This window comes from Episyrphus balteatus, chromosome 3 (assembly GCF_945859705.1).
Source record: "Episyrphus balteatus chromosome 3, idEpiBalt1.1, whole genome shotgun sequence".
NCBI classification, from domain to species: Eukaryota; Metazoa; Arthropoda; class Insecta; order Diptera; family Syrphidae; genus Episyrphus; species Episyrphus balteatus.
In genome coordinates this window covers 15,547,486-15,691,664 of record NC_079136.1, presented here as the reverse complement: position 1 = coordinate 15,691,664, position 144,179 = coordinate 15,547,486, and the positions used below count along the sequence as shown (strand labels likewise).

Here is a 144,179-nt window from a genome sequence, read left to right as displayed (position 1 = left end):
TTTGAGGCTGTGACACTTTTTGAGGTTATCTTGAAAACCTGACCTGATGAGGCAAAATGAACTTCATAGTTGGATTCAGCGACCCTAAAAACTTATGAATTCCACTAAAAAATGACGCAAAACGCAATAAAGAGAGTTACTATCCCTTATAAATGGTTTCAGATAGTCATCGGAAAAAACCCGTTATCTTAAAAACTGTCCATTTTTTTACTTTCTGCCCATATCGAATTTTGATCAAGAGCTTCAAGAGAACAACATACTAAAATTTCAGACAATTTCACCGAGGGCCACTTCCCATACAAAATGTGCGGGGTCCTTTAATTTCTTTTTTTGAAAAATCAAATTTTCGAAAAATCTATTTTTGGCAAACACACAAATGAAATTTTGTTTTTGTGTGTCCATTAATATTTCCTCTTTAATGTCACACCAACTTTTTTTCTGAAACTAAAACAAAAAAACGATTTTCTTAAAAAATGGGTCCTACAATTTAAAAAAAAAAATATTTCTCTGGGGGGCTATTCCGGTTTTATGAAAAATATGAATAAAACAATGTATAAAAAAAATATGAAAATAAAAAAAAATAATCATTTTTATCAAAAAACAAAACCGACTTCCATTGATCAGGTTTTATGGGTTTTCGTATAGTTTCTATGGCCAGAACTGAACGAAATTAAAATGGGACCACACTGCAGGTACCATCTTTCCAATACAAAAAGAATTATCAAATTTGGTTCACTTAGTCCAAAGTTATGAGGTAACAAACACAAAAAATATATAAAAAAAAAATATATATAGACGAATTGAATACCTCCTCCTTTTTCGAAGTCGGTAAAAAAATAAAAACAAAAATAAATAAAAAATAAAAAATTTAAAAAAAAAATAAATAAAATACAAAAAAAAAAAAAATGATAATAAATAAAATACAAAAAAAAAATAATAATAAATAAAATAAAAAATAAAAAAAAAAAAATAAAATACAAACAAAAAAATAATAAATAAAATACAAAAAAAAAAAAATTAATAAAAAAAAAACAAAAATAAATAAAAAAAAAAAAAAAAATAATAATAAACAAAATAAAAAAAATAAATAAATAAAAAAAAAAATAATAGATTTTTTTTCTACGATTGTGTCTTTTCGGGGTACATATGAACACAATGTGTCTTATTTTAATGGACGGTGGTTATTCTCCTTTATTTCACTTTTATTAGATTAAAAATTTGTATGCTATATTTTACCCAATAAAATAGAACATCAATCTTTCAAGTGAATCTTGTAAACAAGCCTGGACTCCAAAACATGGTTTCATCAGTGTGTTTACGATTTACGTTCATAACGAGTCATACTTACAGACAAATTAAAAAGGTTTTGCCTTCAACAACCTCACAAAGTACATTGACTATATTAATTCATTTTATTTATTTATCCTCATTCGCTTTAAAAAAAAAGTAATGTCAGATGTGGGGTTCGAACCCACGCTCCCTCTCGGGAACCAGAGCTTAAATCTGGCGCCTTAGACCGCTCGGCCAATCTGACTGTTAAACATGCACCCTGCTGAATTTCCATTTAAATAACATAACTTTATATTCTCCCTATGAGCAACAACCCCTTTTCAAAAAGCACAAAAAATAAAAGCATACACAAAAAAAACTTTCACACATCTACTGCAACAACGATTGAGAGGTATTAAAATTTAAAATAAACCCCCAATTCATCCCTCTTTGACTCTTTTTTTTTATTGTACGCTCTGTAGAATAAACTCGTAGTAGTAACCAAAGTGCTAATTGTACCGGAAGCTGACACAAAAGCACGTTCGGATGATTACCTTTTTACACCACCCCAACATTGTGCTCTCTGAAATGAATAAAAACAAAGAACGTCATTTCACAACCAACCCTTCTTAAAAAAACTTGTTGACCTTCCCCATCGCCGCGTTTATTAGGTTGTGTTTGGGAGTTTAATGTGGAATTGTGTGTTTTTTGAGGTAGGACGCGGAGGGTGAGTGTTCAGCGAGAGTATAGATGAAGTGAATCAAGTGAGGTATTTTTTTGTATTGCCAGCACGTGAACCGAAACTTTTGTTTCTATTTTTTGTTGTTTTTATTCACATTTTGATTCTGCGCATCGCTGCAAATCATTTCAAAAGCTTTTTTCAGCTTCGTCACTCTCTCTGGGCGTCATATCGTAAATATCGTAGACAAAAGTCAACTAATTTCACATCATAGAATTTTTTTTGGGTGCAGTTTTAGTGCAGCTGTTATCTCACGCGAACCGATCCAAATTTTTATTCCGCTATAATCTCCGTGCTGCTGCCGGGAGCATACTCTGCTAAAATTTTGGGATAACATCTAAACAAGCTATACAACCCTTAGCTATAGATATAAACTTTTTGTGGATATAAAAATTATAAAACGGTTCAAGGAGTAAGTAGAGCAAAGTGTGTTTTCTTGCTTTTGAGTGTGTTTTATTTTTCATGTTGTTGTTGTTGGGTGTTTTGGATTGCATGCGAAGCAGAAAATCGATGCCACGGTTACTGCAATGGGCCATCTCGTAAATGTAGGTCACCGCGTACAGTAACTATACAAAACTAACCCAAAGCCAGACGCAACAACAAAAGGTGGCATTAACTGTTTCTATCTTCATTATCTTCATCTGCAATTGCAACCAGCCGCCGCGCCATATTAGATCCACCATCATGGTTTTAGGTTTTGAGCTATAGCTAGAGCTCCATGGGATACAAAAGATATAAGATACTCTCCAGTATTTCTATCTGTATACCTTCCCATACGCAGTTTAGTCGAATCGACGTCGGTCGTCCGTCTGTTTTCATCCAATGAGATCCAACAATATGTCGACTATATACGACATAGCTCGTAGATGGTACTTTCTAGTTCAATGAGAAAATTGAAAAATTACGGGACGGGAATTTTGCATCGTTATTTTTTCTGCGGTCGTCGTCGGAGAATCGGTCTTAATTTATTATATCCGTTGCGCGATGCGGTGCGGTATACAACGTTCTTCTATTAGTCTCAGCTCGGGGCGATTAAATTGCTTCATTCGCAACGCATATGGTTTATAGTAGTTGCTGCTGCTATACAAGCAGCGGGATAAACGGAATTATTAACCGCATTTGAACTTGATATTGATTGAATTCCATTGTTTCAAATAGATATACAAACCAAGGAGAGGTTTTATAAATTTTTTTTTTATTTTTTTTTGCCACATATGTTTGCTTGTATAAAATTGTCGATTTAATTTTTCTAAATATTTAATTTCAAGTGGTTGCGTTGTTGTGGGGGATGAGAATGAGGGTTAAGGGTGTTAAATATATGGAGATATGTTGTTGACTTTAAATAATTGTGGTTGTGATGTTGACCGGCTGACACGCGGTTTTTGTGGTTGATATATTGTAGGTACTGAATCTAATTGATTGGAATTATGTGTGTGAAGTGTAACGGAGGATAAACAGTGGGATAATCTTTAACATTCCTAAGGAACAAAAAAAAAATAAAATTGGTTTATTTGTAATAAAAAAAAATATCAGAGACTACCCCTTAAAATATCGATTTTTAATAGTTTATTGAACTTTTGTAGATACCTTTAACAAACATTATTAGATGATATGAATTTGATAGTTTAATATTCTTTTTTATATGGAGTATCTATAAACAAATAAACTATAAACAAAAAAATATATTTTTTTTTACTTTTTCGGTACCCATGTAGATAAGTATAGTAATTAAAATTAGCTTGTTCTGCTATTTTGAAAATGTATCAACCATATGGTCCTTGTAAGTTAACTGTCTAAAACATAGAATTTTTGGTGTTTAGGTACAACCAAAAATTATAAATAAAATTTAGATGATTTGGATGTGTTTTTTGTGCTGCTATCAAATTACCAAACAATTTAGTATGAAAAGTTTGTTAAGCTCAATGTTGTCTACCATTATTATTTTAAACCTTTGTCCTATCTCAAAAAAAAAAAAACAAAAAAAAAACTTGAATATTTTCGGCAAAGGAAACTGGGCACTTTTGTATGGGACGTGGCTCATTGGTGTAACACATTGAGACACACATTAGATGAAAGATCTCAATGAGCGAGATACAGACTTGTGCCCATACAAAAAAATAGTACACTCATCGAGACTTTTCATTTGATGTATGTCTCGATGTGTTACACCAATGGAAAAAAATGCCCACTCTCTAAATACATAAAATAGGAATTATTAAAATATAGAATAATAAGTAATAACATAAAATATACATAGGAAGTAAATTTATTACTAATTGAAAATTCAGGTTTTCGAACACGTCAAACTGTTAGTTCAAAACTACATTTTAATTTCTCAAATATGAAAAAGCAGGTCGTAACGAATTAAAATGTTTTTTTCCTATTTTACTTATTTAAGAAATAAAAATGTACCTATTTTTTTTTTTTTGAAAATATAAACAACAGTTTTTGTTAAAAAATTTACTTAAGAAATACATTAAATTTCATTTGTGTGTTCATTCGCTCATTCGTTAGTCGCTCTAATGTACAAAGGGCTTAAAAGTCCTAACCAAGCTAGTGCGAGGTTTATGCACTTTGTTGAAAAATTTCAGCATTTTGGCATTTTCATAAGTTTGGCTATGTCTAGGAAATTAATTAAGTATCAGAAATATCTAATGAATACTTGAGTGTTAAAAAAATTCTTATGAAGAAAAGCGCTACTATTGCAATTGCAATTATTTTTGTACTTAAAGTCTATCCCTATACGTGTGACGCATCAAGTTCTACATACGATTTAACAGTGCAACCTTCCATTACATATTTAATCCTTGCTTATTAAGAAAAGTATCTAAATCTAAGAAAAATATCCATAAATTAACCTACCAAAAAATTCCAAAGTGACTTAAACTGCACTAAATTATCTCTTAATTTTTTTAAATGTCGCCAAAAACTTATCTCATTCATGGACAAATTTGCGCTTGACTATAATGACCAAACGGTTAGTGATATAAAAAAAACTTTATATGAATTTTTTTTTGTAAAATAAGCTTTGCTACCAGTTTGTAGGACATAATTTTTATTAAAAACCTACCGTTTTCGAAATAAGACAAATTGTGACCTTTGACCCTTTATAACGGGCCTAGCGGATGCAGGAACTTCAGTTAATAAATGAAAAAAAAAAAGTCCATCGTACTTACCATTGCGTCACGGGGTACTTCCGCAGTCTTTAACCTACATAATTAAATTTCTTACAGCGAAAATATGACTTAAAATTGAATTTCGCCAGATGCCTACAAATTTTTCAAATAAATCAATGGACTTTTTTCAATTGTTCGCCTTAACAATATACAAGGAATAAAATTAATATTCACCGTGAGTACTAACTTTTTGACATTTTCGATAACGTAGAAGACAGCAAATGTTCAATAATATAAATAGACTCTTATCGCAATACTTGCAATTCATTTTTCAAGAAAGGAGTTATGAATTGAGGTAGTGCATCAGTTATCAACAGTTATCAAAACATCTTTTCGAACAATTATGATAAATCATAATTTTGTAGGAATATAAAAACAAAAAAAATAAAGTGTAAGAGAGTTAAATGTTATGTTCTTTTGATTGTTTGCTTGGATTAATACACTTCTTGTCCATGGTTCTTTCTTACACTTTTATATAAACTCTTTAAATCGGGTTATCGAAAAATACTTTTCTAATAATTTTGAAATTGACTTGTTCGGTTTCACTTGTTTTTACTTGCGATATAGGTACCATATATCAAGTTATGCATTCGTACAAAAAAAAAAGTTGAGATAACATTTTTCCATGACATTACGATGGTAGACAAGCCAAAAAATTGGGTCCCAGAAGTCCGTCTGTCTGTCAGTCTGTCTGTATAAGGAGCTTCAGCCTGAACGGATGGACCGATTGACTTCAAACTTGGTATGTAGCATTTTTTAGAGGCTCTCCAGAGGGGTTTTTGGAATGAATTTTTTTGGTCCAAAAATAACGGTACCTGTCATACAAAAATTTCGGAAAAGTTTAATTTCACGAAAACGGCTCCAACGATTTTGAAGAAAAAAAAATTTTTTGAAAATCATTATTAACGGTACCTGCCATAGGACCGCTTTTTTCAAATCTGATTTTCTGCAAAACTGCATATTGTATTTCAACGAAATTTTTTTATACAAAAGCATTTATATACTTTAAATATAAGCCAAAAATAAAATTTTGAAAAAAAATAATTTTTGGATTTAAAAAAAAATTTGAAAATATTTTTTTGAAAAATCAAATTTTCTAAAACGGGACATTGAATTTTTTTGAAATTTTGTTTTTAGATGTTGATTAGTGATTTCTACAAAATGGCATACCAATTTTATTTTAAAACTTTTTTTTCAAAAAATTATTTATAAAAAATTAGTTTTTTAAAAAACGGCTCTAACGATTTTGAAATTTTTTTTTCTAAAAATGCACCTTAATATATCAAATAAAACTGCGTACTTGTTTTGTGGGGCGATTATATTTCAGATATTGTTATATTTTTTTGAAAAATGAATTTTATACCTACCTACATTTCCCAAGTTTCTATATAAAAAGTCTTAAAAACTTAAGCAACTTGAACTCTAAGAGCAAGTTCGTGCGACCCAGTTGTGCATTTTATTTTGAATGGTCTTGGTCGTGCTATATAAAAGGGTAAAATGAAAAACTCGAGAAAATTAAAAAAAATAAATGATGCATAGCTACGTACAAACGTACATAATTTTAAGTTTTTTATCAATCTCGAATTTAGTGCTCTCTTTAAAAATAAAAAAAAAGACACACATTTTACAATTTATTCCATAATTTTATAAAAACATTCCACTGTTTCGAAGAAGGGGGGAAAATAGAATTTAATCAAAATACGAAATGTAAGCGAAAACGGTTGTTCTGGATTTGATATCGACAGTTGGACTTAAGGATGGGTATTTAAGTGGTCGAGGGGGGTTTGCTAATTGGGGTTGAATAGTGTCACATTAAACCAGTTGGTTTATTGATTACATTTTCGCAAGTGACTTTTGTGTGTGCATTCTAAAGTTGTAGTTGTTTTTTTTTTTTTTCTGTGAAAGTTGAGTTGATTTTTATCTACAAAACCAGGACGAGTGCAATCTGGTGAAAAAGGCAATGCTCCAGTTGGCAATGTTCCAGAAACATCTGAAGGATTTGTTTCTCTTTTTTTTGGTTTATTTGAAAAAATCTGTTTTTTGGCTGATTGCCTTTTCTTTTTTTTTTTACAGAGAAACGTGTTAAAAAGGGGAAAATTGAAACAAATGAGTTTTGTACTTTTAAAAAAGAAGAAAATAAAAAAGAGAGTGATGAATATTTGGAATATTCGAGAGATTTTCCATTTTTTATTTCTCTCTGGTTTTTAGCCTCTCTGCTCAGCTTAAAAGTAATTAGTTTTTCCCTTCTCATTAGTATGCAAAAGGGATGTTTTATTTTTGGTTGTGTTGAAATTACATACATATTCATATATCTTTGTATGTTTATAAGGAAATCATAGTGTGGAAAATTATTATGGTTCATTGACACATGTCGATAGTCTTAAAGTTAATTAAACATATTTTAAGAGTTTGAGTCTGCTAAAGGGTTTTGTTGTGAAATGACTGTCCCGTGATATATTGTGGCAAATCAGTTCAGTGCTTGGGCATGTTTTCTATGATTTAATTACACTGGTCGACAAAAAACTAAAAAAAGTCGGGAGCAAGAACTTTATAAGGTGATTTTGATTGACTTTAGTGTGCTGAATTCAAAACTGTTTACAGATTTTTTTTATCACGTCTAGTTTTTGAGCTATACTCATCACTATTTTCGCTATAAAGCTTCAAAAACTAATTTTTAATTGAGTTTTTTTTTTATGTTTAGTCAAAAATATATATTTTCCGTAATATATTGCTCTTTATAAGTCCAAATCAGAAGACGCAAGATGGAATTTGATTCAAAAAACCATTTATTACTTTGAAAAAAATAATCAAGATTTTGAGATATCTATCAAAAATTTCTTTTTTAAATATCTTTGAGAAAAAAAATAATTTTGAAAAAAATATAAATACCTTTAGGACGTGTTGATATGGCGTTTTGAGATTGCAAAAGTAGTTTTACAAAAAAAAATTAACGGTGATGTTTTTATGTTTAGTCAAAAATATATATTTTCCGTAATATATTGCTCTTTATAAGTCCAAATCAGAAGACGCAAGATGGAATTTGATTCAAAAAACCATTTATTACTTTGAAAAAAATAATCAAGATTTTGAGATATCTATCAAAAATTTCTTTTTTAAATATCTTTGAGAAAAAAAATAATTTTGAAAAAAATATAAATACCTTTAGGACGTGTTGATATGGCGTTTTGAGATTGCAAAAGTAGTTTTACAAAAAAAAATTAACGGTGATGTAATTCGATGCCAAATGTACCCAAAAACACGCGTTTTTGACCTATTAATATTCAATTATTTCAAAAACGTGACGTGCCAGTGAAATTTTGACTTCAGATTCGGACTCAGCACACAAAATTCCTCTCGAAAAGTAGGGTTTGGTTCTTGCTCTATATCCGTTGCCGACCAGTGTTATTGAACTCCAAAACGAACAACTAAACTATTAAATAATTTTCAACCTCGATAGTGTATTGGCCTAGCGTCAGCATATAAAATCGGATGCCTTCTTCATCATTGGGGTTTATCAACCTCTCATTGAATTGATCCTTAGCTTATAGGATTATCAAGGTTGTCCCTTGCTAGATTGGAGGCGATATCTTTCAATTTGTGGGATGTTTTATACTTTGTAAAACCTTTCGTACTGTATCCCAGCTTCAATTCGAAATGTCTTTCTCTAGAAGATTGGTAGCTTCTTCTTGTCAGATCTCAATTTCGTGATCGAATTGAAGAAGATGCAGGTGATAATGTACCTGATCAACTACTTGCAAGATAATTGCCAGTTCCGTTCTTTTCCTATTGCATGAATAAGGACAGAGGTGGAAAACTCTTAAAAATTCAATTCTTCTGGCGAAAAATTTCGACGATAGGGAGTTTGGTCCGATGTGAAAAATTTTGAATAGAAACTTCCTTCCTTTGACCCATGTGCAACTGCAATGTTTATGGTTATTGATTGATATTGATTATTATCAGCTTTCGATTTCGACATTACAAAAAAAAAAACCTGTATAAATGAAGTTGTGGAAGGCTTTTCTAAGGCTTTTCTAAGCTTTTCTAAGAACCAAAAATGAATAATTGTTGAATCTTAGAATTTCGTTAAAAAAGATTTCAAAATACTTAGCGTTGCGTTTGGCTGGCAATTTAGTTCCATCTGAAGGTTTCAATGTGATACTTCTACAGTTTCCAGCTAATTGACTGATTTTTCCTTTTATTCCCCAAAGGCACTCCAACTTTTTCTTAGAAGCCTGGGTCTGCGAAAGGGTTCGGCGTGAAGTTGCTTTCGAAGTGGGCTTCTTCTCCTTTTTCCTGCGATGTAGAAGCTTCTCAACAATTTAAAGCATCTGTACCGGGTTTTACTGACTTCAGTTACTTCTGAAACTGTGTGTTGTTGTAGTTTTGAATGGAGTTACGGAGCATAATATTGGGGCACTGTAGTTTACCTACTCCACACTCCTTTGGAGGAGTTTCCTTAATAGTTGTCTGTAAGTGTATGTCTTCGGCTGATTTTGATTGTTCAGTGCTCTTGTGATTGAAAGATGACTATCAAAAGGGTCCCTCCAAATTTTCTGTGCAGCCAAAGTCGTTCTCGAAACATTAAGACTAACGCGTTTTTTTTTTTAATGGCGGAAATAAAACGCAGGCTAAGATTTATACTATACTGCATCCAAACTTAGCTTACGTCACAGATATTCCCGATTGACTGAACTCTTTGGCAAGTATATCGAAAAATAAAGTTAAAATCATTCAATATGACACCTAAATGATATGTTCATTTATTCGGATTGCGGTCGCAAGTTAAGTTTGAAATATATTTGTTTTTATTTCGCTTTTCCACTGGTTTACATACCCATTTGGCAAGATACTTTACACTTTGATTCTTGATAACACCGCAATGGCTTGAATGGCTTGAGAGTCGTGAATGGTTATGGTTATTTGAAATTTATAGTTGGAATTTTTATGAGAATACAAAACTTTCCCTACACATAGTTAAACTTCATAATATTACTTCCGAATCTCAAATAACAAAGTATTGTTTGATATTTCAGTTCACAGTCAGTATGTAAAAAAAAGAAAAAACAAAAAAACATAATCGCATTATAAGCTTCAGGGTTCACATGATAATAGGTAAGAACGTAAAACCAACTTACTGATGTGTATACAAAATGTCAACACGGATTCTTTCCAATACCATGAACCAAACCGTGCCGACAATTAAAGGTCATAAAACAAAAACGAAACCCCAAAGAGAATTACAAAAAAAAACAAAAAAAGAATAACCTTCTAGCTCATAACAATGTCTGTTTCCTAATCCAAGAATACAGCACAAAACACAAACAAAAACAAAACGTTTGTATCTCTCTCTAGTCCCCACAACTATTATTCCACAATAACTGACGAAGTGGAAAAACTTGCATTCACCAAATATGTCACACGAGTTGATACTATTCGTACCAACTGCTACTAACTACCACAACCATTACAACAAGCCGGCCGCTGCGAGACATCGCCAGACAGACATAATATCCATGAGATATTATATCTCTACTTGTAAAGTAATATTGAAATTTCTAAGGGTAGGTTATGTGTTCATAGGAAAAATTGAACCGACGAAGATTGTCCCATCTAACAATTTTGCTTCTATAAAGCTTTACAGGAGCAAAAAAAAAGCATTATAGAAGCTTTAAAGAGCCAAAATTTTTAGTCGGGGTAGGTATTTACACATATATTTGAATTTCAGGGATGGGTATTAAGCAAAAAAAAATATTTTTCTAGAAGAACTGTTTTCTAATTTACTTCCTAGAAAGCAACCAGACCTTGCGACTTGGTCTAGTCATTAATTTTTTTTTTGCAAAATAAATAAAAAAAAATAGAACCTTATTTTATGAAAAGAAATTAACTATAGGCACAGCTTGAGGCAGGCAAGCAAGCAAGCCAAGTCACATCGAGGAATGACTCTATTTTTAGTGACAACTTCTGGGATTGAACTTCAATGACGCGTAGATCGTATTGCATTTTAGAAATGCAGAGCACAAAATAGAAACAGACAGGGCTTGGTTATAAGTAGGTAGGTATTCTATAGGTATACCTTCATAACGACACTCGATTTTGTTGAAAAGATGTAAAATTATTATAGTTAGAGGCCGCATCTCATGCTGATTCAGCACATGGCAAAGTTCTCTAGTTCCAGTTTAGTGGTATTGCGTTTAAGGAATGTGGAAAAGTTAGTTTTGCTCTATGAAAAGATAGGAGAGTTAAAGTTGCATTATTATATAGAATTGAATTTTCAAAAGAAATATAATATTTTAAATATAGATGGAGAGATAAGCAGAAGGTCCTTGGGATAAGATTTCTGCTTATTATTATTATTATTATTTTTTTTTTTTTTAATAAAATGTTTCTGGGACCTGCTGAGATTATGTTTATTAATTTAAATATTCATGAAGTTTGTTTGGGCCACATCTTTTGAATGTACGAGGGAAAATTCATAGAAGATAAAGTTACATGAAAAGAAATAAGGAAAGGGAGTAGGGATAAGAGTGCATGAATGAATGTATCTACTTCTACATCCTAAAGCTGAAGCTTTTTTACAGGATATAGTAAGCTTATCGAGGATTTATGTCTTTGAATATAGGAGGAGGGTTTTATCAAGAATAATTTATAGGACACATGGAAAGAACTTGACAAATGACTTAGATAAATAAATTGATTGACATATGATGTGTATAAATCTGAAATTAGCTTATAGCCCGGAAGGAAATGTTGTTATTTAACCCTTTGTTTTCCGGTGGTTACTATAAGAAACCACCTTTTAAACCTTATTTTTTTTACTTTTTATTCCAATTAAATATATCAGCAAATACCTAACTCAGAAGTTTACTAATATAATGATATTTACTAGTGCAATGGATATATTTTTTTCTGGCGCTATATTCAAGAAATATTTAAAGTTTTTTCAACGTTTTTTTAAGTTTTCTGAGAAAAAAATTGCTACGGGCAACAAAAGGTTAAGAGATTTAATGAAGTTATAAAATAACGAATAAGGTTAATGTGTAAATACGATAAAATGTAATCTAAAGTCTCTTTTATAATTAAATTGTTCTTTTAATTATTAAAAACATTGATTTTTTTTTGAATTTTTGAAAGTCGTGACAAATAGTTGTCCCACCCGTGACATTAACTAATTCGCTTTTTGACTATAGAATCTACGAATGTTTTCTTTATTTAATCGAAGAATTTGAAAAAAAAAAAAATAGAAACAGATTTGCAGAGATACTGGAAGCTAATTCCCCACCTAGAAATCCATTATATCTTGTCCCAACCGTAGAAAACACCCTCTTTTTTCAAAAATAATGAAATCGATATATTTTTCTTTCTCCGGGTTTATAAATCAACTTATTTCATTGTAAGTGTTAGAGTTAGGCGTAGAATTTGAAAAAAATACAATAAATTCATTGTGCAAGTGTCCCACCCGTGACAATGGTTAAGTTATGTTTTATTTTTGTTTTTTTGAGTTTGACTTTTTGAGAAACTGGAACTATTTAAGCAGATCTCCATTGGACAGAAAACCAAATATATTCTTAAAATAAAATAATTGAAATTCTACAGTATTAATATACAATCCGAAGAACATTGAATCACGAAATTACGATTACCTATATTTATTTTTTATATGCTTTGTATAAGTTGGTCAAAACCAAGTAAACCATAAAGTCCACATCTTGCAGTACCTAAATGTTTTCATATTTTCATACCGTGTTAAATTGGTTCTATTTGCTGATTTAGGGAAAAGTTACCAAAAATCCTCCTTCATTTTTCTTAATTATGTTGTTAGTTTTATTTTGACCTCAATGGGCATAAGCATTCAAGTAACACATTAAATTATGATTGCTCATTCTAACGAGATAGAAGTAAGTATAAGTACAAAATTGATATAATTTTTCATGAAGACAACAAACTTTGATTGTGTGCTTTACCTTTTTTTATTTTTAATGAAATCTTATATTAGAGCACTTTCGCCAAATTAACTTATTTTTGTTTTCTTACCCAACTTGGGTTTAATTTTTGAAAGATTTCTTTTTTGTTTTGGTATTAAAAAATATAAAAATAGTTCTCAGAAAAGTTAAATTTGCATTTGTCTTTTAAATTAAAAATTCAAGTGACTTGAAAAATTGATTTGTGGTTATATTTTTGGAGGAAGTCAAATAAAATTAAATGTCAGTATGATGATTTAATTAGATTGAGAATTTGTGGGACGAATAAATTAACAAATTTTATTTTTGCATCTCTAAGGTTAAGAATAGAAGATCTTTGACATTTTAAAATGTTTACTCTGATTTTATAGTTTGCAAATTTTTTGAGGTTTAAAATCTTGTCATTAGTCAGATCTATTTTTATGTTTTCCTTGAGTAAAAAACCGCTTTTAAATGTAAAATATTCCCAAGCCTTTCTTTAACCAAATTATCTAGCTTGTGTAAAATTCAAGCTAAAATCCATTGACATTGACATAATTTTTCATTATACTCGACATATGTTCGTGTTCGTGCATAAACATAATGTAAGTACTCACTCGTATTTGATGTCAACTACACAACCAAGTGTGTCTTCTATGGAAACTATTTTCTAAATCCAACTTAATAAGAACTGATTTTCCCAACATATATTTGTACATTAAAAAATAGATCATAGAATGGAAAAAGGAGGGTGGCACCCTAAATAAAAAGATAAACAAACACACCCACGACATTGCACTTATCGTCACTTAAGAGCTAAGCTGAGCAACATGCTTTCAAAAAAAATATATATAAATAAATAAATAAAACAAAAGTGAATTTCAAACAAGACAAGCACAAAAGAAAATATAAAAGAATATATGTATTTTTTTCAAGGCCAAAGCCGGATATAGGTGTCATTTCATTTGTCTGTGCCGGTGCCGGCCGTCCGTTTCATCGTGCGTCGTCATCGTGTCGTGTCGGTTGATATGCCCACACCATATAGTGACTTCACATATTAAATTACACACATGGATTAATTTAAATATGTAGGTACATCATGTGTATCTACATAATATTAGTCATTCAGCTGCATCCATTAAGCCCTTTCGAAAAAGATCGTATTTGCCGAAAAAGAATAATATAACAACAACAATAAAGTATGTTCCTCTCATCACGTCAATGATTTTTTTGTCGACCTTTCTTAGTATGAACATGTAAAACTACACTGAAAGAAACAAAAATGACCCCGTTTGGTTTTTGTTTTTATCAAATATCATACATCTTTAGCGTTTTCTTTGTCTTGAGTCGGATTGCAGAGTAATTGCTCGTATTTCAGAGATTAAAGCCGAGAGTTTTTAAATTGAAGTTATCTTCAATAAATTTACTGTACATTTTAGGCCATTGATTTTTCAAAAAAATTTCAATTTTTTTTAAACGAGTTTTCATAATTTTTCCTTATTTTGATATCCAGAACGATTTCTTGGGAGCTTTTTTGTTGAAATCATTTAAGTCGTTTACGAAATCAGAAATCAAGAAAATTGTTTTATAATAATGTCTATTAATAACTTCTAAAAAAATATTTTTTTAATCAAAATCGGGAGAGCTGCTTTTTAAAATTTTAATTTTATTTTAAATGATTTTGAAATTGTATGATCTTTAACACAACTTTTAACATGTCTTGAAACTATTCTGGGTTATTTACTCTTCCATATGTTGTTCTTTATTCAAATACATTTTTTCAATCGTTTGTCACCTCCATTTATTTGTCCAGGCAATTTTTCTTGCAGCAAAAGTTTTTTGACTTTGGAGACTTAGAAAAATTTTCTTTTTACTTCACCAGCGTACTAGCCTTAGGGCCGGGTTGTTTACAGGATTTTTCTATGAAATAATCCTTGATTAAAAGATAATCGACTGTGAACAAACTGGTCCTTAATGCTTTATCCGAAAAATTAGAAAAAATTTGATTTCCAACCACTGTTTTCTTGTTTTCCGTACAAAGTATTTAAAATATTGAATACAAAAATCAGAGAATGTGCAAATACGGGACAATCACGGGACAAATTACAAAATACGGGACACTTATACGTCCCGGGTTTCTTAAATAAAAACCCGGGACAAGCTGTAGAAATACGGGACAATCCAGGGTAAACCGGGACGGATGGTCACCGTAGGCATACATTCTCAAAATAATTTTATCAATTTTTGTCACTATCTGAACTTTTGTATTGTCATTAAGGCCGAAATTATTAAAGTTTTTTTAAGCTCACTTTATAGATTTTAATACTGCCTACAAAAAAAAAATCTCATGAAACTTTTTTCGGTTAAAAATTTTAAATTGTTTAAGCTATAAAAATATTGGTTTTTCACATAAAAATCTTAAATGGAAAATTTGATTGAACTTAAATTGAAAACTATAAGGCATTGGACGAAAAACTATCAAAATGTACAAAGATATTACGTCATATGGATCTTTTTGTGCAGAAGTTTAGACTTTATTTGTCTTCTCCTTCAATTATCCGAGAAATTCAGTAAAGCAGTTACTCTTAAGGAAATCTACAACTTTATTATGACTTTCAGCAAGCAAGTCCGCAATTCAGTTGGAAAAACATGAAGATTGTGGAATGGTCTTCGCATAAAATACTTAAGATAAAATATGAAATGTCACACCCGTTACGGGTAATTGTCACTCCTCGTAACACTTCTAAAACAAATATTTTAGATTGTTGCTCAATGTTAGCGGACCTATTACTGGTCTAATTGTGTCCGTTGGTTTGCTGACAACCGTTTGAACCTAACCTATCTCATTGTGGAACAGGCATAAGTAGGTACAGTATTTAATTTAAAAAAAATCTATACAGTAACACATGCAATTCATTTTCTGCTTAATCGATTTTTCTATTCGAAAACAAGTTTCAATGTCACACCCGTAACACAGGTTAGACAGGTATACAAAATTCGTTTTTGAATTTTACTCTAACAACTTCAAAGTTTAAATGAATAAATAAATAAATAACGTATAACTTTTCTTTGAGTGTATTAAGGAATGTCGTCATAATTCCATTTTAGTGAATCAACGCCGGCATGAATTTGTTATTGTATAAGTAAAACTTACCTAATTAATTTAACCTTGTTGTAAACTTTGTTTCAATAAGTAAAATATCACACAGAATAGTACTGTCATGATGATTGCTTTAGCACTTGTCAAAGAAAATTTGCATGTCATTTAATTTCTCTCTAATCAAATCAAAATGATGTTCAATTATTGTCTACGATTTGGAATACAAATGCAAAACAAAATTGATGCATGCAATACTTAAAATAGTGTGGATATCGAAACAGAGTATTCATAAATGATGTTGGTAACGAAAGTGCAGAAAGTCCAAAACTTATTTAAATGAACCCCACTGTAAAGTGTATACATGACGTTCAAACAGCTTTTTTAACAATGCAACTTTAATTGAACTTTAATTCCATAGTAGCTGATATTTCCATAGATTCACTTTTCTTGCCGGCGAGGCATTACTAATTTTATTATAAACAAACAAATTGCTGCAGGAAAATCGAAAACAAGATATTAAAAAAATTTACAAAATTATTAACAATTCATAAAATATAGCAACAATACAGAGAATAAAAAAAAAAAACTAAGTGAAAGGCATCAGGTTTTTTTTTTATAAATTTGTTGAAAGAAATTTTTTATAAAGCATATTTCACTCGACATAGATGGATAATATACATTCAATATCTTTCATTAATTGGTGCAAGAACTGGATAAACATCTTAACTCCACTATACTCTTTTCGTATTAATTCTTCGCACGCCTCTTTATCGTCTTTCAACTACTGATTATATCAGGAAAATTTAATTGAAACGAATTGACAGTTGTAGTTGTAAAATAAATTGCATTGTCCATGTGCAGTCATTTGAAGATAAATATACTAATTAACGTTTCTGTGAATTTGTTCGATCTTGCACTACAACCATATCGAACTTTTTTCATATGTGGTCTGGTCATGCAACCTGCACATTGGTTCTTCTTACTACCTAATCTTTTTTTTTATAGAAAAGTTCCTCATTAATAAAGTTTTCGTTTCGCGTAAACCACACAACACTTTATGTATGCATTGCGTAAAAACGATATTATTGCAACATTTTGTTAACCTGTCATATAATGTTAAGATAAGGTTTTAGATGTAACGGCTGTGACCTTAGAAAATCGATCCAGTATGCTTCGGTCACTTTTAGAAGTCAAATTGTAAATTTTTGGAACCAGAAATTTGTGGATTTCGTATTTTTTTAAATTCAAAAATGTTAAAGATTTGCCATGTTTTTGAAGCGGGTGTGACATTGTATGAAAAAATGTATTCATACAATAAATCAACATAACAAATATCGATTACTTCAAATTTCGAAAAATAAATACATTCGACTACCTCTATTGGAACTTTCACGGTACTCGAAAATCGGTTCGAGTTAGAGGGATTTATTTAATATGTTTTCTTCAAAATTGTTTACTAAAAATGGTGAAAAAGTTCGACTTAGAAGGAAATTTTAGTAATTAGACTGTACTTGACACAAGAGTTTTTAAAACAACTTATATAAAATTTGCTCAAAAACACCACTTGAAATATTAGTTGAATTAAGCGTCTCTTAAATAATGCTCGCTTTGAGGACTTTCTGTAGTGTTAATATTTTCCCATTTTTAAATCAAAAATCTCATTTTTTGCTGTAAACCTCAGGGAACAAAAGGTTAAGAACATGGGTTTTTTAATAATTTATTAGCTTCTAATTAAAATTATATTTACTCGTACTTTAAACAAAGCAGTATTCATTTTCATTCATTTTACTCATGTAAAAAACTAGGAGTTACTATTACTACCATTTGTATGTATTTGTTACAAAGAATAATGACCTGCAACCTTGTTATTTTCTTTATTTTTTTTTATTTTCATTAGCTTGAGGCTTGTTAACTTTTTATATTTTCTTTTTTTTTAATTTTTTTACCTTTGTCTTCCTACTCCAAACATTGCCCTTTATTTTGTGTGTAAAATGTACATACGTTCGTCTTATGCCCATGAGCTTGTTGATAAAAACCTTTATCTTTCGTTGCACCTTCTTATAGTAGAATTAAAAAAAATATATCCAAAAGGTTTTTGTGTGTTCCTTCATTCATAGAGGTTTACTGTGAGTTTCTTCATCTTATCTATTTCTAACACAAACGTCTTTTAAACACTTTCTTTACTTCAACCAGTGTTGGTGTATTACTTACTTTTTTAAAGTTTTTTATACATTGTGATAACTTCCGTTTAAAAATTTTAAATCAAGGTTAAATGTAGTGCTTAGTGGTCTAGCTAATTTGGCACTACTTTCTTATTTATTCAGGAAACGACTCAGGTAATTTTTGACCCACCTCTAACTTCTATACCAAAGATGCCAGAAATTTAATACTCGCAATACTTAATAAACTAATCAAAAACAAGCAACAGGGACAAAATTCAGCTGCTTAGAACGATTCAGTAGTTTCTCAGATATTAGCTTCCAAAAATCACTGACAGATATGACAGAATAAAGGAAGAACAAATCGAAAATCTGAGATTTTCCGTCCATTTTATTTGAATTTAGTTCTGACCCAGGGGTGAGATTATGTTTATAGTGGTTTTTTCCTAACCCGAAACTCATTTTACCCCATTAAGTCAGGTTTTCAACATAACCTCAAAAAAGATTTTTGTTTCATGATTTCTGTAAACATTTTATGAAGTTATCCGGAAAACCTGACGTGATCGAGTGAAATGGACTTCGGTTTCGGTTTCAGCTACCAAAAAAACATTTAAAAAACATTATCGAATTTTTGCTTTTTGTTTTATACACCGAAAAATCGATTGCTTAGGACTTCTAGAACATACTCACCAAATATGAGCTCTTAATAAAAATGGGAAGAACCTCCGCTTCGCAGTTTTCGATTTTTACACCTATCTCATATTTAAAAATATCATTTTTGATATTGATCGATTGATAATCGACTTTTTCGGAAATTTCTTATTGGAAATTGAACGCTTTACAAAAAAGGCCTTAGGGTATTTCCATTGTAACGGGTGTGACACAATTACATCATTTTTTGTTCCTGGGTTGTGTATTATTCACTAAATAATAAAGTAATTAATAGCTGCAACATCTAATATATTTAGTTGTTAATATATGTTTAAAATAATTTTTTTTAACCTATCTTTCAACGTCTCAAACTCTTAAGATTAGATGTAACGGGTGTGACTTTAGAAAATCGATTCAGCCTGCTTTGACGACTTTAAGAAGCTATATTGTAGATTTTTGAATGAAAATTCGTAAATATCGTATTCAATATGATAGGAGATATAATTACGTTTGCAGTAAGCACATATTTCAATGAAGTTAATAAAAAATATGTGGTTTTATAGCAATTCAAAAATGTAACGGGTGTGACGTATTTTTGTAACGGGTGTGACACAGTAACAAAAAATGAATTTTAAATTATTAAAGCAAAATTTAAAAGTATTTTAATAGCATCATTAAATTTCTTATATTTTCACTTTTATTTTTTTATTTATTTTTTGCCTATTGGTGGTCAACTTCCGTGGAATCACCCCTTATAAACTTTTTTCGTTTATCTTACCGTTTAAAAGATATTCGAGGTCCAAAGATTGGGAAAATTGTTAAAAATTCGTTTTTTATTATTGTCCGTTAATTCTTCCTGAAAAAAAGTATCCAATTTCAAATTTTAAAAGCGACACCCCTGGATTGACACCTGTGATAAAATATTAAAAACGAAAGAGATAACTAGCCACCAAGCGCCTCTCGGTGCTCATAATTTAAATTCAGAGGAAAAACAAAACAAAAAACCAACACAAAATATTCTCTCTCCATGAAAAAAGCAAAAAAAAAAAATAAATAATTAAAAAATAAAAGTCCTCTTATCAGCACCCCATAAGTGAGTCACCCTCACAACTCAGGTAGTGTACACGTAAATGACTCTTTTTTAAAGCTTTTTTTTGTTTAAACTTTTGTATGAAGATTGTCAGCGCTATAGTTAGGCATTCCACAAGGCATAATATTTACTCAGCCCAACACTTGACTCCATTTGTATCTTGTTGCAGTCAAGTTGTTACCTTTTTTTTTTAAGTTCCGCAGACAGAAAAAGTGATAAGATTGTAATAAAAATTAAGCGGAAAATAACTAGTATTTTTTTTTTGTTTCATTTTTGAATTTAAGTGAAATATTTGAAATTAATAAAAAAAATTCTTCTTTTATATTTTTAGTGGCCAAAATGGACACACAACTGGTGTGGGCCCGTGATCCAATCGAGGGCTACATCCAATGCCGAATCGAGAGTATTGGCACCAAGGAATTCGATGTTTCACCGATAAATACAAAATTTCCAAAACGTGTCTGTGCAGTCGATGATATATTTTCATCGTGTGATGGACCACAAGATCATGACGATAATTGTGAGTAATATAATTTCTCTATTAATTACGTAATTATATAAGGTACCTGTCAGAATTGATGTTTTTATAATTTTTATTTTTAAATTTCTGAGACTTATTCGGAGTAAAGTTAAATACCACCTTTGAACGTAATCAGTTAATGAACATTTTTTATTGATGCATTCGTATCATATCGTTTAAAAAATATTTTAACAGAAATATTTTATGTAGGTAAAAGATTGTGTGAAATGGATATAAGAAAAAAAAAGTTATGAACCTTTGTTTCTAATTGAAACAGGTTCAAGGTTGAGAGCTTTAATGAAGTGAAGTTCAATATATTACTCAGAATAAACAATTTACGATATTAAAAGTTTGAATATTAATAACGCTTTATGTCAGCTGATTAAATTTTTTTGATGTTTATCTTATTTTGAATGGCTTGATTAATATCTGATCGATATAACCAACTATGTTAACCAGAACATGTAGAAAATTAAATAATGTACGTCTACACAAATAATTAAGTAATTTTTTGGCTTGAAGTTTTGTAAATTGTAATGGTAAATGATAAATATTCAAGAAAATCAAAAGCCGAACGATTTTGGAATGTTGCCATTTTTGTAAAAACTTTGAACGATGAACGAATAGTACCTTTATAAGGTGTTTTTTTTTTTGAGACTAAGAACTTTTTTTTTCAACAATTTAAATGGAATGACCAAAATTTCGTCTTTGCTCACAAATTTCATGGCATTTATTGTTTAAAAATAATTTCTAGTAATTGACCAATTTCGAGACCGGTCTTATTTTGTCGATAGTGCGTCGAAAATTGAACAAATATATTGTTCAAAAGTTGCTGGTTTTTCAGCAAAGGTAGTCCAGAGATTTGACGTACCCCCACAAAATGTATGAGTAGTCCAAAGGTGTGAAATCACACGGAACAGGTGACCAATTCATTGGTTCAGCAAATTGATGGTTGCAAGCGCCGAATGGCACGTTATATCGTCATGTTGGAACCATTTCTCTTCTAAATGATTTGCATTGACGAAGAACATAAAATAACGAAGCATTTGCCTGTAGAGTTCGCCATTCATGTTTATGTCAAATGGGCCGATACACCTTCGGTATGTAAATCAAACAACGCAGTGATTTATTTAGAATGTAATAGAGTTTAAAGAGCGTCTCATGTCTTCTACAAAGACAATTTGGCTTATTTGCATACCCAATGAAATGAAATGTAAATAAACTTGACGAAGTGCTCTATAAGTTTGGCTAACAGAGCAGGAATTTCGGAAATAAATTTCAGCTATTTACCTTTTGTAGTGATTGTTATTCTGATTTCTGATGCACGTTTTCGCATGGTAATTTGTCAAGATATACAAAACCAAGAACCAAAAAAAATTCATTAATATATCACCTAGTTTGACAGAATCTTTCTGTCAAAGCAACCTAAAAGGTTTTCATCCGCCCTTGTCAGTGTCCAATGTCCATGCCTTCGCTCCACACAGCAGGACTAGGATGATTAAGGTCTTCTACATAGGTTTCTTGGTTCTTTGAGAATGGAAATTGTTGTTTAAATCCCTTCTTAACCCGAAATAACAGCGATTGGCAAAACTGATTCTTCTATCTGAAGTCATTGTGAGAGTTTATAGTAGAACACAAATGTAGAATGTTTCTGACTACTTCGAAATTATCTCTTTCCATTGTGATTATCTAAACGAGCCGGCGTTATTCTGCCACTCTTTTTGGATGATGGCATATGCTTAATTTTCGTCTCATTCACAAACCAAACGCTTTTTTTTTGCCTACGTTTCAATATCCGAAAACTCACCACTGGCACTGACAGCTCGCTTCGTTCTTCAATAAAAGGATGGATGGTTTGTATCGGTTTGGTATACTTTGGTTTTTTCGAAAGTCTGCCAGAGTGTGAAGATTTGGTCGATGGTAGATTTACCTTGCCTTAAACCAAACTGATAGGCGTTGATTATGTCGCTGGTTCTAGGCGATCGCACAAGAAAGCCGACAAAATTGTATAAGCGATGTTGAGAAGACTTAAACCTATACTTATACCAATTCAGGACGTCTTCCTTTTTGTAGATATTGATTGAAAGACAACGCTCCAGTTAAAAAGATCACAACAAAAACATTACTGTTAAAAAAAGAGCCAAGTTATTACTATGTTGAAATTATGGTGGCACAAAAAGTATTGAGATATAAAAGTGTACCAAGTTCTAAAGCTTGGGTTCAAATTCGTATCAATAAAATTTTGATTGCTTACTTGACAATTTTTGTTTTAAATACCGATTTTTAAAGTTATTTCAAAAATTTGCCAAGTAAACAATCAAAATTTTATTGAATTTGAACCCAAGCTTTAGAACTTGGTACACTTTTATATCTCAATACTTTTTGTGCCACCATAATTTCAACATAGGATAACTTGGCTCTTTTTTTAACAGTAATGTTTTTGTTGTGATTTCACTACTTTTTGCAAGGTATGGCTGTAGAATTGAAAATCTCTATATTTGATGAAAATTCAGTGAAAAGGAGCGGTTGCCACGCCCCCTGGCTGAAATTCTCAAACTTTAATTTTTTTCCTTTGTATAAACTACCATCTCTACCATTCTACCAAATTTCAAGATTCTACGATAATCAGAAGTGCTCTATAATATTTGATGAAAATTCAGCGGAAATGGGCGGTTGCCACGCCCCCTGGCTGAAATTCTCAAACTATAATTTTTTTCCTTTGTATAAACTACCATCTCTACCATTCTACCAAATTTCAAGATTCTACGATAATCAGAAGTGCTCTATTATATTTGATGAAAATTCAGTGAAAATGGGCGGTTGCCACGCCCCCTGGCTAAAATTCTCAAATTTTAAATCTTTTCCTTTGTATAAACTATCAGCTCTACCATTCTACCAAATTTCAAGATTCTACGATAATCAGAAATGCTCTATAATAATTGATGAAAATTCGGCGAAAATGGGCGGTTACCACGCCCCCTGAATTGAAAATCTCAAATTTTCGATTTTTTCCTTTGTATACACCACAAGTCCAATCACCATGTAAAATTTCAAGTTTCTACGATAGCGGGAAGGTCTCCATAATTTTGATGATCTGTCAGTGAGTCAGTTACGGTTTTCGCGATTTTTGAAGTCCTTTATCTCAGAAACTACTCATCGTAAGAAGCTGAAATTTTGTGAGGAATTTGGGTTCGGCGAGCTCAACAAATGTAGCGAGTTTGAAATTTCTGGCATATTTGGTGTGGAAGTTAGAGGGGGGTCGAAAATGGCCTGAGTTGTTTCCTGTAAATAAGGATGTAGTGCCAAAGTTGCTAGAGAACTTGGCTGGGCACTACCGTGCCCCTTGATTTTGGAATACGGGCCCAATGCCTAAAAACGAAAAGGAAAACCAAAACACTGCTTCAAAAGAAATCCCTATGTTAAGTGAATTCAAGAGGGCCTTAATTGGACGATTTTAATTAACATTCTAAGAAACATGACGATTTAAAGCCGTTGGACGTGCATTAAACACCTCTTAAGGGACCCCATAATAAGTAGCCAATTACTCGCAATGGGAAAATAAAGTGTTTAATTTTGCATTGTTAAAAATCAATTTCTTTTCGAAACAACTTGTCTACTTTGCACAAATTATTTTTGTTTTGTTTTTTTATTAAAAAAACATGTACCATCCATCGTTTTAACACCGCAACCGTTTGTAGTTTGCTCTATTTTTTTACTCCATCGCATTGCGTGTTGGCATGTTAACTTTTTTTTTGGCGCCATCACACGTTTATACTTTTAAATGATGAATTGTTCTTAAAGTTTTTCTGCTTGATGACCATTTGTCATTTTTTTTTGTTGGTACGAGTAGTATATCTCAGCAGGAACAGAAAATATTTCAAGCTTCAGTTGAGAACTAAATGGCCATAAAAATAAGTTCAGCGAAACGACTGACGCTGGAAATAACCTGTAACTGACACTTTAATTGCTGTCATTTAGAGCAATGGAATAATTGTGCAAAAGAATCTACGGTCGATGGTGCTAACAATGCTACTGTGTCGCCGGCGGTAGCAGTGATTATGTATATTGAAAGAGAAAGGAATTGCAGGACAGAAAAAAGCAGAAAGCTAGGTACCAGGAACCCAAAGGACCATTTTAATGACACCAATTTGCATTCTATGTTATTCTGCGTGTGTACCTTTGTGAAGAATAAAGAGTGTACTAGTACACGTCAACGATATAAAAAAAAAACTCCTGGTATTTGCGAGTGGAAGAATATACAAAGCATCCATTTTCCAAATGCAGGTCAATATGCAGGCTCAATTTTCTTTTTCTTGTATTTTTCTCATTTCCCTTTGGGGTTTTGTGCTCTTGTTTCCAACATCATATCGTCGTTGTTGTATTTATTTTTTTCTATTTTTAATTTTTGCTCGTAAAAAGAACTTTTTCTGGAGCACAAAATGAAGCTGGGATTTCCTGGAGAGAGCGAGAGTTTTTTCCCTGTTCTTATGTTTTTTCATTTCACAAATTAAGTTCCTCTAATGAGAACGTGAACGTGGGGTATTAATTACGAGTACATATAAAGAGAACCCCCAAGAGCTTTTGTGTTTGCATAAAATGGGAATTGGATATTGAAGTTGGGGGTTTTTTTTTTCTACCACGACACATTGACGCGACGGTACCAATATGGAGACATAATGGTGGGTAAAAAAAGGTAAAGCAAATTTCATCAATATAATGGTTGGACTGAAGAGCACAAAAGTTATTAGTGCAAATGGAGTTGTACTTGTTTCCTCGTTTGAGAGAAAATAGACGTTAATTTGGTGTAATGGAGCAATGGTTTAATGAGAAAAGGAGATTGCATCAGGTAACTAGGTGAAATCTAGGGTTCTTTTGGCTTTTAAATGGAGCAAACATGAAAGTTTTGAAACATCTTGATATCGCTTATCTAGTAATTTAAAAATTTTAAATTGGGTAAGAAACTACAATTTAGACTTTCTCAAAATTGGATCAAAAAGACTGTTTTAGTATCTTCGACGCGACTAAAGGGTAATATTTCAAATTATGAGTCAACTTCAATCCAATATCGGACGATTGCACCCCAAACCTGCACGAAAACACTTTTGGGAAGAGAATTAAAAGGTACTTGGCCGTGTGTTGAGGTCAACAACCCGTCAATGACATTTATAAAAACTTTTACTAACCGGAGTAAAAATGGAATTCTGCCGAACCACCGCTGAACCAGACATGATCATGATAGCACCATGATCAAAAATGTCTTCTTAGTCGAAACACTGCCGAACTACAGATGCATCATGATCAAAAATGCCTACCACCAATGATGTTTTAGATGGTCAAAAAAAATCCCTAATTGCTTGAGGCCAAGATCCATCCTGGACTGTGAGTGTCACCTTTAGTTTATCGACTATCGTCAATTTTTCAAGGTAATGTTCTAGTCATTTCCCTCGTTCAAGAATCTTCACCTATGATAGCTCCAACGTCAGCAAAAAAGAACCTCTTCATTTTTGCTTTACTTTCAGCTTAAAAGGGTTAAAGACTATTCCCGGGTTCTTTTAAAGAATTTTTATTTCGTCCGTGACACCGTCTTAAATTTTTAAAACTCCAATTTTAAAGTGCTTGTAAATTATTATTTCAAAACTCTTTTCGTTTTTTATAAAGCTTATTGTTCATTTCGAAGGGCTTGTTAAAAACAATGACAATATTTTCAGCACCCTAAAAAGTCGGAATTTTGTCATGCTTTGTAATCTAATCATAGGAATTCTTAATCCTACAATTTAACTTCTTTTGTTTAAATACAATCTCTTCTTATATCTTCATACACATATATTCACATAGCCTTGATGCATTTCCGAATCATTTCCAGCTGGAGGATAAGATTTTGTTTAAAAGCTAAATCAAACCGAGGGATTATTGTCCATCCATATGTACCTACTAACATACCTACATATGTTCACACAATGTATATGCATTTCCGTTTTGGTTTGAAATCCAACCGAGAGCTATAAAGCTTAGCACATTATATGTATATGAACCTAACACTCATCTATTAATAGACTTTCATTTGGTTAAACAAAGGATCCGTCACCTAGCAATAGCACGCACAGGCAAGCACCATATACGTAAGCCTTTTTCCGTCCAATGAACCAACAAGTTCTCTTCTTTATATAGCTTCGCCCCACCAATATCAGCATCCATCAGCTATTGAAGACCTACCAATGATTCAGGGAACACGCTGCTGATGATGATGATGTGCAAAGACCACACAAGACACAATGCAAACAATAAGATATTTTTACGAGTGGGGAGTTTGTAGGGTAAAAAGAAGTAGAAATATCTATGCTGAAAGGCTTCACGATGATGATGTGCCAAGCCAAGGCTCCTTCTTGATGGAGCATCTATTGTATGTTGTGTGGCATTTTGCAAGTGCTTACCAATTCCTGGTAGGTATATATGAGCTTCTTTATGAGAAAGAAAAATATCTATGTATACAAAGTATACTCTCATATGTGTAGCAGAAAATCTCTTTGAAACCATTCAATTGCTTGGAAAATTCTCACATAACACATTGTCTGATAATTTCCTAACAGCACGTCACATAAACAATTCTGTTTCGTTTGTTTGTCTTTGTTTGGATTTTTCTTACTTTTGCTACGCAATATTGAACAATATGAAACTAAACAAAACTTTACTATAAACGTGAGTACTTGTGACTCTATGTCAAAGACTTGTGCGATTTGAAATTGATTCCATGACATTTGTTCATGTCTTTCGCCAAAGACCTTTTGATTCCCTGGAAATCGTTTATTTATATGTAAGAGGATTACTTTTCGGTCGCAAGTCACAAGTTTGATTAATAATTCTCTCTCAGTGGGGCTTGAAACTAATACTTAACATTTGAATTATAAATTAACCAAAAGATTAAGTAAATTCTCAGAAAGGAAAACAGGTATATCCGCTTTTAATTAGAGAACTGTAACAGGATTAACTTCCAATCTTCCGGTTGTATTCATTATAGTTAAATCTAATTGAGCTTGAAAATGTATTCTTTTGGGATTGATGTAACAAATGATGAAAAGTGTACATTGCCTATGAAACGAGCTTTTGCTGATAGGTTTAAACTATCCTGTTAAATTCATTAGTTTTTGCTCCTATTACAGCTCAAAAGGTAAGGGAAATTTTTACGATAAAACTTAATTACTATTGTTTTTCTTGTCGTTTCATGATCTAAAAAAGTTTCACTTTATTGAGTTATTTTTGGTCCTGAAAGGTATCCTTAAAAATATACTACTCAATAAGCGGACTTTTAAACATGACTCGCAATGAAATAAGTCGATGATTATAAGTCGACGTTCTTTCCGACCGGAATTTAGCGAAAACTCGATTGTAACAAAAAATCTGTTGTAAAAAAAACTAAACTTGCAAACTAAAAAAAATGCTATTTAAAATCGACTAAGTTGCAGGTAAACTGTTCCTTAGCCATTTCTTAATTTGTATGTTTTATTTCTCCTTTTTTTTTTTCTTAAAATCGAGTTTTGCTAAATTCGGCTCTATTACTAAGAGCCATTCATTTTCAATTCCCCTGCCTTCTTCCCACTCATATCTCCGTTTCGTTTCCACACTTTCAAATCCTTTGCTATATTGTGTACCTCCGGCGTTCCCGAATTAAAATATTATTATTAATTTTTACTACCGCGGCGACTTTGTGCAAACTAGGAACCCAAGCCCTGATTTTTCTCACTGAGGATATTGTTTTTATTTTTGTCGTGCATAATCATTTTAACGCATATTTAGTTGGTATCTCGAAATATCCACTTCTTGAAGTTGTTTGTTTTTTCCCTTCATTACCCATTTATGTTTATTAAGAGTTAGTGATCTAAGTTGAGCTTTTTGTCTCCGAAAGCTTTCTTCGTGTATTCACATTTGAATTCTACTAGCCCCTATTACACTCATCTTCTATTTTACTGTGGTTTTAGGTATGACTTTTTACATTTCAGAAAATACACTTTCCAGTGACCGAATCTAAGCCAAATATTATTCCAAGTTACTTCGTTTAACGCTGTTTTGAATTCAAAGCCTTTCTTATAGACTATGTATATTAGTTCGGCCCAAGTTATTTAACAAATTTTGTGAACTTCTTTAATTTATGTTTTTTTTTTTGTTTGATTGGGAATGATTAATATAGCTTTCATAATACAAATCTAACTTCAAATATTGTTTCCGATTCACAAATCTATTGAACTGATGACGCATAATTTAATTCAAGACACAAAGATTAACGTGATATCGTTATGTTATTTGAATAAATTTATTAACCGTTATTGATAGTTCTTTGTTTTTTTTTTTTTTTTTTAAGAACCATCATCAATGCGGTAAATAAGTTTGAAAAAGACAACGAATAATTTAGGTTAGTAGGTTGTTTAAATCTTTTAGAAAAAGTCTTTAAAAAATAACTTAATTTGCACATGTTCTATTCCCTTTTGTGATTAATGACGTTTTTTTATGTAAAGAAAAATAAAACAGAAAACTTTTGTTTTTTCTACTTAAAATTTAACCAACACAACATCGAACACCATTAATAGCCAAACCAAAATCCGGAATACATTCGTTTGTTAGTTCAAAGTGCTTTGACTAATTTTACGTTTTGCAATTTGTGCTTTATTAAACGAAAAACTAACTCACCGTCCGAATTCATCTAGCGACCGTCCATGGTGACATAGGGCACCCACCACTGCTTCACGCCATTGTGATCGGTATTTTAGCGGCACCATTATAGATTGTGGTTCCAAACAACAATCTTATTCAGCCATCTCTTTCCTGCCAGCTGATTCCAGTTTCGCACGCCAAGTTGGTTGAGGTCCCCTTTGATTTGCGAACGCCACCTAAAACGAGGTTTTCCTATACTGCGCCATCCCTCTGGGTTGGAGTCGAAAAGTTTCTGGGCCGCAGCATTGTTGTCTATGCACTATACATGAAAGGCGGCCTTGAAATCTTCAGATATGCTCTCCTCTTTTTTAGCTTATTGCTCTTTAGCTTAGATATGATTCCTTGTTCTTTTCTGCAGGTTTCAGTTTTAGGTTCATAACTTTGAGGTGTTCTTTTTTCATTCTGGTAAAACTTCAGGACCTCAGGTTAACAGATTGGTCCTCTACTATTCTACACCATTCTACTCAACCTGTGTAAAATCGTTTCGCTGCATCATCTTTGGCTGGCAAAGTAATTGTGTGCTTTTTAAATCGTTTAATACACCATTGCCAATTAAGCCTTCGTATAAAATTATCTTTGGATTCCTGACCCTATTTTCTATGAAATTTGTTTCTTCTGATCTAGCTAACAGTGACTTTGGAAAAATTAAACTTACCAAAAGTTGTTATATCCTCCATCAAAAGCAATTGCTAACTCTATTAAACTTTACTTATACCATTTTTATTTTTTTTTTATTACAGGTGAATTGATGCTCCTCAATGAGGCCACATTCCTTGACAACTTAAAGACTAGATATTATAAGGATAAAATCTACGTAAGTTAATATTTCATTTCAAAAAACAACCTATTATTTAACATCTAAAATTCTTACTCCAGACATACGTTGCCAACATTCTTATTGCTGTAAATCCATACCGGGAGTTAAAAGATCTTTACGCATCTTCAACCATCAAACAGTACAATGGCAGGTCGATTGGAGAACTTCCGCCACATGTGTTTGCTATTGGTAAGTGCAAAAATATTTTTTCACTTCTATTATCTAACTATAACTCTTAAAAAAAACATCTAAACAAACAAATTCCTTTCGTTCGTGTAGCCGACAAAGCAATACGTGATATGCGTGTCCTCAAAGCATCACAATCCATCATCGTGTCTGGTGAGTCAGGAGCTGGTAAAACAGAATCGACAAAATATTTGCTCAAATATCTTTGCCACTCGTTGGATAGTGCTGGACCAATAGAACAAAAAATCTTGGATGGTAAGTAAAATGCTCTTCAAAGCTTGTTTATTTTTTAATAAAAAAATCTCTTATTCTTCTAGCCAATCCTGTGTTGGAAGCATTTGGTAATGCAAAAACAACACGCAATAATAACAGTTCCCGATTTGGTAAATTCATTGAAGTACATTATGATTCCAAGTGTCAAGTTGTCGGAGGTTATATTTCTCATTATTTATTGGAAAAGAGCCGAATATGTACTCAAAGCTCTGAAGAACGTAACTATCATGTGTTCTATATGCTCTTGGCTGGAGCTCCTCAACAACTGCGTGATAGATTAGGGCTTGGCAAGCCAGATGATTATAGAGTAAGTGTTTTTTTGTTATCAGCATTATCTTTGGTTTTTAAGTGCATTTTATTGAAATGCTTGTGTGGATATGAATTAGTCATTAAATGGAGAGTTAGTTGCCGGCTTTTACTTAAATTGTATTTTAAGTGTAACATTTTATTTCATGTTGCAGAAAAAAAAGAAAATTTTAGATTTTCAATTATTTTTTTATGGAGCTACATAGCTAGAATGTCTATATAGATTAAAACTTTGAACTTTGTTTCATTTGCTACTTTTTAATGTATCGTTATCGTTAATGAGGATTTCTAATTGAAAATTCGGATTTCTAACGATTAACATTCATCAAAGTTAGATGGTCTCGAAACTTGTATTCATTTTTGTTCGTAGTTAAATAGATACTCCTTCCGTTCTCTTCAAAGACATAATATTGTCTTGCCTTAAAAAACCTAATACTTGGTTATACGCATATTTTCGGAAAGTCTACGTTAAATCCTTATTATCATTCTCCTCATTCTATTTCATAGCCTTATTCGTCGAGCTTCTCTATAAAATGGCAACACAGTTTATAATTTACATTTGTTGGGTGACGAGATGCAGAGACATTCCATACTTACTACTACGTTTAGGTAAACAAACAATTTTTACGCTGAATTTAAACAAAAATGGCAATCTTCCTCGACAAGGGAAACATAGGTTTATTTTAATTGATGTGCTTTGGAAAAGTAAAATATAGGTTGGTTAAATAGCATCCCTTGTATAGCGACCAAGAGAGTCTATCCTCAACAAGATTGGAACTACATATATAAGTTCTTGCTCTGATAATGTGTCCCTTTCAATGCCGTCTTTCATCATTAAAGTTGCATTCTTGAAATTAATATCTTTTACCTCAAAAATCTTTTACACAAATCTGCTGGACCGGATAGTATCCACCTACCGTTCTGATTGTTGCACTTGATATTTTAAATGCATTTGATAGGATTGGCATCAAGCTCTTTTTTAGAAAATGAGTGCTTATGGAGTAGATGAATCTCTCGTTACACTCAGAGAAAAAATAGTTAATAATTGGGATAACTATTGAAATAGTTAAAAAAATAGATATTTGTGACTATTTTAAAAGTCAATCGAAGTACTCGTATTATCCAAATTTACTATTAAATATCTACTCAATTTCAAAAATAGTTATATCTGGCTATTTAATTAGTCAATAATGACTTTTTAAAATAGTTAACCCGGTTTTAACTATTAAAACAGTTATTTTTTCTCTGAGTGTAGAAACTACCTTTCGAACCGTTTAATACAGGTGGTATTGGATAGATTCAAGTCTGAAACCTACAAAATAAATGTTAATGTGCCCCAGTTTTAGAATTTATCTCCTTTCTGAAACTTCTTACCCACTCAACTGTTTTTCTGATGGCGGTACCTTAAATTTTTCATGTACGTTTCCTGATTGTCGCCCATGTTCTTTGCATACAAAGACAGAATACAAAGATATGTAATAGATCAATAGCTGGTGCAATGGATCTATTGGATCTATTGGCAAACTGCTACAATTCGTTTGATTCAACAATAAGAGGCTATCCATTCCGATAAAAAAGATTTCACCTGTATGTTTAAACCATCCATAATCTATAATTGTATAAGGACATTTACACTTCGTATTAATTAATATGCTAACTTTTTTTTTTTTATTTCAGTACCTCTCTGGTTGTACTCAATACTTTGCTAAAGCTAAAACTGAAAAACTCATTCCATCATCGCAAAAATCTCGCGATCACAACTCGAAAGGTCCATTGAAAGATCCCATTATTGATGACTACGAACACTTTCAAGCATTGGACAATGCTCTTGGTCGTCTGGGTCTAAGCGGAGATAGTAAATTGGAAATATACTCTCTAGTAGCTGCTGTCCTTCATTTGGGAAATATTGCATTCGAAGAAATTCCCGATGATGCTCGTGGCGGCTGCCAGGTTTCACAATCATCAGAAAAATCATTGACCGTTACTTCAAAATTGCTCGGTGTTGATCCGTTTGAGCTGCGTCAAGCTTTGGTATCCAGAGTTATGCAAAGCAAAGGAGGTGGTATTAAGGGAACTGTTATTATGTAAGTTTAATAGAACACCACAGAGAAGACTTTAATTGACAATATATTTTTTTAGGGTACCTTTGAAGATCTACGAAGCTAGTAATGCACGAGATGCACTTGCTAAAGCTATCTACAGTCGAGTCTTTGATCGCATTGTATTTCTCATCAATCAGAGTATTCCTTTCAAAGCTTCAAGCTATTACATCGGTGTACTCGATATTGCTGGTTTTGAGTACTTCACAGTGAATTCATTTGAACAATTCTGCATTAATTATTGCAATGAAAAATTACAAAAGTTCTTCAACGATAACATTCTCAAGAACGAACAAGAATTATATAAACGAGAAGGTTTGAATGTTCCTGAAATTCAATTTACTGATAATCAGGATATAATTGAATTGATTGAGTCCAAGGCAAATGGTATTTACACATTGCTGGATGAGGAGAGTAAATTGCCGAAACCTTCAGCTATGCATTTTACTGATGAAGTTCATAAAGCTTGGCCAGGACATTTTCGTTTAGGATTTCCACGCTCTTCACGGTTAAAAGCACATAGAACTCTTCGTGATGAGGAGGGTTTCCTGGTGAGACATTTTGCTGGAGCTGTGTGCTATAAAACGGTAAGAATAATAAATTTGTATTACCTTTTCAATAAATTGAAGGCGGGTTGTTTTTTTGTAGGAACAATTTATCGAGAAGAACAACGATGCTTTGCATGCTTCGCTCGAGGGACTCGTCCAGGAATGTGAAAATCCTCTGCTTAAGTCGCTTTTCCCATCTGGTAGCAATATTTCCCGCGGAAAACTCAATTTCATATCCGTTGGATCCAAATTTAAGACACAACTTGCTGAACTTATGGAAAAGCTTGAAAAGAATGTAAGATTCTTCCTTAATAATCTTATTTAAGCATTGAAATGATTTTGTTTTTCGTAGGGTACAAACTTTATTCGTTGCATCAAACCGAACAGCAAAATGATTGATCGTGACTTCGAGGGAGGTCTCGCTTTGGGTCAACTCAAATGTTCTGGTACAATTTCAGTACTAGAACTTATGGAACATGGTTATCCATCACGTGTACCATTTGCCGATTTGTATAACATGTACAAATCCTATCTTCCTCCTGAGCTAGCCAAATTAGCTCCCAGAACTTTTTGTGAAGCTATGTTGCAATCACTGAATTTAAGTTCGAAAGACTTTAAGTTCGGTATAACGAGAGTGTTCTTTAGACCTGGAAAGTTTATAGAATTTGATCGAATTATGAAATCTGATCCAGAAAATCTTAAAGCAATTGTCGCAAAGGTTAAGAAATGGTTGATTCGTTCCAGATGGGTAAAGTCTACTTTGGGAGCTGTTTGTGTTATTAAATGTGAGTTTATATTTTCTGTTCATTCTACCCTTTCAACGTGATTGATAACTTTGAATTTCCATCCACAGTAAAGAATCGTATTAAATATCGTAACAAATGTGTGCTTGTCATACAGAAAGTTGTTCGCGGCTATTTAGCAAGGAAACAACATCGTCCAAGACTTCATGGAATTACTAAAATCAATAATATTCGTTCGAGTGCAGCAAAGACTGTTGATATTGCAAACCAACTTAAGGCTGGCAAAGAGGGTATCATAAGTGAAGTAAACTCTCTTGAAACACAAATTGATGATGCAATTAAGAAAATTAGGGTAAGTTATTAATAAAACGCTTCCATCTGATTTGAAATGATTAACTTTACTTTTTTGTATCGATAAAGGCAAATCCGAAAATCAAGGCGAAAGAAATTGATGATCTTATGAATAAAATCACTGGCAATATGAATAAGCTTACAGTGGCTTTGAATAGCAAATTGGAGGTATTTGTTATAAAAAATAAAATATTTTTGAATACGGTTTGTAATTGTTAATTGGTTTTAGGAACAAAAGCAAGCTGAAGAGCAAGAAAGACTTAGAAAAATTCAAGAAGCACTGGAAGCTGCACGTCGTGCAAAAGAAGAAGAAGAACGAAGAAATCGTGAAGACGAGGAGAATAAAAAACTGTAAGTGAATACATAATGTGCATTCATTCAAAAAAAATTAATCTTGAAACATGAACGGTGTTACAATGAAGTTAGTAGACCAAATTCTTACGAAATGTACCTTGCCGATTACACGTAAGTATTAATAGGCAGTGGGAGGTCTCAAGTTTATGATTAATTCTTCTTTTAGTGTCGTCTGGTCTGAGATAGTCCAAGAGTTCCTTATTTTGAAATATGAATGATATTCTTAGCTGGTTTTGGTTTGTGTCTTTTTCACTAAATCTATACAAATCGTACATAAATCCGTTGTGCACGAATTTCACAAGTTTTGATTTCTTCTAAACAATATGAGAAACCGAGTACCGGTGTACAACTGAAAAGACACATAGATGTTTGACAGCCTTGAATTATTTTTTCGTATATTTCTTATCCTGAATGCTGTGGTAGTGTATTGCCTTTTTCTCTTTTGTCATTCAGTGTCTTCCATCAGTTCTAATCAAATAGATTTTGTATACAAATTAAACTATGATGGGGGCGAAATTGTTAAGTCTGAGTTCAGTAAGGCGAGTGATATAGTTCAGGATGTATTTTCTCGCAAGTCTATCAAAGACGTCTAATTTTTTTTTTAAATTTTGGATTTTAAATTCTACACTTTTTTAAGCAAGGGCCGAAAATATGTTTATGCACTTTTAAGTATCAGTTAATGAAAACTGATAGAAGACTTAGTTATTGAATTGGCTTTTAAAAACGACTGCTCTGCTGGTCCACCCAACCTCACTTATTTTTAACATTTGAATGGTCACTGTGGTGTATGTGGAATACTTTTTGTATTAGTTTCTTGTTGGTTACAAATAAAAACTTCCTTTGTTAGATTTTTTAAAGACCATTTTAGGACCTTAAACATTTTTTAGGGGTCAGTCAGTTTTTTGTTTGTTTGTTTTTTTTTTTTTTTAACTGGTCCTTGTGAATTTTTTAAGATTGAGGCCAGAATTATAAGCTTCATACTTGTCAAATATCGCACCAAATTAAATAAAGAAGCAGCGTCAATTGTTGAAACATTAAAGTTGAAGAATTTCATCGCCTGCATGAGATTAATGTTCTCATTGCTTCCAACCTTCAAACCGGCTCGGCTGAGCGAAGAAGACTTAAACAATTTTAAAGATTACTTATAAGATATAATTTGGAACCCATTTAATACTTTTGCGTGATGAGTACAAAAATTAATCGATTGTGAGATAGGCGAAAGTATAGGAAATGGTAGGTTGATGAGTAAAGTTTTAGTACTTAATGTTTTTTCGTTGGAAAATTTCACCTTAGACCCATCGAAGAGTGACTGAATTTTTCGCTGTGATAAAATTCAAAACCGATTTATAAATCCTAAAGAGCATTTATTGTTCTAGAATTGGTTTCCTCACACATATCTGTACGTACAGATGCGAACAAAAAATAGCAGCGATTTGGAAAATATTTTAAATAAAGCATTAAACATTAAAAGAGCTTTGATTTTGGAAATTTTTTTAAGTAAAACTCCTTAAGTTTCATTAAAATTTAATTTTAGTACAAATGGAATTTAATTTATTTCTATTAAGCTTAAAAATAATCCAAAGACAAAATAAGCCTCAAATTAAAGCGAGCAAAATAATAGCAGTGACTTTCTTTTTCTATTAAATTTAAATAAAACAAGGGCGAAAATAGTTCAATTAAACGGTATTTTATTAGAGAAAAGGTAGTATTTGCTCCCATGACCGTTATTTTTTAATTACCGCTTCGCAACAACCTTTTATGAAGTCTTAAAGTCCCTGAGATCTTTGAAGTGTTATAGATCACCAAAACTGCTCAGTAACGGTTAATAACTCCCGTTATTTGAGTTTTGGCTTTAGACACATTTTTTTTTTTATATACCCCCAAAGTTTCTAGAAGGGATTGAGGTCTGAAAGACTGAGCAGGTCACTTTATGACCCCAATTTTAGTATCTTGAAACCATTGCTTGGCTGCTCTGCTGATGTATTTTGGGTTATTATGCTCTTGGAAGACCCATTTAAGCTTCATTTGGTGTCGAAGTAATAGCAGCATAATGTTTTGCAAACTATTCAGGTGCCAGAGCTGGTTAATTACAGTTTTGATCCAACGTATTAGGCCAAGTCCTAATAATAATATTTGAGATGCTTTTCTAGTAAACTGAACAAGCTCTTGACACCATTCGACACCATTTAGATTTAGTTTTACTTAAATTATTAGATCCTAATTACAGAGTACTTCTATTAGAGTTTTAATTTTTTTCCATTTCTGGATAAACATTGCTTGGAGCATGATGTCAACTTAGTTATCAGCACCGAATTGTATGGTTTATTTTGTTAACATTATAATGTGGGATCTTAGTTATTTAAAATATCGTTAATATGAAGTGTGAGGAAATCGATAGAGAGGAAATATTAGAAAAGAAAACAACAATAAATACATACAAGAGTTCTCACTAATCTATTCTGTGCACAAGCATTAATTTTTTTTAGAAAATCTAAAAAAAACACTACTCAACTATAAAGAACAAACAACACTTCTAAATTTAATTTTTCAATTTACAGTAAAACCGAAATGGAATCCCGTCGCAAGGCTGAAGAAATCCAACGACTGAAACAAGAAGAAGAAGACCGTAGAGCTGCCCTTTCACTCCAAGCCCAATTGCAAAAAGAAGCCGAAGACGATGCCAAATATCGGCAACAATTGGAACAAGAACGACGTGATCATGAATTGGCTTTGCGATTAGCTAGTGAATCTAATGGTCAGGTGGATGATAGCCCGCCCGTGATCAGGAAGTATGTGTTGAGGTTATCGATTTATGGTTTTGGTTTGTACATAAATAATTTTTGTTTTTATTTTTTTCAATTTTATTTTCGTTACTTTTCTCTTGTTCATATCTGGCGAGCACACATTTATTTATTTGGTTCTTTATTCTAATAACTTCTTTCTTTTGTAAATTTTATTTTATTTTCATTTATTTATTATTTTTACTTTTGATATTGTATAAACAACAAAAAAACTTTGTATTCTCATTTTTATTTTATTTAACATTTCTCTCTCTCTCAGTGGTCAAAGCGAAGTTTCGTCCATGGGGCCAAACAAACTTATCAGGTACAGCACACGGTTATATTTTTACATTTAATTTTTTTTTCAGGAAGTTTTTTTTTTTTTAATTACCTAACATTTAAGTTTTTAACTACAGAACACACACAAACACAACACGTATTTTCTCTATTTACTCTATGTTATACAGCATGAAAAAGATATTATATCTTATAAAATAGTAACAAAGTAATAACCACAAATACTGTTTATAGAACAAGGTGCATTGTGTGTAGATTGTGACTATAGCAAATGAATATGGCCGTAAACAATACATTTTTTATTTGATGTGAATACTGAATGCAAAACTTCCGTATCTACTAATATTCTTCGATACAAAAGCAATGACTAAAACCTTTTATTGTTTCCTATCATCCAAATCGACCTAAAATATAAATCCCGTACGAAATTTTCTCCAAATTTAGCCGAACTATAATTCATTCAAGAATATTTGTAAATAAGCCAAGTTTAGCGAAGCTCCTAGAATGATTTTTATTTAGTATTTAAGGATGGATTGATAACCAAAATGTGAGTATGCAGTTTTATAAGTTATAACCTTATGCGTTCTTATAACAAATTCAATAGTCTGGTAGCTTTAAATCACAGCCTTATTTGGTTTTCGGGAGATTAAATATCGCGAGTTTTCCAAATAATATGAGTCGGCTAAATTGACACAAATTCATATTCTGAATATAAGGACTGATGCTCTGTTATTTTCCCTAAGCCTGAAGACATCAATCTTGAAGATGCTAAAAAAAGAACTCAAGATATAAGCTTTTTAACCCTTTGCTCCCGGCAAAAAATACAAATATTTTGAAAAAAAGTTTCGATATTTTCTAATTACACACTAAAATGAAAAAATAATGATTGTACTAGTAATAACATTGTATAAGGAATGTTTTGAGCTGAGAGTACAAAAGAAGAAGTCCATTTTTTAGTAAAAAAAAACTATCAAAGTAATTAATAGGTGGTTTCATTCTGAAACCACTAGGAAGCAAAGGGTTTTAAACTAACCATATCGGCTTTAGTTTGGAGAGTTCTGATTTCAAAATAACAAACAAAAAATTAAACAGAAAAGTCTCCAAAACAAAGCCTCTTAAACAGCTTATATCTTGAGTTCTATTCAGAATGCGAATTTGTGTTTATTTAGCCTACTCACATTTATTGGAAAACTCGCGATAATTATTCTCCCGCAAACCATAAATGAGGCTGCGATTTAAAGCTGCCAGACTTTTAAATTAGTTATTAGAACGCGTATTCACATTTTGATTATCACTCCACTCCCAAAATTTGCTGTGGGCTCTTAGACTATAAACTGGCCACTCATAATACATATTTATTTCTATGGAACAATTTTGCCTTTAGTAATTTGTTGTTTCGTCGGAAATTTTATGTTAAGTATTAAATTTCTATCGATTTTCGAAACCACGTCCATTTTTTGGTAAAACTAAAAAAAAAAACTCTCGGGCCAAATCACTTGGCCAATATCGTTGCACATCTCAGAGAAATAAAAATTTGACTTATTATTCTTCAAATTTTCAGACTGTTTTTTGTAATAGTTTCTATAGATTCCATTGTTTAAACCACCCTATTACGGCTACCAACTATCAATTGGTATTTGATAAATCTTTATATTTTGACATTACAATCTCAAGCAATTTACCAACGATTTATCATTTTTAATGTCCGAAACTTTTATAAATTGAGTTTATAAACAAGGGCTGAGATAAACAAATATGTCAAAACTCCGTAACACACCCAAAAACACAAACTTAGTGCCACAAAATGGGTTTTTATCCTTCATCCATTGCGTGAAATAACCAAAAATAGAAAAGTTAACATCTGGTCCGCTAATAAGCTTTGCTTTAAAGATAATACACTGAGACTCGTCGAACATTTCAGTTAGTTTTTTGTTATTTTATTTTGTTTTGTTTTATTTGTTATGGTTAATATTAAACAATGATTACCAAAAATAAAATTTCTATATTTTCCCTCAGTTTTAGAGGAGTTACAAACTTCGTATCGCATTTTCATCAAAAGTAAGTGAAAGTTAGAAAGAATTCTGAAAGCCATCATGCTTTGTTAGTAAAATTATTAATATTTGTTTCTTTTTGCTATGCAAAATCATTTATCCATAATTTTCGTTTTATTGTTAATAGAACAATAAATTATTATCATCGCAGGAGAAGCTTCAATCCTCTAATCACTTCACTGTAAATCATATCATTCATATAGGAGGCAACCACAAACAAAAATTAATTGCTAAGCATTATTTTAACATTTATGGTTAGAAATCAATATTTATAAAGTGTTTATTTTTAAACAAACACGTACATTTTAATATAAATACTTGTAAAAAAGCTTTAAAACGCTAAATATTGTATATATTTTTTATTATTTAAATAATGCACCGGCTGTACTGACTCTGTATTATATAGCTATTTGTTTATTGATTATTGTTTGTTGATTATGGAGAAATTGCTTGAATCAATTTGTTAGGTAATAAAAACAAAATTATAAGCCAATTTAGTATGTAAAGTAAAAAAAATGCTTCCTTTTCAATTTCATGATGCAAAATAATAATTCCACAGTAAAATTCCTCAATTGACTTACATATTTTAATTTATTCAGGTCAGAAAACGTTCGCGCTCAACAACAGCTCTTGGGCAAACAAAAATACGATTTGTCCAAGTGGAAGTATTCTGAATTGCGTGACGCCATTAACACTTCCTGTGATATTGAATTGCTTGAGGTAAGTTTTAAAAACAAAAGAAAACATACACAATTCTCTTTTATGAACGTTTTTTTTTTCGAAACATTAAACAATCAACGTTATTAGCTTTATTGTACTTTTCAACCTAAAAAATAAAAAAAAAGAATTTATTATTTTTGGTCATAAAAGGTTAAGCGTTTAGCTTGATATAAGTCTTTCCTATTAAAAGAAAAAAAAAAACAAGTTTGGCTGGATGGTAACGAGTACAGTACTCTGCAACACAACTGATTTTTTAGATCTACCGAAGTCTTGAATCGGTGCCAACGACTGTTAAGTAACAAAAACTGATCTTCAACTGGGTTCATCTTTTTTTTAAAATTCTATGCCACAGTTTTTTAAGCAGTAATCAATCTTTTGCAAATTTAACTTGTTGTACAACTGAGACGTGACATTCACAAATTATTGGCTTCGCACTCCGAATTGATTTTTCGCATTTCTTCTCTGTAAATAACTTCAGTTCGTTTTCCAATTTTTTCAATTTTTTATTTAAAAAAAAATTAACAAATGGGATTTGTTGCAACGTAAAACTTCTTTTGAGGCAAGTACCTATTTCTCAAGACATAACTAGTATCTGCGACCTTTTTTTAATTAAGAATAAACGCTTAAACTTGGTTGTTTAAATGTTTTGCACGTGACACAACATATGGAGGGACGATTTAGAATTATATCTAAATGTCTAAATTGATCTAAGAACTGTAACGGCACTTAAAATCTATTGCAAACATCAAAAACAATCTAAAAAATGTCATCTACGTTACGATTTCGGGTTTCTGAAGTCGATACTTCCAGCCCAGTCTAATCGAAATAATTGCCATATTGTCTTTGCTGATGTACAAGTAATTTAATTTTTTACTTCAAACCACCAGTCTCAGCACCTCTTTTGTGGTCTATCAAAGCTCAATGGCTATATTTAGCCGCTTTGTCTTTGTCCAACTCTGCGATATTCATGAAAATACAATTTTTATCTCTTTCTATGTTACACGTTTTTTTTTTTAAGGTTCAATAAATAAATTAAACCATTCATTTTTTATTTACATTATTTTTTTCGATATCTCCTTCAGGCATGCCGACATGAATTCCATCGTCGCTTGAAGGTATATCATGCCTGGAAGGCAAAGAACCGCAAACGCACTACAATGGATGAAAATGAACGAGCTCCAAAAAGTGTGATGGAAGCAGGTAATTACGAAATACATTTTTCCTATGATTTCAATCAAATCTAACAAAACTCTTGTTTACAGCTTTTAAAACTCCGCCACTAGTACAGCCCAAGCAAGAAATAACAACTGCCCAACATCGGTACTTCCGCATACCATTTATGCGTGCCAATGCACCAGAAAACAGTAAATTTTAAAAATCAATCATTGTATTAAACATCGAACTAATAATTTTATGTTAAAAAAAAATAGCGAAACGTGGTTTATGGTATGCTCACTTTGATGGCCAATGGATTGCCCGCCAAATGGAACTGCATGCTGATAAAGCTCCCATTCTTTTAGTTGCTGGTAAGAATTCAATATAAAGTCTCTTTAAAACTTTCATAAACAACAATTTGTATCCCCTATTTAGGTGTTGATGATATGCAAATGTGTGAATTAAGCTTAGAAGAGACAGGACTCACCCGAAAACGTGGTGCCGAAATCCTTGAACATGAATTCAATCGAGAATGGGAACGTAATGGTGGCAAACCTTATAAAAATCTGGGTGCTAATAACAACCATTAAATAAATAAAAAAAAAAAAAGACAACCATTCATTGTCACATTCATCATCGCAAAGACTTTTGTTATTAATTTTTTGGGTTTCAAATCGAATTTTAAATTTTATACGTTTTTTCTTTCTTAAAAACATAAATTAAATCGCAGCAAACAGAAATTTTTCAGCTCTAAAAATCCAGTTAAAGTGCCTTTAAGTTCCCACACATTTTATACCAGTTTTGTCCATTTCGACCAGTTTTACATAGTTTTCTGTTTCTGCGAAGTTTAAAAAAAATCTATTTCTATAATTTAAAAAAAAATATGTAAGAGTAGGTTAAAACAATAAAAATAAAAAAAAAAATTAATCACAGTATTGAAATTAAAACTAACTGAATTCCATAAATACATTCCTTATGTATTTTGCAAAATTATTAATATACCATAATATACAAAATTTAATAATAAATGTTATTTCCAACTGTTTAAAAACATACCAATTTATATGTATGCATTTATATACAGTAAATTAATTAAAATTAAATGTTTCCATATTTCAATAGTAAAATTTTTAAAATACAGAAAGAAACAAGATATTTAAAAGAGAAAAACTAATATTATATTATAGTTAACTAGTTTCAAAATAATTTATGGAAAATTAAAAAGAAGAAAAAAATTATAATTTATATAATAATGTAAAAAATGGCATCTCTTCTTGTGTTTCAAATTAAACGGTTTTTTGAATCTATGTTCGCGCGAAAAGGATGTACAATTTAAAATTTTATTTACAAACAAAAAAAAAAATGCATGGAAAATAAAATTAATAATATTTAATTATTATATCATAAAAAATATTGATGTATGCAAACTATGTAAAATTAAATGATAACACAAAATAAAAGATTTCTATTTATAAAATTATCTGTGTTTGAGTTTCAATATGGATTTATAATTTCTTGAATTGATAAGCTCTTCAATTATGACATATGTATAATAAAAAAGAGATGTCGCCAAGATGATTTACGAAAAATGTAACCGATTGTTACTACGACAAAAAAAAATACATGCTAGAATTGCAAACGAGGAAAAAAGTTCACGGAATGAAAGAGCTTAAGCCATGGAGGAAATGTTTTACCTCGTATGGAAAATTATACCTAGATTGGTAGTTTGTCAGAGAGACCACCGTAGATTACTTTGAAAGGATGTTAATTGATTACAGGGACTCTTGGAAAAACAAAGATGTATAAGTGGCACTGTCTACATATTATGGACAAGGCAGAGAGTCAATTAAAGATGATTCCCTCTGGGAAAATCATGACTACAGTTTTTGGGATATGGCATACGGAACGTATTTTGATAATCCATTATAAAAAAAAATAGGGTGTTAATATAACTGGTAGATAATACGCAAACATTGCTGCATAAGTTGAAAATATGTCATGAATACAAAAAAAGAAGAAGAAAGTGGACAAAAGGGGATGTGCTTTTGAAAGACAAGGCAAAAGCCTTTTGGAATAACTCCCTTACAGAAATGTGGGTTCGAAGTATTAAAATCACCCACCTTAAAACTCAGATTTGGAACTTCTGTGTTTTCTTAATTTTAGATGTTTCAATATATGTATTTTCTTGCCATTTACTTACGTTTGGAGTGAACACAAAAAATTAATTGTTTTCTTAGAAAAAAATGGTTTTGTTTTTTAATTTCTCGAAAACGACAAAATTTTTCACATCCGATTTTCTGTTATTAACTAAAAACTGATGAGAGAAATGTATTTTGGAAAAAAAATTAGTACTTAGGGCCCTATTATGACTTGGGAATCGCTAAAAAAAATTGGAGAATCAAATTTATTGAGTCTTTAATACGCGATTTAGCGTTTTAGAAATGATAGTCACATCATTTTTTTTTATTTTGACTGCATTGCGGGCTGGTCTTCGTAGTTTTATAATCGGAATACAAGGAGATGAGTGTTTCCCAAAATTGTTCGACTTGAGTCGAATGTTCGACTCGCGAGACATAATTTCATAAAATTTCGAGAGTGTATACCTTGATTTTTAAATATCGAAATAGAACAATAGCATTTATTGATATTCTTTAGGTGAAGTTTTTGAAAACGCAATTGAAAAATAAGATAATTATCAACAAATATCAAATGGCCTGATAAAATTGTTTGAGAACACAACAATTTTCATTAACCTTTAACATGATGAATGACAAAAAAAAGTTACACATACACCACAGTGCACCTTGAGTTTTAGTAGAGATTTAATGTTGCGAATTGAGTGCACCTTGAGTTTTAGTAGAGATTTAGTGTTGCGAATTGATTATTAAACTGACATTAAAAAAGAGTAAACCTCGAAAAAAATGATATGATCAAATCACTTATTTTAGAATTAGAATTTTTTATTTTGGATGTTAAATTGGATTTAATTATCGGTTAACTTCATTGAACTGTGAAAAATGCTATACCTATGCATATGCATTTTTCTTCTTTGGAATCACATCAATACGAAAAGGCATGAACGCAAAAGAATTTAAAATAATTAAAAGCAAAAGTGGCAACACTTACTATAAAAACGAAACAAATATTTTATTTATTTACAAAAATACAAAGGATTATGTCTTTGCTTATCGAAATAGCAAATACCTAAACCAATAACAATACAACTGTTATACTCTATTTATAATAAATTGAAAACATCTCCAAATATGAATTTTCTATACCAAAGCAATATGTTCGAATTGTTTTATATTGTACAAATTATACCGTACTCTCAACAAGTCAGGTTGGCCGAGCGGTCTAAGGCGCCAGATTTAAGCTCTGGTTCCCGAGAGGGAGCGTGGGTTCGAACCCCACACCTGACAAATTCTTTTTATATTTTTTTATTATTTTTATTCTATTTTATTTTTGTTTAAGAGCCAATTTTTCAATCTTCTAATAAACAGTCAGTTAACTGTTCGAAGAATAAAGTTATTAGACTCATAAACAATCAGATAAAAACATTGAATTTTTCAATCAAGAATAATTCATTCTACAGAATAACAAAAAAAAATTGTCAAATTCAAAAATATTTAAAATTAAACGTCATTTTTATTCATGATTGTTTTTGTTTTCTTGTTTTCCACTGTATTTTTTTCAAAATTCTTTCAAAACAGCTTTGACAACTGACACAATATTTTTATTGAGATTATTCCTTAGAATAATTTTATTCGTCTCTGAAAGAAGCAGATAGATTTATTCTTAGGAATAAGCTATATCTGCCTGTTGAAAAATTGATTTTTTCTCTATCCTTAGGAATAAGTACTAACTGATTGTTTAACTGACTATTGAAAAATTGGCCCTAAAACGAATATATTATTTGTAAATTGTTCTATTGTTTGTTCCGTATTATTTAATTAAATCAAAGTATGTAAGGACAGGTATTGCAAAAAACAACCTGAATTGTATGTAATGAGAAATGTAAATGTTTATTCCATTATTTATAAAACCTACTTAGTTCACTGAATTCTTGTTTAATGACTTATATTTTCACAATAGAAAACATTACAAATTTTACCATGAGGTTATTTATTTCTTAATAAAAAAAATTTAAACATTATAACGAAAACTATAAACAGGTGTAAAATTTAAACTGAAACAAAATCTGAAATTTAATTGCCCTCCAAAACAAGTATGCAGTTTTTATATTAAGATGCATTTTTAGAAAAAAAATTTTTAAAATTGTTAGAGCCTTTAAAAAAAAAAAAATTTTTTTATAAATAATTTTTTGGAATAAAAGTTTCAAAATAAAATTGGTATGCCATTTTATAGAAATCACTAATCGACATCTTAAAAAAAAATTTCCAAAAAATACAATGTCGAAAATTTTATTTTTCAAAAAAAAAATGTTTCAATTTTTTTTTAATCCAAAAATTATTTTTTTTCAAATTTTATTTTTGACTTATATTTGAGTTATATAAGTGCTTCTTCACAAAAAGTTTCGTTGAAATCGACTAAGCCGGAGAATATCGAATTAAAAAAAAGGTTCTATGGCAGGTACCGTTAATAAATGATTTTCAAAAAAAAAAATTTTCATTGGAAGATGTACCTTGTTTTAAGACTTTCATTTTAATTTTTTAAACAAAATCGTTGGAGCCGTTTTTGAGAAATTTCAACTTTACTAAAATCGGTATATGACAAGTAACGTTATTTTTGGTCCAAAAAAATTAACTCCAAAAACCCCTCTGGAGAGTCTCCAAAAAATGCTACATACCAAGTTTGAAGCCAATCGGTCCATCCGTTAAGGCTGTAGCTCCTTATACAGACAGACAGACAGACAGACAGTCGGACTTCCGGGACCCACTTTTTTGGCATTCTCTACCATCGTAATATCATGGAAAAATGTTATCTTAACTTTTTTTTGTACGAATGCATAACTTGATATACAGGGTGTCCCAAAAGTCAACGTCGAAATGAAAATGGTAGATAGGGTAGGTGGTTACAGCTATCAGAAAAATAATAAAAAAAATCGCAGCCATATATTTTGTGAGTTAAAAAATCGAAAAAATGGTCACGACGGTTTTTCATATGCCGTGACTACAAATCTTAATTTTTCTCATTTTTTTCTTTTGTTACGGAACCTTGAATAACAAAAAATTTTAGCTCAGCTGCATCAGTTTTAAAGCAAATATTACTTTTTTGCCCAACTAAGTACTAAAAAATTTTATTTGACTCTAATTCAATGAACCGTAGTGTAAAAAAAAAATGCACTACGATGTTTCGGCAAGTTACCTTAAAAGTTGGTGTGTTCAATTCTCTTTTCAAAATGGTATAACATTGTTGAGAATATTCCATAAATAACCGAGATAAAATTTTTTTTCTTGTGAAATCCGACTTTTTTTATTAGGTAATTTTTCCATATTATTTAAGTTTCAGAACCTTCAGAACCTTTCAGAATACAAAAAACTTAAATAATATGAAAAAATTACCTAATAAAAAAGTCGGATTCCCTAAGAAAAAACTTATTGAAACGGAAGAAGCTATCAAAAAAAGTATATGGATGACTTGTAGGTTTTGTAATTCCGTAAAAAAAAGTTATGACATTTTTTTTTCTACGAGATATTGTTTAGAAGATATCGTGGTTTTAAAACGTGTCAAATGTCGAAAAATCGGTTTTTTGCCTATTACTCTTAAACGATGAGTCCTATTATCATAAAGTTGTCTTTGAAAAATTGGTAGATAATGTGCTCCTTTATATTACTAGAATTTTTTTTTTTTTGTGAAAGTGAAAGAAGGTTCTGTTGTTTTGAAAAATATTTTAAATTAATTTTAAAGCCCATGATTTTTTCCATAAAAAAGATGTACTTTTTCATAGCTGCCACTGCCATCGTTTAGAAAATATTAGCTTTCAGAAAACATAACTTTCAAATGCCTTTAGATTATTCGGCATATCAGAATATCCGCAAATACATAATTTTATAACTTCTTTTAACTTGCCAAACGCTCGTTATATGCTGATTCTTACAAAAATATCATTTAAAACCAGACTCACATCACAATTTTTTCTACTCAATAAATTTATTCTTAACAACTTTGAAATCGGAGTAATTCAAGAAGAAATTCAGAGTTGGACGACATCTTTCCCAACTATTTATAATTATGACTTGATTGAGAGATTTATAAAAGTTCTTGTTTACTAATGAAAAGTTCCAAAAATTAAAAAGTTCCACCATTAAATGAAAACGCAACGAAATTTCGAATTATCTAAGAACAATTATTTTTATTAGTTGTTACCCTCTGTGTGTCTGCAATCCAAGTGAACGAGAAAAGCTTTTATGAATAATTATGTTAGACAAAACAAAAACCAGTATTTTTAACTCTCTCAAATTCTATGCAACGGATTAATGAATTTATACATACATAAACAAAAAGAGCATACTTTTAAGAAAGTTGTAGAAAATTAACTGTTAACATAAAAAACTTAGGGTAAATGAACAAAGTTTAACAAAATAAGCAATAATGGAAAAATGAAGTATCGAAAATGAAAATTAGATTTTAAAAGCATTGAATCTTAAACATTCCCCCGCCCCTGAACCACAGTTTCAGAACATGGAAGAATAGCCAGTTTATGAATTGGGCGGACTAGGTTTCCGTTGGTCGTTCTTAGAGTTACCACACGAACATGACCATCTTTTCCTGGATGGGTATCAATTACTCGTCCCATTGCCCATTTTCCAGGAGGTAAATTAGACTCTTTGATCACCACCAGGTCATTGACTTTTATATTGGTTTGACTTTGTTGCCATCGGGGACGTTGCTGCAGTGACGTCAAATACTCCATCTGCCAACGCTTCCAATAACCTTGGATCTTAGATTGGAGTTGTTGCCAGCACGATAAACGATTAGTTGGGATATCTATCATCGGCTCAGGAACAGCAGCATAGGACTCACCTAAAAAGAAATGAGCTGGGGTTAGTGGGTCGAGTTCTGTGTCCGAAATTTGACACAACGGACGCGAGTTTAAATCGCTTCGATTTGAGTCAAAATTGTATACAACTGTTCGTATGTCAAAACATCGTTATTTATGACGCGCCGAAGATGTTGTTTGACGGATTTTACCCCGGCCTCCCACAAACCGCCAAAGTGTGGGGATGATGGGGGAATAAAATGCCACGAAATCTCGTCACGAGCCAAAGAATCTGCAACGATTGAGTTATGGGTTTGCGATAAGAGCAGTTTATGCATCTCGGATAACGAACGAGCGGAGCCGCGAAAATTTGTGCCGTTGTCGGTATAAAGATGCGACGGTTTTCCTCTACGCGCGACAAACCTCCGTAGAGCTGCGAGAAAGGCATCCGTTGTTAAGTCACTAACGAGCTCTAAATGGATTGCTTTCGTCACTAGGCAAACAAATAGCGAGATGTATCCTTTAGTGACATGCGATTTCCGTCCCGATTTCACTTTTAAACTAATTGGACCGGCATAATCACAACCGCAATGCGCGAATGGCCGGCTAACTTGAATTCGTGGGGGAGGTAGATTGCCCATCAATTGATTTGTTGTTGCTTTGCGTTGTCGAAAACAACTGATACAGTCATGTGTGATCTTTCGAAGTAAGTTTCGACAGCCGATGATCCAATACTCTTGGCGAATAAGAGCGAAAAGGGTTGATATTCCGGGATGACAAAAACGTTTATGGGCATCGAGAGCAATGAGCTTTGTTATGATGTCTCCTTTAGGTAAGATAATTGGGTGTTTAGTGTTGAACGAAACATTGGCTTCTGTAATAAAAACATTGAATTTTTCAATCAAGAATAATTCATTCTACAGAATAACAAAAAAAAATTGTCAAATTCAAAAATATTTAAAATTAAACGTCATTTTTATTCATGATTGTTTTTGTTTTCTTGTTTTCCACTGTATTTTTTTCAAAATTCTTTCAAAGCAGCTTTGACAACGACACAATATTTTTGTTGAGATTATTCCTTAGAATAATTTTTATTCGTCTCTGAAAGAAGCAGATAGTTTTATTCTTGGGAATAAGTAATGTTATTTTTGGTCCAAAAAAATTAACTCCAAAAACCCCTCTGGAGAGTCTCCAAAAAATGCTACATACCAAGTTTGAAGTCAATCGGTCCATCCGTTAAGGCTGTAGCTCCTTATACAGACAGACAGACAGTCGGACTTCCGGGACCCACTTTTTTGGCATTCTCTACCATCGTAATATCATGGAAAATGTTATCTCAACTTTTTTTGTACGAATGCATAACTTGATATACAGGGTAGGTGGTGACAGTTATCAGAAAAATAATAAAAAAATCGCAGCCATATATTTTGTTAGTTATGGGCATTCGAAAAAAAATCAAAAAAATAGTCACCCTGTGACGGTTTTTCATATGCCGTGACTACAAATCTTAATTTTTCTCATTTTTTTTTTCTTTTGTTACGGAACCTTGAATAACACTGCTTCCAAATGCATTCAAAAATTTTAGCTCAGCTGCATCAGATTTAAAGCAAATATTACTTTTTTGCCCAACTAAGTACTAAAAAATTTTATATGACTCTAATTCAATGAACAGTAGTGTAAAAAAAATGCACTACGATGTTTCGGCAAGTTACCTTAAAAGTTGGTGTGTTCAATTCTCTTTTCAAAATGGTATAACATTGTTGAGAATATTCCATAAATAACCGAGATACAATTTTTTTCTTGTGAAATCCGACTTTTTTTATTAGGTAATTTTTCCATATTATTTAAGTTTTGTACCCTTCAGAACCTTTCAGAATACAAAAACTTAAATAATATGGAAAAATTACCTAATAAAAAAGTCGGATTCCTTAAGAAAAAACTTATTGAAACGGGAGAAGCTATCAAAAATAGTATATGGATGACTTGTAGGTTTTGTAATTCCGTAAAAAAAAGTTATGACATTTTTTTTTCTACGAGATATTGTTTAGAAGATATCGTGGTTTTAAAACGTGTCAAATGTCGAAAAATCGGTTTTTTGCCTATTACTCTTAGGGCCAATTTTTCAACAGTCAGTTAAACAGTCAGTTAGTACTAATTCCCCAAATAGAGAGAAAATCAATTTTTCAACAGTCAGGTATAGCTTATTCCTAGAATAAAACATTTAATAAAGGAATAAAACTATCTGCTTCTTTCAGAGACGAATAAAATTTATTCTTAGGAATAATCTCAACAAAAATATTTTGTCATTTGTCAAAGCTGCTTTGAAGAAAATATTAATAAAATCGATTTTTTTGAGATTATAAATTATAAAGATGGTTTAATTCACAAATTTAAAGGCCGCAATGCGTTTAAAAAATACAAGGGAACACAAGAAAACAAAAACTATTTTGAATAAAAGTGACGTTTAATTTCGAATATTTTTGAATTTGACATTTTTTTTTGTTATTCTGTAGAATAGAGTTTTCTTGATTAAAAAATTCAATTTTGTTATCTGATTGTTTATGAGCCTAATAACTTTATTCGTCGAACAGTTAACTGACTATTTATTAGAAGATTGAAAAATCGGCTCTTAAACGATGAGTCCTATCATAAAGTTGTCTTTGAAAAATTGGTAGATAATGTGCTCCTTTATATTACTAGAATTTTTTTTCTTTTGTGAAAGTGAAAGAAGGTTCAGTTGTTTTGAAAAATATTTTAAATTAATTTTAAAGCCCATGATTTTTTCCATAAAAAAGATGTACTTTTTCATAGCTGCCACTGCCATCGTTTAGAAAATATTAGCTTTCAGAAAACATAACTTTCAAATGCCTTTAGATTATTCGGCATATCAGAATATCCGCAAATACATAATTTTATAACTTCTTTTAACTTGCCAAACGCTCGTTATATGCTGATTCTTACAAAAATATCATTTAAAACCAGACTCACATCACAATTTTTTCTACTCAATAAATTTATTCTTAACAACTTTGAAATCGGAGTAATTCAAGAAGAAATTCAGAGTTGGACGACATCTTTCCCAACTATTTATAATTATGACTTGATTGAGAGATTTATAAAAGTTCTTGTTTACTAATGAAAAGTTCCAAAAATTAAAAAGTTCCACCATTAAATGAAAACGCAACGAAATTTCGAATTATCTAAGAACAATTATTTTTATTAGTTGTTACCCTCTGTGTGTCTGCAATCCAAGTGAACGAGAAAAGCTTTTATGAATAATTATGTTAGACAAAACAAAAACCAGTATTTTTAACTCTCTCAAATTCTATGCAACGGATTAATGAATTTATACATACATAAACAAAAAGAGCATACTTTTAAGAAAGTTGTAGAAAATTAACTGTTAACATAAAAAACTTAGGGTAAATGAACAAAGTTTAACAAAATAAGCAATAATGGAAAAATGAAGTATCGAAAATGAAAATTAGATTTTAAAAGCATTGAATCTTAAACATTCCCCCGCCCCTGAATAACAGTTTCAGAACATGGAAGAATAGCCAGTTTATGAATTGGGCGGACTAGGTTTCCGTTGGTCGTTCTTAGAGTTACCACACGAACATGACCATCTTTTCCTGGATGGGTATCAATTACTCGTCCCATTGCCCATTTTCCAGGAGGTAAATTAGACTCTTTGATCACCACCAGGTCATTGACTTTTATATTGGTTTGACTTTGTTGCCATCGGGGACGTTGCTGCAGTGACGTCAAATACTCCATCTGCCAACGCTTCCAATAACCTTGGATCTTAGATTGGAGTTGTTGCCAGCACGATAAACGATTAGTTGGGATATCTATCATCGGCTCAGGAACAGCAGCATAGGACTCACCTAAAAAGAAATGAGCTGGGGTTAGTGGGTCGAGTTCTGTGTCCGAAATTTGACACAACGGACGCGAGTTTAAATCGCTTCGATTTGAGTCAAAATTGTATACAACTGTTCGTATGTCAAAACATCGTTATTTATGACGCGCCGAAGATGTTGTTTGACGGATTTTACCCCGGCCTCCCACAAACCGCCAAAGTGTGGGGATGATGGGGGAATAAAATGCCACGAAATCTCGTCACGAGCCAAAGAATCTGCAACGATTGAGTTATGGGTTTGCGATAAGAGCAGTTTATGCATCTCGGATAACGAACGAGCGGAGCCGCGAAAATTTGTGCCGTTGTCGGTATAAAGATGCGACGGTTTTCCTCTACGCGCGACAAACCTCCGTAGAGCTGCGAGAAAGGCATCCGTTGTTAAGTCACTAACGAGCTCTAAATGGATTGCTTTCGTCACTAGGCAAACAAATAGCGAGATGTATCCTTTAGTGACATGCGATTTCCGTCCCGATTTCACTTTTAAACTAATTGGACCGGCATAATCACAACCGCAATGCGCGAATGGCCGGCTAACTTGAATTCGTGGGGGAGGTAGATTGCCCATCAATTGATTTGTTGTTGCTTTGCGTTGTCGAAAACAACTGATACAGTCATGTGTGATCTTTCGAAGTAAGTTTCGACAGCCGATGATCCAATACTCTTGGCGAATAAGAGCGAAAAGGGTTGATATTCCGGGATGACAAAAACGTTTATGGGCATCGAGAGCAATGAGCTTTGTTATGATGTCTCCTTTAGGTAAGATAATTGGGTGTTTAGTGTTGAACGAAACATTGGCTTCTGTAATTCTTCCACCGACTCTTAGGATCCCATGATCATCTAAGAAAGGAGAGAGGTTAATAATTTTCGAATTTTTAGGGAAATTACCATGTTGGGTGAATGCTTTTATACACTCTCCAAAGTAACGATTCTGCAGCCATTTTATGATTATCTTTTTAGCATTGAAGATTTCAGTCGGTTCAAGATGAAGTGAAGAAGGAACGTCTTCTTTGCGACATCTATCAATAAAACGTTGCATGCGCGCTACAGTTCTAATGAGTACGTTCCAGGATGAGATTCTAGTTGACAGTTCCTCAATTGGGTGATCATCAATGACGGTTACGTAAGATTGTGGTGGAACTATCTTTTCCTCTTGTTTACAAAGAGGATCATCCTCCAAATCTCGAACTATTGGCCAAGCATCGTTATTCTCTCTCAACCATTGGGGACCTGTCCACCATATAGGATGTTCTAGCAGTTGAGAAGGTGAAATTCCACGCGATGCGCAGTCCGCTGGATTAACGTCCGATCGGACATGAAACCATCTGTTTCGTGGGATTGCATCGAGAATTTCCGAAGTTCTGTTGCCGACAAAAACATTCCATCGGCGAGGTGGAGAAGATAGCCATGATAAGACAACCTTTGAGTCTGACCATGCAAAAACATTGTCAAATGTGACCTCGAGGGAGTTTTGAACTGCAATTAGAAGTCTTGTTAAGAGGACAGCACCACATAGTTCCAACCGCGGAATGCTCAGTTGTTTTAAGGGAGAAACCCGAGTTTTGGCAGCGAGAATATTTATTTGATATGTTCCGTCAGGTAACTGATATCTCGAATAGATCACGGCAGCATACGCGGATGCCGATGCGTCTGAAAAAGCATGTAGTTCGAAGGCGATTCTTCCAAGACCGATTGTACGAGGTACTTCAATTTTTGTGAGAGCTGGAAGTTCTTCACGATATTTTTTCCACCGGCAAGCCATTGGGTACGGAAGCTTATCGTCCCAATCGATATTTCTTTGCCACAATTCTTGTAGAAGGATTTTAAGTTGCACTACCGAGGGAGAGAGAAAACCGAGGGGATCGAATATGCGAGCTATGTCTCTTAAAATCTGTCGTTTAGTAATTGTATCTTCAGGGTTATAATTTAAACGAAAACTAAATACGTCTGTTTTTGAGTTCCAAAATAAACCGAGCACTTTTGTCCACGAATCCGATTCAACATCGAGCGAATGGTTTTGAATTGCATCACCATCTGAGTCTTGGCGAAGTTCTGGACAGTTACTTTGCCATTTGCTTAAACGCATGCCGCACTTTTCGAGGAGTTTAATTAACGAATCGCGTTTGAACGTTGCTTCAGATAGAGTATCACCACCCGACACGACATCGTCAACATAAAAGTCATTTAAGATGATATCTGAAGCAATTGGAAATTCGTCGCGGTAGTCTCTTGCCAATTGTTCTAGAACCCGAACAGCCAAAAACGGAGCGCAAGAAGTTCCGTAAGTAACCGTGTGTAATCGGAAGTGTTGTACTGGTTCCGTGGGTGATTTTCGCCATACGATACGTTGGAAGTCTGTATCTTGTTCGGAAATCATAATTTGGCGAAACATCTTAATTATGTCAGCGCTGAAGACGAATTTGTGTCGGCGGAATCTGAGGCAAACAGAAAAAAGATTGCGCTGGATGGGTGGACCGATCATAAGCGCGTCATTAAGGCTATAGCCGTTTCTGTCTTTAAACGACCCGTCGAATACGACACGGAGCTTTGTTGAACTGCTTTCCGGTTTCAGAACAGCGTGATGGGGTAGATAGAACACATTTGATTTTGAGATTTCTTCAGGAGGAACTCGCGACATATGTCCTAGACTTAAATATTCGTCAAGAAACCGTGTATAACTTTCAAACAGATTTGGGTTTTTCGAAAACTTATTCTCCATCCATTTAAGACGCGTAATAGCCCCGTTTAAAGTATCGCCAAAGGAAGGTGGAGATTTAAAGGGCAAATCGACGACGTATTTCCCCGACGAATCGCGACGATGGGTTTTAACAAAATGTTCTTCGATTTGTTTATCTTCATTCGAAACGATTGATTTAGGGTTGACTTCTTCGATAGTCCAAAATGATTGTAAAAGCGAATCGATATTGATATGAACATGATGCGAAGTAAAGAAGGGTTTGTTGGGCGGTAATGGTCCAGCCAGAACCCAACCGAATATGGTTCGTTGTGCGATGGGATACCCTTGCCGACTTTTGAAGCGTTGCCCTTGTAAGATTTCCCAAGCTTTATCTACTCCGAGTAAAATATCGACAGGGCGCGATTGATTAAACCACGGGTCAGCCAATTCGAGTCGATGTAAGTAATCCCAATCTTCGATGGTAAACGAAGATGTTGGCAAGTTAGTTGTAACGCTCGATAGAATATATGTATCAACAGAAATACTATACGTATCGCAACGCGAAGTAATTGCCAATGAGAGAAGGCCTCTGGAACTACCAGCTTGTGTAGATCCAATACCACTTATTGGTATGCGGGCATTTTTGCGTTTTAATCCGAGTCTTTGAGCGCATGACTCGGTAACGAAAGATACCTGTGAGCCTGTGTCAATCAGCATCCTGACTATCTGGGATTTACCATTAACATCTAAAACTTTCCCTAACGCGGTTGGAAGTAGTGTTTTAATCGAATGATTTATATGAGAATGGTTATTAATTAAAGCTTGTGGCGAAGACGAAGGAATGTTTACCGAGTTATGTGAATTCACGGAACCGAAGTTTGTTGTTTGAGATGAACGAAGCGAAGTATTGTTTGTTTGTGGCACAAAATCCTTGTTAGGATCATAAACGAGCGAATTATTAATTTTTGTTGAAGAATCTGATGATTTTGTGGTGGAATTTATGGTGGTTGAGTTTATGGAGTCGTCATGGACCAAACTATGGTGACGAGTATTGCATGCTTTGCAACGAAATTTGGATTGGCAACGTGCTGAAGGATGTCCACTGCGAAGGCAGTTGAAACAGAGTTTATTAGTTTTCACAAACTCTCGACGAGCTTGAACATCCATATCGAGAAACATTTGGCACTGCGTAAGACCGTGGTTCGCGTTGCACTTTTGGCATATTATTGAGATGGAAGCAAGCATGCTTTTCACTGGCGGCTTTTTTATTGGGTTAGATTCACGAGTGCTTGTCCTACAACTTTCTAAGGCCTCGCAACGACGATCCAAAAAATCTAACAACTGATTTATAGTAGGGTAGTCCTCCGAATAATAGTCCTCAGACCACGCCTGACGAGTGTCAAAGTCCAACTTATTTATTAGAATATAAATAAGCCATGGATCTCTGGTAAGTGAAGAAATGGATGTAAGACCCCTAACTATCTCATCTGCCCCATCTGATATTTTTCGCAAAACGCTAACGTTCGAAGTATGGACAGACGGTAGATCCATGAATGCTTTCACAAAATTATTTACAATGTGACGCGGCCTATTGAAACGCTTATCGAGTTTTTCCCATGCTTCCTCGTATGTATCGTCACATACTTTTAGATGACTAAGGAGACTTAATGCGTCACCGCGAAGACAAGAAATTAAAAACTGAAATTTCCGAATTGGTGATAATTTTGGCTTATTTGACACCACGCTTTGGAAAGTATCTCTGAAAGACGGCCAGTCTTTATAATTTCCCGAAAATGGTTCGATTCGAACAGATGGAAGAAAGCCATCATCCTGTTTTACAACAGAAGTGGACTGACTTAATGTGTCAATCAAAACTTTTTGCTGTGTGGCTAATTGAGACACCACATCATTTTTTTTATCAATTTTTTCGCGTTCAGTTATTGCCGCTAAGAGACTCGATTTGACGATTAAAACTTTGGCTTCGAATTCCTCGAATTCCGGGAGAGGATCCGTATAGTTTTCGCTATCGGAAAACGTGTATAATTGTTTTTGTGTCACGAGGAATTCTTTCCATAAATCGTCGACTTTATAGTAGCGAATTTTTAGATCGGTATACGAAGTTGCATCCGTAATGGATTCGATATATGTAGTTAACTTCGTTAGGGAACCTTTAAGGTGACCACGTGTGCTGCGGAGCACAGGCAAAGTGGTTGGCTGCAAATCAGATGCCATTTTAACAAATTTCTAATAAGATACGAGTAAGTGTTCTTTTAATGTAACGAAGTAACAAGAATAAACGATTTAGGTAGTAAAGAACAATATAAGCAGAAACGATTTAACAATGAACGAAATTAATTAGGACTGTAATGTTCTTGGTATGTACAGTTACCCACCAGGGCAGACGAAGGTTTTCACGAAAATCACGAATTTGATTAACACGAATTAACAAAAGTTCTTTTTTGCAAACGAATTTTGACAAAAAATTAACACAATTAATGGATCCGGCTCGAATTTGGACCAAAAATGTTTACTAATGAAAAGTTCCAAAAATTAAAAAGTTCCACCATTAAATGAAAACGCAACGAAATTTCGAATTATCTAAGAACAATTATTTTTATTAGTTGTTACCCTCTGTGTGTCTGCAATCCAAGTGAACGAGAAAAGCTTTTATGAATAATTATGTTAGACAAAACAAAAACCAGTATTTTTAACTCTCTCAAATTCTATGCAACGGATTAATGAATTTATACATACATAAACAAAAAGAGCATACTTTTAAGAAAGTTGTAGAAAATTAACTGTTAACATAAAAAACTTAGGGTAAATGAACAAAGTTTAACAAAATAAGCAATAATGGAAAAATGAAGTATCGAAAATGAAAATTAGATTTTAAAAGCATTGAATCTTAAACAGTTCTATAACTCGAATACTTTAGATAAGGTACATTAAGGTTCATGTGAATTTTCGTTTAACCCTTCTCAGGAGGTACAATTCAAAGATGAGAATTTTTATCTGAAATGCCGTATAATTTACTTCGTTTGTCTTTGCAGTCTCCACAAACCTACATACATGTTAAAATTAAACTTAAAAAAAAAAAAAAACTATCTAGAGTCAACGTGTAAGCAACCTTAATTGAATTATTTCAAAAATTCAAAGATTAAGGTCACGTTTAATTGTTTACTATTCGTCTTCTATTAAAATAATTCCAACGGAAGAAGCACTGTCTGACAGAAAGTAAATTTAACTTTAAACTACAAAATTCAATAGAAAAAGTTGTTGTTTCAAGACCTTCCTCAGTAGTTTAAACATGAATTTCCTCTGTACCGTGTTTCTATTTGCATTTACAAAATATTTACTTGATAGGACAAAATAAACTTAATAATATATGATGAGAAAGAAACTACCTCCCTCTATTCCAATAATAATTGAAAAAAATGCCACCCTGTTAAAGCTTCATAATAATTGTTTCCCCTTTCCAAAGCTTATAAAGTATCTTAAAGATACAAAAAAAATTACTCTTACTCAAATTCAGAGAATTTTATGAAAAATGAAAACCAAAGCTGGAAGACCTGGCCTTAGGTACGTTACGCCTTGCTTAGTTACTGGCTTCAGGTGGGCAAAAGATCATTTCATGATTTAGTTAGATGGTGCTATTCGAACAGGTAAAACGTGTCTGGTGAGATAATTCGAAAAAGAGTCGTTAAACAATATTTTGTTGTTGTATCACATTCAACTTGGCGCGTGAATCTTGTAGTAAAATTCTCTACAGATAGTTTTTGACAAAACAACAAAAAAAAAAACACAACGTGACTGTTTTATAAAAGTTTAATTAAAAAAGTTTTTAAGTTATTTCATTCGCAAAATCGTCTGAGTCATCGGCTAAATTAATTTTTTAATTCCACAAGAAGTGATAAGATTCACGATAAGAACTGTGAAATCGATAAAAGCACATAATTCAACACATTTTTTTTATCAACAACAACAACAATTGAATTTAATTCAAAAATGATTTGGAATATGTTTAGGATATTTTTGCTATTGACATTGGCCATTGGCATTGGTAAGTTTTTTTTTTTTTTTTAATTTCCTTTTTTAAGATTAAGTTAATTTTGATTTGAACCATAACGGGAGAAAAGTATTTTTGGAATTTTATTTTCAAACAAGTTTTTAGCTTATACATACGTAGGGGAAAGTGGCCTAAAATGGCACCCCAAGGTAAAATGGCCCCCTTCCTAGAAATCGTAGAATCGAAAATAATTAGAAAGTTTTATGAACGCGACTCTTTAGTTTATCTGGCAAAACCAACATATACGAAATTTCAGGAACTTCGAGCCATTATTTGAAATTTGACAGGTCAAACTGTCTCTATCCACATCAAAAAGTACACTCGTTAAAATTTTGTGAAATTTTTTTTGCAAAAAAAAAAGTATAAAAAACATTGTATTTTGGAAAAAGAAGTTAATGTGTGTACGCATGAAGTATTTCTTATTAATTAACTGAAATAAGTTGGTTTAAAACGATTTTAAATTTTTTGGTTTAAAAATTAAATTGAAAAAACTCAAAATGGGCAAAATGGCCTACTTAGTGCTCGGGTAAAATGGCATACCTATTTCACATGTCATTTTACATTTTTGTTCACATTTTCATTTTTTTAAAGTAAAAATAGTTGCTATTTATGAACGATGTACAGAGAGGAAGTCCTGGACTGAGGAAAGCCCTTGATTCCGTCCAAAACCCAGAAAAAGGCTTCCAAACACTCAAAGTTGCAAAAACTACAAAAAAGAGACGAGCAACCAACATGAACTGGGTTTTGAATGACTCGATGAAAGATCTGGGGGGATTAAGCACCACTTGTTCCAAGAAAATGAAAAAGAAGCCCTTTGATTCAATTTTGCATTTAAAATCACGTATGTTTGGACAGTGTGCCATTTTACCCGGGTAAATTTGATCAGTGAAATTTGTAGACGTCTTGAAAATTAAAAAAATTAAATACTTTTTGGAACTTCTTCAACTCGCAAATGAAAAAAATGTGAGAGTAATATATTAAACTTTGAAAAGTATATAGCATTTAAGTTTGAATGCTACTGTTTTTCGAGATATAGGACATTTTCCTTAGGGGGGCCATTTTAGGCCACCTTCCCCTACTAACCTGGGTCGGATTTAGTCATTAAAAGTTCTTAAAGATTCGAGTTGAAGGGCCAAACTTTCATATTAAAATTGGATACTTAGTCATTTATAATAATTTATTAACTGCCCGCTCTTTTGCAAAACATTGTTTCTGAAATACGATAAAGTTTCTTATTTTTATTAACAAATCAAGGTTCTTTAAAAAACCGGCATAAACTTAAAGCTGCTAATTTAATTTTTCAGGAAAGTAGATAACATGATATAAATCAGTTACTTTTTATAACTTGGCCAATGAGTTAGGGTCAGAAAAATTAATTAATGAACTTTTTAAATTGGTATGAACACACTCTAGCAGGTCCAAAGTCTCCTAAAATCCACTTATTTTACTTTTGTGATTAAAGCTATCAGAATGTTAAAAGTTTTTAGTATGCTATAATTTAAAAAAAAAAATAATTTTAAATTTTAAATTTTAATTACAAAACCATCTCTCTAAGTGGTTTTGACCGTTCTTTTTTTAAATAGTTTAAAATTAAAAAATATTGGTATGCTTATAAAAAGGAAATATCAATCGACATAAATATAAAAACAAAGTTTCAAAAAAAATCATTGGTTAGTTTAAAAAAAAAAATATTTTCCTAACAAACATTTTTAATAACTTTTTTTTAAAATTTTTTTCTTAATTTTGACATTTGTTACTAAAACATTTTGGTTAATTCACTTACGTTATTTGTTTAGTTATGTTTCAGTTATGATTTGAATGAAGACTAAGTATTCCGTCAAAAATTCCACAAAAACGAATGTGTTTCACTTGCTTGAAATTGGGACTCAGTATAAATATCTAATAATGAGATGATGACAAGATCTGACAGTGACAAAATCTAAATAAATATCAAAATGATAATATTCTCATGACTTTGCCAGAAAATTGCTACGAAATTTACAAAAAATAATGTCACTTGTATGTTTTTATCAAATAGAAAATAGTTAAGAAAATAGTCTTCTATACCTACTGTTGATGATGTATGTATGATTGATTATTAAAAAAATTGTAAAAATAATATTGAACAAAACACATGAAATGTCACTGAACAGCTATTAACTTGTATTTAATTGCAGAAATAAATCCGTTCAACAAATAGTTTTTGAACAAAATCTTAAACATGTCTACAGTCTACCATTACCATGGCTAGATTTGAAGAATGTAAGAAAATTATTAACTTTTTTGACATGTTTTATTGTAGACCAAATGTCTTCAACATGCATCCCATTCAATTGGTGAACATTTTTTTTTTATTTTAATATTTAAAGGCAATGGTGCTTACGGATTCCAAACAATTTGTTAAAAATTGTGAACAAATTATGTTTATTGCCATGTGAGAATAAGGGCGAAAATCTGAGAAGTCCTATGTATTTAAAGTTTGTTTTCGACAACCTTACAAACTGTATCTTTCTTTGAATACTAAAAACAGACTTGTGAAATAAAAGATCCGACCAAAATTGCATAGTGTGGTAATAAACTGTCTTTAATTAGTTAGTATGTTTCCTCTTTTGGCGCCCTGAAATTTTGTTGGCCTAAAATAAATTTTATTTAATTTAAAGTGAATCCCCCATTGTTGTTGACGTATGCACACCGTAAATGCACATAGTTTGATAAGATAAATAAATTCCATCAAAAACTGGATTCAAGCTTCTCATTAAAATTTTCAATTATTGTTATTGTTGTTACTATTGTTATTTTTTTTTTTTTTTTAATTTTTTCTTCTTCTTCAATTAACCACTTGTTAATTTATTAAGGTATTCAAGCAGTTTGTTAATATTCTGGATGTTTTAGCAATGCTAATAGAAATGAAAGTATTGAAACTTATAAAATATACTTTTAATTTTATTTGCCAACTTGAGTTGCCTGACTTCTTTTTTTTGTATTAACTTTTTGTCGTTCTTTTTATTCACCTCTCTCCATCTATACCCTTTGTGCTTTTGTGGATATAAAAACAGAGCATCAAAGATGCTGTTTTAAGATTTCTTTAAGATGCATAAATTAAGTAAGAAGTCTTTGGGGTCTTCTTTGTCTGCATATTTTTTCTTTGTAGGTATCTTTTTTTTTAAAGTTGCAGATTCATTTTCAGTTTTAATGGCTTATGGTCTTTTTCCTTTAACATTAAAGGAAAAACGAGTTTTTTTGGGTTATATTTATCTGGGTGGTATTTACATAATGTATTGGCAAACAAGCTTTTCTTGACGATAATCGTGAAATAAATTATTACTTAAGAGAGACAGCATTAATTATGAGGTAAATACTATTAAGTAATAAATTTGTTATTTTTTTTTATCAAGCCTGTACTTAGCCATGCAAAAATAAACTTTGAACTCTTAAATACTTGGATTTGAAATCCCAAAAGTACCCTTGAATATTTTTTTTTAGTATTTTTCCCGTAATGTGATATTAAATACGCAACTTTTGAGGGGTCTTAAGTGACGATCCACCGCAAAAAAAAAAAATTGACGGGACACTCTAATGTGCTTTTGGGTGGACCTTAACACAAAATTAATGAAGACGCTCAATCGCCTCTCAATAAATAAAAAAAAAAATCCTCTAATTTTTTTGAGATTTTTATCTATACTCCTTAATCGCTTTGTAGGAAAATGAAATTCTTGTCCTTGGAATTGCTTCTGAATTTTGTATTATTCCCATATATATCTCCTTTACGGCTTGATCAATTTTTTTCTAATTTTAAATAATTATACTAAAAATTATCTTTAGTAGGTAATATAACATTCCAAGATATTATTAAAAATATATTCTTGAATAACAAAAAAATCAAAATGGAAATCTATTTCTTTAGTACCTATTATCTACGTATTATTATATTTTTTTCTAGATTTCTCAAAAACCGCTCAGCAAATTTTGTGCAAATTTTGTGAAAACGTTTATATGCAATAAGGTGGGTCGTTTTTGGGTTTTTTTTTTCGAATTTCAAATCGTAATAGCGCGGAAAAATTGTGAATGGTGAAGACTAAGAAGGGGTTAAAAAATAATCAAAATCGGTTAATATCTTCAATCCGCGCATCGGCTCTAAAGCTTGAAAAAATATTAAAAAAATGGTATTTTTACAAAAATAATTTAAGCACCCTAACATCTTTTTTTTTAATAAAATAGATTTGGACAACCTTTATATTAGCTAAATAGTAAGTAAAAAAAAAAAATTATTCAAATTGGGTAAGGTCTTCCGGTCGCACATGCGTTTTGAAATTTGTCGAAATATGGCAAAATTCCTATTTTTACGAATTTTTTTAATGGTTTAGACTATTTGGTAAATTATTATTTTTTACCAAATTTGATACCAATTTCATTTGGCTCAACGTTCAAAATGCCCATTCTCCTTTACAAGGAGTTTAAAACACTTAAAAAAATTTATAGTAACTCAAGTTGTCAAACGCAAGTATGCCCAAACGTTTGTTTGAGAAAAAATATCGACTTGAGCAACGAATTCTGGTCATTTTTAAAAACAACAAAGTCTTAAGGATCTTTTTTTTTACAAATATAAAAACTAAAATCCAGAGCAAGATCAATACAACGGTGTCAATGTTAACCGATCCCCATTGCATTGCGTTCATTGAATTAATTGTTTCATTGCCAGTTAAATTTACTTACAAATTCTCGAGTCATAAAACCTATTGACATCGATAAGTAAAAATACAAATCAGTAATAAATTTTGTATGGTTTAAGGGAAAAATAAATAGAATTCCATCAGGTACTTGGCCAAGTTTACAATTCGCTTTTTTTTAAGAAAAAAAAAGAAGTAAAAAAGTAAAGAATTCCAATTGTACTTATTTTTAAATCGTAGGTAGGTCACGTCTTATAAGTTTCGCATGGAAATTGCCAACTTTTTTTTGTCATCTTATTTTTTTTTTGTTTATTTTCTGTTTTTATGTTTAAATCCCATTAAGACTGATTTTATTCAATTTATATCTTGGTCGTTGCCATCATAGCAAAAAATTAAAATAGAAAGAAAAAATACCCTTTTGCATACAAAACAGTTGCAATTCGGTGAAGTACAAAAATATTGATGTACTGATTGATATGAGACTGATTTTGTAACCAATTTTTTGAATAACAGGTGCAGAGAGTAATAAAAGCACTTAAATTGATATATAAATAGAAATCCCTAAAATAAAAAATTCTTATATAAAAATTGTTTGATAACTTATTTCAAAACTAAAACGAAACCATTTAAAAACGTATGTATTTGCAATCGATTTAAAACTATTATGCTTTAAAGTTTAAACTAAACTGATATCATTTTAAAGAGGTCTTAAAATGGCTGAACTGGAACTTCATTTTGGAGTCTTGTCAATGTTCAGTATCCAGACACGGTTTTGGAGCTTAACGCTCTTCATCTATTGTGAATGTCCCTCCTTCTTCATACTTCAACATTTGCATTACATTCCCACATTAAAAAAATGATTATTAAATGAATGAATTATATCGGAATTTGTCAGTTTTTATGTAAATTTCCACATGGACTGTGCGAACAAAATGACACAAAAAGAATGTTGTTTTTTTGTTATTATTTTCTTATGATTACCTCTATCTAGTGCAAATGTTTGCAATAGTCTTAAGTCTTTTTTTTTCTCCCTCCTTCAATCAAGTAAATTTAATCATAAAATATAATAAAATAAAAGAAAAGATAAGATACTTAAAGTATGGTAGGCTTTTGGTATATTTTTCAGACGCTTTTAATAAAATTCAACAAGAAGACAAATGATTTCATTTTTAACATACAAAATGAGGCCATAACAAATTTACCCGCAAAATTTATTTTAACGAAACAAATTAAATTACGTAGGTATGTTAAATTTAATAGTGCAAAAGATCAAAAAATAAAAAAAAAATACTGTACCTATGTACGAGTATGTTCATCTTAATGTTTGTTTGGTTAGTATAATTTGTATGTACATTTAGTTGAATTAAAAAAGTGAAAGGAATGAGTAAGTTCAGTGAGTATATGGTAACTGGTAAACAATTGAAATTACTTAGTAAGAAATTTTAAGTGAATCATTTTAAATGATTGCTTTTGAAGAATAAATATAAATTTAAGTTTAGAGATAAAAATATTAGATACAAGGTAATTCTTATAGCAAATAAATTATTTTTTTCTTATATTGTTTTTTTTTTTTATATTAGACATTGCAACAGCAAACTCCGCTTATTTAAGTCACTTGTATGGATAAACAAAATGAAATACAATATTAGCTACAAAATTATTTATTTATATTAATTATTAAAAAGATTAATTATATCGAAAAAAACATCCTTAAAAAGTATCAAACAAGACAAAAAAAAAAAAAAAATTATGATCCTAAGTGGGCTGTAGGTCTGTCTTGGTATTTTAATATTTTGTCGACGTTTCGGGCGTGATTACACCCTTCTTCAGAACTCTAAAGTAAAAAATTTTATTCTAAAAATACTAAAAAAATCTACATTAAAATCTATACTTACAATAGCTGCGCTCCTTTGGAAATATTTATCTACTTTTTAGTACTTAAATTTACTTTGAACTACTTTGCTATACTGAAAAAGTAGTTCAAAGCAGCTTTAAGTACTAAAAAGTAGATAAATATTTCCAAAGGAACGCAGGTAATATTATAAAATAATAAATTTTAAGATATTTCTTAAAATTTGTTTTGGTTAATTTTTTGCTATCTCTTTTTTATTTCTTATATTTTTGCAATATTTCAAAATTCAAAAATTGAAGCCTTGAAAAAGACGTTTCAATCAATCGAATTTCAAAATAATGAAATCTTATGTCGTTTTCGATTGGCTCTCCGGAATGGTCCGGAATCATTCAGAAGCCTTCTGATAGTGTTTTATTCGCACGAATTTGACAGAGAAGAAAAATTCTCTTCTCGATTTCAAATCAGAATTCAAATCGGAATTCACTCACATGTCAAAAAAAAAAACACTCAATCAATGTTTTTTGTTTTTGATTCAACAATTTATTGTTTTCTGAAATTTAAATTATGGGTCGTTTCAAATCAAAAGTCCCATGGAAAATTGAGCAAAAATAAAAAAAACTTATTCGCTTACTGGAAGGAAGCATTTATGAGGCAGCTGAACTTTTTCTTAAATTACGATAAAATAATGAAGAAAATTTCTTGATATCCCTATTTTAATTAATTTATCCGTCTGTGAGGTTCACTGGATTAGCTCCAGAAAGCAGAGGCAAGTCTCCCGGGCTTGCATGACTCCATATCCGCGGACAATACAAAAAAACATATAATTATTTAATTATTTATTATTTGAAGGCAGTTGGGATGACTTTGCCGAAGATATTATTATAGGACTAGGTGAATATGGACCAGAAATGTCCAGTTTATATGATAGCAATTCATAACTTAAAATTCTATTCACATCTTTTCATTTGTATAATTGCGCAGTAAAGGCTTGGCCACACCGAAGGGTACGCGGTAGCGGTACGGGTAGCGGCAACGATATTTGTATTAAAAAAATTCCACACCCGAACGTTGATGTGTCAGTTTGGAATTTTTTCCATACAAGTACCCGTACCGTTACCCGTACCTCTACCGCGTACCCTCCGGTGTGGCCAAGCCTTAAATATCTTATTTTTATTTTTCAATTATTTTGGAGTCGTCACCATAGAAATCATAAATAAACAAATTCAGATTTTTCATTTGCTTATTTTTTTCTCTAGCATTTCTTTCATTCAAACAAGCATGATTTGTTGTTATTTTTGAGTTGATTTGTCGCAATGAGCCAATAAAATTGAGTTTTTTGTTTTTTTGTTGTCAATTTTATTGGAAGTTAGAAAATAAACTCTGAGTCAGGACTTTTGATTTGAAACGACCTATAATTACAAATCAAAAATTGATACGATAATGGATAAATTACCACTTTCTTCGAACATTAGTTTATAATTTTCCAACTCTAACGCCATGATTTTCATTTGCAAGAAAAAAAAATAATAAAATTAAAAATATTTGACATTTGAAATTTAACAGAAATAAAATAAAAATAGAATTGAGTGGAAGCGATTTGACCTGTTCCATTCGATTTTAGAATGTGTCAATTCTTGGGTGAAACCAATCGAAAACGACATTAATTTCACATTTGATAAAAAAATCAAAATTTGACTTTCAAAATCAAACACGATCTTCAGAAATCAGGTCAAATATAAAATTTAGCCTAAAATATTTCTATGGACAAACTGGCTATAGATATTGCTCAGTCCTTCGCAATCTGATCGCCTATTAACAGTATTATTAGTATTTAAAATGTGCAACATTTCCAATAACATACGTTTACTATAGTGTTTTTCTGTCTGTAAAATGTCAACATTGTTAAAGTCTGGCCTATGTCCTTCATCTATACAATGTAAAGCCAATGCTGTTTTTTGTGAGTGTCCGCTATTTATGTCTGATCTGTGACCAGCTAAACGATTTTTTAGCTTTTGCATAGAAGTTCCTACATAAACGGAAGGACAATGGTTTATTCCGTCACCTAGACATTTTATCTTATAGACAATATTTGATCTTTCACTTTTCGAAAATTCACCTTTTAAATTTGAAAACAATGAACTTCTTAAGATATTTGACGATTTAAAAGCTAAACGTACATTGTCTTTATTTCTTATGGGGGCATTTAAAATTCTATTTGAAAGACCTGGAATGTATAGATTCACATGTCTAACAAGCTATTAGTTAATTCGAGTTGGGTTGAAATCCCGGAAACCGAAATCTCGAAAAATCCAAAAAACTCAGAATTTGAGTCTCGGGATTCTGAGTTTTCCGGATTTTGGTTTTTTGGGATTCTGTGTTTTCGGGATTCTGGATTTTCAGGATTCTGGGTTTCCTGGATTCAAAATTTCAGGATTCTGTCCGTCTCTTATGTACAAGTGTGTCTCCATTTTTATCGAAGTATGTATTTACTACCTACTGCACATATCTGTAGAAAAAAAAAAAAAAAAAACAAAACATTTTATTACTTTTTCAATTTGAAGCCAACAACATTCTTATCGTGCAAACGCATCGAGTAATGTCTTGTTTAAAATGTCTATTAAAATCGAAGTAAACAGAAAAAAAAAATAAATAAAAAAAATATGTGTTTATATTACTGGCTTAATACGTCTCCTTAGCTTTCTCTGAACAAAAATAACATGTCTCTATATAGGTTACAAAAGATTATTTACAAGTTCACTGAAAATTGTTTTCGACAACTTAATTGCTTGTTTTGTAAGGTAGTAAAAAAATAAATGTCACTTCTGTCAACATTTTTTAACTGAAGATGTATATTGTATACACATACATACCAGTATGTAAACGTTCTGTCAGCAAACAAGAATTATTGCAAAATTACAATGTTTTTCCTACTTCAACAAATATTCTTGTTTACTCTGGCTGTCTTTAGATATACACTTACGGCTAACTGACTTGTGAATAATCATACGCATTGATCGTGTTTGCGTAATAAGCTCTATTAATAAACAAATAGTAGGTTATAAATCTTGAATTGATTAAGTCTCAGTTCTCAGATTATATTGAGTGCTTGAAGACGTTTAGTCTAGTTTTTTTTTTTTATAAAGGGTGTTTCAAATTTAACAATAGGCATTTAAGACTCCAGTTGTGTAAACTGTTTCTTATTAAAAGTTTAAAAAAAAGTAAGAAAACAAAAATTGTAAAAAAAAAAGATTTAGCTGTTACTGAGTTCAGGTTGTGTAAGTGCCTAATTACCACTTTTGACAAAAATAGTTCTATCATTGACGATATTATAAAGCACACAAAAGCCAAGATTTAAGTTCAATACAAAATGTATGATCTCTTTTACAGATCTTTTGTGGAATTGTACGTTTCTGTATTTGATTTCAATTTTCAATTGTTTGCTGATTTTATAAAACACCTTACTTTTAATCCGGCTTTAAATTGGCTTGGTATTTCACCGAGTGTGAAGAAAAATGCGCTTTAAGGTCTACAGAACATGCAGTTTATTAGATAATTTTCAAATTACAAACATGGCAAAACATGATTCGTGGATTTTATTTTACTACTTTGTTTTGCTTTACTTTTCTATTTTTTTTTTTTTGTTGATCAATTTCAGACTAACCTTTCCACAGACATTAAGTTTCTTTATTTAATTGCTGTGAAAAAAATACACGCGATAAATTGATTCTTAGAATAGAAAAACAGCAATTGATTTATACATATATTTTTATTTTTTTTATATTCTTGAAAGAAAAACATGAAATTTCCTTTCACTAACAATTAAATGATATGTCTAGTCTAGGTAGCACTGAAATAATATTTTAATTGGACTGTGTATAGTGAATATTTCCAGGAAATTGATCTTGAATAAACATAGTAAATATGTAGTTGACTGTTAGTATGTATTCGTTACTAAAATGCGGGTATTCACTTCAGTAACGAGTAACGAAACGTTACTTTCTAAACAGTATCGTTACTCGTATGTTTCGTTACTGGGTACTGAAGTAACGAAACATACGAAACGTACGAGATACGAAACATACGAGTAACGACGCGATTCCAGTTTCAATACTAAATCCGATGTAAGAGATACGAAATGAAGTGATACACTCAATTTGTCGCCATAGTCAGAATGCTAACTGCAGATAATTATCTAGATTTTTGTCTCGATTGAAACAGTAGTGCCAAGGTTCAATAATCATTGTGCTATCGATAATTTATACAGAAATATTAAAAGAGACGTTTTTGTATTTTCTTTATTTGGCCGAAATATGTATATCCACGACGCAACCAATCTGTTTATGGCCTTGGTGTTAATGGTATTGAAATTGATATTTAGCTTAAGAATGTACAAAAGTTTTTTAGTTTTTCAAAAAATTATTTTCGGTGCAAAATTTTCAACACAAAAAAAAGCAGAGAAAACGAGGTTTGAAAATCACTCTCAATAGAAAAAATAAATGAAAAATTGTTCGACATGGTTGTATTGAAGTGTTAATATTTCGAGATATGCGCGTTGCACTTTTAAAATAAAGGTCTCTAAAGAATTGTGATAAGATTACTGAAAGAATATAAACAAAAAATTACCAAAGTTTTGTCTAAAAATTTGGAAAAAAAATCAAAAAAGTTTCCACGTTTGATTAAAAAAAAAACGAAAAAAATTCAATATAACTACCTTTAAACTCTTATTACATGAGAATGCCGCAACTAATTTTAATGTTTATGACCTTAAAATGTAGCTTAGATTATAGAAATTTGTTTTGGTTTTTTTCAAAAAAAAAATTTTTACACCCTTATATCAATGTACGAAACATACTTAAAATACCAAACATACGAAACGTACCAAATACATGAAATATACGAAATGTACGAAACACACGAAGCATGCGAAAGTAACGAAACATGCGAAACACACGAAACATACGAAATATGCGAAAAATGCGAAACATACGAAAGTAACGAGTAACGATATTATTAATGCGGGTACTAGTGTCAAAAGTAACGTATACATGCGGGTACTCATTTTGTCGTTACTTTTACAGCACTAGTTGTTAGTATTGACTGTATTTATTTTTTCTTCTACTGGTTTTAATTATATCTTATTAGCCATGGATAAATGATGAGAAACAATTTGAATTAATCCATTTAGGTGTAACTATTTACTTTTTTAATAAGATGTAATTTTTCAAGTTTAATTATTTTGTTTTAAAATTTTTATTTTAAACTTTTGAAAATAGTATAAAAGTATTTTGTTTAACTATTTTGTTTTATAATTTTCCCTTGAAAATAAATATATTTTTTTTTCTTTTTTTACAGAATCAGCTAATCCAATAAGGAATTTAAACAGTAACGGAACTTTGGGAGCACTGGTGAGTAATAAATTTGATACCATTAGCTTCAAGTTGTAAGATTAGAATGCTTATCCCTTAAATATAATAATTGGTAAATCTTAACTGCAACATAAGAATTGAAAAATTCAAATCTGCTCTAAAATAAAATGCTAATTTATGTACGTACCTATAAGATACACATGTGTTTTAATATTCAAATACAATTATGTGGCACAACACACTCAAAAGCAACTTACCCTGATATCAATTTCAAATGCCCACACACGTTTTTATTTTTTACCTAAAATATTTATTTACAAAAAACTAAAAACTAAATAAACCAAAACCTTTATCATTTTTTTAAAGAATTTAAATTCTTGCTCGTGTCTTTTCATAATTAACGTTATTTTTTTTTTTTTCATTTTGGCACGTTTCTTTTTTTTTTTACTTGTCACGAGCACTTAGCTATCTACGTACATTCAGTATTTATTAATATAATAATAATACATATGTTCATTTGTATGTGCATAAATCTTCAATAGAAAAATATTGATTTTAACTTCTTTAGCAATAACTTTATGCAAACAATGACGTATATTATATTTTTTTCTTATCAAAAAGGCCATCTTGTCATAGATAATAATTAGCAATGTCAATTTTTGTCAAAAGGTGTTAAATTGCTGAACATGCACTACTACCTTTGTACGTACCTGCTTGCAACTAAGAAAAATCAGGTGGTTGTGACACAGCATAAATATGAAAACAAAAGAAATTCTAAATACTTGACATGGTAAGACTAAGTGAATTTAAAAACAAAGCCGTAGCCAAGGAATATTTTTTTGGTGGTTTATAAAAATATAATTTTTATTTTAATAATTTTACTTTTGACAATACGTACTACCCTTTTCATCCAGATCATTATTTCCAATTTGTATCTCTTAAATACAAAAGTTAATTAATTGTTTTTATATGAAAAAAACTAAAAAAGTACGTATACGCCCGAGTTACCTTTAGTAAAAAGATTGTCCTTCTTTAGAAAATTTAAACATTTTTTATTAAATATAACTGTATTAAAAAATCTTAGGATACTTGGCCTCAGATTATTAAATGTCGCATGTTAAAAGAAAAACAAAAAAGTATTTCTTGAACAAAACATAATTTTTAATAATTAAAAAAAAAAAAAAATATTTCAATTCTCATAAATAATAATGAATAAAACATTAAAATTGACCAAAAACGTACCATGAGGGAAAGGCTATTTTTACTTGCATTATAATAGCAGAAAACACAAGTCTGGGATTCATAAAATTAACCTCGAGGTAACAATCAGGAGATGACATTGCGATAAGAAAATGCGAAAAAAAGTAAGTCGCACAATTCTATCTGTATTAAACTTGATCTGCAGCTTAAACTACTGAGATTATTATCTCTATACTCTCATTTACCTGAATACTGTCATAACTCAAAAATAACAAATTTTGAGTTATTAATGCAGAAGTTAATGGAATAAAATAATCTTTAATCTTGCAGAAAGTCATTTCTAAGCTTTAAAAACTGACGAAGGAGCACTAGTTTTGTTTTAGAAACTTACTTTTTTTTACATACAAAAACAGATCGATACTAAATTTAAAACTCGTTGAAAAAAAAAAACAATTTTTTTAATTTTGACAGTGTTCAAGTAAATGAGCGATATCATTTTTGGAGATTAACTAGATGGGAAATCGATTTTTTGTATTAAGGACCAAAACTAATGGTCCTGTTATATGAACCAAAAAAAGGATTTATTTTATCAAAATATAAATTAAATAAATAAATCAAACAATTTTGATTAAAAGTTTTTATTTATAACTCCGCAAAAAAGATCCTCCTGTTTGGAACAAAAAAAAATTTTGTTTTAAATGTTACTAACAGTATATATTGAGGCCTAAGAGCTGAAGTGAACCAAATCACAAAAAGTGAATTCGGAGGTACATATAACGAGTTATATGTAAATACGTTTGCATTGAATCTTATGGTAAATATTTATGACAATTTGAGTCGAAACACTTTTGGATTAAACTAATGAAAGATATTAGTAGAGTCAAACCGTGCGCAGATTTTGGCATAAAATTTGGATTTTTTTCTTTTTTTTTGACTTGGTCCGTTTCAGCTGTGAAATCTCCATATTATGTAGGTACATATCATAGAATCGTTTTCTTGTTTTCTGACTTTTTTGTAAACTACTGACCCAATTCCTACGAAATTTTGCAAAATTATCATCAAACACATTTTTTGATTAAAAAAAAAAGATTTTTTTTTGGAAAAATCAAGGTCTTGAAAGCCGGTTTGCAAATTTTTTATTTGGATTCACTCGGTTACTAATTTCTTAAGAACGACTCTACAATTTTTTTTTTCAAATTAGTTTGAAAATATTTTTTCGAAAAAAAAAATCTTACTTAAAATTCTTTGTTATATATGAAATTAAATGATATAATTCGCTTGAAGATCAAAGCTACTTAAGAAGATTTTTATTAACTTTGAAAACAACTTCCTTATAACATTCAAAGCAACTCCTGCATATACCTCAAAACTTTTAGTGAACCTAAGCTGAGCGGTTGCACTCCCTGTTTATAACAAGCTATTTCGGTTTATGTATTTGCTTCCCTATTAGTTCAACGAGGGAATTAATAAACATTTAGAACCGCACGGTTTTTAATAGAATCTTAATACCACCTCATAATAAATTATCAGAACAATAATTTCACTTTATTAAATTGAGGACTAAATTAAGTGAGAAATATGTACAATGAACTTATTTCCCTGGGTCAAAAAATTTAACTTCATGTTGTAAAAGTGGTACACTGTGGCGTATACGTGATATTTATTTTTAACCTCGAATTTCAAATTCCTTTTCATAAATTGATCAATTGCTTAACACTCTTTTACTTAGCCATTCCACTGCTCCAAGTAAAAAATGTTCTAAGGCGTGTGGGAATCTGTGGTCAGGATTAAAGTGTTAGTTTTTCAATATTGTAAATTATAAGATTCGGAACTGGGAAACTCCGAAGTTTACATTTATCAATAGGAAGAGCATGTATCAAATCAACAATCTCATCAACGTGTCTCCTCCCCATTTAGGCTGCGTTCTTAATCTTGTGTGACATCCATTCACCGTAGTATCCAATTAAGAAACCAAGATGGGTTTTTTCTACCTTTTTTTTTATTAGTTCCAGCACAAAATTCCTGTTAGCATCTCTTAGCGGACGTACCTGATTTCCAGATAGAGTCAAACACAAGCCACGATTGTGTATCCGTTGAATCACATGGGTTGTTGGTTAATGATAATTATTACCTTTAAGAGAAATTCCATTTATACCCGATTCGTCACCAAAGTACCACCATTAAATCGGAAGTTAAAAATTCCTAAAATACTTTTCGCAGAAACGTAGTGGAGATTCCCCACGATGACGCATTCAATTTATAGTGTTGATTGTTAGTAAATTTAGACGTCACTTTTACACTTTAATTCATAGACTTTTTTCATAGTTAAAACATGCTGTTTGAAAAAAGACTCTATGCAAATTCATTCATTACAAACAAAAATGTAAATATCTGCTTCTGAGTAACGAATTAATGAATTCAAATAAAATGTTTGTCTGTGGAGTTATTATGTGAATATAAATTAGCTTTATTGGTCAAAAATATACGCTAATCAAATGGACAAGCACATGAAAATGAAGTTCGATTCATGTCAGTATAAAGTTTTTTTTTCTTTTTTGATATAATAAATGCATCAAATGTATATTTTTTTGTTTGAAATGCAAATCACGAGTTTTGAGTTTCAAATGTTTGCTCATGATTTTTTTAGTTTGTTTTGTGTACAATTTATTTGAAATTCGTGAGTTTAAAAATTTTATTTTCACCAGTAGCTGAAGTCATGTTTTATAAATGAAGATGATCATGACTTTCTATAGCGACTCTGATGGCTCTTTAAAATGGAGCAGGCTTACTTATGGTTAAGTAGATACAAAAAAAAGTTCGGAAATTAAATGGTTAAATAATGTTCCTGAATAAAAATGAATTTAAATGATTATATGATTTAGGAATGTAATGTTAATAAAATAAAGTACAAATCTGCATACATAAATAAGTACCATGAACTTACGCTAAGTCAATAAGATCAATTTGACCTAAATTAACTTTCAATATAGGGAAAGGAGAATGCATGATTTTCAATAAAGTAATCGTCGGCGGTTAAGTAGGTAGACTAGTAACTGCAGCACCACATTAAATATTTCAACATGACGTTAAATCAGAGTCGATCTCGATTTTATCTTGACGTCTCTGAATCGTTATCAGTTTGTATGATTTTTTGAATACCAATCGTGCTGCAAATCACGTATCACAGCGTTCGTTAACTTTCTGGAAATCTGCTTTTAAATAACGATATAAAATACTAATGAACTTTTGTCGAGGGTCAAAATTATATGACGATGATGCAAAATTCGCTAATATCTCACAATTATGTTGTTAACAGGGACTGAATCGATTAATGTGATTTCTTGACGTATTTGGTCTTAGTTTAGAATAGGGAAAATAAGCAAGCTAGGAAGATTACGATAGATTTTAGAGCAGGAATGTAAACAGTACTTACATACATAAGGGTTTCCATTCTTAATTCACCCAATTTGATGAATTAACTCTGGAGTTAATCCCAGAATAAATATTTAACCGAAAACATGTTTACATGGCTAACTCAGGGTTAACTCACTGACACCAGGCTGATGAAGAACTGAATAAATATATCATATATGCACCCATAGCCGTATTTAGGGGGGGGGGGGGTTTTGGGTGTTTAACCCCCCCCGAAATTTTTTTTCATAAAATCAAAAGAGACCTATATTATAAACATATACAAGTCTAATATGTGCAGCACTAAATGATTTGTTTTTGTATTTTAGTGATTTGATTACCTAGGTATATGAAAATCTCCCTTAAAATCACTACCAATTTTGCATCGTTGCAAAAGCTGTTGATGAAGTTTGTATAAAGGAAAACAAAAATTGTTTGGTCCATCACAAAGAGTTTTTATCTCTTTGACCATTTCCTTAAGCACTATGTTAACACCTTAAAGTGCTCTTTTAAGAACCCTTTAAATACCACACGTACTTATGCAGGGTTTTTGGTGCCGAGACTAAACTATGCTTTTTCAAAGGGTTTCGGTGGCCGAACTCGAATCCAAAGACGGACTTATTCGATCACATCTCGTTTTTGACATATTACCCTTAAATCTATTTAATTCTTTCAGACATCTTTTCTACTGTCCGAGATATCTTCAGTTGCTTATTACCCACTTTTGTTCTATGTTAACCTTAAATCCAGTATGTAAGCGAAAATAAATGTATCGATTTTTTCAGAGACTGTAGTACCTACCAACGGCAGGAAATAACCTCGAAAAGTGGTAAAAAGCGGGATTTTCGATTTTCTAACGGGAATATCTCAAAAACGCGGTGTGATAGAATTTTTCTGAGTTCGGATTCGAGCTCAGCACATAAAAAACCTTTAGAAAAATATATCTTGGTTTCTTTAACAAAAACCTTGTTGGCCATACTCAAAATAAAAAAAATGCAATTATACTTTTGCAATGGAAGAAAAACTTGTTTTTATTTCTAAAAATTATAAGAGAAAGTAACGGGACATTTTGTTCTTCTCAATATTCTTGTTTTTTGATCCCCTTTAATAAAAAAATTGTAGGGTGTCGCTGCAATACTCGGTTTTATATAAATAGCATTTTTATATGGTGCGATTATACTTTTGCAAAGCACTGTATTTACAACATTTCGTTATTATTTTGTTTCAAATTATAAATAGGTATTTAACAATTTCAGTTTATTGTTAAATTTCAAAGTGAAGTATAACAATGGTCAACAAAATTAAACTTCTTTTTTGTTACAGAAACCAGGGTATACTCTTCTATAGGTTTTTTGTGTGCTGAGCTCGAAACCGAAGTCAGAAAAATTCGATCACATCAAGTTTTTGAGATATTCCCGTTAGAAAATCGAAAATGCCGCTTTTTACCAGTTTTCAGGGTTATTTTTTAGCGTTTACTTATTTTTTTTTAAATTGAATTTGTAACAGTTAAAAGTCCTCTCCTAAAAATACTTAAAAAGGATATTGGCAAATTTTTCGCTTCTACACAGTTCAAATGACTATTAGATTTAGCGGGATTTAGAATCGACTGCAGTTACATATAGTTGATACAAAGTATTGTGATTTCTAAAAAAAATTTTGTTTGGTCTGAGCTAACCCCCCCCGAAATTTTGTTTGAAACCACTCAAGTGTAAAGAATTTCGAAAGCATCCTCGTTGTCTAGGAAAACCACATAGCCGCGACTAAAATAGTTAAGCATTATTTTTGCCAAATTAAAAACAAATCAAAACATTAGACAAAATAATAACAAAAATAAATAATGATGAGAAATATTTTATCTTGTCTACTTATCACAAAAATATTTCTAATAATGTACAAAGTTCAAAATATGCGGTGTTTCATATCATATATGTACATTGTACATTGTACAAACATAGGTAGCATTAGATATTTTGCACACGAGACTTTAAACACATTATTTGAAAGATTCTGTCACACGAGACTTGTTAAGTGTGTATAATACTAAGGCCGTGTGCGAATTGCGTTAAAATGTTGGTTAAAATTTGACGTTTGGTTAAATTTTGACACTAGCGTGGTGAATAAAATGGGTTAAAATTTACGGAGCTGCGGAGCAGGGTAAAATTTGACACTAGTGGTTAAAATTTGACGTTACTCAAGATAGAAAGATCAAGATAGATTTGAAATTATTTTTGTTATAATGCGTTGATATTAGCTGCGTTCCTTTGCAAATATTTATCTACTTTTTAGTACTTAAAGCTGCTTTGAACTACTTTTTCAGTATAGCAAAGTAGATCAAAGTAGTTTTAAGTACTAAAAAGTAGATAAATATTTCCAAAGGAACGCAGCTATTATAAGAAATGTAAAAGTATTAATACAAAGTACTTCCTCAAATTATTATTCATCTTGAAAATGCACGAATTGGTTGTTTGTTTTTTATTTTTTATATTTCCATTTTGTTGGCAGCTGGTGAACTATGAATAAGTGTTCGAAGACTGAATAAATAAAATGCACGACCGGGTCGCACGTACTTGCTCTTGTAGTTCACAGTATCTTTATCTTAAATATCTATTGAAAATTTAAGATTTTGTTTAGTGTCAAGAAAAAAAAATCAAAAAAAAAATCGAAAGCTTAAAAATTAAATTAAAATTTTTTTTTTCAAAAATGTTTTTAAAAATATTTTTTCTACGTTTTATACTTCAAAATGATATCTGTAAATGGGCACGTTCAGGAAATATTTAGTCAACGTCATTTTCTGAACGAAAATAAATGTAAATTGACTAAATTTGTTTGGATGTTTCATTATTGTCAAATATCGAAATTTACTTAAGATTTTTACAGACCGCATGGGGCAGGCACCAAATTTTACTATTCTTTAATAAATAAATAATATTAATTATAACCGATAAAGCACTTTTTACTCTTTTTTCAAACAAATAGATTTAATTTTGCTAACGTAATTCATTAATTAAAAATAACCAGCTGTCATGTTGACAAAAAAAACTTTCCTAAATGTTTAGGTAAAATTTTCTTGCCTAACTTTCCAGTCAGCTTTCCAATAAAATTACCTAAATTGGAAGGATTTTTTTTGACAGTTGACCAATCAGAAAGCGAGAAATTACCTAAATATTTAGGCCCTAACGTTTCTGAACCTGCCCAATTTTTAATAAAACTGACTTATGCTTTGATGAAATATATGAACTTAAAAAATATGTCAATTTTTGAAAAACGGCAACACCATATTTCCGTTCTCGGCATTTTTTTGCCAAAAACTAAAAACGCAGTTTTGTTAGAATCAATAAGTCTATTAAGTATACCAAATTTAATCAAAATCCTTAGAGTCGTTTTCGAGAAAATTGCAACACCTCGAAAACGTTATATGGGAGGTATGCGTTAAAAAGGAGATATTAAAAAAATAAAAAAAAAAACGGGGCTAGGGAATAACGTAAAAAGCATCTGTACCAAGTTTCAATCAAATCCATCCATCCATTTAGGCCCTAGCTCGATGTACAGACGCACGGACGCACAGACACACAGACCGACGGACGGCATGACGAAAACCACTTTTTTGATCTTCTCCATCATCGTAATGTTGGTTTTGATTAAAACCTCAAATTTTTTTTTCTACACGAAACCAATACTTGCCCTAAAGAGCAAGTAAAAATGTCTTTTTGATCGTAATGGAGTCGAAAATTATCGATAAAAATAAAAAAAAGTGTGTGAAATTGAGAATTTCTTACATATTTACACTAGAATATTTATATATTTTCAGATGGGTTTTGTTATAAAAAATAATTAATTGAATATTAGCTCAGGGGATTTAGTCAAAATATGGGCATGAAATCGCATTTTTCGCGGGACAAAATTTTTTTCATGAAAAGTGTTCGGGTGGTTGTCCTTATCATAAAAGTCAATTTGTTGGGATAATTGGAGGTTGGGAACAGCCGCCATCTTGGAAAAGAGATTGGTATCGTTTTTATTGAATAGCTCCATTTTGTATTCATTTTAACAAAAAATGTTAAAGCTAAGACTTATTTACAATAAAATTATCTAAGAAATGATATACAAAACAATTCCGTGAGTTGATTAAATAAAATTTTATAGTTGGTCAAAGTGCGGGTTTGTATCGCAAGGTTGGGACAAAATGACATTTTTTCATATATCTTAGGAACTTTTGATTTGTTTGGATAATTCTTCATGAATGAATTGTAGTACTTATAATTACCTATAAAATGAGCCCACAATCGTTATTGTCACCATGGTATTGTAGAAGTAATCTAACTCCGAAACTCTCCATGTACTAGTCAAAAGTAAGAAAAAAGCTGTTTTTTTGCTAGTAGGCCGAGAAAATTTTGGGAGTAGAGGTATATCCAAAATATAAGTACGCAGTTTTGCAGCCATACGCGTGTTAATGTCGATTTCGAAGGTCTGACAACTCTAATTTTGTGCTTTATACGGTTTTTGGGGGGTTAAATAACGTAAGTTTTCCAGTTAATGTGAATGGGCTAAATTTATACTATTTGAAATTATAAATATGCTCTATTATTTTTCCTAAATCTGGACACCTAAATCTTGGCTATGAGGTTAATAGAACTCACGATATAAGCTTTTTTAACTAACCATATCAGGCTTTTCAATTCAAATAAACAAACAAAAATCTAAACAAAAAAAGCTTCTAAAACATAATCGTATAAACGGCTTATATATAGTTCTATTGGTCACATCCTCAAGATTGGGGTGTTCAGATTTAGGAAAAATAATAGAGCATCAGCTTGTATATTTATAATTTCAAATAGTATAAATTTAGCCCATTCACATTAACTGGAAAACTTACGTTATTTACCCCCCCAAAAACCGTATAAAGCACAAAATTAGAGTTGTCAGACCTTTGAAATCGACATTAACACGCATATGGCTGCAAAACTGCGTACTTATATTTTGGTTATACCTCTACTCCCAAAATTTTCTCGACCTACTAGCAAAAAAACAGCTTTTTTCTTACTTTTGACTAGTACATGGAGAGATTCGGAGTTAGATTACTTCTACAATACGATGGCGACAATAACGATTGTGGGCTCATTTTATAGGTAATTATAAGTACTACAATTCATTCATGAAGAATTATCCAAACAAATCAAAAGTTCGTCAGATATATGAAAAAATGTCATTTTGTCCCAACCTTGCGATACAAACCCGCACTTTGACCAACTATAAAATTTTATTTAATCAACTCACGGAATTGTTTTGTATATCATTTCTTAGATAATTTTATTGTAAATAAGTCTTACCTTTGTCATTTTTTGTTAAAATGAATAACAATGGAGCTATTCAATAAAAACGATACCAATCTCTTTTCCAAGATGGCGGCTGTTCCCAACCTCCAATTATCCCAACAAATTGACTTTTATGATAAGGACAACCACCCGAACACATTCCATGAAAAAAATTTTGTCCCGCGAAAAATGCGATTTAAATTACTAATTTCCCTGGGCTATATAAGAAAAACCATTTTTGAGGGTAATTTTGCTATATCTTGAGGGAATTTTAATCAAAGTAGTGCAAAAAAAGTCTCATTTAACACATTTTAACCCAATTCACACAGCAAAAAAATAAATTTGATCCCTTTTTCAACTAAACGTCAAAATTTAATCGTGGTAGAAAATTAAACCAACATTTTAACGCAATTCACACACGGCCGGCCTAAGGTACATATTTTTGAGACTATAAGTGCGGCCATCATAGGATCATAGCCTTTCATGGGCAGATTTGCTTAGAAAACGCATTTAACTTTTATTTCTCGTGAACTCAGGTTTAATAACAAATCTGTGAAGTTGGTTTTTAATGAAAAATCTTGACATAGTAAAAATATATCGTTCAAAATATAGAAATATGAAACTTTGAAATCTGGAGATCCCCCTTAAAAATAACGCCCCTGGAAGCTAATTATATTGCGTTCCAAAAAGATCGCATATTTTACTTGAAGAAAAGAATTAACATTTTATAGTTGTTTTTGATAATTAAAAAAAAGTAAACAAAGGAATTCTTCCAAAATGTAATATTTACCTACTTTTGTGTTAATTAAAAGCCTTTCAGTTTTAATTGAGTAAATACAGTTTTATCTCTGACTTTCATTAAATAAAGGTATCAATCCAAAATTTGTTTATATAAAATCCAAAATCTTATCTTTGTTTTAATTTCTTAATTTTTAATTTTCAGAGCAAAACCAATAAAAGTTCTGCGGAAATAAACAATCTTCTTTTAAATGCCACATCAGAACTTGAGACAATCCAGTTTCGTAAAATACACATTGATGAGGAGAACGATTCATCAAAATATGGTGACTCAAATGATGATGAGAAGACAGTCGATTTAAATGATTTAAAATATGATGTGGAGATACTTCAACCAGGAAAACTGGAAAACTTGGAAAATGAAGATCTTGAAATTGAAGAACGTTTCAAGTAAGGAAATACTAAAATTTTGATCAAATTTCAAAAATTTAATTTAATTTTTTTTTTTTTTAATTTAACAGAGGTCCTTCAATTAATTTTAATACAAATGAATTCTATGATGAAAACATAGAAGTTAATTCACAAACAATGCAACAAACACATGTCATATTGACCATTACGCTTATTGTTTTAGCAATTGTGTCTATTGGAATTTATGCTGGACTTGTGATGTGGCGATCAAGTTTAGAGTGAGTATTTTTTTAACTTAAAACTTTTTATCATATGAACCTTCTTAAGTTCAAAGCTACTTTTATTCCAAAAATATAACAAAAACATATTCATAGATATTTAAAACCAACAAACTAAAAACTTCAATACTTATTATTGACACTAAATGGTAGATAAGAATCAATCAATTAGTCAATGACAGTTGCAGCACTTTTCAATTTATTCAGTTTATAAAGAAACGTGAAATGCTAAAAAAGTCAGCTGGATAAATATTTTTTGTGGATTTTTTTTGCTCAAAATCAGAAAATAGACTAAACATAAATAAACTGTATGCCACATTCGTATATGAATTTAAGAATAACAATGTTAACAATGTTTAAAAATGTAAAAATAAGAAATCAATTTACATAATCGTCACGTGTAGGCACACATATAAATTCCATTAAAAATGTTGCGATATTGGCTCTTTTGAGCAAATTTTCGAACCTATTTTTTTTTTAAACTTAAAAGTTTTTCCACTTTCGATTTCTATTAAGGAATTGTGGTTAATTGTCGGGTAAACCGGTGTTGACGTTTATACGATTACCGATACCACTACCTTACCTTTCCAGTGCACTTATTTCTTTAAATATAATTTATTTAATAAGACTTATGTATGTGTAAATGTGTAGGAATTTTCCGAACTAACAATTTCTTTTCTATAATGATCCAGAGAAATTTCTTGTCACTATTAATTTTAACAATACAGAAATCCTATACTGTAAACTCCGAAAAGTCGAAGAGGCGACATTTTTCCATACCTCAAAGCCGAAAATTTCAATAGTTCCTATAAGTGTACCAGAGAATTCTTATTGCATAATATAATAAAGGAGTGTTAGTGTTTGCCGAAGAAGAACTAAAGAAGTGGTTTTACACTCCAATACCTATACCATCTGATTTCTTGTATGGAAATTAATTCTAAGAAAAAAAAATTGAAAATTTTTAGATTCGTTTAAAAAAAAATTATTTTTTATATATAAAATTTTTCTAACATTTTCAAAAAAAAAGGTTGGTTCACGTTTTTGGAGAAATAATTTATAAACACTTAAAAACGAAATTTCGAAATATTTCACTAACCCGCTTCAAAAAATTGATTTAAAAAAAAAAAAGTTTGCAATAATTTTTAAAAAATCCAAAAATGTTATTTTTTTTAAATTTTCTAAAATTTTAATATCACTGAATGCTTTTGTATAATGATTCTATGGGAGGTACAGTTAAAAGCCGTTCAAAAAACATTGCACACAAAAATTTTAATCAAAATTATTAGAGCCATTTTTGAGCAAACATTACTTTTCTATTTCCGCTTTATGGTACAGGTACCGTTAGTTTTAGTTCTACAAAAAAAAATTGATTTATTCTCTAGGCTTTAGGGAATTACCCAAAACTGTTTACTAGTAAGCTTGAAGAAAATCGCTCCAGTAGTTAAAGCTGCAGCTTGATGTCATACAGACAGACAGACAGACAGACAGACCACAGACAGAATTGCAGGACACACTTTTTTTGGCATTTTCCATCATCGTAATGTCATGTCCGATTGTTATCCCGAGTTCAATTTTTTTTACGAATCCTAAACTTGCCCTATAGCACTATGTTCATACATTAATATCGCAAGTAAAAATATTGTTACATCAAAAAGTTATAAAAACATATTTTGACAACCTAACCACTAAACAGGCGTAGGGTTTTACAACTATGCAGGTGAAGTTAAAGGAATTCTTCAAGATAAAAACCACTTTGGGATACAGTATGACAGAATGTGGCATTTATATTAAAAAAGACCTTGAAAAATTAATTTTATGCTAAAATTTTTTTTTAATGGTCAGGTAGCAGGTTTTCGATTAAATTTACTTTTCTGCACTTTTAATTCAAAAGATTCGATTAAGAGTCAAAACCTAAACCACATGTACAAATTTTGAAGTGAATTCACCTTTTGAAGTGTAAAATTCTCCACTGACTGTTTTTGCCAAAAAATTATTTTAAGGAGTGAAAATCAGCGAATATGAAAAAATCGGGTGTTTTTGCGTTTTTAACAATGTTGAGTTTAACCAACACTCGAGTCCAAAAACTTTTAATGTTGGGCCACAAATATAAACAAAAATCAGATCTACCGACCTAAACTTATGAATGAATTTTCTTGAAACAACATTCCTGCAAACAAATATATTTATGACTCTTAAATGTTCAACAAACAACAAATGCTACTGCTTTAGGTTAGGTTAGGTAGTAGTGGCTGTCAGGCAAATTACCCGACACACTTAGACCCTTATGGATCCATTGTGATACCACAAAAGACTAGCAAGTTGGGACTCACTAGCCGAACCACTCGGTGCTTCTTATGAATGAAGATAGACTTTTAACGTCCGTTTTCACTAGATCACTAGTGTAATCGTAGAAGAATTCTCCTAGATAGAGTTTTCTTTTATTAGAGAGAGCAGGGCAGGTGCACAGAAGATGTTGAACAGTTTCCTCTTCTTCTTCATCCATGCAACTTCTGCAGAAATCGTTAGAGAACACGCCCATTCTTTTTGCGTGTCTACCTATTAGACAGTGTCCTGTAAGGACACCTATGGTGCAGCTAATATGCTTTCTGTTTAAATTTAACAAACCCTTTGAACGTTTCAAGTCTATACAAGGCCATATTTGTTTAGTAGCTAGGCAAGTATTACTCTGAGTCCATCTGAGGTTGGTTTTCTTTAAAGCGTCCTGCTTTAGCATAAGTTTGCATGTAGCGATAGGTGTTCCTATATTGTTCCTTTCTGGTTGAAGAGGAGTAATTGTTCCTAGTTTGGCAAGTTCGTCTGCCCTGCAGTTGCCTGGGATGTCTCTATGTCCCGGCACCCATACGAGGTGAATGTTAAACTGCTCAGACATCTCCCTTAGAGATGTTTGACAGTCGAGGACCGTGATTGAGTTTGTAGAGACGGAGGCAAGAGATTTAATGGCTGCTTGACTGTCCGAGAAGATCCGAATATCCGTGTTGGATATTACGTTTTCTCTGAGCCAAGAGAGAACCTCCTTAATCGCCAGAATTTCTGCTTGGAACACGCTACATTGGTCTGGTAAGCGGAAGAAGAGACTGAGATTCAGTTTTTCCGAAAATATGCCACTTCCTACACCTTCATTGGTTTTTGAACCATCAGTATAGAAGTGTAAAGAGTCATTATCCAGAGTACTAAGGTTCTCCCATTCAGTTCTGGAGGGAATGGAGTTCTGGAAATTATTATCGAACACCAGTTGAGCCAATATGATTACTGGTCCACTGAGAGGTTGCTTTTAGACGAGTAGCTGAGCTAGCTGCTACTTGTTTGCTGAAGATGTCTAGGGGTGTGAGATTTAGAAGTATGTCTAGGGCGTCAGAAGGGGTTGACCTCAGCGCACCGCTTATGCACATACTTGCTGACCTTTGGACTTTGATAAGCTTGTTTAAGTTTATCGTTTTGTCCAGTGCGGTCCACCAAACTACCATCCCATATGTAAGTATTGGTCTTATGACCGATGTGTACAGCCAGTGTGCAATGTTAGGAGAAAATCCCCATTTGCCACCAATGGCTTTTTTGCATGAAAAGAGTGCCACATTGGCTTTTTTAACTCTTTCTTCAATATTGAGCTTCCAGGTCAGTTTTTTATCAAAAATGAGTCCTAGGTATTTAGCTTGATCGGATAGAGTAAGTGTTACCTCTTTAATTGTAGGGAGTTTGAAGTCTGGAATCTTGTATTTCCTCGTGAAAAGGACAAGATCCGTTTTGTGGGGATTAATATCCAATCCACATCCTCTAGCCCAGTGAATTAGCTTGTTTAAAGCTGTTTGTAGAAGTTCTGCAAGTGTCTGTGGGTATTTGCCCGATACGGCAATTGCCACATCATCCGCGTAGGCGATAACCTTAAAACCTTCTCCCTCTAGGTCTAGCAGCAGTTCGTTGACTACTAAGTTCCATAGGAGAGGCGATAAGACCCCTCCTTGAGGGGTCCCTCTGTTGGCTGCTCTACGGGTTTTGAAGTTTCCCAACTCTGAACTGATAATCCTGCTACTAAGCATGATTTCTATCATGTTCTTAAGCGGGTCTTCTATTTTGAGATTGTCAAGAGCATTCATGATTGCTGAATTCCTGACATTATTGAAAGCACCCTCTATGTCTAAAAAGGCGACAAGAGTGTACTCTTTGTAGTGTAGAGAGTATTCAATGGTGCTAACCAGAGAATGGAGAGCAGTTTCCACCGATTTCCCTTTAGTGTAGGCATGTTGTGCCTTAGAGATCAGACATGGTTCAATTTCCTGTCTTAGATGGATATCTATCATTCTTTCTAGAGTTTTAAGCAGAAAGGATGATAGACTAATAGGTCTTAAATCTTTTGGAGTGACATGAGAGCATTTTCCCGCCTTTGGTATAAAAACCACCTTTGCTTCCCTCCAGGCCTTTGGAATATACGAGAAGCTTATGCAGCTTATCATTATAATTTCCAACTTTCGTAGTATGATATCTGAGACGTGTTGTAATTCAGCGGGTATGATACCATCTGGCCCAGGTGATTTGTATGGATGGAAGCTATTTATTGCCCATATTAGTCTATCCTTGGAAATAAGATCTTTGCTAATTTGATAAAATTGGTTGGGTCGGTGACCAAAGTCACTTATTGAGTTCGAGCTACCAGGGAAATGAGTGTCTAGTAGCAAGTTTAGCGATTCCTCATAGGAGCTAGTCCAATCGCCATTAGAGTCTTTTAGGGAGCTCGGCATGGTTGGATTAGTTGAAAGGATTTTTCTGAGTCTAGATGCCTCAGAAGAATCTTCAATTTTACTACAGAAGTTCCTCCAGGAGGATCTTTTACTTTTCCGTAGTTGTTTCTTGTAACTTTTTAGAGAAACTTTATACAGGTCCCAGTCTAATGGGTTCCTTGTTTGTTTAGCCCTATTGAAAGCCTTTCTACAGTCTTTCCTGAGCGGTTCTAGCTCTTTGTTCCACCAGTGCGGTTTTTTCTTTCCTCTTATTATGGTAAGGGGACAAGAGTTAGCCATGGAATTGTTTAGAGCTTTGGTGAGATCGTTGACTTTTAAGTCAAGATCATCTGTATTAGAAGGGAAAATATTGTCCTGATTATTGTAGCAGGTAGTAAAAGTTTCCCTATATTTCACCCAATCCGTTTTCCTATAATTACGAAAACCGGTGGGTTTTGTGCATTCATCTTCGAGACTAAATTGGATATACATATGATCTGAGAATGAGTGATCATTAGATACAGCCCAATTCTTTATCTTGTGGTGAATTGTTTGGGATACAAGGGTAATGTCCAATACCTCTTGTCGGTTCTTTGTAACAAAGGTAGGTTCATTACCAATATTACAAATAAGGAGACTAGTACTTAGAATAAAATCAAAAAGTGACTCACCTCTTTCATTTACGTCAGTACTCCCCCACACTGTGTGATGAGCATTAGCATCACTGCCAATGAGGAGATCTACTTTTTGGCTCGCTGCTGCTGCAATCATTCGCCCAAGTGTCTCCCCCGGAGGCGGCCCACAATCATGGCCTAGGTAAGCAGACGTAATCCAATATGTTCCTTTGGAGGTCTGCAGTGTAGCGGTTGTGATATCACGATCGCTGTAATTAGGGAGTAAAAATACTGTTAGTGTTTTCTTTGCTAGTATGCAGGATCTAGGCTCACCTTTATCCGTCACATACAGCAGAGAATAATCTTTCGTCCCGAGGCCTCTCACCAAGGATTTTACAATCCAAGGTTCCTGGATCAGGACTATATCCTCTCCGGACTTGCTTAGTCGGAGAAGAAGGGCGGCCGAAGCCTTTATGGAGTGTTGGAGATTAATCTGTACCACCTGCAGCATGGCTACAACCAGTACGATCAACCTCCACCACTGTGGCATTTAGGTCTTCCGTTTCTGAGGTAGAGTTTAATAGCTCATCCTCAGAAATAAGATCCTCCTGCGCAACGCTGACAGTGTCCATGTCGGACAAACTTCCAGCCATCTCATCATCTTCCAATACGGAAGATATTGTTTTCGCGTCCTTTTCGGACGCTGGGTTTTGGTTCGTGTCATTTACTGACACTGGGGTTTGTTTTGTTCCCTCTTCGGGAACTTTCGAAGATGACCGCTGATCTGGAATGGAAGAGCTGCATGATGCATCCACTTCCATTGCTGAAAGTGCTTTACATATGCCCAATTCCTCCATTTCAGACTGCGCCGTATGGCCTGCAAGCCTTGCCATCTCCTCATCTTTTTTATATATTTTTAGCACAAGGCTATCAAATCCATACTGGATAACTCCCCCGGTTGCAGCCAGAGGATCCAGCGATTCTTTGTTAATGATAACAAGAGCCGAACGATAGCGCCCCACCGGCTCTTTTTCGATGATTGGGACTTTCCAGTCGTGAGTGGGCATCGAAGGGTTACTGAATTGAATCAGTCGGAGAACCATCTCTGGTGACGTGTGTAAGGCCGGGACCAGAGTACGAGCTCTTGGCCTGCAAGGGATTTCCTCCCTTGGCACAACCTCCAGCTTAGCACCTGGCCAGATCTCACCCAAATCACCCACAGCAAGCTTATAGAGATGTAACGATCTCTGATCATCGCAAACGATGAGTTTGACCCTATTTTGGTGCCATCCTCCGTCGCTTACCTTTGGAAGGGGGCCTGGGTTCGCCTCGAGAACAGGGATGAACCTGAACCCGAGGTGAGCCCTGACGTCCGCCCAATGATCAGGCGAGATGTTTCCATCTAAATTGCCTCTGTCGATGACCGCAACAGTAACCTTTTCTTTGACCACGTCACTAAAGGTATTCCCAATTCGAAGTGTCGGTGGTACGCCATCCAACACCCTTGCTTTTTTGGGTTGAGGATTTTCTTCCTCAAAGGACCTTTCTCGCTTAGACGTAGTGTCTTCGCTGATCCTCTCCATCACTTTCCTCGCCCACTTGAGCTTGCCGAGTTCAGAGCGACTTCTCTCCCCCGGGGCTTTTTCAGCATCGAGTTCGATGATCTTCATCGCTCGGCGACGCTCATTAGCGGGTCTGGATCTCGTTTTGCCCCCTTCCTTGGCCGAGCTGGAGTTCTTGTTCAGAACTGCAGCTCCACCAAGGGAAGGAGCAGCTGGATTCGAGGATGACTTATCGTGGCCAGCGGTTTTAGTATCACTAACCCCTCCCGCCACGATATTCTTCCCCGTCTCACTGGTATTACGGGCATTGGAGGTAGAGACAGAATTGCTAATAGCATCCCTGCCTCCCCCCCCTTGGACATTGTTGTTTCCTGGTTTGGGTGCCCCGTCACCTTGGTCTGTGATACAGACCGGTGGCAGCAGTGACACCGTCCCCTTTCCACACATTTTCATACTTCCTTCCGGGAGAGACGTTCCGTCACCTTGGTTGGCGGTTTGGTCGTTCTTAACTACCTCGCCGCTAGCCGGTGGCAGCAGAGTTGGCAACTCCGGAAGTTTGTTTCTTTCCAGGAGAGACATTCCGCCACCTAGGTTTACGGTTTGGTTGTTTTTCACTTCCTCATCGCGAACCGGTGGCAGCAGAGGCGCCGTTCCCGGAAGATTGTTCGTACTACTAGCATTAGGATTTGACTCCGTCCTGCAAGTAGTAGACGTTGGCATGACTGCCGCATCACTCGCTTTTTTAGAGCAAGTGGCCGGCAAGTCCTGCTTCCCGCCATGTTTTTTTGGTTTTGTTTGTTTGTTTGTTTGTTTTGTTTTTTTGTTTAAAGAATTCATAGAAGGTCCCACGAGTAGAAACGGAAAGAAAAGTAAAGCTACTGCTTTACTTGTGGGGAAAAATGTATCAAAAGTGGAATTAATATTCCAAAAAGACAATACTAAGGGTAGCCAATACTTAACTTTCTATGAACTGAAAAAATCTTCAAATAAAGAGTGAGCATTTCCTCACAATCTTTATAACTGTGACTATGATTGTGCCATGGTACTGATATTTTTTGTATAATGTATGTTGGTAGCCTATTATCTATGTAAAATATATGGGAAACTTTTTTCGAAGATTTAATTTTAAGGGTTAACTCGGGCGTATACGTATTTTTTTTTTTTTTGAGAAAAAAAAATCAAATATATGTTTGGTTGAACCATAAACTCTGAAATTATAGTTAGTTCAATATACACTTAGGAGCAAAAAAATGGAATCAAACTTTTGCGTTTTTTTAAAACGTTAATTGGCCAGGATGTAATTGACATACATGAATGTTAATTGCACCATTAAAAAGCTTGAAACAAAGGCTTTAAATCAATACTAGGAACTTTAAAACCCGTTCACTTTATAAGGATCCAATCAACATAAATGAAGCATGTAAGCAAAAAAAGACTGAAACTGAAACAGAGAGTATCTGGAAAATTTAACATTTTAAAAAAATTAAGTGCAATTTATTGACAGATAACGTCAATAGTAACGGTAGGAAAAAAAATTGAAATTGAAGCAGAGAATATCAAGAAAATTTAACATTTAGAAAAAAATGAAGTGCAATTTATTTATTTATTTATTTATTTATTTGAAATTTATTTGGCCAATGGCCATTAAGGTCTAAAAGAAATTTACAATTTTTTAAAGTTACATTCAAATTTTTATCAGTAATTTAAGTAAAATAAAAAGCATTTAACATTATATATTTGATTTTGCATAAATGATTACTTGATTTTTAAATTGATCTAAATTGTTTATATTTCTTATATTCAGTGGAAGATTATTATATGCTTGTAGTCCCATATAGATTATACTGGATTGTGCTCTTGTCGTTCTCGTTCGAATGATGTTGAATTCTTCAATGTTTCGCAAACTATATTGTATATTTCTATTTTCAGGTATTATTGATTTAAGATATTCAGGACACATATTGTGTTTTATTTTGAAAACAAACACCATTGCCATCATGAAAAGTCTTTGATTTATATTTAACCAATTTAATGATTGTAGCATTGCAGTTGAAGAGGAATAACGATCACATTTTAATATAACACGCATGGCTTTGTTTTGAAGTTTTTGAATTCTCATTTTTTGTGTTATGTTACATGTAAAGAGGAGACTTGCACAGTATTCAAAATGAGGTTTTACAGTCACATTAAAAACTTTTATTGCACTATCTTTTGATATATTTCTTCGGGTTCTTCTAAGAACTCCTAATTTTTGAGATACTTTATTGCATATTAAGTCTATATGTTCATTAAAAGATAATTTATTATCTAGCACAACACCAAGATATTTTATAGATGATACTTCTTCTAAGTTTTGGTTATTGATTTGAATTTGAGAATTTAATTGGGACAGGGAGACAGGTTTATTGACTATCATAAATTTTGTTTTTGAAGTATTAACGATAAGTTTATTCATGTTTAGCCACGTAAAAATATTGTTTAAATCACTTTGAATTTGTTTAATCACAGTTTTGATATCTTTTCCACTTAAATAAATTAAACTATCGTCTGCAAATAGGACCAATTTGGAATATTGAACTACTTTTTCCATATCATTGATGTACAGAAGAAAAAGAAGCACTCCTAGGATTGTTCCTTGTGGAACTCCAGTAGCAACTGTTGCAGAGTCTGAAATGTTGTTATTTACAGACGTTTTTTGAGTTCTGTCATATATGAAATTTTTAAACCACTTTCGTTCTGTGTTTCGTATACCATATTTTTCTAATTTGTTTAATAATATTTTGTGGTCAACTGTTTCAAAGGCCCGCTTAAGATCTAAAAACACGGCAACCACACAGTTCTTGTCATCGATTTCTTTTTTCCAATCACTTACAACATAATTAACACAAGTTTCACAAGAATGATTAGAGCGAAAGCCGGATTGGTTTACGGAAAGAATATTATTATTGTCAAGAAAAAGTTGTAGTTGAGTAGAGGCAATTTTCTCAATCACTTTTTCATAAATTGGGAGCATATTTATGGGACGAAAATCACTGCAGAGAGTTGAGCTTGCCACTTTCTTTTTTGGGAGAATAAGAGATTCTTTCCATGATTTGGGAAAAAAACCGGAATTGAAAGACGTATTGATAATTCGAACAAAGACGGGACCGACAATTTCTATAGAGTCTTTTAACATTTTTGTGTTCATATAATTAAAATCACTTTTAGTGCTTATCACAGATAGGGTATTGACAATATCATTTGTATCAATCATGTTAAACTTAAAATCTATATTGCACTCATCAACTAAACTACTATAATTACAAAATATCACAGAATTGCTAAGATCACAGATGCTTTTAATAAAAAAGTTATTAAGCTTTTCAGCTATAATTGCATTATTAGTTACATTATCACAGTCTTCGAATTTCACTAAAGAGATTTCATCTTTATTTGTCTTTAAAACATGCTTTTTTAATTGTCTCCACATTTCTTTTTGGTTGTTAGCATTTTGTATTTTTTCAGTTATAAAACTTGACTTAGCAAATTCAATTTGTCTTTTGTAATAGTTTCTGTATTGATGATAAGCTTGCCAGTTGCTTAAGGTATTTGTTGAAACAGCCGTTTTATATAAATTAATTTTTACGTTTTTTGCATATCTAAGTTCAGAATTGAACCATTCACAGTTTTGATAAGGGAAGGTTCGAGTGATCACCATACTATTAACAACTTTTTTCAATTCTTCAGCAAATTGTTCACTTAGAGTATGTAAATTATAAGAATTATCAGAATTAAAACTAGAGAAGAATTGATTGAGGCTTAGTTCATTTAAAAAATATTCTTTATTGTACTTACAGTAGCTTATAGTTTTTTTAAATACTCGTTTCTGTTTTGAACACTGTATAGTAACTTCCAAAGCTTCATGATCACTTATTTTAAATTTAGGTTCCACTTTAGCGTTGCAGATGTTTCTATTATTAGTTAGAACATAGTCAATTAGGGTACATGAAGTTGGTGTTATCCTCGTAGGATGAGTATTAAGCATGGAAAGGTTATTATCAGTTATTATTTGTTTTAAACGTTTTGTATAGGTATTGTTCATAGCCTGCCAATCTATATTAAAATCTCCCATTATTATAAAGTTATTATTGCACTGTTGCAGAAAGTCTATCCATCTTTCTAGGTTATCACAGAAATCACTTTTTGTGGATAGATGGGATCTATATATTGCACATAAGTATATCACAGCTGTATTTTCATATTGCACTTTAATAATTAAACACCAAAAGTTCATAGCGACAACAAATTTTTTAACAAGAGAACACTTAAACGATTTTTTGACATAAAAAACTAATCCGCCTGTATGACTAGACTCGCTATCACAGTTGAAAATATAAAAACCATCTAGTTGTATTTCAGCAAGATTATGTTTTTTTGTAAAATGTGTCTCAGTTAGTACTAATATATCACAGCCATATTCACTTATTATTGTTTGAAGGCAAGAAAAGTTGTTTAATAGACCCTCAATGTTAGAGAAGTAGCACTTAATATTGTCTAGTTGCTAGTATCTGACACGTTCTTCTACCATTTTTATTGACAGATAGCTATGATACTATCGTATGCATTTTGAAGTTTTTACCAACAATTAAAAGTAAAAAATTCAAGCTTTTAAATGAGACCATAAAACTTGAAGAAACATTATTTTATCCATTGCAATTTTTGTTTTAAATAAAAATTATCTTTTTTGATTCCGTTTTTTTGCTCTTAAGTGTATATTTAATAATGCTCTTCTTTTTATTTCTAGAAAACGTTATGGAATGCGCCAAAGACTGATGACAGATGATGACTTCTGTACGAATGTTCATGATAGTCGACCATACTGATGTTACGAATACAATCACAGATGTCAACTTTAAATCTGTCTCACATCAATTAAATCTGAGCTTTTTATCTTCGATCGAATTGTATTTGAAATCGCTCAGAAAATTTGTTATTCATCATTAATTCGTGGAATTTCCAAGTTTTTTTTTTTTTTAATTAATTGTGTGAAAACAACCTTTGGATGCTGACTACGATTTAATTGGATGCAACTCTACCTGAATTGTATTACGTAGGTTAAGTTTACATACGAGTATAGAAAAGTATAGATAATAAGTTGAATGTAATTATAATTGACAATTATTAAGTATAGTAGTTTAAAATAGTTCCCCTTTCGGCTTATATGTATATCCCATTATTATTATTATTGTTCATAGAATATTTAGTATATATTTTTTTTACTTTTTATTTAAACACAATGACTGTGATATTGATAGATTTAAAAGTAAATATTAAAGTTATCGTGACAATGTTTAAGTATATCTGTAATTTTAATTAAGAATAAATCAATGATTGAAACAAATCGAAGAGGCGTTTTGATTCAGAAGACAATTCAGAAAATGTATCATAGAGTGGAATTTTGAAATTGCATCATAACACTGCCGATCACACAAATATTTTCCAGGCCGTTATCATTTCTGACTAAATGGAAGGTGATGATTCCCTAACAACATTAGTTTTATTCTCTAGCAGCTTTATGGCTTTTAAATATTCATACATACAAATTCATACAAATACCATTTTCCAGTAAAACTTTTAAAAAAACCATAATATGGTTTAGAACTACTGAAAGAAACCAATGTTCTTTTTAGTCTTTCTGAGCCCATATATTGGAGCGATATTTATGGACAATTTTAAAACACGCTTAAAATTAGCAAGACTTAAAAATTAGTATGAAAAAGAACATGTCCCTCTAAGTGAAAATTACTGACGCCTCTTAAGAAGTATAACTTCGAAAATATTACAATTAAATCCGTAGAACAATTTATCGAGAATCTCAGTTAATAAATAGCACACTTCTTGAGATGAATTTTTTGTTTTTTTAATTTTAAACTGATCCCTTAGTGTTGCATCCTTTACTAAAACTTCTTAACATGACCAATATGTAATAGTAAACCATTTAAAAGGTTAAGGAATGATCAGTCAATAAAAGTCAAATCATCTGAGTACTTAATCAAGAATGGAAAAATTTTAACGAAGATTTTTCAATTTAAAAAAAGTTCCACATACGCCATAGTGACTCCTTAGTTCCCTCTAATAAAATCGATAACTAAGAAGTGAAAGAAATTAACCTTTGTTGAGCATCAATATATATCAAAATTGTTCCCGTTGGAAGATCTAAATAAAAAATGGTGCGATGGTAGTATAACGACCTTTAACCATCACTCTAAGTTCTTCAACCCCTCATTATTTGATGGTTGCCAAAGCCCTGAAACAGGAAGGGGAATAAATAAAATTGATGGTTCAGACAGATACTTGTTCTATGTAATTCATTGATTTGGGCAAGAAGTTTCTTTTTTGGTGGAACCTAAGGATGCAAAGATTATAAAATGGAAGGTATAGTTTGTGTTTTCATAATAAAGAAAACTAATTTTTGATGTTCCTGTTTCAAAAATAGTGGCAAACTTTAACAAACGGATGTTGGTGTAAATTTAACAACATCGATGAACGTTGAACCACAATGTTAAACGCAAACAAAAAAAAAGAAATCCCTGGAATAACAGCGCAACCGAAAAAGAGTATACGAAGTGCGTTTTCAATGTAAACTTCAGTGTTTGTCTTTTGCATGGTACCTAATGCAATCTTTTAGAACGTAATTTAAGTCAAATGTGCTAATAATGTCAAATTTTAACTTCTTGTATGTGTTTTTAAATCATGTTTTTAGGGCCATTATATTTAAAGTCTTCATTAAAAAATTTAAAAACTTTCCAATCGCATACTTGTGAACTTGTGAACAACAACTTGTGTGTATTACAACAAGTTCAGAGGTTAGATTCAAACATGGTATAAAAAGACAAGGTATGATTATTAGAGCCGCCATCTTACAAAATGGGGTAATAAGGTTTTGACGTTTGGCATTCGGCAAAGTCAAAAGCAACAACAATTTCCAAGACAAATTTGTTTACAACAACAATTTCAATGGGCTGGGCTGTCAAAACCTTAAGTAGCCATAAGTTTTGACAGTTCTCGATACTGAGTTTTTTCTAATGATCATACCTTCTCTTTTTATACCATGAGATTCAAACACCTTAAATCCCACCAACTTACAACAAAACGATTCCCGCTTAAAATAAGTGGTCTCCATCTTAATTTAAGGTGAACTTCATTTCATTTCATTTTAATGTGAATGTTCATCTTAAAAAACCGACAAAAATAAAAAAAAAATTAAATTATAGTCACACTCAGTGGCTGCCATTTTTTTTTTAAATTAAAATGTTTCCACATAAAAATAAGATGATCTCCCGCTTAAATTACAGTGAATTTCTTATGAAATTGAACATTCAAGAAATTAAGATGACTTGTCACCTTTATTCAAGACGGAAAAGTGATCATAGCGAAAAACCATGCAGGAATCTTAACTTAAGATTTTAAAAAGATGAAACATGTACTAAAAATGTATGTATAGACATTTTTTGTGTACGACTTATGATTTCCACTCAACGGATGTTTCAAGGCTTTTTTGAGTGGAAAGTCGTACATAAAAACGGATAGATACGATATAATAATTATATTGCTGTTAGTTTTTTCATATTTTTTCTTAACTAATTTTTTGTAAAAAATAAAAAAATATATTGTTGGAAACGAATGTGTGATTTTCTAGCTAGGTAAATCTGCGCATAACTCTGCTGAAATTCTTAAATAACAAAATGTAATGTTTAATTCCGGGTTCACAATAAAACTTATTTAATTTCCACTTATATTTCCGTTCAAATAAGAACACACTTTATTTCAACTCAATTTACTTTTATTATTCGCTCAAACAAATACACTTTTAAATCACTTTATTTACTACTAACAATTCGTAACACTTTATTTCACTTTGTACTGTACTCTTTCACTTTCAAGATTAAACTGTTTCCGGTCGGTGTCTACGCTGCCCCTTTATACCGGAATTTCTAAATTCGAGAATGTCTTCGAAGGTTCTCGTCTTTGCTTCTCGAAACTTCCTTTCCAGGAGGGGGCGCTTCATACTTCCAGTCTAGTGGGATATTTTGGGATGTGTTCAGAGGGTAGGTAATTTCTTAATTATTAAAGGTGAGTTCACATTTCTATCTTTGGTGTAGTAGGTAGTGTGTTCAGAAATTTATCTTAAACAGAAGTTCTGAAATTCGTTACAAAAATTTGAATTTTCGAGAGAATTTTGTATGGGAGCCAAAATTGGGCTCGATCGATATTAGGCTATTAGCCAAAACCACAAAAAAGCTTTTTTGCCTTTTTTTGGTAATTTCGTATAGTTGCTGTGAAAAAATGTTGCTGGAAACATACAGATTCGTGTTAAGCTAACCAAAAAACATAAAGTTGGACATTAGAATCAATTTCACCTGCATTTTACACTAGAGTAAAACTTCAAAAAGCTTCATCCAAAAATCGTTCAATGTAAACTCATACAATAAAGCTCTTACGATTTCACCCATGTAAAGCTTTCATTATCATCCATTTTGTTCTCCTGTCAAAATTATAAAGTATACTTTTCTCACTTCATTCATCGGTATTCTTTTCGTTGCTCAACACTTGAACAGTCAACTTATTTTTAGCTAACTAATTTTTTATTTTTCTGACAAATAATCACTAAAAAAACAATGAAAAATAAACTTGTTAACTAAACATAAACTTGTGATAAGTGTTTTTATTTCCTATTAACTTGTGTTCATCTTATAAGTCTTATAATAAGACAATACAAAAAACCAATAAAATTTTTTCCTAAGTTTTGTTCTGTTCCTATATCGTTCCGTTCAAAGTGCAAGCAAAACTGCAAAGTGCACCATTTTTCCAATTCATTTCTCAACAAGTAGATTTTTTCTTCAACAACAAATTTTGTATAAAATTGAGAATTCATTTCGTTTCAAACATTCAAGCTGTGCGGTTGTGTTTTATACTACTTTGCACCGCTCGCTCTCTTATCAGATTTTTAAATTCTATTTGACTTGGACACTGAGCAAATTTTCATAATTTTTTTTTGTTATTTTTTGCTAAAAGCGCCTATAAAAAGACTATTTAAAAAAAAATAGAAAAAAATCAATTTTATTTTCTATTTATTATTTGTCTGTGTCTCGTCACCGAAAACCCAGACACTGGCTGTGAAAAAAATATTGAAAGACACTTTATTTTTTTGTGTGTGTGCCTGTGCATTTCCTTCGTTTTTATTTTTTGGGTGGGCACTGGGCAAAGGTAAAGAAAGTTTCCATCAAAATCTTCTCTTCAGTTGAGTGCCCTTTTTGCAATTAATCTAATTGGATTTATATTTTGCACACACTCTGACTAGTACGCACGCACACAACACAGCTTATTTAAGGGGTTAATTGACTACAATCGCTCATTGCTCTCGAGAAGATTTGTAGGATACCACCAAAATGACGTCGACGCATTGGGAAGAATTTTATGCAAAGCATCTTCCACCAGCTGACTTCGAGGACAATCGATCTTTGTTGAAAGAGTTTTGTGACCGTCACAATAAATTACAGAATCGTATAGTCCTTGTTACGGTAAGTACCTATTTTTCTTTCTTTTTTCTGTGTCTATTTTATTTCTAATTTTTAATGTGATTATTGCCATAAAATATGGTTTGTGTAAGTTCTTTTTAAATTGTGTTTTGTATCGACCATTTTACCGGCAAATAAAATCTATTGGAAAAAAAAATGCGTTCATAATGAACTTTTTGCCCAGTATAAAAAATCAGCAAAAAAAAAAACCATCAGTCAGCTTAAATTTTTTGTTATTTTCAATTTGTTTATGGAAATTGTGTGATTTTTTTTGTGTATTTATAAGCTAATTGGTAAGACAAACAAACAGATAATAATAATTAGTGAAAAAAGAATAATTAAATTTCGTTCGTATTGAAAGAAAAATGTATACCTGAAAGCATTTTTGCATTCGAATATACAAAATTTCTTGTTGTTGCTTTTTGATTGCATCTGATTTAAAAGTGGAAAGAATGATTGGTAGAGAATTTTTGCATATTCTAGCATAAAATTGATATAGATACTTGCAATTTTTGTGTGTGAACAAAATTTGAGATACATACGTGCTACAGGTAATTTTTCAATAAAGAGTCAGAGTCCTAAAAAGAGTTTTTTTTTATGAATTATGGTGAACAAAATGTGAATTTCAAATAAGTGGAGTTTTTTTTTTAACTTGTTATCGGACTTGTAGAGCAAAAAAAAAAAAAAAACAATATCTATCTATTTGGCAAATTCAATATCTTCAGTTTAATTACGAGATAAAAGGTTAAAACATTAACCATTTCTTGTCTCTACCTATAACTTAATCAAAGAAATAAATTTGTGCAACGACACCCTGTAAAGATGCAAGGGGTAAACCCCTAATAACTCCCAATCATTCTTCTGTGTGTGTATTTAATTTGCAATAATCGAAGGGACCTGCAATTCAGTGGCGTATCCAGAAAAAAATTTGGGGGGGACTGAAAAATGTTTCAAAAATTTTTAATAGGGTAAATGTACTCAAAATTTGTCTCTTTTTTTTTTATTCATCTTTGATCGAGAGAAAAGCGCTGTGCTGCGGTACTGAAAGTCGAATAGTAGCATTTTACTGCTCCCGACAACTTTGTACTACTGTCTCCTTTCACATTCAAAGTAACTATTTTTCCAAGTTCTTGTATCCCAAACATTTTACACAAACAGCAAGGTGTTTAGTAATCTTAAAAAAAAAAAAACACTTTTTCGTTCGAACTTTTTCATGTGCTGAATTCAAAACTGTTTACAGATTTATTCCTATCACGTCTAGTTTTTGAGCTATACTCATCACTTTTTTCGGTATAAATGCCCATATTTCCGCAATTCGACCGAAAGTGAACTGGCATCACTTTTCAATTTCACGTGAAATTGATCTTCGATCGATTTCGAAAACTTCGAAAATGTCAAAACTGAAGGATCATCCATTTTTATTTTGTTTCTAAAATTAAATTACTGCTACTTTGAACATGGATGCAATTTTATTGGCAACTTTATTTTAAAAAAGCAGAATTTAAAAGAAAAAATAGAAGTCACATTTTGCGAGACATATGAAATATGTTAGTGAAATGCAGAACATGGGCGATATTATTTCAAATTTTCAAAGAAAAATAAATTAGATAAAGTGTAAAGCGATATATATAAAGCATGATATTTCATGCCTCATGTGTTTTATGTATTTTGTATTAAATTAACAACAAATAAACATTACAAAACAATAAAAATATAAGCTTTGATAATATTTTGTCCAAAAATTAGAGATTCTTAAAAAAAGATACCAAGTTCACGAGTAGAAACAAAGCGAATAGAATTCGATCAAAAAATCGAAATGAGCGAAAAAATGTAGAACACCTAATTTCACTATCGGCAACGCAAGTGAATGCTCAAAAAGTGAAATGCAGAACGTAAAAGTCTCAAAAACTAATGTTTAATCCGAAATATATATTTTTTAATAATATGTTCCTTTTTTAATACAAATCAGAAGCACAAACTGGAATTTGCTTAAATGTGCCCTTGATTATGAAAGTGGACTAAGTCACTTTTTGCATTGTTTAAAGAAAAACTTACATAATAATTTTCTTATAACGATTTTATTTTATTTTTTTTATGAAATCACTAGAGGAGCAATAAAGAAGTTTATTTACTGCAATTTTGCTTTCAAATAAACTTTACCCCTTAAATAATAATTATTTTTAGGCTAGATTTGATGCCATTTTTAGGAGTGACTTAGTCCACTTTCATAATTAAGGGCACAAATAAACCATTAGTTATGTTGACCACTAAGATATTGAGATATAAAAAATTTGTATTTCCAATATCTTTGAGAAAAATATTATTTTTGAAAAAAAGTAATATACTCAAGACAATAAAATACGACGTAATTGCATAAGAAGCTTTGCAAAATTTAACGCTGATGTAATTCGACGTAAAAACAACAAACAAATTATTTGAATTGAATTCTGAATTGGACTAAAATCCTGAAAATCCCAAACCTCAACGTCAACTAAGGCACTTACTCAAACAAACACAAACAACCATTTTAGAATTTGGAGGGGGCTCGATCATTTGAGCTGCCTCTAAATCTCTACGATTTACGAAGAAGTTTCAGTTAATCATGTAGATTATGATGAAATTAGCTAAATAGTAACATGATTTTGGGGGCTTGGGGGGGGGGGGGGGGGGGGGGCAGGTGGCACTGCTGCAATTCACCGCCGTGTTTTAACGGCTAAGCATAAATGCACTTTTTCATGACAATGATACTCACCCCAGAAAAAAATTCGATCCCAAACCTGCAGCGTTATATTACACTACTATTTGATATATAAGATGCAATTTTTACAAAAAAAATTTCAAAATCGTTAGCCGTTTTTTGGAAAAAAAAATTTTAAAATAAAATTGGTATGCCATTTTGTAGAAATCACTAATCAACATCTAAAACCAAAATTTCAAAAAATTAAATATCCTATTTTCGAAGATTTCATTTTTCAAAAAAAAATACATAATCGTTATTTTCAAAATTTTATTTCTAATTTATATTAAAATTATATAATTTCTTTTTAATACAAAAATTTCGTTGAAATACAATTAGCAGTTTGGCAGAAAATAAGATTTGAGTGGTTCTATGGCAAGTAGCCTTGATAATAATTTTTAAACAAAATTTTTTTCATAAAAAAATAGACCTTATTTTTAAAAACTAACATTTGATTTTTTTTTACAAATTTTTTGGAGCCGTTTTAGAGAAAATTAAACTTTTCAGAAATTTGTATATGAGAGGTACCGTTATTTTTGGTCTGTCTCCAAAAAATGCTACAAACCAAGTTTAAAGTCAATCGGTCTGATTGTTATCTCAACTTTTTTTTCTGTACGAATACATTTCGTCGGTCTCATAAGAAAACCTCGTAACTCCCAAAATCAAAATTTTACAGGAGAGACGAAAGAGTAAACAAACAACAGAGTAGTTGGGAAGAAACGCGCTGTGCAAAATTTGATTTTTGGTCTAATTAGAGTTTTCGGAATGACCCCAAATTTTCTGTGTTGCTCCGCTGACATACATATTTTCTAAAGAATGGCATTCAAAATTCATTTTTGAAAAAAGGTGGAGTTACGAGGTTTTCTTATGAGACCGGCGATATGTAACTTGTTATACCTACATATCGTCGCTTTCAAGGCAAATTAGCATACGTCGAAATTTGTCATATTAGAGTTTAGAGCACAGAACTGATTAAAAAAAACGCAATTTTTCTGTGTAATCAGCGCTTTTCTACTTCTTCTCGTTCTCACGTTATGAAAAAGTGCCGCCGTTTATTTACACAAATATTCTTGTCATTTTGTATACATTAATAGCATTTATTTAGTTATGCCGTTATCGTAGATAGGATTGGTTTTGTGTTTTCGAAGAAAACGGCACAACTAAGAAAATGTCCCATAAAAAAAGAGCAACCCGGTAAGATTTTTTCATCATTTCGGCTTTTTTGTCGTATTAAACTGTTCGTTAGTCCGGTTTTGTAACTGAGTTAAAAAGATGAATTTAAATAAGTTTTTGTTTATGTTTCTCGTACAATGCTAGAAAAATCACATTTTTTGTATCTTTTTTGTTATTAAATAAATAAAATTGACTTAAAATAATGTAATATTTTTATATTTTTAGTTTTGTCTTTTAATAACGTGCAAAACGGCAATTTTTCCAAAGAGTCAGAAAAAAACAATTTCGAAAATATTTCTATTATTTCGAAAAACGGCATAACTCCAAACTATTTTTTTTTCAATATTGCGTTTTCTATAAAACTTAGTATACCATCTCATAGCAAAAAAAAAATGCAATTTTTCAGTGTATAGGTATAACTTTTGAGTTTTGTTTTTTATTGACAACGAAAATCATTTTTTAATGATTCAAAAAATTTTAAATGTCTCTCCTGAAAATTAGCAAATTCCGACTTATGCCACTTTGCCTTGAAAGCGACGATACATTGCAGGTAAAAAACATTTCGAATATGTATCTAAAAAAATAGTTTTTTATATGTTACATATAAGGACAAGTAAAATTCAAATAAAATATTTACTTTTCAAAAAAATTAAAAAAAAAAAAATCGAGATTACGTACAAAACCTAAACATTTAACTGTAATCAGCACTCTCTTGCGCAAAAGGTAGCGGGATTTACTAATAAATTTAAAGCTCGCTTTAATTTTTACCTTAATTCTAAATATGTATTTCACAGTACCAATAACCAATTAAATAGTCAGGTAAAAGGCTAACTCTTGGTTAAATTTTATAGTTGAGTTTCCGAACTATAAATTTTAATCGAGCATTAGCCTTTAACTTGACTATTAAATTGGTTTTTGGTATTGTGAAAAATGTAGAATTAAGGTACAAATTAAAGTCAGCTTTAAATTTGATTATTGGTAGGGCCCAGCGACTTTAAATCTTACAAGGTAAATTGTATAGATAATTGGAACAAATTTAGCGGTTGGCCCGCCGAAATATCAAAAAAAAAAAAAATGTTTTTTAAGACCACCCTACTGTATAATCTACAAAAGTAAAAACAGAGAATTGTAATGAGTAGGTACTCTTTTATTTATTTTCAAAATAAAAAAACAATATGCTGTCCACTTATTTGAGTAGGAAATTAACAACAAGAGTAGAACTACAACCATATACATAACTTTAAAAAATAACAGTAACTTGAATGTGCATTTATTTAGTAATTTTTAAATCTTAAAATATGTTATTTTACAAATTTTTAATGATCTTCCAAATTATGTAAAAATTTAAACAAATATTACAAAAATTTTAGAAAAATGTTTTACTATATTGTAAAAATAATTATTGAATTTAAATTAAAAACCTAGATGTATAAACGTATGAAATTTTAATAATAGCGAACTTAGCTAGACAAAATTTATCTAATTTTAACTCCTATGTTAGTCCAGTGCATTTATAATTTGACCCAGGAGTTTTTACCAAATTATTTTGCTCATTCGATAGAAAATTTGTTGAATATCATAACCCTGCTTTTTCGCACTCATGAAATTCACCTTTACGTCTACGTTTTTTTGTATTTCCAACTTTTACCTATGCATAAAAAATAGTAAATACTAGCAAAAGGAAATTAATAAGTATAAACTACGTTATATATGCACAAAATGTGGATAAAAAAAGTTCATACTTTACAATTTTGCAAGTAAAACCATTTACTATTTTTTATGCATATCACCCAATATGTGAAATAGTCGACAGCTCTTCTCTATCGTTGGTTAACAATTTTTAGTAAACAAAATATTCTCTAAGGTTTTTCTTAAGGAACTGCAAAAATGGAATGCGTTTCAAGATTCTAGTAGAAATAAGTACTGAACTGTGCGTAAAATATTATTATTTCCACTTTGTTCAAATTAACTTTCAGATCTGTTGCAGTACCCTTTAAAACTGTCAAAGTGTCAATCATATTCTGCATTATATGAGGCTTATCAGAGATAAAAACAATATCAACTGCATTGCGCGTACAGCAAAATCCATTAGTGTTGTTTTCAATTTTTACTACGTTAGGAGAATGAATATCGCTTAGAAACAATAAAAGCAAAGCCTTTAAGAATTACGATATAGTCCAGGAGGCGGCTTCAATTTACTAATCGATTTAAAGAAAATTTAGTTTTGTGTGTGACAGATAACGATTAGTAGGGACCAAGACTAGATCTGTCCGCCTTCATCTTGTAACGACTGTCGTGGTAAAGTGCATTGTGCATCTCTAAGATCTATAAGATAATATTGGTGAAAAAAAACTTGGCATATTCGTCATGCATTCGTTTTAAGGGTAACAGTTGCCAAAGTAAAAAAAAAACCTACCAAATTACCCGAAAATCATACCAAACTATACAAAAAATTTATAGTTAGAAGTTTTAATAAAACGTAATTTCCAACGTTTATTTTAGAACAGTACTCTGAAATAATTTCATATGAATATGTGATTGTATAATGGGGTTTTCCTCCTTTCAGACTTTTTTTCTATCTTTCGTCTCCTTTTTTTTTCAAAAATTTCAGGGGTTATAATTTTATGGAAAACTTACAAAATTGATGTACAAACTTAAGGAGAAAAGAAAAAAAAATGCCAGTTTAAACTAAGGGTGATCTTCGGAGAGTTTTTGATGCTTTTCAACGTTGCCAAAGTAAAAAAAAAACCTACCAAATTACCCGAAAATCATACCAAACTATACAAAAAATTTATAGTTAAAAGTTTTAATAAAACGTAATTTCCAACGTTTATTTTAGAACAGTACTCTGAAATAATTTGATATGAATATGTGATTGAATAATGGGGTTTTCCTCGTTTCAGACTTTTTTCCTATCATTCGTCTCCTTTTTTTTCAAAAATTTCAGGGGTTATAATTTTATGGAAAACTTACAAAATTGATGTACAAACTTTAGGAGAAAAGAAAAAAATGCCAGCTTAAACTAAGGGTGATCTGCGTTAAATGTTTCATTCGAGTTTTGCATACTTTTCGGAGAGTTTTTGATGCTTTTCAGAAAATTTCGATGCTTTCAACATAACAAACAATAAATCCATTTTTTCCATATTCAAAATTTAATAAAATACATATTTCAAAGATTTTATATTTTTTTTATAAAAATTTTCCTCCTGCTTATGCATTTTAATATGAATGTTAAAAATTTTGCAATCCACAATAAGAAAAGAAATTTATATAAATTTGATTAACTTGAAAATAATTTCGGTTGAAGAAAATTGTTAAAGGTGCCCAAAAACTAACCAAATCGAATTAAATCTACCAAACAACCAAAGCCGAAAAAAACCTACCATGTTTTGCAAGATTCTTCTAAAACGGCAATCGTTGGGTTGACGTTGGAAAGCACCGGCAACTCTTTCGGCTTTGTATTGTTTCATTTCAAAGCCAGCTGTGGCTGAATGTGAAGGACAGATTGGTGGTTAATTTAACATTGTTAAAAACTTTCAAAGAACTGAACGTCGAGATATAATAAGCTTAGTTCGTCGTCTAAACATGAATACAAAAGCCTTCTAGAGAGAAGAAATTGTGTATTTATAAACAGCTGAAAGTAGATTAATTTGAACAAGATCTCCCACCTGCTATCGTACAAACAAAAGTTTGTTAAATTCAAAATATCTACGTACAATACGTACAGCATCAGCGACTACATTATAAGGGATGATTTTAGTAATCCGCAAAAGATAGGGAATTTTCACTCTATTATTTGAACCTTACAGTTGCTTAGAAACGAACTTCATACAAAAAGTATACTGAAATGAGCATTAATTACGAAAGGATTATAATTCGCAAAATCCTAGTCATTATAAATTGTGTTTTGAAATCACCCTTCGTTTGAAACAAAATATGTGTACAGTTTTATATGATTGTAAGCCTGATGTTTTTTGTCACTATATGAAACCCGAATAACAGCTTATTTAAAGTAGAATGGGAAAACGTACAACAGGAGCAATAGCTTAAACAAAAATATAAGGATTTGAAGTGGTGCTTGTTGCACATAAATATCATCTTTAACCTCAATGATATAAACAATATACAAAATTTCGAATTGCCTTTCATTTAAGCAAAGAGATCGATTTTTGAAAATAAATGTATGTACACCATAGACTGGCCATCTAATAGGTAAATTGTATGTTATTGTTTGGTAACTGTACAAAAGTTTATTACCTACAATAATTCACAGCTGGCAGCATCAGCGTCTACTTTATAAGAGATGATTATAGTAATCCGCAAAAAATAGAGAATTATATCTCCATTATTTCAAGCTTTCAGTTGCTTAGAAACGAACTTCAAACAAAGAGCACACTGAAATGTTCTTTATATACGAAAGGATTATATTATAAATCGCAAAATATCCTAGTCATTAAAAACTGTATTTTGATATCACCCTTGGCTTGAAACAAAATATGTGTACAATATTATGTGATTGCAAGCCTTATGTTTTGTTACTATATGAAACAGCTTATAAAAAGAAGAATGGGAATACATATAAAATACATATATAACTACTCACACCTTACCTGTTCGAATTCAAGGTATACAAGAGTGCAATAGCTTCCCCTAAACAAAAATATAAGGATTTGAAGTGGTGATTGTTGCACAGTATCATAATTTTGTGTTGGTTTTGAAATATTGTGTGTATACTTTGAAAATAAACAAGGAGTATTTGTGTGGGTATTTATAACGTGTATGTATACAAGTCTGAACTTTCTGATATGCTTTTTGCTAAAAAAAAAAAGAAAATATTTTCATAAACTCATTTTGCAATAGCTTTTGATTTGGTTTCAAATACGATTTATTAATGTACTTTTTTCATACATTTTTACATTTTTAATTTTGTTTCATATGGTTCAGACTGTACTTTCATAAAATAGATATTATGTTGTATAGTATAGTACCTATACCTAGTATGATCCGTTGTTTCTTCAGGCTCATTGCAGAACCTACAGCTTTTTTTAACAAATTACCCCGGGCCAAAACTTATTTAATTGTCGCACAGTGCGGTAATTTGACCTAAATAAGCTTATGTCCCATAACAGGTACATAAATACATAACCAGGCTATTCTTTAGTGAAGTCTATCTATAAATTGGTCACCCCGGTTCGCGACAACATCAGTTGTAACTTGCACTAGTTGAAGAAGTACGAATTTTTTTTCGATTAAATTAAATAAAAGTGAATAAAAGTGTTTTTTTTTTTCACTCAAAAGTGACTTTGGTAAAAAAATTTTGATATGGATGTCTGCAATCAAGGTATGTTTAGTATTAAACAAAAAAAAATTATTCGTATATTCCTTGGAAATTATGATATTTATTAAAATGAGGTTTTTAGTGTTTTAAATAAAAACTACCAGGCCATTGAATAATAATCAAAAAATAAATTTTTTATACAAAATCAATTAAAAAACGAAAAATAATTTTTTTTTCTAAATTTCATCTTCTAAACTTAATTGCTAGGAAACCACTTGAAATAAAAAACAAAATAAGGAATAAATTATTAGCTTTAAAGGCTTGGCCACACCGGAGGGTATGCGGTAGCGGTACGGGTAGAGGTAACGGTACTTGTATGAAAAAAATTCCAAACTGACATATCAACGTTCAGATGTTGAATTTTTTTCATACAAATATCGTTACCGCTACCCGTACCGCTACCGCATACCCTCCGGTGTGGCCAAGCCTTAAGAAAAGTTATAACACATCATTATACGTGCTTCCATTCCAATTAATTTTTTAGTCGTTTTGTACCTATTTGATGTGAAAAATCTCTTAGTTGTACATATATAAATAAATAAATTGAAATTTTGTATCGTTCAAGTTCAATCGTTTCCGTGATGATAATCGAATGCAAAAAAACGATACAATTTGCGACGATAGCGATTATTGAATGAACGGAAATGAACACCATCCTCAAACGATTTATCATTTGGCGATAGTCGATAATTTATTTTAAACCCCCCTGATCATGTTTTTTCCAACTCGTCCAAGACCCCGGAACATGGTACGATTTTTTTAAATCGTACATAGCCAAGGCAATGTTCAAATTGTGATAATTTCTTTCACTCTGCTCATTTCCTTGTATGTTTTGTTTTCCGCTTGGAATATTTCTCGATCCATTAGTATTCCACTTGATGGCGTTTGCATTGAGATTATAAATCTTAGACTCATCGGCAAACCCAATCCAATTCACGGACATCCACTTGCCGATTTTGGGACCAGTATTTCCTCAAACATAAGAGGTGGAATTACATTTCCTTAAAAGAGCCTTATTTACAGGATGAGAGATTACATCTCTTAACATCCAGGAAGACATCTTTTTTTGAGAAGAAAAATAGTTCGTCAAGGGCGGTTTTTGTCTCCCTCCCAGTCCCGTAAGTAATTTGGCGATGATTCAGTAGCAGGTAGGTATATTAGTAAGATCTTCTGATCTTATGATCTTTTTCCTTATTTTCCGAATGAAAATAACGTAAACTTTTCTTCATAGTCTTGGGCTGTGCTACTTCGAATAATTCTAACAAAATGTGGCATTAATATTTACTAGGCAATAAATATTCCATCTTTTCTTAGGATTTGAAAGGTACTAATGGCCCATTCGAGCCTTGTGTCTGTCTGAACAAATAACTGAAGTTATCTTTCAGTCTAATATTTTAGATTTCAGAAGTATTGAAATTGAAAAATGAATTTGTACCAGTAAAACAAATAAATATAATTTTATCAAAAAATAATAGTTCCATTGTAAATTGTATTATCAGTGAAAATTCTTCGAGTAATTTACTATCGATTGGTACAGGATTTAAGTTTCAAATCGAATGTAAATATAACAAAATATCTATTTGAAGCATTTTCCAGATAAATTTTTCTGATTGCTATATAACCTAGGGGCTGGAACGACTGTGAACTTGCCGAAAACTGACTATTAGGTAGCTGAGCTAATTTTTATATTTTTTTTTTCGTTTTTAACAATTTTCAGTAAAAATTCTGTTAAAAACTAATGTTTTTAGCTTTATACCAGCTTCTTAGACCAGTGCCAATCCGGTTTACAGAGGGCAAAAGTTGAACAAATTATTAGCAGCATAAGGGTGGTGGGAAAATTTAGGATAAATGGTATATGAAAGGGGAAAAATAAATTGCCCACAACAAAATTGGGGGAAAGGGGGTGGGTTGGCGAAAAAGTGGGGTGGGTGTCAAAAATCATGGTTTTTTACGGTTTCTGTCAAAGCTAGACGCCATATCGAAAAAAGTCAAATACAAAAGTTGTAGGTAGTATAAATGTCTACAACTTTTACTCAAACAATTTTTTTCTATAACCTCAAAAATATTGGAAAAAATGCAAAAATACGATTTTTTGATTTTTTATTTTTATCTTTTACAAAAATGGTTGGATTTTAACAAAACTTGGTTAAAAAATACTTTGTTATGTTTTCTATCTATAAAAAATGTTTTTTGAGCAAAAAGTGAATTTTTGGATTTTTGACGAATTTAATTTGAAAAAATAGCTTATTTTTCAATCAAAAAAGTTACCGAAAAAATTTTTGATTTTTGAAATGTTTGAAATGAAATTATTTAGATTAAAACCTATAATTTAAGATTGTGTGGAAAAACTATACTTTTGTTTTAGAAAATATTGAGAAAAATTGAAAAAAACAAAAAAACGATTTTCAAGATCGATTTTTCCGTAAATGACAGTAATATTGGCGAGAAATAATTTTTCATAGAAACTAAATTATACTTTTCTAATGGCCTTTGACCTTCTTAATTTGAATCTAGCATTAGAATAGCTCTAACGTGAAAAGTTTTTGAGATATTGAATTTTGAACGTCCAAAACAATATTTTTGTGATGTTTTGCATGGTAATATCTCAAAAACGTGATGTGATAGAATTTTTCTGACTTCGGATTCGAGCTCAGCGCACAAAAAAACCATTAGAAAAATATACTTTGACTTCTATAAAAAAAACCTTTTTGACTAGTGAATTCGAACAGGGAAGAAAAAATCGAATGCCTTGTTCGAATTCACTAGTCAAAAAATTTTTTTATAGAAGTCAAAGTATATTTTTCTAATGGTTTTTTGTGCGCTGAGCTCGAATCCGAAGTCAGAAAAATTCTATCACATCACGTTTTTGAGATATGACCATGCAAAACATCACAAAAATAGTGTTTTGGACGTTCAAAATTCAATACCTCAAAAACTTTTCACGTTAGAGCTATTCTAATGCTAGATTCAAATTAAGAAGGTCAAAGGCCATTAGAAAAGTATAATTTAGTTTCTATTGAAAATTATTTCTCGCCAATATTACTGTCATTTACGGAAAAATCGATCTTGAAAATCGTTTTTTTGTTTTTTTCAATTTTTCTCAATATTTTCTTAAACAAAAGTATAGTTTTTCCACACAATCTTAAATTATAAATTTTAATCTAAATAATTTCATTTAAAACATTTCAAAAATCAAAAATTTTTTCGGTAACTTTTTTGATTGAAAAATAGGCTATTTTTTTCAAATTAAATTCGTCAAAAATCCAAAAATTCATTTTTTGCTCAAAAAACATTTTAAATAGATAGAAAACATAACAAAGTAGTTTTTAATCAAGTTTTGTTAAAATCCAATCATTTTTGTAAAAGATAAAAATAAAAAATCAAAAAATCGTATTTTTGCATTTTTTCCAATATTTTTGAGGTTATAGAAAAAAATTGTTTGAGTAAAAGTTGTAGACATTTATACTACCTACAACTTTTGCATTTGACTTTTTTCGATAGGACGTCTAGCTTTGACAGAAATCGTAAAAAACCATGATTTTTGACACCCACCCAACTTTTTCGCCCACCCACCCCCTTTCCCCCAATTTTTTTGTGGGCAATTTATTTTTCCCCTTTCATATACCATTTATCCTAAATTTTCCCACCACCCATATGCTGCTAATAATTTTTTTATTTTCAAAAATTATTGGCACTGGTCTATCTTTCACGTCATAAAGTTTCCATAGCGTAATTCCAAGTTGTTAAATTCAATTGAATTGAGAATTTATTTTCTTTCCATAGTATATAGTTTGAATTCCCACAACTGCATGTATTCAAAGAATTTGAAATCTTTTATTGTTTTAAAAAATGTCAATTTAATTGCTGAAAAGAATGTTTTCTTTGCCAAATGAAACCCCCTTTTATAAAAGACCAACAACTACAACAACTGCTATTGAAAGGTTGCTTTGATATACTCAAACTGATTGCTATGACGTAAATTGTGTCAAAGTTATAAAATATTTCTTTGAATTTGTTCCATGAACCAACTAAAACATGTAAAACATTTCTAGAGAACCTGTCCTTCACCTTTATTCGTTCATCATATCAACTGCCACTACCCGGAGAAGAGACGTACCAACAACTTCCGAATCGTTTATGATGATCAACAATGTCAACTTACAAAAAAAAAAAAATATACAAAGGAGTAGATAAATTACATCATTTATGATGTGACGTAAGTTTTGTGTTGGTCTCACTGCTGGCCATCATCGTTTTTTTTTTTTTTATGATACAACTACCCACGGAATAGCACTTGATTAATTTCACTTTTCGACCTTGGCAAAAGACAGATTTCCATTTCACACCATCAACAACAACAAAATTTAAGGAAGGAAAAATGTTAAATGAAATCCTTCCTTTTTTTTCTAAACTCGAGTGTTCATTCGTCATCACTACTTATCAACCATTCAGTGTTGGAGATATTTTTGACACATTTCTTGATTGCTTTTGCTCACAATATTCTCTCCTCGAAAAATATGGCTTCTTTCGGTGACAGACAACAGCCAAAGGGCATGTGTTTTCCCAACTCTAGACAAATCAGTGTCTACCACTTTTAATTCCTTCGACTTGACAAGTGGAAAAATCTTCGTGACAATGGTTTTTTCTTTTTTTTTGTGGTATTACTCTTGTCTGCTCTATATTTCAAGGCAAATAATTTTTTTCCAAATCACAATTGTCGTTGACATAGAAATTAGTGTTATGGGGTAGCAAGAAAAAAATTCTGTCGGGTGTAGAGAGTGCACTATAAATAGGTAATAATGGCAGTTTCTCCCTGACCTCTCTCTGAAGGCGGTGCTGCTAAATTCCAAGGTCAAAAACACTCTTTACTCGTCTTATTCTTAGCTAATCCTTAGAATCTAATTGAATATTCTTAATTATTTCGTAGAAGTAGTCTTGGTTGGAGTGGTATAATTGAACTAATTCTGGTTGGACGTTTTCATAAGATTTTTCTTTTCTAATTGAAGTGTTGTTGGGTTGGTAGACGTAGCGTAGGTACCCAAAGTCAATGCTCTATAATCATTCAATTTTTTGTAGTTCAATGTTGGTGTGTGGTTTAACAAGCGTAAACAAGAAATCATTAAGGGAAAAAGAAATCTGACGACAGCACTTTTACGATTGAAAAAATCAATTCACTTTGAGGAGGAGTTTTACGTTGGTAGATTTTTTTTCGTTCCTAGTCTATTAATGATTTGCAAATACATAATGGGGAAATATCGTGCTGTTTGACACGTATCTTACACAATATAAAAATGTTCTTATGGAATAATATTTCATGCTACTAAGCAAAGTTTTTGTTTTTTTTTTTTTTGGAAATTTTTTGAGCTGAAGAAATATTGTTTATGGGGATTTTTATTTTATGATTCAAACAGACCTTATGTGGTGATAGACATAGGGCGCATTCACAAACCTAGGTGCTACGTAGCGACTCGTTCTGATTGGCTGAAAATAGCTAAGAAATTAGTTGAAATTTCCCCTCCGACGTAGGTGAAAAATTTTCAGCTTCAAAGCTAGCTGACATTTCTCAGTCAGCTGTTTGATGGAAACAAATTCTATTTGAATTTTAAATTTGGTGGAATTGATGAAAAAAGCAAATAAAATAAAATTAATTGTGTAGTATGTGAATATAAATCAGGAAATTGAGGAATTTCAAAGAAAAAAAGCCATTTAAACCACTCAAAACACATTTTTTTTTATTGCATCTGTCACCTAGCTTTGTAGTGCAAATTCGCATTCCAAAAGCTAGTTGAAACTCGACTACGTAGCACCTAGGTTTGTGAATGCGCCCATAGTCAGGTTCTCGTCAATTTCTTCAGTTTTTATTGGTTTTTCTTGTCTTTGTCCTTTTCAATTGGCTGCAAATATTTTGCTGAAATGTGGTTTTTAATTTCAGTCATGGTTGCATTTTTGTTTTCTTTGATTTTAAGCTTGGGACGGTTGTAGGGTTCGAAGATATGATTCTTACCTCGAAATTTTTAAAAGTTTTAATAAAATAATGTAATCTGCACGTAATGAAGACACTATAGTAGCCCCATTGGACATTTTTGTTACAAACCAACAAGGGATCCCACAAAAGCTGTGCAAACTATATTTTTGTTTTCTATTGAACGTTATAACATAATTTTTAAATATTGATTTATCAAAATAGTACACTATATTTCTAATAAATGGCAGCAATCGTTTTTAATTGGCAATTTATGTTGAAAGTTCGGCTTTTTTTTTGAAAATAAGCAAATTTGTGTAAAAACTACGAAATTCAGAATTGATTTTTGGATTTTAGGAAAATGCCTAAAAATAGGTACTAGATAATTTTTCGTTTGAATTTTTGAATTTATATACAAAAATAACACAAAAAAAAAAGTGTCATGTACCAGGAACCAGACCTATCTTTCTATATGTTTTTTGGGCACGCTGAATCCAAATTTCAAGTCCGTTTGGACCGGTCACCCTCCAGTTTTGAGAAAAATGCAAAAAAGACCCCAAAAAAGGCAAAAAACTTCTTTTTTTTTTAGTTTATTGCACTTTACTCAAAACTGGAGGGTGACAGGGCCAAACGGACTTGAAATTTCGATTCAGCGGGTCCAAAAACTTATAGAAAGATAGGTCTGGTTCCTGGTACATGACACTTTTTTTTTTTGTGTGCCGGTGTAATTTTTACTTAGTCAGCCCTATCGGCAATCTCACGTGAGAAATTTCCCCGGGAGTAGGTTTTCTCTCCCGGGAATTTTTCTCCTTATCGGCAATCTCCATCGGAATTTCGTTTTCGGGAAAGAAGTACAGCCAACTTAACAAAACAAAAAAACCTTCAAACACATGTCTTCGAAAATTTTGACAACTCTAATTTGATTGTATTTAGTGCACAAAAACAATTAAAATGTTTAATAGTCAATATTTATATAATTTTTTTCTTTGGTGTTGATTTGTGGATTTTTATTCAATAATTTTTTTTATTTTTTGCCCAGTAGTTTTGTGTTTTTAATTTTAATTAAAGAATCAATCAATAAAGTTTTTTAAGCTTTGTTTTTTTTTTTGACATGATAAACAAACAATTGAAATAAATTGAGGCATTCCACATAATTTGATCATTTCTTCGACCAAAGCAGCAAACTAATGCTCTCGGAATGGTCTCCTTTAGTTCCATGCTTTTTTTTAAGGTTTTCTTATATTTTATTTTTGTCTACTATTTTGCGTTATCCAGTTGCAATATCATTTGCTTTTTGTTGGATTAAGGAAGTAAATATTTTAATATTTTTAACAGAATATTTTGAAAGAAAAACACGTACATTTTGGCTTCAAAATATCTGTTCCCCATAAAAAATATGATAGAAATACTTCGGGGGAGAAACTTCATTCCCGATAGGTATTTTTGTGTGGGAATTTTTTCCTAGGAAATTTTTCCATTCAAAAAGTATTGCCGATACCGATTTTTCGGAATAGAGAAATTTTTCCAGGGAAATTGTATTGCCGATAGGGCTGAGTATCGCACTTTCATCTAAACAAAAAGTCTTCGATTGTGTTGTAAAATCAACGTTGTTTCATGCTGCTAAATTATAAACAAACTAGCTGACCCGGCGGACTTCGTTCCGCCTTTCCAAGTATTTGTTTTTAAATTTTAGCCCTGTAATGTGTTAAACTTTTTCCGGTTCACTCGGTTCGGTTGATATGTGGAGCACAAATAACTTGACTACAGCGCAACCTACAGGGTCCAATTATAACACAAAACCTGTCTGGGGCAAACCTTATCACACACACAAAATTTCACAAAAAATATCCAGTCATTCGACCCCAAATACGGATTTTGAATTAAACTTGACAACAGCGCCACCTACCGGGTCCAATTATAACACAATTCCTGTCTCAGATGGACCTTATCGCACACACAAAATTCCACAAAAATCTATTCAGTCTTTCGACCCCAAATACGGAATTTGCATATACATAACTTGACAACAGCGCCACCTACCGGGTCCAATTATAACACAAAACCTGTCTCGGATAGACCTTATCGCATACACAAAATTTCACAAAAATCTGTTCAGTCATTCGACCCCAGATACGGAATTTGCATATAACTTGACAACAGCGCCACCTACCGGGTCCAATTATAACACGAAACCTGTCTCGGATAGACCTTATCGCACACACAAAATTTCACAAAAATCTGTTCAGTCATTCGACCCCAAATACGGAATTTGCATATAACTTGACAATAGCGCCACCTACTGGGTCCAATTATAAAACAAAACCTGTCTCGGATAGACCTTATCACACCCACCAAATTTCAGAAAAATCTATCAAGTCGTTTAGAAAGAGTAGGGTCACAAACAAACGCACAGGAGAATTATATATATAAGATGTAAAAGAAATTTCGTAAAAAACTAATCATGAAAGCCCTTTAATCTGAAAACAAACTTATATTTACTAACAGTTAAAGTACAACCTGTTTATTAACAACTACTTTCAAGATGACCTAAGCTACAAAGAAATATCGTTGCTATTCTATTCAAGGTATAAAATTCTCTATTTAAATGGAAGTCCATACAATGTTAGATTTAATCGATTTTGCACACTTTTATTTCATAAGTATGCATAAGTATGAAAGACTAAAAATATTGAAAACTATCGAAGTTTTGAACAAAAACTTTTAAAAATTTAATAATAATCGATTCTTAGAAAAAAAGTGGCTAATTAACACTTTCCGTGAAGCGATATTTTTTTTAACAATACATTTTCCACTTCTGCTGGGATCGATACTTAAAACTACATCGCCATCGGATATAGTTTAAGTAAACATATTCGCAAAGTCTGTAGTTTTACGACATATGTACATTTGTACAAGGATCGACAATACTATACTGATCAAGTTACTGAAAATGTTTTCTCAAAACATAAACAGAACCGATCATTGGTCACCATAAATGAGTCTAAATCATTTCATTATCTGAATAACAAAACAAAAATTAAACATTTGTTGTATACATGCAGATTGTTCTTTGTATTTAGGGAATATTGTAGAGGAGTTGTTTGGGGTTGACATAATCTCAAACAAGATCTTTAACTCAGTCTCCAAATTCAGTCGCAAACAGAAGTTGTTCATGTGTTCTATGTGCTCAAAGTCTTCGAATTTTTTTTTTTTAAATTTAATTTTTGCTTCCTGATAACTTCATGTTAATGGTACAAGTATGTAAACATTTAAAAATCTTTCTACAATTTTTCTCTTATTTGAGTGGATTGTTTGTTCTAATTTAGTTCTATAACCAATACTTAATAATCAAATTTTTCAGTATTTAAAAAAAAAAAATTAAATGAATGCTATGAAAATTTTTATTTTTGGGAAAAAGGATTTATTATGAATAATTAAATTTTATTCTGTGCGTGGCTGGTGACTAATGGAACATAAGGTTCCTTGAGTTTAGAATTCCTGTGAGGTTTAGACCTGACTTAGGGGATGTCGCACATATACGAGCACGCGGCAGCAAAGGTGTTTCTCTTAACTATGAGATAAGATAAACAAAGGAGAGGGTGCTCAAGGGTGCCAATTGAACCCACCCATGAGCTCAGCGAAAAGCCTGATCGGGTCCTGCTTTCTGGACACCCTTCCACCCATCTGTATAGAAGTTAGAAAGGTTGACTATATTCTCAATTTCTCTGGTGGAAATGGAGTCTTCTACCGCTACAAATTTCTAATAAAATTAATTACTTACTAATTTTATAAGCAGTTCCGGTTTCAAACCTGCTAAAATGTACGCACATTTGATGTGCAAACAACTAAATTTTGTTATCTATTTTTTCTTAATCTGACTTTCCTGTTTTTTTATTTTAAAGCCGTTAAAGTTTATCGAACTGATGTATTACCCTGATAAAACCGAAAGTACCGTCGTGTTGATAGAGGTGCGGATTTCTTTTTCTTTTTTTTTTTTTTCAAAGTACTAAGTAGCATCAAAAACTCTTTCTTCCTCAAGATATGGAAAATTTTTTGAAAAAAGTCGATACGGAAATCGCCTAGTTTTTCGACTACTTCACAAATTCATTAAAACTAACTTCGAACCAGAAGATCGATAACAAACTGCACCATGAAAAATGGTAATATTTTATTCAAAGGAAAAAGAATAATAGATGGGATTTATTGCAATGTTAAACTTATTTAGAGGCAGATACCCCTTTGTCAAGACTTAACAAGTGTTTGAAAACTTAAATCCAAAATTGATACTCACCCAACCAAACTTTTCATCAAGTTTTAACTAAAAATAAACGCTTAAACTTGGTTGATTTAATGTCATTTACGTTACACAACATTATATGTATCAAATAGTATTTATATTTGTTAAACTAAGAGTTGTGGACGCTTCATCACATAGAAGGGACGATCTTAAATTATTTCTAAATGGCTAAATTGATCTAAAAACTGTTACGGCACTTAAAATCAATTCCAAACACAAAAAAAAAAAACATGAAAAAAATCATCAACGTTACGATGAAAAGCCCCCGCAGCACTTCTTAAGCAGCAGAGATCTCGTTTCTAGCATTTCAGACGAATCGAAAATAGCAACAAAAAATAACTTAGTCACCTAAAACGAAACTATTCAATAAAATACCTTAGAACCTTAGAAGTTGAAGACTTTTGAAAATCCATAATATCTGTCTTTTATTGCACAACACTACATCAGAAGCATTTTAATGCAATAATGTGTATTAAGGGTTGTCTGTCGGTCTTCTAATGGAATATTGTTGGTAAATAGTCTTAGATTAAATTTACTTAAGTTCTACTACTTGTACGAAATACACTTACAAATTTCGATTCAAATCCTGTTTTGTTTTCAATGAAATTGTCGTAAAAATAATTTTCATCAGGGAGCAGTTTAATATCTGATTATTTTTTTGAATTTGTGTCTAGCCAAAAATGTTCCTAATATTTCAATCCTAATAAAGAAAGAAGATCCCCCGGCATCTTCTTCTTAATGCAACTGAAAAACTGAAGAAATGTGTACAGTTTTTCAATGTATTTACTATATATTCCATCTGCTAAGTCTTAAAATTAATTTTCTGTTTTTTTTTTTTCTTTTTATTCTTTTCCAGTCTGGTGGCACCACTGTCCCTCTGGAACATAACACCGTTCGCTTTGTCGATAATTTTAGTGCGGGGACACGTGGCTCCTCATCGGCAGAATATTTCCTCGATCATGAATACGCTGTGATTTTTATGTATCGCCAGAAATCACTGGAGCCTTTCACGCGCCACTTCACCGGCCAGCAGTTCTTCGATATGCTCGACATCACAGACGATGCACGAGGCACAGCGATAACAGTGAAACCCGATTCCGTAGATGTCTTCGCACCTATCCTGGCCAAGTACAAAAATGCCCGCGAATCGCAAATGATTTTGTACGTAAGTTTTACTAGCGTTGTCGACTATATGTGGCTGTTGAGAGCTGCATGTGAGTGCCTAGCTGCGTTCGAAAATAGGGCGGTGCTCTTCCTGGCAGCAGCTGTATCTGACTTTTACATTCCACAAGATAAAATGGTAAGCAAAGTAGTCACTCATGTACAATACATCTCCATCAAAGTGAAAATAATGGTGAGAGTGGGTGGTTAAAATAAAAAGGGTGGGCTAATAATATAAATCAATATTTATGTAGTGCATTGTTTTTGTTCAAAATGACTATTGTTTTGTCATGGTAGAGGAGCAAAGGAAGGTGATAGGAGCAAGGAAGGAGGAAAAAAGTAGAATGAAGTTGCTATGCTGTTCTTGTATGTGTCGTCGACGTCGTTGTCATTGTGGTTTCATGTGCTGCTGCTGCGTTGAATTATCTGTCATGTGCAGATATGATTTATTTAATAACCATAGTCAATCTGTTTCATGAATTCTCCTTGAGGCACCACCGCACCGACCGACCGGATGCCATCCAAACCAAACCAAACCACCCGCTTCTTTCAAAACAATATACATGTCCTCTATGTACAAAATACATGCATAAACTATGTATATTCTCTCGTTAAACACGTCATGTTGTCCATGCATGATAACATTTTCAAATGAGAAACGATGAGGATGTGAATGTGAATGAATAGTTGGGTGTCCTTGGTGTCAATTTAAAGCGAAAAAATGATTTGTTCGAGTTGGAGTTGTTTTTCAGCACTAAAGACTGGCACTTTGGAATACACACATCAATCTTGTGCTTATGGAAGAGGTGGTGTCATCTAAACGTTGGTGTTATTTTAACACGCAATTAGTTGGAGCTCATAAATCAGTTTTCTGTTTTATTAACACTTTTTCTCTCTTCCACATAAATTCTCACATACGCCTTGTCTCGCCTTAGAAATTATGTATGTTCAAAAAAACTTTTTGTTTTTGTCTTGTGTTTCCGATGAAGCAATAGTAAAATTGAGATAAAAAGTTCTTTTAGAAATGGACTGACTTTGTCAACAGCACATATGGGTTTTCTAATTAGTTTTTCTATTTGAAAGGCTTCTTTCATAGAAAAGAAAAAAATATTTGCCCATAAAATAACTAAAAATGAGTTCTCTCTATGGTCAACTTGATTATTCTCTTGTCAATATTGACTTGAATACATCATAGAATATATTATCCTTCTGTTTTTAGTTGGATCGATATTATTTTTGATTATATTTTTAGAGATTCATAATAAATTAATTAACTTTTGTGTCATAAACAGAAAACGGCAAAGTGATGAGAGAAACTTTCTTCCATAACGTTAATTATTTACAACTTTTTAATTTAAGTTTTTTGTTGTCGTGTGGGTAGTTTAGCAGCAGCAGCTTAGTTTTTGTTATGTGCGAAACAATTATGAAAACTTTTTTTTTTTTTTTTACTTGTTTTTGTTTTTGAGAAGTGCCATTATTGTTGTTGAAAAGTTTCGTTTTATTTTTTTTGTTTTGCTGAAAATAGTTTTTTTTTGTTTGTTTTACTTTAGCTTTAGGAATAGTAGGTACTCTCAAAAAGAGTATAGAGAGCACGTAGGCGCAGTAAAGCAAGGATTGTGATGTGTATTGGAGTAAGGTTTTGTTGTATGTTGATGAATTGTTAACACGAAAGAAGTATAGTTCCTTGAGAGCTTGTTACATTTATTGAATTCTACTAACTAGTAATAAAGTTTTGCCAAAATATGAAAGTTTGCTTTTGGCTTTGTAATTTATGAGAATGTCTCTAGGGTAAAAGGGTAAGTGATTAGGTGCAATGGGAGTCACAAACAAAACCAAGTGACTGTTGATAAAAGATGGAAACTTCCTGATGTTTTTTCTATGTAATGAAAGTTAAAAAAACCAACTGTGGGTAATAGGTTCCGCATTCGTCTAGTGAAGCTTAATAAAGAATGGGAGTGATGTTCGTTCGACTACTCGTATTAAAAGACCTCTTCACAATCCTAGTTAGCTTCTCACCGTCGTCACCGTTTCCTGAATATACCTATTTAAAAGTACGAATTACAGCCATGTCGTTGGTTGAGAAAAACGATCATGTGTTTTATGTTCGATTTTGTCTTTTCGTCAAGATCTTTAAAGAAAGATTTTAAAGCATTTGAATCCTCTTTTTGGCAAAAGCGGAACAGTGTCAAAATAGGTAAAAATCTGTATCCTCTTTTATTTGCAATATATAAGGGTATTATTGAACCGAACATAACCTCGCAATTTTGTCTGTCCGTCTGAGTGTGTTGTTGTTAAAAAACTCGTTAAAAAGATATACATTTTTTTCTTTAATAAGCTTTATATTATGAACAGTTTATTTTATAAAATAATAAATTCAAAATAAAAAAAAAAATCTTATTATTTATGCAGCCCTTTTCTTGTGTTGAAAAGTGGAGCAAAGTTGTCCAAAAGAGAGGTTTACTTTGCTCCATCCAAAAACTGCGGGTATTTTCTGCATTTAATGCGCTGTTGATTTGTTATTAAAACCCCTTACCGCACAGTGGCTCATATATGAGCCAAACCATAAAAAGCCTTAATACTTTAAAGTTAAAAAAAAATCTAGTTTTGTTTAAACTTTTCGAATTAAGTAATATAAGGCCTCTAAATAACATTATAAAACGCCATCTGTAATAATTTGGGCGAGCATAGTTATCCGGTAAAGTGGCCGAACTGGTGATAGGCAGAACGGAGCATATTTGAAAAATTGAAAATTGAATAAAAAATATAAAACAATGAGTAAGAACTTTTAAAAAAATATGCCAACAAAGGATATAATATGATTATAATTGCTAATATATATTTTTTTACATTTATCAAGTTTTAGACATTTGAAAGTGGCACTAAGTGATTGGATCATATATGAGCCACCGTGCAGAAATGTTCCCCTCCTGTTGGTCCATATATGAGCCATCGTGCAACAAGGGAACAAATTCATTTTTTTTTCTTATTATCTACACCCGTTTTTTTTTACGTTTTCGTGCGGAATGTTATAAATTTAATTTAAAATAGATTAAAAGGCCTTTTAATCTATTTTATTGAGACTCATACAGTTCCAGCGCGTAGTTTTTACGTATAATTAATTTAATTTAATTTTTTTTTGTTCGTTTTCTGCTCAATGTGCCAAATATGATACAAACCGGAAAAACCAAAATTTTCCGACTTTTACTCAAAAAATTGAAAATTCCTGAAACACGTGTTTTTTTATTTAACAAAATCTACCATATATATTTTTTTCACAAAAAAAAAAAAAAATCATGCGGTAAGGGGTTTTAAACTTGTTCGCGAAAGGTGTTTGCATTATATCGGCGAAAGACTAAAAATAAACGATCCTATAAATTTAACCCTTTCGAACCCAAGCTATGAAGATCATTATTAAAAAATGTTTTTTCGGTATTATCGGGTCAAAAACATCACAACTAAGAAATATGAATAGCAAAAAGTTATTTTCCAAAATATTAAATAGCAAAATTAATGTGTTATTCTCATTCTACATGTAAGTAACATCACTGCCTATGACCACCAAAAAAAGTCGGAGAACTGAGAAAATAACTTTTTATGAAACTATAATGTATGCTACTTCTTTTAAGCAAAAAAAAAACAAAACACTTTCTGCATTAACATTTTTTATATCTTTTTTTTCAAAATTATGACCATATATAAAAAAAATTTGAATTTCAGTCCCTTTTTCGAAACAAAAAAATTAAAGGTATGACATTTGACTAACTTTTTGTAATAATCCAGTAACTAGGCATTATTATCTTTCAATTAAGCCATCGAAACCTAAAAAAATTTTTAATTTAATATTTTTTACAAATTAAAAAAAAAAAATGTTACATGAGAGTAACGCTGGGTCCGAAAGGGTTAACTATACAAAAAGGCTAAAATATAAAAATAGTACACATTTTTTGGTAATGTAAAAAAAAAAAACATTTGTAACAACACCACCTCGTCCTCGATTTCAACGCTCGTCCACAATGATCTACATTTGTTAGCTCTCTTGTGAAAGCTTAACTTCTCACAAAGAAATTTGCTTCAAATTAAATTCTTCCTGAAATTGTCATGACACGCCGTTACTAGAGCGCATTAATGGCATAAATGGTCCATGGTTACTAAATCAATCGGATCTTTCTTTAAACAGTCCAAACATTCATCTGAAATTCCTTTGCGATCTTATTTTTGATCAGCATTAAGCAAATGCGGCCCTCACCTTGCGCAGAGCTTTTTCATGGCTAATTCTTTGTGCAAGATGTTTCGGACCCTTTCTTCGGATATCCTCAAAGCTTTAGCTATTTCACAAACCTTCACACGCCTATCGTCCAATACCATTTCTTGATGTACATCATCTTCCAAGGACGTGTGACTACGTTTAACCAAGCTTACTATTTTTTGACGATTGATGTCAAGGAGCAAGGTCTGCGTAAGATTTTATCATCTTCGAATGAATTTCATTTGGGACTAATCCATCCAAAACAAAATATCTTATCACTACCCGATATTCATGTTTTAAATTTTAAAACTACTAAATACGCAGGTTGATATTTGAAAAAAAAATTTTTTTAAATTGATTTATAAATTTTCGCAGATTGGATCCATATAACTGTGTCAGACCTAGAACTTTTCACATTGCCCTCTTGCTTACTTAAGCTTTTTGGATTTTAGAACCATCGTTAAACCTTGTACTTCATTTCAACACCTTCGTAACATCTCTTGTCTCTCATTAGTTGAAATTCGAAATTTTAATATTCGACGAAGACAAAAAACAAATTCATTACTAACTTTATTAAGAGATTGAGCAAATATATAAAACTTGGCGTTTTTGATTTTTAAAGAACTATTATAACCTTTCACATACAAGATATTTTCTTATTTTTAAAAAACTCGTGAAATATATGTAAAGTCTTGAAAATGTAAATTGCCATACATTTTTTTTTTCTTGGCATGCACCTTAATCGAAATGCAAAAATACAAACAAAATTTTATCAACACAACTGCTTCATCATAAGATATTGCTTTTTTTTGTTATTCTCAGAACTATTAATAATTCAGTTATTTCTTTGTAAACATAAGTTGATGAATTATTTAGAATTGAATATACAAATGTAGCAATCATTTATGTATTATCTAAACAAATGTAGCAATCAACTACGATTATGTTGACAATATTTCCAAGACATGTTGCTTTTCAATTTACTGGATCAGAATTTTAATAGTTCATTTCATTGGTTCCAACTGTCATAAAATGAAACTATTTCTATCTTGCTAAATAGTTCTTGACTATAAAGACCCATTTACATATATCCCAAAACTTTATTTTGTTCTTGACCTTTCACTTGGAAACCGACAATGCTCTTCCAAATTGATTTCCACCGAGACCTATCCCAACAAAAAAAAAAGTTTAGGATAAATTAATTACAAAGTCATTCTTGTCTATTTTCAATGTAGTAGCATAATAATGCTTGTGTTTGCTATTCGAAAAATTCGAAATGTCCTGTCCGTACCACACATTGCTGCTTGAACCCAATTTAATCTAATCTCCATAATGCATAAAGTACTGTCACCCATTTTTCACTGCTCTTGAACTTTTCGAATATGTGTGCCCTCGAAGCCAAAGAGCTGGGTCAGAGAGTAAAGTTTCGTTTTTTGCCTGCCTCCATTTGCCACGGCCTGTAGTCCCATTGTGTCCCACATATTCAAGCTTCGAACCCAAGTTCATGCAGATATTCATACATATTCAATATCAATGAACTTGAATACCATTTCTATTATGACAAAAATCTTATCCTCCTTAAGTCTCGTTCTTTTTTGTCTTTTTTTTTTCTATCTCTCCTCTATGTTGTTCGTTTGTTGTTTTTTTGAATAAACAATTCAATTACCTTATAGAGGCAGCTAAGCCTTGAGGGTGCGTTATTGTCTATTGTCACCAAAAGTTTGGTTTCCATAAATTTAAGAGCATTATTTTTTGTTTTCAAGGATTGGTATAATGGTGGTGCGGTGTTTGTAAGTATGTTTGTTTTCTGAAGAAGTCTTTCTATTTTTTTTTTGCATTCTTCTTCATTTTTGTTTTGTTGTTGTAAATGTTTTTTCCTTTCTTCAAGTTTGGGATAAAATTAGATATCGATTTGTGTTGTTTTATAGTTTTCTAAGGTGGTGGATATTATGTGTAAGATAATATTTGTCTTTAGGGTTGGGTTGGATAATATTTTTCTTTCATTGTTAACTTAAGAGGATAAAATATGATTTTTTCTTCTTCTTTTTTTTATTTTGTATTATTTACTTTATAATAATTGTATTTTTGCCTTTGTCTTGCAGCCAACTCATAAAATGCAATCCGGACAGGGAGCGCCAACAATATCCCTACAATTGGTGCCTAAAATGTTGGCACCATTGGCTAACTTATGGGTGCCACTTGCTTTTGTCGTTTCCTTTAAACTCGAGACTGACGAGAATTTATTAATAGCCAAGTCACGAGACAGTCTTAACAAATACAAACACAAAGTAAGTTATTATTTTAGTTGAAAAGTATTCTCTCTATAATACATTTTTAATCTATTCATAAAAAAACAGCTAGTTATTGCCAATATACTACAAACGCGTAAGCATCGTGTAGTATTTGTAACTCCTACAACATCCTATGAAGTGCATTTAACACGCGAACAAGCTTTAGCCGGACTAGAAATCGAAGAACCAATTGTGGCTGATGTTGTAAGTAATTATAATTTGTAAAAAATAATTTGTTTGACCACGCCATAGGTTGCTGGAGTAATTGTTTTCTATTAAGAAAATATATTTTTATTTCTTTTTAAAATTAATCCAATGAACTATCATCTTGATGTTTCATCTAAGACAAAAAAAAAATATTAAAATTTTTAAATTAATAGTTTTGAATTGGTCGAAAAATAATGTCCCATTAGTGTTTAGTAAATTAAATATGGTAAGCAGTAGCATTTGTGGTTCTTGTAGATTGTCATCTACTATACAACTATTACCATGTCCCCTTCTTTAATGGTCTTAATTTTCTGGAATCAATTTTTTCTACTTATTCACGTTGTGTTGGTAGGTGCTCAGCTCATGTACCCAGCGTTTCCAAACCAAATCTGCAACCCGTTCACATCTTTGCTTTCTTTGTGAAGCAGAAAATTTGTATCACAGAATAAGACTGTTTGTTTTATATCCACTTGATGAATTAAGAAAAAAGTGGTCTGGTGTAAGAACTTCACTGTCATGAGATTCTGCTGGCATATGTCGGGTATTATCATTTTAATCTCTATTAATATCGATAGTAAAGACTCGTCAGTTAGTTGTTGGTTCGTCATTACTTGATACAATACATGTTTCACTGAACCAACAAGTTGCTCCATACACCTGCCATATGTGGCACTGCTGTAGAGTCGAGCCATTTTGTCAAAAACTTTGCTTGTATTTGTTGAAGTTATTCATTATTTATTGTGTTAATTCTACTTTAACATTTTCATAACTCAGTTTTTATGTTTTAAATCAAGTTTGTTTTTGAGAGTAATTCAATATTGTTTTTAAAATTAATTTTCATTCTATTAAACTCTTTTACATTGTTCAATTCGTTTTCTTAATAAATATTTTCTTTCTTAATTAAATAAGATTTATTTAATATTCAATTCCTTAAAAACAATAGGTTATGGGCCTAGTCGCGAATATTAAAAAAACTTAATTTTTGATTTTGATTGAATTTTTTATTTGAGAATTTTCGAATTGGTTGTTTCTGATTTCTAAGAATGGATTTAGCGAAGCATATAAAGCTTTTGGCTAGTGAGTCTGATTGGCCTATATGGAAGAGGAAAATCAGAGATTTGCTAGACTATCATGAAGGCGCTCTAGACGCAATTGATGGTATTCTGAAGAAGCCGGAAGAACTAGCAGCAACTGCTAAACCAGATGAAATCAGCTTTTATAGAGAACAGAGCAATTTATATAGAAAAGCAAACAGTTATGCGAAATCCATGATTACAAGCTCGGTTACGGAAGAAGTATACCAAAAGATCATGGATAAAGAAACCGCACATGAAACATGGGATGCCCTGAAACAACAATTCGAAGCAACTTCAAAGGATCAGTTGTTTAAGATCTGCACTGATCTTTTTGCATTCAACTGGAACCCAGCTCAAGATGTGTCGATGCATATTGCAAAACTAAGAAGTTTGTGGAACGAACTGAACAGTGGTCTTAAAGCGAAAAAGCAACAGGCATTACCAGATCTCATGTTAGTATGCAAAGTATTGCATATTTTGCCAAGTTCGTTCGAAACCTTTAGATCAAGCTGGATGCTGCTTACAAAAGATGAAGACAAAACGTTTGATGAATTGACTATGCAGCTGTGTATGTATGAAAGGAACTTCAGAAAAAGAGAAGACACTGAAAACTTGACTCAAGAGGCATTAGTTGCAAGATTTGACAGAACGAAGCAAGAGATTCGACAAAAGCCAAAAAGCACAACCCGAAACAAAAAAGATGATGTCTGTAATTTTTGTAAAAAGAAAGGACATTGGGTTCGAGACTGTAAAAAGTGGATAGCTGAAGGCAGGCCAACAAGAGGGTTAGCATCAAGCAGCAATAAAACTAATCTTGTTGATATTAACGCATCTCTAGTGTCAGTCTGCAATGATGCGTATGCAACAGAGTTGAGTTCAATGGATTGGTGGATAGATAATGGTGCCACAAGACATGTCACCAACTGTCCAGACTGGTTCATTGATTTTGAAGAGTTTGAAAGTCCTTGTAGAATTCAAGCAGCTGGTAAAGAAATATTAAGCGCTGTTGGAAGTGGAACGATAAAAGTGAAATCAACCCACAACAACAAGAATGTGACACTGAATAATGTATGGTATGTTCCGACATTATCACGCAATTTGTTTTCTGTTTTGGCTGCTCAGGACAGAAATCAAAATAGTATTTTCAAGTCCTCAGCTACAAACTGTTGGCTTGATGTAGATGGCGAAACAGTGCTGTGCGGAAGTCGACAATTGAATGGAACACTATACAAAGCATCCATTATACCAATCGTTTCAAGTGTGAAGTCTAGCATGCAATTCAATGTAGCCGTTGAAGATGAAAACACATTGCAACTTTACCATGAACGATGGGGACATCAAGACAAAAGACATGTCAAACAAATGCTTGAGAAAGAATTAGGGATCAGAGTCAAGTTAGATCAAAATTTATGTGAACCATGCATTTATGGTAAAGCACACAGGTTACCATTTGGAACAAGGAAGAAAGCGACAACACCAGGAGAGCTGATGTCAACTGACGTATGTGGTCCTTTTAGTGATTCTTTCAAAAAGAAAAAGTACCTGGTTGTTTTCAAAGATAGCTATTCCAAGTTCCGATATGGATTTGCCATAGAACAGAAGTCAGAGGTCAAGAATGTGCTAAAAGAAGTTATTGCTCATGCAAAGATGTTGGGCCATTCCATAAAAGAACTCCTCAGTGACAATGGCGGTGAATTTGACAATGCAGAAGTTAAACAAATTCTCAGTTCAAACGGAATTACACACAGATTGACGGCCCCATATACGCCTGAACAGAATGGCGGCAGTGAGCGTGAAAACCGGACCCTGGTAGAGATGGCAAGAACTTTTAAATACTCTAACACAGAAGCAAGCTATCCAGAAGCAATTTGGGCGGAGCTTACAAATTCAGCAGTTTATATTCTCAACAGAACTGGGAAGTCTTCAGTAGACGGTGTAAGCCCTTACGAATTGTGGATAGGTAAAAAACCCAGAATCAAGCATTTGAGAATAATTGGATCTACCTGCTTCACTTATATTCCAATCCAGAAAAGAAAGAAAATGGACAAAAAAGCAGTTAAAGGCTACCATGTCGGATATGATGGTGATGAGCGTTATAGAATTTACATCAAAGAAGAAAACAAAGTAATCTTATCAAGAGATGTAAAGTTTCAGGAAAATCCGATTATATGTGAAAGATCTGTAAAACTACCCCTTCGAGACATTGAAATAATCAGCAAAGAACAGCCAGATATACCAGACAATACAGAAAGTAACATATATTCAGATGAGTACGAAACTGGGGATGAAAACAGTTTTCAAAGTGAAGAAAATAGCTTTCAAAGTGAAGAAAACGATATCCCGCAAGAAAGAATAAGTGAACGACTAAGAGAACGATCAACTTTAAGAAAACCGCAAAATCTTAACGATTATGTAATGGCAGCAGAAGATTACATCAATTCTTCATCAAACCCTGAAACCTATCAAGAAGCAATTAATTCCAAGGAAAAATCTGAATGGAAGAAAGCTATGCAAAAAGAAATGACATCTCTTCATGAAAATCGAACTTGGAGATTGACAGATTTACCAAAAGGGGCTAAAGCAATTTCTTGTAAGTGGGTTTATAACTTAAAGAGAAATCCAGACGGCAGCATCGATAAGTACAAAGCAAGACTGGTGGCCAAAGGATTTAGTCAAAGAGAAGGTATTGATTATAGTCAAACTTTTAGCCCGGTAGCGAAATTGGGAACTATTAGATCAGTTCTTAGTATTGCTGCAAGCGAGAAGATGCATCTTATCCAGTTTGACGTGTCAACAGCCTTCCTGTATGGAGATTTGGAAGAAGTTATTTACATGAAGCAGCCCAATGGATACGAAGATGGCACTAACAAGGTATGTGAGCTTAGAAAAAGTTTATATGGGTTAAAACAATCATCAAGGTGTTGGAACAAGCGTTTCGGCAGCTTCATTTCCAAACTTGGATTCAGAGTAAGTGACGCTGATCCTTGTTTGTATATGAGGGAGAGAAACGGGAAGAAAATCATACTTGTTCTATACGTAGATGATGGGCTTGTTGGGTCAACCGATGCTCATGAACTAAATACATTCATTGAAGAGCTGAAAACAGAGTTTAAGATTATCTCAAAGAAAGCTTGCTTCTTTTTGGGATTAGAGATAGAACAAAAAGAAGACAGAATAAAAGTCAGTCAAAAAGCGCACGTGAGAAAAATTCTTCATCGATTTCAATTTACCGAATGCAAAACAATTTCAACACCGATGGTAAAGACTCCTGAAATCACAAAAACAGGGAAAGAAGAAATTCAAAAAGGTAACTTCCCATACAGACAAGCAGTTGGTGCTTTGATGTACCTTATGCTAGGAACAAGACCAGATCTGGCATATAGCATCGGATTCCTCTCCAGATCTTTAGAAAATCCAACTGCAGAAGACGTCACCCGAGTCAAAAGAGTATTCCGATACATTGCTGGTACTGTGGACTTGGGTATTGAATACAGAGAAAATACAAAAAGAGGAATCATAGAATGCTTTAGTGATGCAGATTTTGGTGGGTGCACTAGCACTGGAAGATCAACTTCTGGTGTAGTTATTACTCATGCTGGAGGAGCTATTTCTTGGTTGAGTCAGAGACAAGCAATGGTAGCAACGTCTACAACTGAAGCTGAAATCGTAGCAGCAAACGAAGCAGCGAAGGAAATAATTTGGCTCTGTAGGTTATTCAAAGGAATAATGAAGTTGAAACAAACGCCAATTCTTCAAGTGGACAATTCTGCAGCGGTCAGACTCGCTCAAAACCCAGAGTTTCATCGAAGAACAAAACACATTTCCGTTAAACATTTCTTCATTCGAGAAAAAGTAAATGAAGGCAAGCTTGAAATTCAGCAAATATCAACAGAAAAACAAGTAGCTGATATAATGACGAAACCACTTCCTTATCCAAGACTAAAACTTTTATCCGGCGAAATGGGTCTCTTCTAAAAATGTCAAGCATCAATTAACAAGGGAAAGTGTTGAAGTTATTCATTATTTATTGTGTTAATTCTACTTTAACATTTTCATAACTCAGTTTTTATGTTTTAAATCAAGTTTGTTTTTGAGAGTAATTCAATATTGTTTTTAAAATTAATTTTCATTCTATTAAATTCTTTTACATTGTTCAATTCGTTTTCTTAATAAATATTTTCTTTCTTAATTAAATAAGATTTATTTAATATTCAATTCCTTAAAAACAATAGTATTATGTCAAAGTTTAGACCAGAAAACACTTCTCGAACTTCTATCTCTTCCCCTTTAACTGAATAGATTTCTTTCGTCACACCTAACCTGGAAATGAAGTTCCTACTGCATATTTTACATGGGCCATCTCCAACATCTCTTACAGTAAGACACGAAAAGCAATCCTCATCGTTTTTCTTATCGCCTTCAAACTTTGATGAATAGGTTGAAATTAGTATACGCCGACACGTAAAAAAGTGAACGAGTGTATGCTGTCTGTGTTAGTTGCTTCTGAAGGCAAACTGAAGAACTTTTTAATGCAAAATTTTATAGGCTTTAATTTGTTGGAACATCATTTTTGCATAACTCGGTTTGTTTTTAAAATCAGCCCTATTTTGAATGAAAACTCACGGGGAATCGCTTTCAGGAGAAGGGATCCCAATCGAAAAGTTTAGGAAAATTTTGATATTTATCATTATTAACGAAAAAGGAACAAAATTAACGAAAGGAATAATATTCTTAGAGTTTTCATTCAAAATCGGCTGAATATGATCAAAATACAAAAAAAAAAACGAAAAAAAGACCCTTCTCCTGTCTAAAATTTATAGCCCTTGTTTTACGACTTTGGGAATGTTATACCTAGATGTCACGTCTACCATTTGATATTATTTAGGCCTTCACACCTTTCCAGTCCATCCGGCTGCGCTTTTAATTTAAACGCCCTCCACTACTTCACGACCATACGGTTTTATTATTATTATTATTAATCTTTATTTTTTCTAATACAAGATACAAACTTATAATTAAATAAAAGATTTACAAGCATGGCTTATAAGCCGTCTGCCGGTTATTTCATTTTTAGAGAGAATTATTATTTTTATGAAGCAAATTAAAAAAAAAGTACAAAATAATTAAAATTTAATTTATAATTAGATAAATAAAAAATGAAAATAAAGACATGCCAGAATGAAATGCTACAATTTATTAATTTCGGTTTCTATAGAATTATTTAAAAGTCTCAATACTTCCCTAGTTATGCATATTATTTCTCTTCGACTGTTTTACGCCATTTATTTTTGGTTGACACTTATTCACGAAAATGTCTGCAGATTTTTTGTTACGGATGTGACTGTAATTTGGATGTGTCCTTCGAAGTGCTGCATCCATATAAAAATAAATAACGCAAATAAGCCTGAATTCTGCGTTAGCGAAATAATTTAAATATAGAGTTTAAGCTTAAGGAATTTTTTCTCACAGTCCTTCGATATGGTTTTCCATACTGTAGCGTCAGTTCCGCTGCTGAACATATCGGTTTTTATATTTTAATTTTAAGCTCCACGATGTCGGTTTTTATTTCCACCCTAATTTATTGTCATTTGGTGAAAGCTTATGATCCTATAAGAGAAGTTCAATTCCGGTCAGCAATTATTCTTTTCCCACATTGGTGTTTTTAAATACATTCTGTATTCATCGTATGTATGTATGTATGTATTGGTAATATATGTATCACATATTATCAGGTAGCAAGAAAATCTTTCTAAAGTTTTCGCATTGCATTAGAAAATGGTCGTTTTCATAAATACATGATTGCGCAAGTCTGACATATGCGAAGCGTTCTTTAATGCAAATGAAAAATATTTTCAGCGCAAATGTGCAAACAACTTTCTACTAAAGCCTTTATGCTTCATTGCTCACATCTATCAACATTTTGCCTGAAAAGTCTATGTTAAACCATAATGTATAAACAATGCAATCCTGCAGTTATAAAAGTAGCTGATACACAAATTTGCGGGAATGATGTGGAACTCTATTCCCATCTCTCCTCTGTTTTAGGGTATGTGCATCCATGCATTTTATTTGTAACTTGAACGAGTTAAAATAAAGCAGCTCTCATCGTTAGTCAGTCCGTACTCGATTTAAAACCAAAGAAAAGCAAATGGTTTGATGTTGGAGCTCTTTAGGATCCTTAACTGTTTTGGAATTAAACTTGAACCTTCAAATATTTCAATTTTAAAGTTCAAGTGACCTCAACTCCAAATTTATAAAGCGTTGAGGTCACTTGAAATTTAAAATTAAATTATATTCAATCGATCCACTTAAAATAAAAATAATTTTAATAATTTTTTATTATTTTTGTTATTTTTCTTCGTTACTTCAAATATTTGCTTAAATACTCGGAACTGCATTTCTGTAATACGATTTTTTATGGTTAGCGTTTTATGAGTCTACGAACTGTTAACGCAATCTTTTGTCGTAACTTCCTAAAGTTTTCTTCGTTGCTATTGCGCATTTTTATATTAAAATCTCCATTATTATTATGATGTCTCCGCGTGGTGTGCTTTAATTAGCACCAAATTAAACGCTTTCCCAAAACGAAAAATTAATAATAGGTATAATTTGCAAAAAAATAAAATAATAATCAAACAAAAATTGAAACATTTTCCATAATGCAAATAATAAATAACACAATAATTTAATTCTCTCCTTCTTTTTCAAGGTTCAAAAACATAACGAATTCATTGCCTCCCAAAGTCGACAATGACCAATGTCGATGCGTCAAAGGCGTACCATCCAAGTTGACTGTCGTGTAACAACACCTCATTTTTGCCGTCTACTCAACCCAGGTCATGGCGTCGGTCGTAAGTACTAGACCTAAGTTATATATATTTTTAAATCACAAAAAAAAAAAAAAAAATAATAGTAAACAATCAAAACAAATCAAAAAAACAAGAAATGGCTTCCCGCATTTTTAATAAATAAAAAAAAAAAAAAATGTGATGACTAAAACCCAAGTGTGAATGAATATAAAAATTATAAACCAGAAAGGAACCAAACTAACCTAGCTATGAAATCCATCGTAGCTATAATTCAAAAACATCACAAAACTTTTAACAACATTATTTAAATAATATAAAAATAATATATATTTTTTTTTAATTTTAAGTAAATTAATTTTTATTTGCTTATAAACAAAAATAATAATGGATATAAAGGGTATTTGTAGTTTTACATTAAAAAATATAATAATAATAAATAATAACATTAGACCAATTTCGATAAAACAAAAAAAATGAAGATACATACATATAAAAAATGATGATTTTTAATTTTTAATTATAGATCGCCAAAAATAAAAAAAAGAGAAAAACATATAAACAAAACGATAAAATCTTATGGAAGACCATTTAAGATAAAAAAAACACCAAAAAATAAAACATTTACAATATTTTTAACGTATTATAAAAAAAAAAACATATAAAAAAGAAAACAAAAACAAAAAATATTATACAAACTTTTACCCCTGCTATTTATATTTAACGACTGAGTGTGATTTCAAATTGAAACAAAAAACAAAAAAAAAAAGATAAACAAAATTGATATTGGAAAGTTAACTATATACACATTTAAATACCTGTTAATTAATATTTTTGTTTGATGAAAGAAGTTATATATAATTTTTATTGATATTATTTGCTATTTAAAATAATTTTTTTAATCTAATTCTTAAGCTACCTTTCAACTTTAACAAAAAATGTGTTATGATTGAAATTTTATTGCTATATTTTTTTAGGAGTCAATTTTTAATGTGCGAGGACAGTTTAAATTATTTCCCCAATATTACCGATGTCGTTTTTAAAGCAGCTTTCATTTGTCATTGTGTCGTTTTAGAAAATGCATCATAAACCCTTAAATAGAAACCTTTTATCTGTATAGGTTTTTCTTTTGTTAAAATCGATCGATTCTATTTTTTGTGTGCTAGCTCCACAAATAAATAATGACCCATTGTAAGTCCCGAAAAACTTGTCGAGTTTTTTTTTATACTGAGATGCTACTATTTTTTTTATATTTTATTCCCAAAATAAAAACTAATTAAATAGTTCAACTTACTTTTGTTTTGAGTTTAAAGTAAAAATTCGTAGCTACTTAGTATGTATAAAAAAAATACGGATTATTACAAACCTAATGTTTAATTTTATTGGAGTAAAGAAAATCCTTTTTTAATATTCCTCTCGGAAGGAGGAGTTTTTTTTTTATAACATAAAAATGAAAATGACATAAACGTTGCAAGATGTAGGAACAAAAATGTTTGCGTATCTGCATTTTATATATATTTTTAAGGAGAAGCAATCTATTTTATGAGCTTTTTTATATTAAATTTGTTTCAAAAAGATATTTTTAATTTTTCAACCGCTGAAATGGAAATATGACTAAAGGTTGGTTTTTCTTTAAATTGTATTTAATATTAATTTCCAAAATCTTAAGTTGAGGTAAATTATTTGGCCCTATGCTTTTGAAGGGTATTTTCAATTCGTATGTTTATTTAAAATGAGTTGGGTGTGCAAAAGTAGAAAAAAGGAATTTAAGTTGATATATTCTGGTTTTTATTTTTAAAAGGTTATTTTTTTAATGAGATTAAAGAAGTACAGTAGTCTGTTGATTCTGCCGTGGAACTTGCTTTGCTTATTGATGCGGATGTCGTACATGCGAGCAGTTGATGGCTCTAGTGCCGTGAATTTGGAGCTTTTCGTTTGAAGCTCTTTTTACATCTTCAGAAGTTCTAAACCCTTTTTCTTTATTCTGGGATCAAGAAAAGTTGCCAATTATACTACCGCTGTTCTATTCTCGTGAAGGTTTAGTCTTGACTGAATAGATTCATGAAGCTTGTAAAAGGTTTCCTTGCCTTTATCTGTTCTTAATTCATTTTGAATTAAGGCCATTCTTATTTTTATTCCACGGATCAATGGCATAACAAATAAAAGAGTAACGTATGTTTCTTCGGATATCTTTACTGTTGCCTTTTCAAAAGGCTCTAATATTTTAGTGATTTTCGCAATCACTTAATATTCTTCTGCATTCAGGCCACGTTTGATACACTTTAAACATTTTATTTTTTTTTTGTTTTGAATAAAGTTTTTCAAAAATGTATTCTTTGATGGTCTTGCAACTTGTGTTGTGGAATTCAAATTAGGTGTGGGTGAACATTTCCTTTCACACTTAAGGTAAATAATCTTAATCATTAATCGGTATATTGGTGGAGGTCACCATACAAATATGTATGTACAACTCGCTTAACAACACAAGAGATTCCCGGATCTTCAATTGATGCTTGCTCTTCAGGACTGCATCGAGGGTGTTCAGGTGAAGAATTGTTATTGGTAAAGAGTCATTCTGTTTTTGTTTTTTAGTGCATCTAGCTGCTTGTCTAAACTTGATATCTTGTTTGATAAGGCAGAAGTTATTTATTGTGTTTCCAAATGAGATTCTTCGACACATTTAATTAATAAATCAAACTTCTTTGCTTGATTAGCTATTTTATTTATACAAGAAGAATTGTCACTACGTAAGGAGTCACTCAAGCATTTGATTGCTAACATGATGTCCGATAGAGAGATTGATTTACACTCATCACACTAAAAAAACTAATTTGTTTTTAAAATCATTTAGGTAGGTGCATGCCTTTTTAGTTAGGCCCGCACAAACCGCTACATTTGATCAATTCACCATTGACATCAATTTTACCACAGATAGGAATAGCACACGACATTGTTTTGTTAAGTTATTTTTTGCAATTTTAGCAGTTTTTTCATAAAAACTTTGGCTCTTCACAGCTGCATCAGCTGAACTCTTCATGTTGTTCCTCATGTTGTTCGGTGTTCATCTTGTTCAATATCTTTAATTCAATGGATTTACACCACAAGTTTTGTAAAATGTTGCGACGATTTGATTGCAACCAAGGACCTTTTTGCTTCAATACGCACATCATGCAAACTGGTTTTCCAGGCGAAACAGTCGCTCAAAGAAGCCTTTTATAAAAAGATACAGATGTTTCACATGTTTGTAGTGGGCATTTTTGTAAATCAAAAGTAACGTCCTTCAAATATCGTCTCCTTTTGCGAAAGTATTATCAGCTTCTTTAGCTTTATGCATCATCTGCTATGGCAACTGCTATGGAACCTCAGGCGAGAAAAGTTTTTAATATGTTTAAATCATCTGTAACAGATTGATTAGATAGTTGATGCGATTTAATTTTTTGAGGCTATTGTTGCAAATCAAATATTTTATTCAGTTCTATTCTGAGATGAGAGGGGACAAGAACTATATCATGACAACACTTTGAGTTGACAATGTTGTCCGACTTTTCCAATGAATCATTAATACTGTTCAAATTGTGATTTATAGTCGAATTGACTTTAGAGTTATTAGCTGCATCTCAGCCTTTAGCTCCAGAAAAGAGTCTGATAATGTTCGCAGTAGGTCATTATTGCACTTAACTGTCCGCAAGATGTGGACAGGCGACAAAGACTTGCACATGGAACATGGGATTTGGTATTTCTACTCACTCCGATGAATAAGGGTTGGAAGCTTAAAATGCAGATTCCACTGCAGTTGAATAAAGTTCATATTACTGCACTTTACTGACATATTTTGTCGAGTTGTAACTTCTAGTTACATACTTCTTACTTTGGTTCTTTTTAACTTTCTTTGCTTATTTTTTTTTTCAATCACATAGAAGTTTCCTAGATCCAGACTAAAAACTTCGAAACTTGGGGCAATGTTTTTTTTTAGTGGTGGTTATATTTCCCATGGTGTTATATAGCTTCTATTTTGAGCATCATTTTTAGTTGTCTTCAACGAACCTGATAGAACTTTCGATAATAAAATAATAATAATAATAATAATAATAATAAAGAAAGCTATTTGAGCTGGTACTTGCTATACAACCTTCTAGCTATGTTGACATAGTTTATTTATTTATGGAAGTTACAAGAATTTGACCAATTTGTACTTAAAAATATGCTTTCGAAAATAATTCCACAAGACCAAATGGGATTACTTTGCGTGCATTTTTTCACGAAAAACATCGTATTTCACCATTACACCACACTTTAAAAGGTTTAATAAAGATTTTATTGAGTCGCTTCACATTATGAGTAGAATGAGGTGACAGTGTTTCTGGTATCGCTATAATGGAAGTCGAGGACGAGTATCTGGACCATGTTCGGATGGTTTTGTGAAGCTCAAGAAATGCTAACACCTCGAAAAATATTTTTACCTTCCCTACCCTTTTTTTTTCCATGAATTGTCATTTTGTCAATTAAATTAAAAAAACATTTCTCTTATTTCTGTTCTCCTGTAGACTTTTTGGCGTCTCATTTTTACATTTATTTAGTGTTTTAAATTCTTTATGGCATCGGTAATATGGGTTTATATTGAACAATCAATATAAAATAGTAATGATTTTAGTTTTTTTTTATTCTCCAAATAATGTTTCCTAAAAAAAAATTTATAAATTATAATAAACATCAAGTTATGAATGAAATCATATCAAATCTAGCTCCTCTTTATAATTAATAACATGTGAGCTATTTGTTTTTTAGTGCCTCATACACATCTACTACACAATAGAGACATTCACAATTATAAAATTGCGAGAGCTTTTTAGGTTTATATCTTCTTGATGTCGTAATAAGTGCGAATTAAAATAAAATTAACAAAATTAGTATAATTAATTCAAGGACTTGGTCTAATTTTTTGTGTAATTTTTCGATATTGTTTCAAAATTTGTTTTAAATAAAAAATGATGAGAATTATTCAAAAAAAACTATACCTATGACTATTTTTTATTGAACGAACCAGTTTTTTTTTTATTCATAATGAATAGAAAGTAAACTTAAAAAAAAAAATTGAATTTTTTTTTACAAAATGGGGTAAGTCAATGTAGATATTTAAAAACAAAATTACAAAAAAAATATTTTTTTATTGTTTATTTTTTTAAAATTTCATTCGGCAAAATGCTTTCCATTCATTATGAAATTAAATAATTTTCATTCGTTCATACATTTTTGCTTTTAACATTCCTGGCTTTCAATTCAAAATACTAAAGCTCAGATTATTTTAAGAAGCTCTAATTAGTTATGTTGTAATGCAAATAAGTTTAGATTGCTTCTAATTTTATGACAACTTATCGATGAGAGTTTCGAAAAATTCTGAACTAAAGTTGAAATTCCTGCCATTTAAAGCGATAATTATATGTTAATATAGCCCGCATTTGTAATCCATTTATAACCCCTATTTCCATAGTCAAAAAGCACTTTTTTAATAAATTTATCTCATTTTGTTAATAAAAGCGCTTATTACTGTACATAAATCATATAGTAGTATATTTTTTTTTTGTTAGTTGAGCACTTAGTATTGAAAACCTTATATCTTTCGTTAATAAGCTTAATTATATAAAAAAATATTTTTATTAATAATTATTATTAAGAATCTTAGTTAATAGCATACAAATAAGGTGGTGGCTGGTGGGATATGTAATTATGCGGGTAACTCCTTAAATTTTTTTTTATTATTTTTGGGGGTAAATTAACTGATATTGATTGAATTTTTTTAATTTTTGAATTTTCTTAAAAGATACAAAAATTACTAAAAGTTTGATTTAATATTTGTATTGCAGCAGTGGAGTAACTAAAGCTAAAAAATTGGCAATATTAGGGAACCCGGCCGAAAAGCTTAGATTTTGATGATCTTTTTTTCAAACGTCGGTAATTAAAAATACTTTAAAGTCTATAGATTAAAAATTGCCGGTGTTGCCGTTTTGATTTTTTTTAAATTTATTTGAAGATTTTTGTGAACAAACAAATTTTTTTTTTCAAAAATGTTTCTTTAATTTCATAAATTTATTGATGCCAAAAGATTGTCTAGAAAATTCAAGGAAAAAAAATATATAGGACTGAGAGACAATCGTTCAAGCGATAGATGCAATTTTCTTATTAATTGACTTCAAACACAAAAAAAAATATTTGAACACAACTACACCTACAATATTTAAATATACATTTTTAAAAAGCTAGAAGCTTAGTCATTTTGTAAAATTAAAATTAAGTTAATTGAATGAAGGGCTTTTAAAAGAATGGTAATTGAACTCAGATTTTTGAAAAAAAAAAAAATTATTGACAAAATTTTAACATGTCGTTTTTAAAAATTTTTTCGTATTATTAAATGCATTTATTTTCAATTTTTTTTAGCCACATTTATTATGATTTGAAATTATAAAAGGAAATGTCAAAATGTATTACGGTTTATGAAAAAAATTAAAAAGTATTTCATTTTCGAAGAAATTTTTTTTAAAAGATGTTTTGAAAAAAAATTGTCTTATTTTTTTTTTTAAGTTCAACATTTAAATATAAAGTTATTTTTTATTCATTCAATACCCTTATTGTTGAAAGTTAAATAGAAAAAGTTTAAAGTTCTTATTTGCCAAAGTCTTTGAGAAATTCAATTATTTCAATGCAAAAATTCAGTTTTGATCAAGAAAATCCTATGAAATTGAAGTAATTTTGACATTTTTTTTCAAAACTGTAATATATATTACCTTTTCCTCTTCGGAATTCAACTGATAATACTTACGGCCAAAAAATTTTTTTTAAATAAATTCATATTTTACAACGAAAATGTTAAAAACAAGGCCATTTAAAATTTTTTAATAACTTTTTTTTTCCAAAATTTTGAGTTGAGGACTATTCTTTAAAAAACTCTTGATTAAATTTAGTGGATTTAAATTTTACAGATAGAAATGAGATTCTGGCTTTTTAAAAACGTAACTGTAATGAAATGAAATGAAAAATGAAGTCATTTTGTGAGAAAATTGCTTTTATCGCTTAAACGATGGAATTATATTATTATATATTTTTTGTCCTTTAATTACCTAGAGAATCTTTTGCTGTCATTTGTTTATGAAGTTTAAGCAAAAAAAAATGGTTTTGTTCAAAAAAAAAATTAATTTTAATTTTAAAAAACAATACGGCAACATCGTCAATTTTTAATCTATAGACCTTAAAGTATTTTTAATTACCTACGTTTGAAAAAAAAATCGTCAAAATCAGAGCTGTTCGGCCCTAATAATTTGCTTTAGTTACTCTACTATTGAACACTTATTCGTTTCCATTAACGATCGTTCAAAGGTTTTACAGAAACTTTATTTTATTTTTTGACAAAAATACATGGATTGCCCGACTAACACATTTACTTCTATAAAAAGCTTTACAGGTGGTAATATAACTTCTGTAAAGCTTTTAAGAAGGGATATTGGTTTTTTGGTGAAACAATGAAAATATGCAAGGTTAAAAATGAAAATATACAGATTGAAGAATGAGATTCGTGAACTACAAAATTTTCATTTGGTCACACGCTTGTATAAATTAATAAAAAAAAAATGGTATTTTTAATGTTAATTTATTTGTAGGTATTTGGTATTTTTATAGCTTTTATCAGTCTATTCTTGGCGTATTTTAAAATACCCACTGTAATGTCTTTAATTTTTATAGAATTGAGAGTTTAATCTACATAGATTGTGTAATTTCATTTTTATACTTAAAGTTACAAGTGTAATTAACACCACCGACTTAGGGCCAGTTTGTTCACAGTCGATTATCTTTTAATCAAGGATTATTCTATAGAAAAGTCCTTGATTAAAAGATAATCGAGTGTGAACAAACCCGGCCTTAGACTAAGATTCGAAGAAGAATGATTAAAAATTAAAATATTTTCCGCTAAAGAAAAAAGATGTGCGCAAAAGATGACATACATATATCAAAATCTATACATCTCTTTTCTTGAGCAATTTAATTAAAACCAATGTTCGCGTTCATGTTTTTAGTTTTTGTTGGATGTGGAATTCAGTCCGCCACAAGATCTTGAGTGTTTATTATAATGTAAAAGTCTTCAATTTGTTTTAAAATATTTAAATCGAGTTTTCTTGCAGATTTTGATGGAACTAAACATAAAATCCCTTGATCTTCTATTTTTTTTTTGCTTTCATTGCCATTTTTTGAGACATTCCCAAGACAGTCTGTATTTGGTACGCTGTCCAACTTTTTGGAAGGATTGGTGATAACAAATATTTATCTTTGTAGTTCTTCCACATTTTCAATTTTGTTTTGGAGGCTATTTGAGGTCGATACTATGGATTATCTTAACGTTTCTGCTTGATCCTTAGATGTGTCTATTGATATTGCTTGAGTACTTGAATAGTCAAGGATTTTGTATACCTCCGCAGCTCTCTAACAATCTTCCGGGTTGTTCTCCAACAGGGCCTGATTTTAATCTCTTTATTTTTCACCACAACGAAATCTCTACCGCGAGAATTTCGCGTCGAGTTCTTCCTCTAATGCGCCATCCCTTTGGGTGGTTGTCGACACATTTCTGGGCCGGAGCATTGTTGTTCATACGCTACACATGACCTGGCCATCTCAGCCGCTGGCTGCAATTATAAATAAATGTAATAAAATAATGCTTTGAGTTAACAAAATGGAATGTATCGATATAATATTTGACATTCGGAATAAGGGATCACTAGATTTTTTTTAAATTTTATTTATTAGTTTAAAAAACTCTTAACAATAACTTAAAATACTTAAATAATACATAAAAAGTAACCAATATTATACAGCATTATTTTTTAAAAGAGGTTTTAATAAAAAAATTAAAATTTATTTAAGTTTCGTTCAGTTTTTAAGTTAATAGGAAGGCTATTAAAAAGTTGAATGCCTTTATATAGCAGGTTGTTTTGTGTTGTCTATGGAAGTCTAAAATCGCCGGTATTTCGATTGGAAACAATCCAACACATATAGTTTCGTTCAAACTAATAGACATTTCTATATTCCAGAATTTATTGCAAAACAGTCGAAGTAGTTGATTATCTGTAGTAGATAATCTTCGGCACGTTTAAAAAATTCAACACTATTCAATAATTGTTTTATTGCAGTTTGACCCAAAACAATATTCGTAAGATACCAAATGGTAGATCAAATTTTCTTACACCTGCCTTTCAATTTTCTCAAATGAACCTCTAAAGTTAAATTTTTGTGTCCAATTTAATTGAGGTCAGAAGGTTGTTTAACCGTTAATTAATGAATTTGTATTGAAAATTTGCAAATATTTTTGCTCCCAAAATTTTAATAGTAAAGGATGCAAAACTGAAACCTCCACGAAATATTTCGCTGCCGTTTAAAACAGGGACATGGACGTAACCTTCGTTTTCCTTAAAAATTGTGTTTATCCGTTCATTAATGGATTCGTATTGAAAAGTTGCAAATATTTTTGCTCCCAAAATTTTTATCAAAAGTGGGTGCATGGCTGATGCCTCCACGAAATAG

General features: G+C 31.6%; 4 protein-coding genes and 2 non-coding genes across 13 annotated transcripts; 4 read left to right on the top strand and 2 right to left on the bottom strand.

Moving 5' to 3' along the window:
* Positions 1–1,450: 1,450 nt before the first annotated feature.
* Trnal-uaa (transfer RNA leucine (anticodon UAA)) lies at positions 1,451–1,534 on the bottom strand. Its single transcript has one exon. It is a non-coding gene; the product is annotated as a tRNA-Leu (tRNA).
* Positions 1,535–2,232: 698 nt separating this feature from the next.
* LOC129917122 (myosin heavy chain 95F) lies at positions 2,233–43,112 on the top strand. Of its 6 annotated transcripts, XM_055997477.1 has the most exons (21): positions 2,235–2,420; positions 20,453–20,641; positions 30,085–30,158; positions 30,221–30,350; positions 30,441–30,602; positions 30,665–30,927; positions 32,604–33,010; positions 33,066–33,612; positions 33,674–33,868; positions 33,926–34,358; positions 34,427–34,668; positions 34,737–34,835; positions 34,897–35,018; positions 37,580–37,810; positions 38,082–38,126; positions 40,115–40,156; positions 40,749–40,869; positions 41,952–42,069; positions 42,132–42,233; positions 42,300–42,395; positions 42,460–43,112. In XM_055997477.1, coding segments are annotated over exons 1-21 (3,774 nt in total). In that variant the 5' UTR covers positions 2,235–2,419; the 3' UTR covers positions 42,615–43,112. The 6 variants fall into 6 exon arrangements, 4 of the variants coding, with proteins under 4 accessions (XP_055853452.1, XP_055853455.1, XP_055853456.1 ...); XM_055997480.1 differs by lacking the exon at positions 38,082–38,126; XM_055997479.1 differs by lacking the exon at positions 40,115–40,156 and having other exon boundaries at positions 2,236–2,420.
* Positions 43,113–45,362: 2,250 nt separating this feature from the next.
* On the top strand, positions 45,363–45,446 carry Trnal-uaa (transfer RNA leucine (anticodon UAA)). Its single transcript has one exon. It is a non-coding gene; the product is annotated as a tRNA-Leu (tRNA).
* Positions 45,447–52,474: 7,028 nt separating this feature from the next.
* Positions 52,475–57,792, bottom strand: LOC129913542 (uncharacterized). Its single transcript, XM_055992275.1, has 3 exons — positions 53,772–57,792; positions 53,040–53,723; positions 52,475–52,854 (listed from the first exon to the last, which is right to left on the bottom strand). The coding sequence occupies exons 1-3, from the start codon at positions 57,790–57,792 to the stop codon at positions 52,475–52,477; spliced, it is 5,085 nt and encodes a 1,694-aa protein (XP_055848250.1).
* Positions 57,793–59,175: 1,383 nt separating this feature from the next.
* Positions 59,176–95,102, top strand: LOC129913551 (uncharacterized). Its single transcript, XM_055992286.1, has 5 exons — positions 59,176–59,620; positions 71,498–71,550; positions 82,375–82,619; positions 82,691–82,858; positions 94,551–95,102. The coding sequence occupies exons 1-5, from the start codon at positions 59,566–59,568 to the stop codon at positions 94,627–94,629; spliced, it is 600 nt and encodes a 199-aa protein (XP_055848261.1). The 5' UTR covers positions 59,176–59,565; the 3' UTR covers positions 94,630–95,102.
* Positions 95,103–98,825: 3,723 nt separating this feature from the next.
* On the top strand, positions 98,826–135,398 carry LOC129913375 (phosphopantothenate--cysteine ligase). 3 transcript variants are annotated; one of them, XR_008772042.1, is made up of 6 exons: positions 98,826–99,327; positions 119,688–120,131; positions 126,341–126,526; positions 126,596–126,733; positions 134,522–134,663; positions 135,145–135,398. XR_008772042.1 is itself a non-coding variant. In XM_055992001.1 (5 exons), the coding sequence occupies exons 1-5, from the start codon at positions 99,196–99,198 to the stop codon at positions 134,564–134,566; spliced, it is 945 nt and encodes a 314-aa protein (XP_055847976.1). In that variant the 5' UTR covers positions 98,826–99,195; the 3' UTR covers positions 134,567–134,722. The 3 variants fall into 3 exon arrangements, 1 of the variants encoding a protein (XP_055847976.1); XR_008772043.1 differs by lacking the exon at positions 135,145–135,398 and adding an exon at positions 134,726–135,081; XM_055992001.1 differs by lacking the exon at positions 135,145–135,398 and having other exon boundaries at positions 134,522–134,722.
* Positions 135,399–144,179: the final 8,781 nt, after the last annotated feature.

Excerpts from the sequence above, each read along its gene's own strand:
- LOC129917122 (XM_055997477.1), top strand. Across the intron at positions 33,869-33,925 it reads TGGAAAAGCTTGAAAAGAAT|GGTACAAACTTTATTCGTTG; the intron begins GTAAGATTCTTC and ends TGTTTTTCGTAG. Across the intron at positions 42,396-42,459 it reads TCCCATTCTTTTAGTTGCTG|GTGTTGATGATATGCAAATG; the intron begins GTAAGAATTCAA and ends TCCCCTATTTAG.
- LOC129913542 (XM_055992275.1), bottom strand. The coding sequence starts at position 57,792 with ATGGCATCTGATTTGCAGCCAACCACTTTGCCTGTGCTCCGCAGCACA. Across the intron at positions 53,724-53,771 it reads AAAAGCATTCACCCAACATG|ATGATCATGGGATCCTAAGA; the intron begins GTAATTTCCCTA and ends CTCCTTTCTTAG. Across the intron at positions 52,855-53,039 it reads ATCATCCCCACACTTTGGCG|GTGAGTCCTATGCTGCTGTT; the intron begins GTTTGTGGGAGG and ends ATTTCTTTTTAG.
- LOC129913551 (XM_055992286.1), top strand. The coding sequence starts at position 59,566 with ATGATTTGGAATATGTTTAGGATATTTTTGCTATTGACATTGGCCATT. Across the intron at positions 71,551-82,374 it reads ACGGAACTTTGGGAGCACTG|AGCAAAACCAATAAAAGTTC; the intron begins GTGAGTAATAAA and ends TTTAATTTTCAG. Across the intron at positions 82,859-94,550 it reads ATGTGGCGATCAAGTTTAGA|AAAACGTTATGGAATGCGCC; the intron begins GTGAGTATTTTT and ends TTTTATTTCTAG.
- LOC129913375 (XM_055992001.1), top strand. The coding sequence starts at position 99,196 with ATGACGTCGACGCATTGGGAAGAATTTTATGCAAAGCATCTTCCACCA. Across the intron at positions 99,328-119,687 it reads ATCGTATAGTCCTTGTTACG|TCTGGTGGCACCACTGTCCC; the intron begins GTAAGTACCTAT and ends ATTCTTTTCCAG. Across the intron at positions 126,734-134,521 it reads AACCAATTGTGGCTGATGTT|GTTCAAAAACATAACGAATT; the intron begins GTAAGTAATTAT and ends TTCTTTTTCAAG.